General features: G+C 32.2%; 9 protein-coding genes across 10 annotated transcripts; 3 read left to right on the plus strand and 6 right to left on the minus strand.

Annotated features, from left to right (window-relative positions):
• Window positions 1-15,525: 15,525 nt before the first annotated feature.
• On the plus strand, window positions 15,526-24,427 carry LOC133195541 (actin-binding protein IPP-like). Its single transcript, XM_061331414.1, has 10 exons — window positions 15,526-15,566; window positions 16,376-16,502; window positions 16,922-17,108; window positions 17,325-17,444; window positions 18,260-18,421; window positions 18,634-18,807; window positions 19,222-19,327; window positions 19,525-20,108; window positions 20,769-20,930; window positions 21,526-24,427. Exons 1-10 carry the CDS (start codon window positions 15,553-15,555, stop codon window positions 21,663-21,665), a joined length of 1,776 nt encoding a protein of 591 aa, XP_061187398.1. The 5' UTR covers window positions 15,526-15,552; the 3' UTR covers window positions 21,666-24,427.
• Window positions 24,428-26,149: 1,722 nt separating this feature from the next.
• LOC133194445 (ankyrin-3-like) lies at window positions 26,150-55,485 on the minus strand. The gene is made up of 23 exons (XM_061330400.1): window positions 55,075-55,485; window positions 53,075-53,158; window positions 52,102-52,323; window positions 51,848-51,976; window positions 51,157-51,246; window positions 49,606-49,716; window positions 49,155-49,274; window positions 48,802-48,891; window positions 48,298-48,333; window positions 46,913-47,020; window positions 46,575-46,688; window positions 42,890-42,982; window positions 42,470-42,583; window positions 41,007-41,105; window positions 40,574-40,687; window positions 37,207-37,269; window positions 35,488-35,601; window positions 30,714-30,752; window positions 30,348-30,401; window positions 29,818-29,904; window positions 29,324-29,437; window positions 28,549-28,647; window positions 26,150-26,290 (listed from the first exon to the last, which is right to left on the minus strand). Exons 1-23 carry the CDS (start codon window positions 55,117-55,119, stop codon window positions 26,150-26,152), a joined length of 2,280 nt encoding a protein of 759 aa, XP_061186384.1. The 5' UTR covers window positions 55,120-55,485.
• A 1,617-nt stretch (window positions 55,486-57,102) lies between these two features.
• Window positions 57,103-58,208, minus strand: LOC133194925 (uncharacterized). Its single transcript, XM_061330823.1, has 2 exons — window positions 57,971-58,208; window positions 57,103-57,437 (listed from the first exon to the last, which is right to left on the minus strand). Exons 1-2 carry the CDS (start codon window positions 58,197-58,199, stop codon window positions 57,103-57,105), a joined length of 564 nt encoding a protein of 187 aa, XP_061186807.1. The 5' UTR covers window positions 58,200-58,208.
• A 4,241-nt stretch (window positions 58,209-62,449) lies between these two features.
• Window positions 62,450-67,696, minus strand: LOC133194446 (uncharacterized). 2 transcript variants are annotated; one of them, XM_061330401.1, is made up of 4 exons: window positions 67,538-67,696; window positions 64,276-64,423; window positions 62,999-63,034; window positions 62,450-62,838 (listed from the first exon to the last, which is right to left on the minus strand). In XM_061330401.1, exons 2-4 carry the CDS (start codon window positions 64,415-64,417, stop codon window positions 62,504-62,506), a joined length of 513 nt encoding a protein of 170 aa, XP_061186385.1. In that variant the 5' UTR covers window positions 64,418-64,423; window positions 67,538-67,696; the 3' UTR covers window positions 62,450-62,503. The 2 variants fall into 2 exon arrangements, with proteins under 2 accessions (XP_061186385.1, XP_061186386.1); XM_061330402.1 differs by having other exon boundaries at window positions 64,276-64,419; window positions 67,534-67,696.
• A 3,039-nt stretch (window positions 67,697-70,735) lies between these two features.
• LOC133194447 (uncharacterized) lies at window positions 70,736-71,958 on the minus strand. The gene has a single exon (XM_061330403.1). It carries the CDS (start codon window positions 71,953-71,955, stop codon window positions 70,744-70,746), a length of 1,212 nt encoding a protein of 403 aa, XP_061186387.1. The 5' UTR covers window positions 71,956-71,958; the 3' UTR covers window positions 70,736-70,743.
• A 3,305-nt stretch (window positions 71,959-75,263) lies between these two features.
• Window positions 75,264-78,545, plus strand: LOC133194926 (guanylate cyclase 32E-like). The gene is made up of 5 exons (XM_061330824.1): window positions 75,264-75,640; window positions 75,936-76,156; window positions 76,344-76,442; window positions 76,609-76,700; window positions 78,477-78,545. The coding sequence occupies exons 1-5, from the start codon at window positions 75,264-75,266 to the stop codon at window positions 78,543-78,545; spliced, it is 858 nt and encodes a 285-aa protein (XP_061186808.1).
• Window positions 78,546-89,501: 10,956 nt separating this feature from the next.
• On the minus strand, window positions 89,502-90,698 carry LOC133194927 (cholecystokinin receptor type A-like). The gene has a single exon (XM_061330825.1). It carries the CDS (start codon window positions 90,696-90,698, stop codon window positions 89,502-89,504), a length of 1,197 nt encoding a protein of 398 aa, XP_061186809.1.
• Window positions 90,699-94,851: 4,153 nt separating this feature from the next.
• On the minus strand, window positions 94,852-96,081 carry LOC133194448 (cholecystokinin receptor type A-like). The gene has a single exon (XM_061330404.1). The coding sequence runs from the start codon at window positions 96,079-96,081 to the stop codon at window positions 94,867-94,869; it is 1,215 nt and encodes a 404-aa protein (XP_061186388.1). The 3' UTR covers window positions 94,852-94,866.
• A 2,935-nt stretch (window positions 96,082-99,016) lies between these two features.
• Window positions 99,017-100,514, plus strand: LOC133194449 (cholecystokinin receptor type A-like). Its single transcript, XM_061330405.1, has one exon. It carries the CDS (start codon window positions 99,024-99,026, stop codon window positions 100,248-100,250), a length of 1,227 nt encoding a protein of 408 aa, XP_061186389.1. The 5' UTR covers window positions 99,017-99,023; the 3' UTR covers window positions 100,251-100,514.
• The last annotated feature ends 22,856 nt before the right edge of the window (window positions 100,515-123,370 follow it).

Consider the following 123,370-nt stretch of genomic DNA (forward strand, 5'->3'; position numbering starts at 1 on the left):
ACTAAAACATATACTAAAGTACATTTATACATGCAAGTGTACAAATCAGTGAAGTCAACTACGTTTACAACTTGAAGTTATACATAATCATAATGCAAATAGTATAAACATTATAATATGGACAGAGATAAACTAATTAATGCATTAAATATATATTATTGTGCTCTATTTATAGAACGCAATTCAAAACATTTATGTAAAAATTCGCATAGCCTTCTAAATTGAACTGCATTGTCAGGATTACAAAGTACTTTACAATGATTTTCCTTCAACATGTTATCATTTAAATTATAGATGTTCAAAGGGTAATACTTTTTTCGCAAATCTTTATATATAGGACAGTCATATATGAAATGTATTTCATTTTCTACTACATTTTTACAATAGTGACAAAAACGAGATTCTTTTGGGATACAAGGCTTTGAATATCTGCCTATTTCAATTTCTAAAGGGTGTGCAGAAATTCTCAGTTTTGTTAATTTAGAACGTACAGATTTATTAATTGGAAATTTCAAGTAGTCTTGTAATTCATAGTTCTTTCTAATTTGACTGTAAAATAATAATTTACCACATTTGGTGAATTCAATGTTCTGAAGTTGCAAATTAACATTTTTTATGTAGAAATTCTTCAAGTAGCTGCTAAATGTGTTATCAGTGATATCTAATGATGGAAGTTTAAGGTTCTTTTTTAATTTATCAATCTGACTCTGCCAATTATCCTTTACATCATTATTATACAGAATGTCATCTTCTAAGAAAGCAGCAATAAGAATTTGATTTCTAATTCCATTTTTATTATTATGGTTTTTTAGTCTCTTAATTGTAATATTTAAACATAGAGATGAAAGCTTTGCAACAAATAGGAAGTGTTCCTAGCTCATATTTAATGGCTAAATTTGAAGCTTTTCTCTGTACACCCAAGATGTCTTTAAATATTAAATGCTGTATCTTTTCAAAAGGTAGTTGATCACAATTGTTTATATTAATATTAAAGTCTGAAATCCATATCTCAGAACCATACAAAATGATAGGTTCAATAAGTGAAGAATATAGTTTTAATAGAGTTTTTACAGATAAGTTATTATGAAATGGTAAAGAGTGTTTCATTGCATAAAAAGCTTTTCTTGCACGGTCAGCTAGGTGTTCAGCTGCATACTTAAGTTTACCATTATAAGTAAAAATAATTCCCAGATATTTATATTCAAGTTCAAGATGAACTATTGAATGATTATAATAAAAACAATGTTGAGCTGTGTCAGGTTTCTTATTTGAGAAAATCATTGCTTTAGTTTTATCAAGGTTAACAGTCAATTTTGATTTTATGCAATATTCTGAGAGACAGTCTATTGAGTTTTGGAGACCTTCTTTAGTAGTAGAGAGGAGAATTAAGTACAGGTCCACGTAAGAATCAGGCAATCGGTGATAAGTCGAATATTTCATATTTGGCCAGTATTTTTTCATATTATTACTTGATACAGTAGTAATTAAAATAAATCATGATTTTTCCAAAATGGCACATCCAGGCTGTGATATGTTACTATAAATAGATTCGGGCATTTATGGGCCAAAATGTCAACTAAAAAAGAGGAAGTTCAGTACAGAAGTAACAAGTGTTGTTGTTTTTCATAAATTATCTAACCTTATGTTATTTTGAGAGGAGTCTGTATCCTTCTTGTATTAGTTGTCATGGAGTTGATATCTAGGTCATATCCATAGCAACCATTGTAATTATATGTCAAGACATTTTGGATGTCACAAACATTGTGAATTTAAAACAATATTATTAAAAACAGCAAACACATTATGTAGCTTTTTACACATGGAAAAGTAAAACAACTGCTCATTATTAGTTTTCCACTTTAAAAAGTGTGGAAAAATCAATTAGCAGTTTTTAATGAAAAGGAAAACTATTGAGAAATTTTGATAAATTGCTTGAAGTTTGACAAGATTTTTCCCTAAATCTAAGTGCATTGTGTGTAAAATTTAACTTTTATTGAATTGTTTCTTAATTACATTTATCACATTATTATGAATTTTTCTTTTCAATGTACCAAGTTTACTCTGGAATTAATTTTATTTCTCTAAAATAGTTTTGGAGAGAATTATGATCGGGATCGAAATTCTGTATATTAAGTACCCAACTTTTATGATTCCTGATTTTTTTTTTCCGTTTTTATTTTAAACAGCTGTTAAAACTAAGCAGGCGCATCCAGTTTTCTTGAATTACTTTTTTCATATAGTAAACATGATGACCAATCACTGTCTATTTGGGTGATTCTTCTTCCTTTCATTTAGTTTTTTAGCTTTTACTGTTTGTCAAATACTGTCTAACTTATATATAACAACAAAGTCTAAGAATACATTATGCTACATGAAGACATAATTATTATGTATAAACAAGTCAGAGTATGTTGGTCTCTGCTAGCAATGTCCTAAAACTGTCAACTATTATAGAAAAAATTATAAATTCATTTTCTTTGGCTCCTTCTAAATCATACTACATGTGTATGAAAGGAATGTAAAGGATTTTGTTCAACTGCAGAAAATGATGCAGCTGCAACATTTGATTTACTGTACCATTATATGAGCAGCAATATGATATTTTTAATTGCATATTTAACAAATATGTCATGTTGTTCAACATACTAAACTAAATGTTTTTATATGAAAATTTCCAAGTTTATTCTTGAAGAAATCAACAATGACCAATTTGCAAAAAGGTTTAACATGTTTATTAAATGTTAACAATTTACATGATTTATAAATTACATTGTAACAGGGAATTATTTAATCTTAGACTAATTATAAATCCTGGATTTTCATAAAATTTTAAAATCAGGTGTAGTGCCTGAAGACTAACTTAGTTTTGCTTGAAATATCAGTTTTCACTGTAGTAGATACTGTCTAAATGGGTAAGTGTGTATATAAGAAGCTAATATAATTGAATTATTGTTTATTTTTATTCATTCATGTTTTTATTGTGTTCCAATTTCATATTTTTATTGTTTATTTTCAGTCATAATTATCATTTCTAGGGTAAATGTCTTTTATGCAGTGTATCTGGTGTTCTACTGTTGTATCTGTAGAAAATGACGCATGCGCAGATAGGGGTTAGTCGATGCCTGGCATCAAAAAACGACTAACCCCCATCTGCGCATGCGTCATTATTTTCTCGCTAAATTCTGCAGTTTTCTGCAGTAAAACGGCGATATTAAAATAATCCATCGAATTTCCGTCATTATATTATGCTACGACTCCACTGTTATCGCAAAACGTTCCTTCCGAGTTGTAGATATCCGTTAAACATTGCCAACAACGCACTGCTTCATAGTCCCCATGAATGGAGACCCGACTGAAGAAATGACTCGCAGCAAACGAAAATACATACCGATGCGTATTCAGCACGACAACTGCAAACACTTACATATGTTTTCACAATCGTAACAACTTTTAAATCCAACGAAACGCCCAGAAAAACGCAGCGATGTAAACACTACCAAATTTACAGCAGCTTCCTTATGCAGACAACCACTACTCGACGTCACAGTTGTAAAATACGACGTCACAGGTACACTGTTTTCCCGAACTTTTCTAATGCAAAATGGCGATTAAGCATTGTACGTAATATAAGGCATACTGTCTTTGTTGTTCAGCACACGTACTTTTAATTGTTTGTAAAAAGTTCTCCTTTAACCAGGTAATTGAATATCACAAGAGGAAAGGAAACTGGAATGTCTTAAGTACAGAAATCGGTCTTTGAAATTTGAAGATCCATGATCCGCCCACTTGTTTCACCTCCAGCTAAGAGGTGCATATTTAGTGTGCAAATCGAGAGTTTTCAAGCCATTGTGACGTCACCCTCAATAGTTTGTAACAGATCAGTGAAATCTCACACATGAATCAATAAAAAAATAATAATAAAGAGTTAAACTGTGGAAAACATTAGTTTGAAGTCTTGTGTACTGTAAACAAATTATTACTGATTAATCAGGTGTAAGGCACAACAATTCTCCAAGGCAGCATTGATATAGTAGTACTTGATGTACATGTAAATATAGATAATCCGTTTATTTGAGATACGCAACCTGCCCCCGAAATAAATTTGTATTGAACCCTTTTATTGATTGATTTGTGTATGAGCAAGAACTAACTAGAAGTGGGTTGACTGGAAAGGGAGGGGGGGGGGGTCGACTTCTTATCCTTTATACAGGTCCCTTAGCAAATAGCAAATGGATTTCTCTTAAAAATATCTATAAATCCCCAGCGATTTTATATGATACTGGATAATGACCCCCCTTCTTATATTAAATATTTTTAAAAAAAATTCTAGATACCTACCCCCACCAGGAAAAATGCTCCCGTATACTCGGTGAAATTCGTAATTTTCTCTATTAAAATATCGAAAGTCACACATGCTTTTGTTCACACTTTTTTTATAAAGTCTTATGCAAGCAAAATTAAGATGTATTGTAAGAATTTTTAGTGTGTTTCTGTGTGTATTTGTGTGAAAGGGGGGGGGGGTGTAGGGGTTGTTGCGGACATCCTCCCCAACATCCCCTTGAAATCCTCCATTGAGCACAGGTGCAAGAGACATTTCTATAAATATTTACCGTTGGTTCATCCGAGATATATGGATATGAAATCGCTTTTAATAATTTTTAACTAGTCTTTATAGATTATAAGTTCGACTAAAATCTTAGCGATATTGTCACTTGCCGAAAAATCGAAGTATATGGAATGACTAAGATATATGTTACTGTCGACGTATTTTAAGTACATGTATGATATCCCCCCAAATAAACTACATGTATTAGTCGCTCCATTCTTTCCCTATAATTTCTAGTAGATCTGTCATTAACGGGGGAAAATTCTTCAAATATACAAATGTAATACATGTAGCACATTTCCATCAAAACTCTTGTGCTACACATATCTATTTAATTATGAATAGCAATATAGAGATATAACATGCTCATCAGTTTTACTAGAACTGTTATACCTGCCAGGCCACCTGTGAAGGAAATGTCACTCAGAATTGCCGAGGAAAAGAAGGGCGGTTGGGGGGGGGGGGGGAGGGTGTGTTACCAAACACTGCTCAAGGAAGTGCTGTGCTTTTAGTTCCGTTAAATGACAATTGCTCAGTTTCTATCGTCTAAGAGAGCAGTTCTTCTACATTTAAAACATTCTGAAGTTTAAAACTTTGTTTACGATTTTTGTTTCAGAGAAGCTTATATATATTTATCAAGTGAAAACTCGATCATTAAAAGATACTTTCATAAATCGATTAGTCTGTCAAATGGTCTAGGTGCTGGCCGTGAGTGTTTTACTTTGTTCTTCGCAAGTTAGATTCCTTCAAGAACCATTTTAATATTTATCAAAAACACCATGAGAATATTTTGTCGACCTTTACTGAATAATCCATTCAACCAAAAAAAAAAAAAAAAAAAAGGGGTGGGGTGGGGTACAGTACTTGTATTTCCAGAAGTTGCATGTTAAGTTATTTATTATTATTCTAATAACTGTCATCCTCATCGGAAAGTCTAAAACGAATTAAACAAAAGTAATAGCATAACATGTCTTTGCCTCCTGAATTTTGTAAAGACAAATAATTAAGAGATTACATACACATTTCGTCCTCCTTTGACTCGCGCATCAAGCCTTGGATTTCGGTTAAATGAAATATAGTGATACTGTTTTTTGTATATTTTTATCTGATACCATTTTAATTTACATGTACTGAGTATGTAAAATTAGAGGTGAAAATCATGTTACAAAAATCTAAGGTAACGTATAACATGTATGTATGCATCTCAATACCTGTACCTGTAATTCCATCTGTATTTAAAACAATAGAAGTGTCTGATGAGACTGAAGCTTTACTGTTTTGTACTTAAGGGCATTAGCAAGGTTCCTGGATATTGTATAGAAGTCTCTTCAGCAGGTTTAATGGTAAAAAATTGCCCCCCCCCCCCGAAATAAGTTTTGCAAGTTTTGGTATTTTTCTTTTATTTATTTTCTTTTTTCGGGGAAGGGGGTATGCTTGTCAAAGTTTTTCAGACGTCATCAATTAACCCCCAATTCTTGAAAAACGATGCTTCGTGCCTGGCTTATTCCTCATGATGCCAGCAAATCATTTATGAATTCTTTTGAATGATTTTTTTTTCTTCGTGCAATCCAGATAAAAAGTTTTGAAGTCATGGATTTTGTGGCCACAAACATGAATTAATGCTTTACCCTTTGTCTGTAAGAATTAGCATATAGTTACTTGGACGATCATCCCCCCGTCTCTATCTGCAAAAACTTCAATTGAAATTTGAACTGCTTAATTAAGCTCTTTATTTTTCAAATATTGATGTCGTTTTAAGTGTTGTTACCTTACCTCTCCTGGATTAGCCCAATGTTTGTGTTTATATCGAAGTACTGAATATATGCATTTATTTATTTAAAATAATTTGAAGTGTACTTTGCGTTTTCACCATCGGAAACATTTGAGGAAAATACAGCGAAAATACAACACCATCCAAGTGCAAGTGTATTCATTTTAGGCATTACCGTGATTTTTAGAATATTTAATTTTTTCTTTCTTTATTATGAAAAACACTTAGTTTTCCTTTTGTCGATCCATTATCGCTCCTATAATAGTAAGAACTATATAGATGGGTAGATTTCTGAAAGATGAATGGACGCTAAACAAAAAAAAAAAAACTTAATTAAAATGTTCTTGCTGCCATTTTGCCAATAACAGTTGGAGAAGGAAACAAAGAAGAAATCGGCAGCAATCTCTCCACGTGGATCATCATACTACCCTGGATCTATGTTACGTGATGATACAATATTAATGATTACTACTGAAATGTGATGTATCAAAAATAAATTATCGTGGTGTCACAACAAATTTTACTACATATTTTCTCTCTTTATGATCGGCCGAAGCAGCGGCCGATCTATTTGTGGTTGTGTTAGAAAATGCACATGGGGAAACGAGACGTTATTTTTCTATTTGTTCAGTAAAATAATTCTTTAATGATAACATGTAAAAAAAAAATGATGAGTGAATTATGCGGAAAATTTGCTTTGAAAAATTTCTTTATTGTGTTATTATATTCCATTTTCATTTCTCTTCAGATAATTATTAATTTATGATTATATAAGAAGAGTTAACAATAGGTACTCCCCAACCTGGGAGTGAGTAAGATATGAACGCAAATCGTTATGATTTTCCGGATGATAATTAAGTGGTAAAATATATGATGAATAAAAAAGTTGAAAAGTTGTGCAACAAGCAAATATTGCTTTGAATATGCTACAGTTGCGAATGACACAAGGATAATTCTTCTACATTTTGCACTGCGTCGTGCAGCATAGTCTGCACTGCAGAAATCATCACCGGCATCATCTCAAGGAATTTTTATCATTTATCATTGACTTTATCAAATTGAGGAGTCAATTTTGATGAACAAATGTACTTGAATTTCTATTTCTTTATTTTTTTATTTCTTAATTTTTTATTTATTTAGTTTTTGCGTTGAAGACAGTCTGAAAATAAAAAAAAAACGATCCCGCTTTCAGCTTCGAATATCTTGTGCTTTCCTTGGATGCTTAACTGGGAAAGTACTTTTTGAAAATGCTAAATTTTGTTTGCGGCCGATTTGATGCTTTGCATCAATTTTACTTGTTAATTTTTTGTGATCGGTTCGCTGGCGACTACATTACTCTTTTTTTTCCTGGAATACGCATGCTCGACCTAATGGTAGGGCATTCTGGGAATACAACTGTAGATAAATTGTACCATGACAATTCCGTTTCATTATATTTAAAAGATTTGTTGTTTAACCTGTACATAAATGTACGAAAAGTAACAGTTACTTAGGTCTAATAATGCAAAGACTGAAGATATCAGTTAATTCTAAAATTATGATAAATATCTAGCTTTTCTTAACTACTTTCCGACACGCTCGGATAACAACCTTGGATATGCTTGCCGAGCTTGCCGGAAAGACCCGAGAAGATGAGATTGCTACAAAACAGTACCACACTGGAATATTTTAAACTAAGTGCTCATTGGTTCTACTGATCTCTTACTTTTCAGCTCAAAATTTAAATTACAGTAAACTACAGAATGCTTATAACATGACTAATGAGTAATGCCATTGCCGATGTGAAGCCCACTCTGGATTCACTTTTCTGAACTGAACCCCCCCCCCCTCCCCCAGTTCACTATGCCTTTTTATTTATAATTAATCGATTCAGCAACTTAAACCAATGGTTCAGATATCTACTTCTGTGTTTTATGATGGCCCCAGTGCTAGGTCAGCTTTCTTTTTAAAGGATAAGCTTGTACATGTAGCTGATTCCATGTCACGGCAAATATAAACAATAATGCTTACATGTACATTATACGACGAACTACTTTATTTGATATTATGCACTGACAGCTTAATTATAAATCTATCATTAGCATTTACTGAGATTTTTGGGGGGCAATTACTTTGAGATGCAATATTTATCATGTTTATGCAGTAAAAAAAATGCTAGTCTCCAAATTCAAAACACCTATTTCGAGGGGGGGGGGGGGGGACTGCAGGAATTTGCGAGTGCTCGATCTTAATGCTGCAACAAAACGGGGAGACTGCAGAAGGCATTTAAATAAAGATTTACTACAGTGAAAAACTATACTTTGAAACAACCCCCCCCCTCCCGGCATTTTACTGGTCTGCTTGTCAATAAAAAGAAATCATCCGCCGAAACGAGATATTTAAAAGTAGCATATTAAAAAAGGTTTATAGTACTACAAGTCGAGCCTGTGAACATCGACCAGGAAAACCATCATCAATGCAGGAACGCTATATGGAGAGACAGAATTTACAGCCTCTCCCATTCCCTTGTTGTTGAAATATGATGTATAATACATGTAGTGGTATGTTTATTTACCAATCAAGGGCCCTCAGAGGACGAATACAATTATTACAGTAAGATCATATTTAATTAAATAATATTAAAATATCGTAATATGGTAGAATATTAACCATGTTATATCTAACATGTAGGTTTTAATGGAAGATTACAATACCACAAATAAGATAGTCTGAAACTGAGACAAAAATATTGAGAGGGTAGAAAACCACATGAAGCTAAAGAAAATGATAACAATAATAGATTAGCAGCATACTATAATATAATATTTACATTTGCTGTGTTTTTCTACTAAGCCAACTGTGAAATTGATTTGAAAGTCATTTTTGTGTATACATACATGTACTCACGCGTAGAAATATGCACGGTGAAACTCGCGCTAAAGTGGCGTCACAATGAGGCTACAGAGACATTAATAAAAATGTAACGATATAGGGCAGTAAGAAATTTAGATATTGAGTATATCAGTGGTTCTTTTCAACTTGTAAAATGCACGTAGGACTTGCAGACTTGCACGTAGGCATATTTTTCATGAAGCGCTAGTGATCGAGCTGCGCAATTTATTATCCATAAGCCAAGGCAGCATCCGACATCGATCCGAATGCAAATTACGTCACTTTCGTTTCGCACAGAACTATCTCACTCACCCACAAACACGCAACTCCATTGCGAGGGGATAAAAAATACACACAAAAAGTCGAACAAGAGTAAAAATCTATCACAAAGATGTACTTTTCTACATGGGAAGAAATTCTGTGGATTTTCTCTGGTGTAGCTGTATGTAGACTGAATTCAATCAAAGCGCAATTAACGCTGGCTTACACTTATCTTTCTTTATCCGAGACAATGATGTCAGCAGTAAGGATCCAAAACTTTTACAGATTTAAGATTAAAGCTTTAAATTTTATTTTTAGAGAACAACATGACGCCTTTAAATTTTTTTCAGGGGTGGGGGGTAGGCATAATTTCAATATTTTTGTGTGCTCAATAATAATTATGATAATACATTTAAATTGAAACATATTATAGAAAATAAACGAGTAACAATAAACAAAGTTAAATAAATAGGAAATTAAAATAAATGTTGGAATTTGTATCTAACCCTTAATTTGATTTTAGAAAGTATAACTATGCCACAGGTTACTAATTTTACTCCATTTCATTGACCACGCAAAACGCAGCCCCCCCCCCCCCCCCATATGTCTTAGGATGAGAACGGGGTGGAATGGACTAATTTTAGGGCATAGATAGGAAGGAGAGTATCTGGGGAAAAGAATTAAAATTTAGAATATTGAGAATGTTGCCTTTGAACGTAAGAAGGGTGTAAATAGGCCATGTTTACCTTCTCCTCAATGGGCAAGTGAAATATGCAGGGTATGGGGTAACTCGCAGTGTCTTAGAAAGACTTGCACACTGTGGATTCTCCCTATATTCAGAAATATTTTAAGGCTATAATAAAAAAAAAAAAAAACCAACTTAATTCCAAGGTGCATCAGACATGCGACTGAAGAAAATATTTAAGTTTTTTTTAGATCCACCTCTCTAAGATTCTGCCATAAATGCATTTTTTTTTACTCTTTCTTTTGGAAATACTTCAGAATGCTTTATATACTTTTGCCTTATATAGTTTTGAGGTCTATTTGATGTTTTGCATCAATTTAACTTGTTCAATTTTTTTTTTTGAGCCAGTACAAATATATATTGATGATGAAAATTTAAAAAAAAAAAAAAAAAAAAAATACTCGATCCGTTTTTCGCCAGGGGGGGGGGGGGGGGTATCCTGTCTAAAAAAAAAACCACGTTTGTAAAGTACAAGAAAAGAGGACATAGGGTGGATTAATCTGTTAATCTGACTGGTGTATTTTTATACTATTATTATTATATCTATGACGCAGTATTTTTGTCTGTTCCCCGTCATTGCAAGTTTAAGAGTAATGTCACACAGGCTTGGGAATTTGTTTATACTACACAAGACTTCAAACTAATGTTTTCCACAGTTTAACTCTTTATTATTATTTTTTTATTGATTCATGTGTGAGATTTCACTGATCTGTTACAAACTATTGAGGGTGACGTCACAATGGCTTGAAAACTCTCGATTTGCACACTAAATATGCACCTCTTAGCTGGAGGTGAAACAAGTGGGCGGATCATGGATCTTCAAATTTCAAAGACCGATTTCTGTACTTAAGACATTCCAGTTTCCTTTCCTCTTGTGATATTCAATTACCTGGTTAAAGGAGAACTTTTTACAAACAATTAAAAGTACGTGTGCTGAACAACAAAGACAGTATGCCTTATATTACGTACAATGCTTAATCGCCATTTTGCATTAGAAAAGTTCGGGAAAACAGTGTACCTGTGACGTCGTATTTTACAACTGTGACGTCGAGTAGTGGTTGTCTGCATTAGGAAGCTGCTGTAAATTTGGTAGTGTTTACATCGCTGCGTTTTTCTGGGCGTTTCGTTGGATTTAAAAGTTGTTACGGTTGTGAAAACATATGTAGGTGTTTGCAATTGTCGTGCTGAATACGCACCGGTATGTATTTTCGTTTGCTGCGAGTCATTTCTTCAGTCGGGTCTTCGTTCATGGGGACTATGAAGCCGTGCGTTGTTGGCAATGTTTAACGGATATCTACAACTCGGAAGGAACGTTTTGCGATAACAGTGGAGTCGTAGCATAATATAATGACGGAAATTCGATGGATTATTTTAATATCGCCGTTTTATTGCAGAAAACTGCAGAATTTAGCGAGAAAATAATGACGCATGCGCAAATGGGGGTTAGTCGTTTTTTGATGCCAGGCATCGACTAACCCCCATCTGTGCATGCGTCATTTTCTACAGATACAACAGTAGAACACCAGATACACTGCATAAAAGACATTTACCCTAGAAATAATAATTATGACTGAAAATAAACAATAAAAATATGAAATTGGAACACAATAAAAACATGAATGAATAAAAATAAACAATAATTCAATTATATTAGCTTCTTATATACACACTTACCCATTTAGACAGTATCTACTACAGTGAAAACTGATATTTCAAGCAAAACTAAGTTAGTCTTCAGGCACTACACCTGATTTTAAAATTTTATGAAAATCCAGGATTTATAATTAGTCTAAGATTAAATAATTCCCTGTTATTGTACATTATACAAAGATCAAAATTTGTAGAAGAAAAGTTGTCACAATATCAGTTCTTTATAATCATCATTCCATCCCATGATTTTTGAAAAAAAAAAAGCTCTATAAACAACAGTACTTTTCAAGCAGACATGCACATTCAAAATTCTGAACTTGATCAATTTAATATATGGACTTGTGGTGCTTCTACTTTTGGATGGTTTCCGTTGTTTTCTCATATAGTACTCGACACTCTAAATGGCAACTGGTATGCTATTCCCTTTGTTTACAACAGTTAATGAGCAATGTAGGACTAAAGTTATACCTACACTACTGTCACTATCTTTTATGATGGTTAAACACAACAAAAGGCACAAGATTCACTGCTCGATGTGATTTTAGAAAATTCTTTCATTTGTAAAGTTTGTTTCCTCCTTTTTCACTAAATTTTGAAGTTTGGACAGGAGAAGAAAACCTCGACTGTTTGAGAAGACCAAAGAACTCTTCTGCAACTTGAACTTGTCTGAAAAATTAAATGCAGTAGCATATTACCAAGTATTTTAAACTCTGAATAAGCATAAAAAATATTATGGAACAATTAAATTCCTTATCTCTAAAAACCATTTTTAAAGTCTTAAGATATTTTTTTTTAAATGGTAGTTTAAAATAAAATAAATATCTATACCCATTTTATAAAATGGGGTTCTCCTAATTCATAGGAAGGACTTTCAAGAAGAAAAAAAATTACACCCAACTTTGAAATAATTTTGAAAAAGACCAAAAATTAAGGCACTTAAAGCTTAATGGAAAAAAGCTTGCTTATTATTTTTGGTTGACATTAAAAGGGTTTTCCTCACTGTTAGCTTAAAAAAACTACTTACTTGCACATGTTGCATCACATGAACTCCTTTTTTGTGAGAAGATAATTTCCATATTTCAGCAGGATTCCGGGAAATAAATCCATAAATGTTAGATATATAATTCTGTCTTGAAATAACCACAATCAAGTGGTACATAGGCTATGTTGTTGTTCTCAAATCGAGTGTCGCATGACTCGAATAAGTCCGCATTTCCTCGCCAACATGACTTTATGATTGAGAGTTTCAATAAAACTGCTGTTTGGCAACGATTATTTAAAGTGCGTTGTGTAACGCGAAGACCAATTTTCTTTGAAGTCTGTTATAAACTCTTGTGCATCTTTGATAACGCAGTCAAACTGTAAAACTATAACAATCCTGCCCAAATCCGCATATGAAAACAGACAGGTTTCGAGCAACCTGAACCCGATCAAATTTGATATCGCTAGATTTCAAGGAAAAAGATGTTTAGTTTGAAGTTATACATTCTTTAATTTTCAGTAGATTAATTAAACCAAAATAAAATGCCAAATTCGATGTTTAATCAATTTGATTCTGTTTTTTCGGTATCAGCGTACTTAACAACGGAGCGCCCTCAAGCGACAAATTAAGTCATAAATCAAGAACGATAACTGAAATTCACTAATATTGGAAGTAATTATCGGGGTAGTAAACGCTAGACTCGCAATTTTCCAAACTTTTTAAAATTTAAAATTATAGTTTTTAAACAGCTGTTTCGTTGTTCATTATCACTTTCTCTCATAACGTTTGCTGTTTTAATTTTTTAAGGTTTCAATATCCATACCATTGTATAGATTTGTACTACTCATGTTCATAATATTTTCTCAATATATTGCCGATTAAATTAGAACAAGCCTGAATATTTCCAAATCATTGAACATATGTAATATATATGTCCTGATGCATAACCATGTGAAGTTTCAAGTCAATTCTCAAACACTGACTTATCACGAAAATTTGATTTTGCCTGATTCTTACGTGGACCTGTACTTATGTCATCCGCAAAGAATAAATGTCCGACATCAATATTCTGTAATTCAGGAGGGTTTGTGTTATAATTAACTAACTGCAAGTAGAAGTCATCAATAGATATATTAAAAAGTGTTGGGGAAAGATTATCTCCTTGTCTAACCCCGCGTGTAGCTATAAAATGTTCACTATAGCAAGATTCATCTTTACAGCAATATTTAGTGTTTGAGTACATATTATTTATAACATTGTAAAATTTCCCACCTATGCCCTTTTGGTATAGTTTGTGTAACATTAAAGTTCGATCAACTGTATCAAAGGCTTTGGTAAAATCCACAAAACATGCATAAATGTTTTGTTTCTTATATTTTAAGTACTTATTTATAAGAGTTTTTAAAATAAATATGTTATCTGTGGTACGGTGGTTTCTTCTGAATCCAAATTGATAATTACTCAGAAGGTCATTTGTTTCCAAGTACGAATTTAGGCGGCATTGTAAAAGTCCATTAAAAAGTTTACCCATACAGCTTGTAACACTTAATCCTCTATAGTTTGATGGGTTACATGGGTCACCAGATTGATAAATAGAAGTTATTTGTACCAAATTCCAGGCTTCGGGTATTTCCCCAGAAAAAAGAATTTTATTAAAGAGTTTTGTTAATATATTTAGAAGTGTACTTGAACCACTTTTAATAAATTCATTGAGTATTAGGTCTTTTCCAGGTGATTTACCAGTTTTTAGATTTTTAATGCCAAGCTTGACTTCACTGTATGTGAAAGGGTAGTCAAGGGGAGTAAGTTTCTGTTCTCAGATTCAACTACATGTTCACAGGAGTTATTGCCCTTAGAGCACAGTAAGTTTTGATAGTGATTCATAAATGCTTGAAGTCCTGGAGTGGAAGAATTTGAGTTTTGCTTAATTTTATTTTTATTTAGGACCTTCCAAAAATCTTTTGAATTGTTCTGATTTAGGTTGTCGATGTTGTCAGTTACTGTCTTATAAAATTCATGATTTCTTTTTCATTCTGTTAAATTCTCGTTTAGCATTTGTGAAAGCCTGTAATAAATTGCAATCTTTTGGATTCATTTGAATTCTTCTTCCAAGTTTGCGGACTTCTCTTTTTAGTAGAGATATATCATTAGACATCCAAGGTTTTGGTTTTCTTTTTCTTATTTTACAATTATATATTGGTGGTTTAAAGAGAAGGGTTTTAGATGCAGCTGTTAAGTATATTTTAGTTAATTTACTGTTAATATCATCAATACTAATGTCTTTCTCATTTAGACTTTTATCAAGTTCAACTAGGCTGTTAGAGCTTTCTACATCAACAAGGGCTGTTTGGTAAGCAAGTTTACATTGATTAGACCAAATGTACTGTCCTTTCAAGGGGGTAGATCTGCATTCAATATATGGTTCACATTTAACTGGGCAATTAAAAGCACCAGACTTAAATCTAGTACAAATAATGCTATGATCAGACAATTCTGAAGGTGGTATAACATTGAAATACAGTACATTATGTAAAACATGGCTGGTAGCCAACATGTAATCAACAGTAATCTATTAACTTTTTCGGAATAATAGGGTTTTATCGTATATAGTTTAGATTTATGGACGTCAACGTAATTTCCGATGCAGCTTTTGAGGAAAACAAACAATGAACCATCGATTGTATGTTTTGTCAAAGTTTGAACCAAATTTGAACTGTCATGGTTATACCTAACAATTAACTTAGATTTTACATCGATTAAGATTATGTTCAAATATTTTTCTATATCTTTCATGATACTGTTATGAACCTCACTCGATTTTAACAACAGGTGCATTTTAATTAAAATTAAAACTTTTATATTTTACAATAAACAGGCTGTCTTGTATAAAACAAAAACAAAACGAAAAAAAAAAACAAAACAAAACGTACTTGATAAAGTAGAATGTGTGGGGCTAAGATATTTGCATGTGCATGTATTAAATGTACATACGTATACATGTATTTAATTTTGAAGAACAATATTTATCGATAAGAGTAAAACTCTCACTGCCATGATTATTATAGTACACAGGTACATGTGTAAGTTACGTGTAGATTTAGTGTTACATTGAACGGGTATCTATTGACTGTTAAGGAACGTTGAAGAGTCTTTAACATATTTTTTTTTAATTTTTGGAAGCAATTATAGATCAATTAAAAAAAGAATTAACAACTCTCTGGAAGAGAGAAATATGCATCTAATGTAATTCTCTACAGTTTCTGCTTATCTTCCTGATTCCCGGTTCTTCATGAGTTATAGAAAAGATGAACATGATTAATTTGAATTCTTTAAAATTGTGATTTATTAAAATATTTTTTCTTCTCTTATAAGCTGTAGTGATAATTTTATAAATAAGTTTTCTGCTATTTTTGCCTTTAATAATTGTCATGACTGTAAGCCAACATGGTAATGTCAATAAATTGAACTGAATATTGAATTTATTTAAAGTGATGGTTTCAAAGTGAAAGAGAATGATGGAGGAGTTAGTATATCATGTGAAAAGTACGGAAATAAGTTTCAGCGAGAATTTCATCGAATGTGGAAGGAGCAAATACTGTGTGATGCCACAATTACAGTAAGATTGTTTAAAAAAAACCTTTCACCAGCTAGAACACCATGAATTTTTATATCTCACTTTTTTTTTTTGGGGGGGGGGGTCAGGTTTATTTCTAAAATTTTAGTATGATGTTTCTGTACTATGTATATTATGTACATGTTATTATAAGAAAATAGTGATCGGGAGATTTTAATATGTAAAATGAAAGATATATGCAATTATTTTGATATTTTGTTGCTAATTGTTGCTTCCAAGGTTTGAGATTAATCTTTGGATTATTCAGTTTGGTACATGTTTTTTTCTGGTCATAAGAAATTGAATAATATCAATACTGGACTGGTGATTATTTTGCTATGTACAATATTATGAAAAGATTTCACAAAGGTCACATGTACAGATACATGTTACATGTACATGTATGTACTTTTTCACTGCAGACAGAGACGGGGGAGGAAATCCCCATACACAGGGCGGTCCTGTCTATGCACAGCGACTACTTCAGGGCCATGTTTACATCTGGTCTACAAGAGGCTCGTGTCGCCAACCCCAAAATAAGTCTGACAGAACACCCAGCTGACATTGTTAAAGGTGTCCTCAAGTTCATGTATACTGGGATTCTTTCAGGTAAAAATGTTATTATACAGTTGAACTTTGTTATCTCGAACACTTACATCTCAAATACCATAGATATGTTGAAGAGATTTGCAAGTCCCGACCTCTTATTATTTATTTCACCCTGATAACTTGAATCCTCAGATATCCCAAAGTTTTTTTCTTGGTCCCATTGAAATTGAGATAGCAAGATTTGACTGAAGATAAATGTACAGAGTTTTTATGCAGACTTGAACAGGGAGACAGTCCAGGACTATATTATGTTGATGGACCAGCTACAGATGTTAACACTAAAGAATGCTTGCTGTCCGTACATGGAGGATAATATTGACACTAACAACTGTCTAGGTAACCAGAAACTGTATACTATATAAATACATGTAATAAGTATACGGATAATTAATGATTATATCAGTACCAAGGAACTGTATAATTAACTGTCAACTGGCAATTTAAGAAGGGTGAAAAATGTGTGAAATCTTGCAAGATATCAAACAGCTTGTTTATTATTTCATGCTTATAGCTGTGTTAACAACTGACAACTGTTTAGGAAATAAGTAATCAACAATTTTTGGGTAACCCTAGACCAAATTTGTGTATTTGTAACTTAGTCTAGTAATGTGCAAGTGGAAGCACTGTTTATATAGGTAAAAATAAACAGTTAATATATGAATAATCAAGGACTTAAAATTTCATTAGGGATGGGCTGATACATGTACACCTTCTTCTATATCAATACTGTTATTATACATATCATAATATTTGTGCCAAGATATGTTACATACCACCAAAAATTTTAAATGGTTATAAATTTTTTATTTTGTATTGAAATAAACATTATACTAATTCAGAAATAAGAATAATTTATTCATGTTGTAAAACAAAGTTATTAAAGACTTAATTACTACACATTTCATATTTATATTCATATTTAAAATTTATTTTATATTTTATAAAGCATAAAACATGAAGTAAAACATTTAGGAAAAAGTCTGAAATTTTGCTTTCCATATTGCTACATGTTATTTTCAAGACACTTATCATCATACAGAATAGATATAAATATTTTGGTATATAATCCCTGCCCAACTTTAGATCTTGATATAATTACAACTTCAGATCTTGATATAATTAATGGTAAGTTCTTTTTTAAACTCTTTCAGATGTCTGGATATTTGCACAAAGATTTTCCTGTGAAGAAATGCAAAGAAAATCCTTGTCTCACATTAAGCACCAGTTTAGCTTCGTTTCCTGCCAGGAAAATTTCCAGCATTTGGAAACTGATGCTTTGTTATTCCTCCTGCATTTGGATGACCTTAACATGAGTAAGTATATTTTTTTAAAAAAAAAAAATTAAAAAGTTACATGAAATACACATGAAACAATGTGATCCAATCAGATTAAAAATTTTATAATTTTTATTGTTGAGGAAATTTAATTTGGATGATTTGTGAATCTCAAGCCCATTAAAGCTTAGGGAAATTTCTTAATACTATTTTCTTTTTGAATTCAATTTATTTGAATATTTTCTTCACAGACAGCGAGAAAGTGATACTGGATTGTGTTCAGAGATGGTTAGAAAATCACAAAAGAGCGAGTACAGAGACTATGTGGGACATTGTCCGGTGTATACGATTTAATCAGCTGACACATCAAGAAATTTCTGTGTTCTCAGAGCAACTCTCACAAAGCAACCCCAACCAAACCCAAGGTAATCTGTTATAATGACTGGGAGTGACCTGCAATATTCCTTTGAAAAATAACTCAACTGTAAATCGACTATTTTTCTTGACATCTTTCATTTGTGATTTAACAGCTTAAAATCCATTTGTGACTATAAATTGTCATGAGTGAAGAAGCAATCTACATAAATGCAGAAATATATATTAATGATTCATTGTCAAAAAAAATATATGTCAAGCAAAAGAAGGATGTGAAACTTGCAGATATTTATCACAGGGGAATAAAAGTTAATTTATAAAAATAAATGGGAGTCTTAAATAAAAAAATTTCAGCTTGCCAAACTTGCTTAAGATATTTCTAGGTAAAATTGTACTTTAAAAAAAAAAATAAGTGAACCTTTTTCAGAAGGATCTTAGGTGCAAAATGTTATTTTAATTCTCAGAAATAGATAATTACATACAACAGTATAAAACAAATGTGAAAGATCGTCCAAGAAATGAAAGAAAACACATCTACGTTATCGGGGGATACTTCCAGTCCAGGACCGGGTAAGTACAGATAACAAAAATTAGCTAAAATTATTTATATACTATAATAATTATGTCAAATTTATATGTTCTGTAGTTCTTTGGATAAATGAGAGGTCAGTAGCCCCTCAGCTTCTCATATTGGCTTAAATTGAGCAGTATCTTACACCATACAATTACAATTTTACAAAAACACTGCTTATATGTTTTTTTTGTAGTCCTTGTTCGCCTCGCCTTCAGACCGTGGAACAATATGATGCCATAGAAGACGCGTGGAAATCCACAACCCAATTCCCTGTCCTGGCCTCCGCCATCTATGCAGTGGAGATTTTTGGAAAACTGATCTGTTTTACATCCTACTCAACAGTGTTTCTAGCTGCTTTTGAATTTGATCCCATTCAGCTAAAATGGAGAGACTGTTCTTTGCAATTTCATGAAAACTGTTTGAAGAACATGAAGGAATGTTTCAAAGTAACCGGTGCCATTACATATTGTGATGAATCAAATACACTGTTTGTGTTGTGTAACAATAACACGCATGCCTACAGAATGAGCTGTGATAATGGAGACTTACAAATCAGTGCCACACAAAGTTGGAAGTATCCAATGAACCCTTCTCTGGCCTCGTTTGCAGCAGTTACACTGAACAAAGATTTATATGTCCTCGGCGGGGAGGAGAGACTCTCTGTAAGGGACGTCACTCAGATTCGTGATGTCATGAAATGCAATGTCCAACGTAATGAATGGGAGAAAATGACGCCTTTGCTAGAAGCTAGAGCCAGCTTTGATGCTGTACAGTTTGGTATGTTGTTAAATCTCTCAAAGTAGTATTTAATTTTAGCAAGATAAAATGTGAATTGTATGTCACTGCCATAATTATTTGACACTCCTTTTACAAGGTCACAGGTGCGTGAAAGTCAGTCAATATATCGAATCTCAGTAGCTCGGTGGTTAGAGCGCTGGCACGGAACGCCAGAGGCCCTTGGTTCGAGTCCCGGTTGAGACTTGATTTTTCACCACCTGTGACATGTATCTAAATTTTTTGTTGATTTATTTCAGTTTAAGTAATACTATATGTACATATACATTATGCCTCTTATCATCATGATAATAATGAAGAATATAGTTTTAAATTAAAAAGGTATGTGTAATTACCTGTCCAGCTATTGTGTTAAAACCCTATAGATTTAAGCATTCTAGATATAAATGAAGAATTAAAATTCAGACTATGAATTCAGTGTTGTTTACATTTGTAATGGTTTTGGCCGTGGATATCAGCCTGGATAGCTCAGCTGGTAGAGCATCTGTCTAGTGATGCAGGGGTCTCGGGTTCGATTCCCAGTCCTGAAGTACATTTTCTCCTTCCTGTTACACATTTATCTATGCATTGATTGAATATATATCTGATCACAAAGAAGTGTTTCTGAAGCTGCATATGACTTATCTTTCCTACATTACACAGATGGAAGGATTTACGTAGTCGGTGGCTTTAATAACAGAAGACTGCGTACAGCTGAGATGTACTCTCCAGTGACCGACCAGTGGACCTTTATATGTAGCATGAATAAAGAGAGAAGTCATCTTAAAGCAGCCGTATTGTCAAACAAGCTGTATGTAGTAGGAGGTAAGTTATGTAATCATGATATATATAAAACTGTGATATGTAACAGAAGGTAAATAATGTAATCATGTAATCTAAAGCAGTTTTACTGTCAAACAAGTTGTATGTTGTAGGAGGTAATTAAGTAATGTAATCATGTAATTTAAAGCAATCATACTGTCAATTAACTGTGTTTTATAGGAGGTAAATAATGTAATCATGTAATCTAAAGCAGCCATACTGTCAAACAAGCTGTATGTTGTAGGTGGTTAGTAATGTAATCATGTAATCTAAAACAGTGGTACGTAATAGGAGTTGTATGTAATACTGCAGAAGGCAAGGGGATATTGTTTACAATTTATTATTTTGCATGTTCTCTTCTTTGAAATGTTTCTTTTGACACTAAGACTTTATTGAAATTACTTTAGAAACAGTAGTATTTTAATTTATATTTTGAGATATTTATTTACTCTAAGGACCTCGTATAGTCTCCTATATGTCAGTTGTTAGATCACTAGTCACATTTCTCTCATTTTGTAATGGCTAACTGTAACATTTTCTTAACTGGATTTCTTTTTTATACATTAGTTAACTTTGGTGTATTTCTTCCTCCTGACAGGTAAATCGTATTCCAGATTTGAGGGTGGGGCCAGGAAAGTGTTGAGCTCAGTGGAGGTCTATGATTCATACACAGATACCTGGAGCTTCATACAACCAATGCAGCAAAGCAGGTGTATGTTTGGAGCAGTTGTTCATTAATTATGTGATTCAATGTAATTTTGAAATAAACTTAGCCGTTTCCATCAGGACAGGTGTCTGTTTCAGCCAATGATGTTATAAAAAGCTCTGATGTAATCTCTGCATTATCACAAATTTGATTTCAATGCCATAAAAAAGGTTTATATAAGAGTATCTCACAAATACAAAAAAGACTTTACAATATTTAATGTAATGTTAAAATAATTAATGCAATGTTTAGATTCAGTTAAAAGCTGTTTTCCCCCATGTCTTCTATTATACCCCCGCTCCGAAGGAGAGGGGGGTATTCTGTTTTACCCTTGTGTGTCTGTCTGTTTGTCTGTCTCTGTGTGTGTCCGTATGTCTGTGTGTGTGTCCTTGTGTCTGTCCGTAACAAATTTTCATCGCAGTTTTCTCAGCAACTACTCATCACAGATGGTTGAAATTTTAGCACAATCTTTGTTTATAGGCATGTCATATGGTGGGATTCATTTTTGTTTGAATCCGATGTCAACTTCCTGTTATTCTGTGAGTCTGTCTGTACCAAATTTTCGTCACAGTTTTCTCAGATGCTTGAAATTTTAGCACAATCTTTGTTTAAGCATGTCATATAGGGGGATTCATTTTTGTTCGAATCCGATGTCAACTTCCTGTTTATACGTGCGTCTGTCCGTACCACACATAACACACATTTTGGTCGCAGTTTTCTCAGCAACTACTCAGCACAGATGCTTGAAATTTTAGCACAATTTTTGTTTAGGCATGCCAAATTGTGGGATTCATTTTTGTATGAATTCGATGTCACCATGAGAGTCTATATTCACATCACAGTGGGGGTATAATTAGTGAGCATTCGCTCACAGACTTCTTGTTTATATAATGTCTGTAATATAGCTATGTGGCAAACAAAGCGTGTTTTTTTTTTAATTTGTGCCATCACTTACGTAATGTTGTAAACACAGTGCTTTGCTTTCAATTAAGCTGATGTTTTTTTTTCAGTCCACGTTAAATTTTAAATGTAGCTACATTGTTGGCTTCCAGAGGACAAAGTTCTTATGTCTAGAGGCATTGTATCGGGAATGTATAAATTTATCTATTCACAAAAGCTCTTTTTAGGCAACATGAGTTCGCGTACCTATCAATTTTACCGAAATTTTCGCACAATATACATTTATACTATGAGTGATACATGTTGTGAGAGTAAGTCTATGTCCAAAGTTTCTAACATTCTCAATGATTTTGCTTCAATATTCCTCATTTTGCATTTACTAGCTAAGTTTCCATGATAATCAAGATATTTTAATCAAATGTATTCACTTATACACCTTGTGTTAAAATCTGATGCTGACCGTTTGTTTATCCTTGACTTCAGTTGATTAGCTTAGCTTAAAATAACCCTTTTTCACGAAATCTAAAACTGTATATGCATTGGTGGGTTTAAATCTATCAAAATTTTCTTGCCTTATTTTCTGTTTGATACTGACGTCAAATGGTATTATCACCACAGTCACAAATGAATATAATACTAATTTTAAACCGCTTTTATCATATTAAATTACTAAAGAAGAAGGTACGGTTTTGGCCTTATTGTGCCTTGAAAATTTAATGTTTTCAAAATGTGTTGAAATCGGCATAAATATGAGTTGAGTATATGAGTTTGATAATTCATGAAAGAATATGGCATGAAGGTGTACTATTCTGGAAATATGACATCATTAATTTCATATTTTTCTAAGTTTTAAGCAGAAAAAGCCTCAAAATGACTCATTCCAGGGGGTATTTTCCTTGAGAAAATAGTGTCCACAGCCGTCGCCCACTTCAATACTCGGATATGTGGTGTAAAAGCCTGTGAAAAATCACAATTCTAAAAATCTTTGTGGGCGATGCATGTGGTCTACATTATATGAAAGAAAATTTCACTGAAAATATATGTCTTCTGCAACTTTTTAAGAAAATACGGGAAAATGCACAAGTTTATGACGTCACAGTTAGCATTTAGGAAGTCAAATGAGAAAAACAATTTGTTTGATTTTAGTACATGGAGTTTCAACATTTCAGAAAGCACAAATTTTAATTTCTTTCATTGCTTTCATATTTTAGAAAAATACAGGGCCAGATTTGTATTGAAACTGTACCTTGTTCTTTAGAAGAAAAAAAATCATGTTTAAGTATAGGTATTTATTCTAAGTAAAACTTCTTTTGTCTAGACAACAACATCATACGACATACACGTCAGAGATCACGTGTAAATTTGGCTAATAGAGAGAAGGGCTGTTAATAATAACACATTGTCATCATTTAGCTGTGTTGATAGGATGAATCAACTTACACCATGTGCAATTACAGAGGGATAACATTCTATACCACAGGTATCACTTCTGTAGATAAAGTAGATATTGTGATAGGATAATACAGAAACTTCATCCAACCATATACAAGTAAAGGGTAATCTAAAGAGGACATTGGTACATTACTAAATACTTATCAAAAGTCAAGTTCAGTAGGAATGTTTTTTTTTCTTGTTCTTATATTTTATTAATGCTGAGAATGAATTAACAGGAGGCTATCTTTCATTTTGCAATAGATATACAGATTTTTAGATGGGACATTTATCTGCTATGGGTATATATATTTTTTAACATATAAATTTGTATACATATGCTGCAGGCAGCGATTTTAATAGGCATTCATTGACTGCTATATATATATTAATAGTTGTCAGCAGAAAGTATCATTGGTCATTATTCTGTACCAAAATTTTTACATTAAATAAAATGTATTTACTTATGCAAATAAATGCAATTATGAAGAAATAAACAGTACTTTATCAACTGTACTTACAGTGTTTGTTCATGTTCTGTATAAATTAATGACTGTTTTTTTTTTAAACTGGGATATTCTTTATATCATCATAGCGTCATATACAGCGAATATAATAATCTGATTTATTACATTTTCAAGAGTGAAATGTATTGTGATTTATTTATTGAATAAAAGTGATTTTCTTTCACGGTGTGAAAGGATACCAAAGTGATATTTCATGACGTATATTTCACAAAGAGAAATACTAAATACTCCGGGCAAATGAATTGTCGAAGTTCAGTATTTCTTTAAATTAATAAGTGTATACAAGTGGTTTGACAAACTCCTTTAAAATGCTTTATAAGTTAATTCCAAGTGACACTTCACAGATAATTTTTTTATTTGTCTTCTATCATTGGTGACACTGGTTTTTGCTTAATATAGCTACGAATTATGAGATTCTCAAAGCTGATTTTTTTGTTTTAATGCAACTGCAATTTATATGTTTGTCTTGAACACTTTGCAGACTAGCTTTACACATGATTATGACTACTGCCGTAGGTGTATCTCATGATATTACACAGTTTTGTTTGTTGCGGACGGACTGATTCCTTCTTTTATTAACCACATTTCTTTTGTAAGATTCCAGAAGAGACAAAATTTCCATATTGCCGTTTTCCTCAGCGATAGTGTAGGGAGTTTTACCAGCCTGCAAAAATGATACACAAATACATGTATACATTTTATTACATTTTCAAGAGTGAACATTGTGATTTATTTATGGAATAAAAGTGATTTTCTTTCACGGTGTGAAAGGATACCAAAGTGATATTCTGTCACAGTGTGAAAGGATATCAACGTAAATAAAAATAATTTCTGGCCTGTAATAAGATAGAGATAGTAACTAAACCATCTTGATAGAGACTAAAACTGCCAATTTCTTCCCAAATGTGTTGCTAAAATCAATGTTAACAATGTTTTCAATCTCACAACTTCTAAGCAATGACGCCTCAACTATGACGTCAAATCCTATGACACTGTGTAAAGAAAAGACAGAGGCAAAGGGAAAATCAAAGGAAATGTAACAAACAGAAAATTCAATGTTTTGTAGTTGGATATGGAATTTATTTCACTCGCGAGACAGGATTTTTTTTTTTTTTTTTTTTTTTTTTTTTTTTTTTTTTTTTAATATATTTTCACTCATGCTTCACACTGGTGAAAATATGAAAAAAAATCCTGTCCCACTGTCCCAATTCTATATCAACTACAAAACATTGAATATCCTCTATATCTGCAGCTCGTTTTTATTATTAGATGTATATGTACAGGAATGTGTTGGGGGCTTTGGAGTTGTGTATCATCATGTTATCACAATGACGTATATCTCACAAAGAGAAATACTAAATACTCCGGGCAAATGAATTGTCGAAGTTCAGTATTTCTTTAAATTAATAAGTGTATACAAGTGGTTTGACAAACTCCTTTAAAATGCTTTATAAGTTAATTCCAAGTGACACTTCACAGATAATTTTTTTATTTGTCTTCTATCATTGGTGACACTGGTTTTTGCTTAATATAGCTACGAATTATGAGATTCTCAAAGCTGATTTTTTTGTTTTAATGCAACTGCAATTTATATGTTTGTCTTGAACACTTTGCAGACTAGCTTTACACATGATTATGACTACTGCCGTAGGTGTATCTCATGATATTACACAGTTTTGTTTGTCGCGGACGGACTGATTCCTTCTTTTATTAACCACATTTCTTTTGTAAGATTCCAGAAGAGACAAAATTTCCATATTGCCGTTTTCCTCAGCGATAGTGTAGGGAGTTTTACCAGCCTGCAAAAATGATACACAAATACATGTATACATTTTATTACATTTTCAAGAGTGAACATTGTGATTTATTTATGGAATAAAAGTGATTTTCTTTCACGGTGTGAAAGGATACCAAAATGATATTCTCTCACAGTGTGAAGGAATATCAAAGTACGTAAAAATAATTTCTGGCCTGTAATAAGATAGAGATAGTAAAAAAGCAATCTTGATATAGAGACTAAAACTGCCAATTGCTTTAAGAAATTAATTTAGTATCTGTACCCAATTTATAATGTATATAAACTGGGTTTGGGGCAGTTCACGCTTCATAAACCGCGAAGCGGTTTATAAAAAAAAGAGTAAACTGTTCCAACCCAGTTAATTTATACTGTATAAATTGGGAAACTATTAAATTCATTCTTTATAATTTAATTTTCATTCATTTAGAATACCTACAAATGACTTCAAATTGCACAAATTTAAATGTAACGTCAGGCGGATCGATACGTTTTTGACGCAAGTCATTGTGAGGTAGGCAAAACAATTTATACGATTTAAAGTAATTTTTTAATCTGATCAAATTGCGCATTATAACCAGAATTAAATTATTCCATAAATGTTGCTTAAATTATGTTACAATGTTTTCAATTTCAATAACTGCTAAGCTATGACGGTTCAACTACTCAACTATGACATCACAGCCTATGACACTGTGCTGAGAAAAGACAGAGGCAAAGAGAAAATCAAAGAAAATGTAATAAACAGAAAAATCAATGTTTTGTAGTTGGGTTATGTAATTTATTTCACTCGAGAGACGCTCGTGTCCAACTCGTGAAATAAATTCCACATCCAACTACAAAACATTGAATATCCTCTATGTATTTGGCATTGAAATGAAAAAAAAAAAATTTTCAAACAGTGACCCTGGTAAGTAATTATGATATGTTTGTAAATTGAAAGTCTTACGTTGTTCGATATTTGTGTTTTAATTTTTGTTTTTTAATAGTTACGCAGTTTGTTACGTTTTTTAATACTTAAGTTGTTTGTTTTTTAAATATTTATTACGTTGTTTGTTATTTGTTTTTATATACTTACTTTTTTTTTTTTTTTTAAACTTTTTGTTTTTTAAATACTTTACGTTGTTTGTTATTTGTTTTTTTAATACTTACGTTGTTTTGTTGTTTGTCTTTTAATACTAACGTTGTTTGATATTTGTCTTTTAATACTTACGTTATTGTTATTTGTTTTAATACTTACGTTGTTTGTTATTTGTTTTTATACTTACGTTGTTTGTTATTTGTTTTTATACTTACGTTGTTTGTTATTTGTCTTTTAATACTTACGTTATTTGTTATTTGTTTTAATACTTACGTTGTTTGTTATTTGTTTTTATACTTACGTTGTTTGTTATTTGTTTTAATACTTACGTTGTTTGTTATTTGTTTTAATACTTACGTTGTTTGTTGTTTGTTTTAATACTTACGTTGTTTGTTATTTGTTTTAATACTTACGTTGTTTGTTGTTTGTTTTAATACTTACGTTGTTTGTTATTTGTTTTTATACTTACGTTGTTTGTTATTTGCTTTTATACTTACGTTGTTTGTTATTTGTTTTAATACTTACGTTGTTTGTTGTTTGTTTTAATACTTACGTTGTTTGTTATTTGTTTTAATACTTACGTTGTTTGTTGTTTGTTTTAATACTTACGTTGTTTGTTATTTGTTTTTATACTTACGTTGTTTGTTATTTGCTTTTATACTTACGTTGTTTGTTATTTGTTATAATACTTACGTTGTTTGTTATTTGTTTTTATACTTACGTTGTTTGTTGTTTGTTTTTATACTTACGTTGTTTGTTATTTGTTTTAATGCTTACGTTGTTTGTTATTTGTTTTAATACTTACGTCGTTTGTTATTTTTGTTTAAACATGTTTATTACTTACATTGTTTGTTATTAGTTTCTTTAATACTTACGTTGTTATTTGTTCTTTAATTCTTACGTTGTTAGTTATTTGTTTTAATACTTACGTTGTTTGTTATTTGTTTTTATACTTACGTTATTTGTTATTTGTTTTTAAACTTACGTTGTTTGTTATTTGTTTTTATACTTACATTGTTTGTTGTTTGTTTTAATACTTACGTTGTTTGTTATTTGTTTTAATACTTACGTTATTTGTTATTTATTTTAATACTTACGTTGTTTGTTGTTTGTTTTTATACTTACATTGTTTGTTATTTGTTTTAATACTTACGTTGTTTGTTATTTGTTTTTATACTTACGTTGTTTGGCACAGAGAGGGTTGGCATACAAGACAGGAGGAGCCTCGTTGTTCCCAGCTGACCCCGCGTCACAGCGAGGTGCAGTGGAGTGTTCCCACTCTATAAATATTTGCATTTGTTATAACATGTATAAAGAGTGTTGAACTCTTGGACATTTATAATAACCATCCTCACAAGCCAGGGGTCCTCAGGACCCTGGCTTGCGAGGATGTTATAATACCATAAAAATACATTATCTGTGATATTTTTAACGATTGGCATAAAATTACGTTAAATGTGATTAAAATTCAGTGTCTATGGTAAAATGACTTCATATCCCAAAAGTAGGTAAGTGTCACTTTTACTCATTATCGTCACTGACAAGTAATCTGTCTTCTACAAGATGTGAGTATATCGAGAGGGGATTTATAGGTCGGGGATGAGGTACTGTAAATCACTTTTTATTCGCGAGAACTTTATTTTCGCGTAATTACGCGAGACAGTACTAGTGTGCTTGAAAAAAAAAAATCATTCTCGTGTATATTAGTATTCCTAAAGATTATATAGAGCAATAACCAATATTCTTGAATATTCTGTCTCACTAGTGGAGAGTCAATGGCTTTCTCGCGAAAATTAAGTGTCCCGAAAATTTAGTGCTCTACAGTATTTAGTATTTTACATTTTAAACTCATATTGCCTAACCCTGTTTTTGTTAACGTCTCTCTATTCCCTTAAGCTTCTTTATAACCTCTTTTGACAGCATTGGGAGATAATCTCAATAGGGGTTACATGTCACCTTAAGTGCTCGGCCATTAATATCGGCTCCTCTTCGGATGAGAGCTTCTATCAGCTGATTTCTATCTACGGGGTCATTCCGCATTATAGCCTGGTGTAATGGGTACAAGCCATTCTGAAATAGTCAACAGTTGAGTTGTTATTCGTCTCATTGTTTGAAGATTTTTCTTTTAACAAAGACGGCAAATTAAAACCGTTTCAATTCTGTGGTGCATTTTTAATGAGAGGTCTGCAGTTATTATATCTTCACGTAATCCAATAATCACGTAATAGATTTTGTACATTTAACCAGATTTCTAGAATTATGAACGAATGAAGTTTTTTTTTATTACATCTATATCTATAACTCAATTGTGATGGTATTAACTTGATTTCATATTTACATTAGTATATAAAATATGTAAATGTTTGTTGATTATTCAATAAAAGGTGAATTAAGAAAATGTTGTTTGATTATCGTCATAAGTAAACTTGAATCGTGTATGAAGTACTTACTGCGTTTCTGATGTTAACATTCGCATCAGGATCGTTGATAAGTTCATCTAAACCGTCATGTTCCTTCCTTCGATCTTTCACCGAGGCCTTGATATTAGGAATAATTAAATGATTAATTAATTTAAAAAATGCATAATTACACTTTTGATATGGATACTGCCATTGAAATTGTTAGCACAGCATTCACTTATTATACCTGTATAAACTGCTCATAATACTGTTAATACTAAGATACATAGTATCATTGTAACATATAATATTATGCTTTATTTATAGTTTATAAATCTGAATCAACAAGAATATGTTTTAAAAAAGTAAGTTAATGACATTTAATGATTTGTTTATATATTTAACTATTTTGTTTTTCCTGAATAAAGTATCCTGGAGAATATTGTATTTTCAGTCATTTATGCTCACATGTATTATGAAGAAATGGAATATTATAACCGTACCTACAGATCCCATTTTCCATCCATTACCGTGTAAAAAAGTTCTTTGATCATCATGTTAGAAATTTAAGTGAATGAGACTTTTACCTCATCAAAGGATTGTGTTCTCCCTCTTTCTTCTATCTCTCTCGGTTCCTTTAATTATATAAAGAAAAGTAAATTACTTAATGCGAATCTTTAGGTTTATTTAAAATTGTATTATGACGGATTAATTAAGATTTGAATGAAAATAGTTGTTACATGTAAAAGGGGTTACTTTTCGTGCTTATTTGTAACGAGAAGAAAATTTAATGATAAACGTCTTTCTGACCATTAGCAACCTAACTCAACATTAATTTTTTTTAGACTTGAGACGGATCTTCGCCTTTCAAAATAAGAACAAATCATCACGATAGATTAAGTTGAACACTTCCTTTTCTCTTTTGGAAAATTAACTTTAGGACATACCGCTTTCCTGGCAGTCAGTGGAGTCTTCTTCTCTGGTTTCTTGCAACGACGATTAAAGTAATTAATCATACAAAATCCATTTATTTCATGGCAATAAATAATAACACATTATGAAATAAATGAAAAGTATCTTTCTAAAGCATTTCATTTATCTACATCTTCATGCCCATAGTACAATGTCTGTCCATTATCCAAATGTTTGAGAAAATGAATCAGCAAATCATAACAAATATGCTATCATTATTTAGGTGAAACATTCCTTGTATACAAAGGTTTACATTTCCTCTTTAAATTTTTGTTAATTGTGTTTAACTAATTTAAGTGATATGATTTGACCACAATAAATGCTCGTGCTTCATCATGAATTATAATTCTATGATTTTAAATCATCGAACACATCATTTAATGTGGAATACATCTGTGAAATAAAGTGAATTTGTCTTTCAAAAATATTATAAAATCACACACGGGATATTATGCTTGTTACTGAGTACGGAGTATATGGACACATGCACAGCATAAAGTTGTGTAATACAATTACCGTATTCTTCTTTTCTACAAAATGCAACTTGATATTTCAAATAAAAGAGAAAATTGAAAAATTCGATATTGATAAAGGTAAAATGCAAACTGTATTTTTTCCCAGTCGATAAATGACTACTTTGATGATTACAAATCTATGTTTGATTACAATCTTTTTCATTAACACAATATAGTAAAAATAATTTCTATGACAAAGTCTGTTAAATGCTACATATGCACAAGATATTCTACAATGTTTCCATAGATTGTACCTTGTCATAAAACAAGCACCACTAATTTGGTGGGGGTTTGAAAATAGAATATTTGGCCGGTTGTCTGCTTTTATTCAAATTACAATGTTACATAAATGGGTATATATTTATCTCAAGATCATTCACATTGACAGTACAAAATACTACTTCAAAGCATTGACGTTTCAAATATGCCTTACTGTGGTTTTCTTGTTACTTTAAAGCTAGCTTTTTTCAAATTTAATTTGAGAGGCGCACAAGCTTTCTTCCCACTAAAGATAGTGTACTGTAGTTTCATTATTTTTCGGTAAATAATTCTTTGTCCCCCGCTTTCACTGAAAGTGGGGGATATTAATCTGGTTCTCTCCGTCCGTCTATAGTTGCCTGTATGTCATCCTGTCTGTCTGTACATGTAACACTCGTTTCGAACGGTATCTCAAAAGCCTGGAGCTTTTTGCAAAAAAAAAAAAAAAAAAAAAAAAAAAAAAAAAAAAAAAAATTGTATCCAACTGCCTATGGCCTATAAAAGACCCCTTTTGATTTTGAGATCAATAGGTCGAAGGACAAGGTCAGAAATTCATATACTGCATACATAGTTTGCAGGTGATAACTTAAGTTTTCTGTAAGCATTGCTTTAAAACTCTCTTGACATTAAGGCCTCAGTGGTTTAGGTCAATCTTTTTTCGTTCTTTTCTTCTCATTTTGGGTTTTCCGTGCTCTTCTTTTCACCTTAACCGGGGGGCACAGTTCCGTTATGGGGTCTATGGCACTCCAAATTCACAAAAAATGATCTAAAAACAGTTTTACGCTTCATAAACTAGGTTTATCAATTGTAAACTGTAGCTTAGGAAGCGAGAACTACAGTTAACACATTGTACATGTTCATTAAAATTTTCATCTGGAAAACTATATTTGACATTGTGAACTATTGCTTACGAACGTAGAACCACGGTTATAAGCCTGCAAATATTTGTACATGATAGTTTTTGCTAATAAATATCAATTACCGGTATCACTTGTAAACTATAATTAGCATAAGATAACCATAGTAATGAGTTAATAATCGTAGATTCACAAATCGTGAAACTATGTTGATCAGATAAACTATGTTTTCGTTAACTGCAGCTTAGAGTTGTTAATCATAGTTTACTAATCGTGAAACTGTATAAATCAGATAAACGTTTTTGCTTCGTAAACTATAGTTTACATTTAATAAACCTACATGAAATATGGAGATAACGAACAGAATTCAAGCTAAAAGTCCATTTAAACAATACAATCGGAAGCAGAGCAAATACGGACCTCAATACATCAGAGGTGGGATCAGGTGCATGGAGGAGCGAGCATCCCCTGCTGACCGATCACATCCGCCATGTGCTCCTTGTCATGAGTGGGAAAAGCGGGGAAAATCCGTAGACAATTCAGTGTGTAAATAATGGCCTAACAATAAGTATGAAAAACGTCAGTCAGCATTTGACTTAATGATAGGTTGTATTTGCTGACAAGGTCATTGTATCGACCATAAAACTTGCCAAATGACTTCAAACGAGACTGTTGGTATACTTGTTTCATCAACTTGTTTGTCAATAGCTTGCCTCTGTTTAGAAACTGTTCATACGTAGAGCATGCTCTTGCGTATCGAATCAACTGGGAGACAAAAACCCCACATGGAGGTGATAAGGGTATATTGCTACATAAGTAGGGGAAGTTGACGATTGAAAAAAATGAAGTCGTCACACATTTCATAAAGCTTTGTTGTTAGGTTATCATTAACGCTTTTTCCAGTAAAATATCCAAATATGAAACAGATGTGTCAGACTCTGTGGTATCTTTTATTTCAAGCTCACTGGGATATATCGAGTCGACATATGAATGAAAGTAGCTATTGTTAATTTATAATGCGTCGTCGTTATATCAAAATGTCGAGTTGAATGCCACAGCAAGTGTTTCCTTCTTCTCATGTAGAAGTTTTTGAATAAATTCTGCTTCATTTGAAAACATCAACTGTAAAGTATGTTTAGCTCATTTTTGTGAATTTGGCGTGCCTTAGTGGTCAGCAAACCAAACATTTTACGACTGATAAGCAAGACGAGGTATTTGTAAAATAACGTATATATATATATCACAGAACTTTTTTTTTTGTTCTGTTGTTTTGTTTTGCCCCAAAACATGGGATTTGGTCCCCAACAAAATTTAATAGAAACCACATTATAGTGTTATCGATATCTATTATTATCTGTAAAATAGCTATCGGAGAGTATGTAATTTTAATTGCTTTTTCACACACAACTTGAAAGGAAGAGGTCAATGAAAAGTCTGTCTTTCGGATTTTAACGCCAAATTTATATTAATATATTTAGATGGTAGATTGATGTTGATCTTCACTTTAGACGACAGGACTTGGACCTGTTCAATAGCTTGATATTGTAGACTGTTTTTAACAAAATACAAAGAAAAATACATTTTGTTGAAGATTTTATTCAAATGTGATAAAATATTCATTTTTAGTGATGATAACTGTACAACTATCATTATTCGTAAAAAAAAAATATATGGTATAATACTAACATTGCCTAATATAGTTTATAATGTTTAGATTAAGTCCATGCTTATTATTCCATAGCTATGAAAAGATATCAATAAAGAGATAAATGTTAGGTGCGCAAAAAAATGAGATATACTGAGTATATATTTTTATGCATCAGCTATTCTTCCTTCCGGTTAATGATTTTTCTACAATGTCACCATCTGTCTTTTCTACGTGTGTTAGGGAAGGCTGCTCGAGGGTCTTGACCTTGAATAAAAGTACGAAATCAAGGTCAGATTAAAATAGAAAATGAATTTAGAATTTTGTATCGAAAGCGATGTACCAATCGAAAAGAAGTTAAGGAAGGATATTTATTTAAAGATGTACTTTTTCATATTAAATCATAGCACTTTAAAATCATAGAAATTTCCAAACTGCGCTATCTATCTCTTTAATCAGAAGTTTTATACAGTGTCATTTTAGCGGATATATGAATTTATTAAATGTTGAAATATGGCGTTAAAATCCAACAGAAAAAAAACCCCTTCATTACTTTATAAGTCAGAAAAGCAGGAAAGAGTGTGAGGAAAATGCTTCCCAATTCAAAATTTTCAAGCTTTTATTTTCCGTTTGTTGTGTCAATAAATTATTATATTTGTGATCTAATAAGAGATGAGCTATATTACCGTTATCTTCACCCCTGTATTCCTTTAATAATGTCATCATCTTCTCGTCATTGTTACTCTCGGCGTAATCGTACGGCGTCTTCAAATCCTGTATAGAACATAGTCAAAGTTATTTACATTCTCAAGTGTTATTGATACTACACAAAACAAGGGTTTGTCAAAAAACACATCCTGTATCCTAGTACAAAATTAATTTCTCTTTGCATGAGAATAGGACAACTTTTGTGTGCGTATTTCAACATTTCGATGCATTTATTGAAAAATTCAATGACGAATAAACAATCTGAATCATGCATTTCTTAGGTCAGCGAAGCATACCCTTTGGCTTATTCAAGATATTTCAAATTTCTTTAGATATAGTGAAGTCTTACATACATCGTTTTGTGGTCGTCTTTCAGCTTTGTGGTTCAGCAGGATCTTTGCTATTTTATGTTGTTTTCGTATGGATGCCATATGTAGAGGCGTGTTCCCTGCCTGTTAGAAATGCTTATTACTGATACGTTATTCTAATGTCACTCTAATATCAAAAAATACAACTCAAAGTTTAAAGTAAAACTTGATGGCCAAACATACCTTAAGTAGAAGCTTTCCTTGCATTCTCTGAAATATACATTATATTTTTTAAGTCTTCAAAAAGATATATTTACAACTTATTCATGTCATTTAATAAGTTGGAGTTCTTGTCATTAACTACATGTGTATTGACTTGAAACTACTCAGTGCCACGTGCTGTTTTAAATATACTTAACTTGATGAATGAATTTATATTTTACTCTTTTACTTCTTACTGGTATTGCTTTAGCGTTGATATCAGCACCTCGACTGATCAGACGTTTAACAAGTGTCTCCCGAATTAATGGATCGTCCTTCATGATTGCAACGTGAAGGGGAAACAAGCCACTCTATAAAATAGCAAACTAGATAATTAACTAAATCTGACAAGCTGTAAGTGTTCAGTATTGTAATTAATATAAATTGGTTTGTGTTATACATAATCTCAGGCAAGGAATAATGAAGTCAGAGCTTTAAAGCAAAATCAAATAGCAAAGATTCTGATTTAACTTAGACATTGCAGATGTATACTGCTTCCAGTTAAACTGAGGGGCATTCGAAGCGTATGAGCATGTTATTCAACTCTTGAATTTTTGAGAAGTACTGGGTGCTAAAATAACCGTGTATAATTATATGACTTGATTTATGTAGAAGTTTTAGTTGGAGAAATGTGCCATAAATTTAATGTGTATTCTTTGTTTAAATTACTTCGACAAAAAGGAAATGAATATAAAATAAAATTGAAATTTTGATTTTATCAATAAATAGAAAACAATTACATCAATTCCAAATTACAAAACTACTATTTCAAAGTCGCGTTTCGTCGTTTAAGAAAATTCCCTACAAAGCGCCCATTCTCTCAGCGTTTTGCTACGCAGTACAGTTAAGGTGACAAATGGAAATATCGGCGATTTTTTTAGATAGAAAATACATACCTTACAAGGATGGGGGCTTATTTTTAGGACTTTACTATTATCGGACAAATGTAATGTGATTGAAAACTACATGTTGAGGACGATTAGATTTCTTATTTAGACTTGTCACGTGATGTGGCAGTCATGTGATTTTAGCAAATATATCTGCAGTATTGAGGTCATCTATAAATTCCAATATTGCAAGGGCATAACCAAGCTATAAAATCTAAGTTTAATTTATAATTATTTTCAACAAATTTTGCAGTTTGTAAAAAATGGTGAGAACCTATATAGATTCTACTATCTAACTGCTAAAATTACATTTGTTAGACGGTATGCTGAAAATTTTGCTGGTCAAGTACATTTATAGACATAATTAATTCATTTGCAAGATTTCATCAGGTTCGCAGCAGTTTTCAAATATCTTCATATCTCTTGAGTTTATGTGTAAAAGATTGTCATAATTCATTGAGGGTATGCCCTTGCAATACATCGATTTATTCCGACCCTTCTATTACCCTTCAATGAATCTGCATACAAATATACGGCACTTATCGCTTGTCTAGGGAATGTACGGGAAGTATATGAATAAAATCATAAAATATACATCCCATCCAAGTTAATGGCCTTTTTTATAGCTGCAAATAATATTTTATTTAATTACAAAATACATTTTTCATTGTATAAAAAATAACTTGATCCGCCTCTCACTGCATACAAACTGCGTCAAATTTTCCGATATGACGTCACATTGACAAGTACATTGCGATCAGTGAATTGTTAATATATTGCTGTGAGGGATTTAACCAACGACAAAAATACATGTAATAGTAAGTATTGATGTCGTTTAAAGCTATCGAACAGTTTAAAAAAACAAATCATTTCATTCTGTGGTAATTTGAAGAACTTGTATTTTTGTGTGATGTCATAGTAAGCATTTCCCGTATAAATTAGGCCCCGCCTCCTTATTGTAGCCTTAACTGTGCTGCGTATTCTTTCCGATGTTGTTTTTGAACCAGGAAGTAGTGAGGAGAGTGTTACCGAGTTTTGGACATTCACGTTGGCCTCTGGGTCCCGCAATAATTCATCAAGCTCGTCAACTGGCTCAGTCTGTGATAAAAAGACAGAATTGTTTACCTCAATCATTTTATAGAGATACAGTTTTAGCAATTTGGTGTTTGACAGTATTATCTATTTGTTCATATTTCGAAAAGAATTATTGAACAGTTAAAGTTCATGTAATTATATGTAGAAAATCAAACTAATCTTGAAATATAATTTGACTTGCGCATTTTACTATAAAGGATAAAAAATATTTAAAAACAGAGAGAAAAAAATGATCGAAAAAAGGAAAAAAAATATAGTGAGTGTCATCTTGTACAACAGAAAACAAACCTTATTTTGTACCTTTTGTGGATTTATTTGAGAGAAAGTATACTTCGTCCTAACTCAATATACCTCTCAAATAAACTAAGATTGTTCTAAAAGTTTCTCTTACAAAAATCAAAAGGAAGAAGATAATCATACTGCTTTTTATGCTGCATTCCGTTAATTGTCCCCTGCTTTCACTGAAAGAAGGGGATATTAATTTGGATCTGTCCATCTGCCTGCCCTTCTGTATGTGTGTAAAAGTTTCGTTTCTCAAAAAGACTAAGAGCTTTTGCAATGAAACTTTTCATTATAACTCCCTATGGCCTATGCAAGTCCCATATTTATTTTGAAGTAAAAAGGTCAATAGTCAAGTATTCATGTATTGAAAAAATAGATTCCAGATGATAACTTTAGTTTTCGTAGAGCTTTTTCAATGAAATTTTATATCATAAATCCAGTGACTTAAAAAAACCTATTGGATTTGAGTTCAAAAGGTCAAGGTCAGATAATTACACATTGCAAATATGGTTTCTGGATAATAAAGTTCTCTTTGAGCCTTTTTAGTGAAATTTTATATCTTCTTTCAAAGTGGGGTATATTAATTTTGGTCTGCCAATCCATATATCCTTCTGTCTGTGTCACACTTTCGTTCGCGGATGATATTTCAGAGAGCCTTTGAGATTTTGCAATGAAATTTTATATCATAACTCCCTTTGACTTAAAAACATCCTTATTGATTTCAAGGTCAAAAGTTGAAGGCCAGAAATTCATATATTACAAAAAATGATCTCCTTATCATAAATTTACCGGTAGGTTTTGCAATGAAAATGAAATTCTATGACATTAGTCGATATGACTTACAGAAGACCCCTATTGAATTTGAGGTCAACAGATTTTGACCAAGGTCAGAAAATCATATATTGCATACATATTTTTAATGTAAGCTTTAGTTTTCTATATGCTTTTGCAATGAAGCTTAATGAGTATCCTTTAATTAAGGCAGACCCCTATTCACTTTAAGGCCAGAAGCTGAAAGGTTAAGGTTGTACGTGTTTCTTTCTTCATCGTAATTTTCTTTAGGTCTTCCACTCTTTTTTCCATTAAGCGGGGTACATAAATTCCCTGAATTAAATTGTTCATATTGGATCTCCTTTCAAAGAAAATATATAATTCGTAATTTTCTTCACGAAGCCTTTGCAAAGAAATATATGCCAAAAGTACCTAAACTTCACGCAAAAATGAGCAGCTTTTTTACATTTTAAATTCAAACGAGGCACATTTGGCCCTTTACATACACACAATTTCTTTTTCAACAAAACATATTGTGAATCTACAGTAAGTCATGGTTAAGAGATGGAAAGTTCATTGCTATGCGTTACTTTGATGACTTTTTATCGCCCCACTTCGACTTGAACTACCCTCAGTGTATTCTTTACAGAGTGTGTTGGCATATGGAGTTGACAAATTGTAATAGTATTACTCTTCTGATTATTTTAAAGGTTTTTATTAATACTTCTTTGTGCAACTTCCATCAAAAAAGTTTACTATTATGATTGATAATTATAATTTACTTTACTTCAAACTTTAATACTTGATACTCTAATTTGACTAATATGATGCTTTGAAATAAAACTTTAACTTTGATTAGCATGCAAATTTGATATTTTACAATGATATGTTTATTTAATTTGAATTTAGAATTTGTTTTTCAGAGAATTTATATCTCTCTAGAAATTTTATTTTAATATCAAAGCAATATTTTTTTTTATTTGATAGAAAAGAGAATTGGAATGAAATATATTAATTTGAATTTCATATAAGGAATGCACAGCTTTACTATATTAAGAATCAATTAACTATCATAACTATATTTTCGTCAAATCTTGTCTTAGAGTCCAAACCAGACTTGCATATTTGACTATATGAATATCATACTAGTATATTAGCACCGGGAAATTTTTTACCAACGAACCTAAATTGACAAAAAATATTTTAGTTTTTAAATAAATACATGTATTGCCTTCTTTAGTAGATTGCAAGTAAACATGCACACTTAATTATTATCGTTTTTTTTAAATTATCTCAAATGATTCTTATTTGAATTCGCAAAAACCTATTTTGTTCCAAATTTGGTTAAAATGGTTCAGGAGTTTTGGAGAAGATGATGAAAACATATATACATGCACACATACGTTGGATAAAAAGCGTACTTGAACCTCCGATTCAGATTAGCCAAAAGGTAGAGGGTGTTATATTTATGACCCACTCTGAAAAACCAGTCTTACGAGCGAAGAAAGGACTTCTTAGGGAAAGGAACTTATCAACAATACTCTGGATATTAAACAAAACAATCCAAGCTCAATCTTACCTCAGTGACCTTTTTGAAGTTGAAAACAAGAAAAAAGTTATTAACTTCCCCAAGGTGAAGTTAGTAGTGCGCAATAAAATAAGGGTATGTGTTTCTCAAAGAATCTTTTTTCTACCTCGCTTTACAAGTTATTTTTTGAAATTGTATATTCAAGTAATAGTGTGATTAAATACAATACCACACAAAACATAAATACCTGGTATGGATCATCTCCTGACAAAATAACCAGAGTATTAAAAGCCAGTTGTAAAATATGAAAATAATTTATTGCATTATATCACAGACATATCAATAATTTAACGAGAATACATGTACATTTACAAAACATTGAAAGACAAAATAGATTCTATAGTTATGAGCTTGTACAACTGTTACAGAAGATGATTGCGGTGCCCATACCATTACAACATTAAGTGTAACACATCACACTTAGAAGTTTGGATATCAAATTAAGGTGTAGGATACACACATAAATATGTTGTGCTAACCAAAGAGTTTATATTGTTAGAAAGAAAATATCCTGAAATCATGTTTCATTTATCACATAAAGTAAGGATTATGAAAGAACACTGGTGTAAATGCCTCAACGATGCCTCAAGTTAATAATAATTGATTGTGACGTCACAGAAAAGGTCACGCATGTGCAGAATGTCTCTGTCATAAGATGGCACAGGTAGAGGATTTGTTCTTACTCCGCTGTACACGTTGTTCTTGGTCCTTTAGAAGTCTCATCATCTCCGCATTACCATTCTCTTCGGCATAGTTATAAGGTGTCTGTCCCTCCTGGTTCAAAAACAACATCGGAAAGAATAAATTACCCATGTTACTTAAAGTTCTTAAAGAACCTGCTAGGAAAAATCTAGGAAGTATATTTACCGACTTAAACGCTGAATAGCTTTTGAACCATCAACTTCATCGATGGTCAAAAAAGAAACCTTTCTGATTGATTCAGCAGTAAAAGTAACAATTACAAACTATTGTCGACGTATGATACTTACTTTAAATTACAACAAATTCAATAAAGTGTATACGCCGTTAGTTGGTGATATTGTTGACGTATTATACTTACTTTTTATCATACTAAATGCAATAAAATACATACGTCATTAGTTGGTGATATTGCTGGATCGTAGGACAATAAGATCCGGACGGTGTCCAGTTGATCCCTGGCCACTGACATATGGAGTGGAGTATTTCCAGCCTGTAAACACCGTGATTACAATAAAAATCTTTATAAAGATGTACGCAAATTTAAGTTAAAAAGTTCACTGAAACTTAATGTCGAAATGATATATGTCATCGTTTAAAGAAGTAGTACAAATAGTTGTAGGTGTTACATACTGTAAAAGTACAATACAGATATATAGTGAAAGAATCTAAATATTAAATGCAGATATGTAGTCATTTTAGTAAACAGCACTTCCAAAACTTCACACAATGTAAATAACGTCAATTATACATATCTTATCGATGTTTACTTGTCATTAACTTAATGGTTTAACCTTGATTTTTACCTTCTTTCCAAACTGTTGAGATAAGAATTTTGAAGAACATGCGATAGGTTTAACTTAAATTTCAAGGAATATTTTAAAGACTTAGATGCTATTGTATTTTGTCAATAATGTTTATACAGTATACATAAGAAGACAGAATGTTAAACTCAAAATTCAGCTTCTATATAAAAATATTGTAGAAGCGTATTCTACTTTGTTAAGATGTGTTAAAGAAAAGACATGGGATTAATACATTAGTACTAGGTAATAAAATGAAACTTAGATATTTGTGCCACAAAATTGGCAGAGAATTTCTTTGTAAACTTAGTTAACTTCCAAATTCGTTGTTTTATTTTCAAAAGGCACACCCACGGATATAGTAAATATCACATTCAATAGTGAATTTCATACTGATGCAAAATATAAAATTTGTGAGATAAATAAAGTGTGCATGGTTTATATGTTTTTACAACAACTCTTTTACCTTTAACAGAGATCTGCCTTGCGCTCGCTAATTTCAGAAATATCAATAGAAATTATAGATTTCTTCATAAAGTTAAAACAATCAAGCAAACAAACACAATATATATAACAAAGAACAATCTATGGAATACATGCGGTGTTAGTTTCCTATTAACAGACAGCAGCATGTAGAAGATAAACTCTAAAGCAATTTTAAGCAAAGATGAAAATTCTAAATTCAGCTTTATACCTCGTTGTGTTCTTCATTCTAACACAAGGATACAACGTGTCTTAATTGAATGAAACATTTTTTTATGAAATATAATTAGTCAAGTTCTGGTTTTGAGCTTTATGTTTTCGTTTCTATTCACATGGCAAAATTTGGTACCTTCGTAATTCAAAGAAACAACTTTTCTTAGATCTTTTTATAGATTCAAACATATTTTTTAAAATGATTTCCAGCACTAAATATTTCAGAGGTGAGCAAGTTTGTAGCTTGGAACAAGTATATGTCACAAGACAAAATACTTACATATATACAGGGATGCAAAAACTTTAAGGTAAACTGTCAGTATAGATCAAACATAATAAATGTAAGAAGCAAACTCACGGGCATGGCTTTAACATTTATGTCAGCCCCTTTGTTAAGTATTCGTTGTACCATATTGTTCCTGCTGGCAGGGTTATTTCTCAGTATTGCAACATGTAAAGGAAACAACCCCATCTGCAACACAATATATTCATTATTGAACAAATAGTATTCTTAGCAGTCTTTACATTACAACCATAAAATAATTATAATTAAGGCTTTTCCCTGTTTTACAAAATTTAATATGAAAGATTTTATTCATAAATGATCATATGTTGAGATGTGATCTTGTTAGTTAAAAAGATGTATATTTCTAAATGTCTGAAATATATCATTACATAATCTTATATGGTACATATTTGTCTGAAAAATCTGAAAAAAAATGTCGTAAAAGTGAGAGTGAACGATCAATGGTATGGATGACCTTGACCTATACACTACCGAGTTAGGAACGTTGAGGTTGGCGTCTGGATCACTCAGCAGTTCATCCAGGTCATCTGGATTATCCTCCTCTATAGCGGAAGTGATGGATTCCTGACAAAGAGGAATATATTATACACAACCTTGAACTTTTGACGGAGACTCATTTAAATTGTTCTTGTTTCTTAATCGAGCAAAATGTCCCACTAACTTCAAATATTTGAAACTATACATAAATTAAGAAATAAATTGTTACTAGATCTATATACATTATTTCTATTATTAATATTTCAAATAAGATATTTAAAAAATCTAACTATGTGAATGGATTAATATCAAACATAAGTTATAATGATACCAAAACAAAAGTTAGTTTAAATATATACCTGTCATTATACATTACTGTAATTTACTTATTTTTCGTGGGGTCAAATTTTCGTAGTTTGTGGAAAAACTTGTTGGGATTTGATTTCGTGTGGTGTTGTAATATACATGTATATACATATTTTATGAAGGAAATGTATTCGTGGGTCTCTTTATCACACTAAAACAACAAAAGTAAATCCCCATGAAAAAAGTAATTTTACAGTATTCTGATTATACAACTAAAAGTTTACTATGATTATGCGATCATAATAAAATCAGTGACAAATTCTAATTGGGTCTACATCGAAATATTCCTGGGTTTTCACATCTGCGACCAACATGAAGCAGGTAGAATACTACGCAACTATCAGCAAAATTCATTTAATCATTTTCTCTAGGATACATGTATATTCTGGTTAGTCTGAACATCAAATTAAATGTAAAGCAAACAAATTTTCAAAATCTGGTTAATATAAAATACATGGTGCATGATAAAAAAAATTGTTTCTGAAATAAAATGATTAATAAAGGAAACTAGGATTAGTTGCTACTTCTCACCGCTGCTGGACTCTGAGGTCTTGGATGACTTGGAGGGGGTATAGGCTAAATACAATGGGGAAGAAAAAAATGTTATATCTCACTTGTTTACCCTGGTATGACAAATGTAACTAATATCATATAAATGTTATGGAACATGACGGTATCTCAACACAGTAATTCATCTTGATTCAAATAAACAACACCCGTACGCTTATCACATCTAAACTTCAAAATGTATTTACAATTAAACGTCCATAATAATTACTAATTTAAAAAACATATTACCTCATGATTATAAAGCGTGTCTTACGACTTTAAATTATTATAAAACGTTCATACTACACTGTACTCTAAGATATACATGTATGTACTTTGGTGAGATATCATATGATACGTTGAATCTTCACTATAATACATGAAACTTTTATTACGATACTTCGAATTACTATGAAAAGTTACATGTATCACGAGAAACTTCTTTTGACATTTGGAGTATCATTATTTATCACATTCCAAATTTAGAATGGTAATGTGGAAATAATAATTTAATATATTTTATATTTCATTTTTATTAAATAAAAACTTGGCATTTAAGACTTTGATAAAATAATCTTAATTAAAATATATCAAATGTAAATTCATTGTAAAAAAAAAAAAAAAAAAAAAAAAAAAAAAAAAAAAAAAACTTTTCATTTTACTTTTTTAGATTAGATTTACAATAGTGATAACCTTCATGCTTTTATTTACTAAAGAAAAATCTCCGATATATTAATATTCTAAAGTTAGCTTTAGTTTATAATAATTCTAAACCTATGTTTGCTATAATAAACTAAAGATTAAATTATTTTTTAAAATCTTGTTCTTTCTGAAATATTCCATAGTCAAATGACAATTCATGGACATACTAGCATCGACTTGAATTTCCATTTTATATTTTACGTTTTGATATCTTTCAAAGTACAATGTGTCTTGATACATTTTTAAAGCATATGGAAAAGAATACTAAACAGTGATTCAAAGGGGTAACACAAGTAAAATTAAATGTAATATTTATTCATGAAATTAAGTTGGGTGAAATAGCTATTGTCATTTTGTGCAAATAATAATAGCAAAATCATACAGCATTTAGTTCCGTACCTTCACAACGACAGATATTTCGTGGTTTCGACTAACAACATTAGTATTCAGTTATCTGATAGCGGGTTTCTTTAGCGGGTGTACAATTTGGCATTTTTGAAGAACTTTTTTTTTGTGGGTGGACAAAGAATTCTATGGCGTTGCAGACAGGTGGCATAATTTTGCAATGGACAATTTTGCACTGCTCAACATAAGAATGTTTCAGACACCTCAGATTTGTAAAGAAAAACAAAAACCATAATTCAATATCATAAAAATATGTCAAATTATGATCGAAGTACTTTTGTAGTGGGCCTAATGCAGAATCAAATACCGGTAAGTGTAGGGAGAGTAAGCTCATCTTTCAGATGAGTTTTTAGTTCGCTTGTCAGTTTGAATATACCGATTCAAACAATAATAATTAAAGTTAAACCAAAAGAAATGAATTTAAGATTTATGAACAGACTGATCAAAAAAATGTTCTTGCATTCAATAGTTTTACGCAAGGATGACATTTAGAGATCTTTTGAACGGGATACTACAAAACTGCTAAAATTAGCAAATGTAAGCAACCCGCTAAAAAATCCCGCTATTCGGTATCAGTGATGATGATGAGAAAAATCAGCAATGTTACACATTTAAAAAAATACATCAACAGGCAGGAATCGTCACATTGGTAATGTTAAACTTAATAGTAACAATTCAAAATGCTGAAATAAATAACATTTAAGTGATCTGTTATGTAAAGTGGTGCGGTTTTTGAGAGTTTTAACAAGTGAAGGGCAGAAGTAGCAGAATAAACGAAAATAAATACAATTCTCTGTGTAAAAAAATGTGATAATCTTAATGGAAAATAAAGAAAATAATTCGAAGAAAAAGTGTATCTTAGAAAAAAGACGAGTAGTGATGCCAGAAAACTGATTATGAACTTCTGTAACGTGAATTAAAATTTTGAGACAGGTGAGTACAAGGAAGGCAATAATAAGCTTACTGTGTCTTCCTCAATAGGTGGTGTGTCCTAGAAATATACAATGTTTCTCGTAAACACGTCAATTATGAATCATTCTTGGCGTTAAACAAGGTTAACTTCCATATAGAGATCATTTGAAAGTAGATTGACTAAGATTCTAACAATGGCCTTTGTCTAAAATTCCCATCTTAAGCACAGTGAGTCCAATGGCCTGTTTTACAATTAACATGTACAAAACAATCAAGTACATTGATCGAAGAGTTACAATATAACTTTTATCTGTAACTTATTTTTTTTTTCTGATTGTTCAGATGCTAGTAAGTATTTTTAAGAATTAAGAAGGTTGAATTTTATACAAAAGTTGGTTTAAAACAGAAGGAAATGATATATCAGGTGTCTGTAATTAATTTTTTTAAAATAAAGAGACTTCTTTTTTGTCTCTTTAAGACAATAAAACATTGAGTGTTCAGCATGCATTTATGATATTTACAGGTAAAAACACAACATGGGAGATGACGGATCTACATGTAAACCCAAAATAAAAAAAATACCGAAGCCCATTGTTAGTAACATATGAACAAAAAGGACAATGTTAGGTCACTATCAATTTGACACCTTATCCAAAAAGAAAGTCCAGACAAAGCTTAAAATTAGTTGTTGCATGCACAAAACAATAATTTCTATTAAATTTTTATGGACGGGCATGCAACAAACCTCATGGTCGGGTTCAATATTCCGATTTTGTTCTGGCGATGGAGATGGAGTTGGTCGCAGACCTCTATTAGGGGAAGCTCTTGGCAGTGTGGAAGAGTCAGACGACGTCGGAGACTACACGTATTATAATAAAACCATCAGGTAAGGGATTTAATTGTATAATCACACTCAATGTACCAAAATAGTTATATTGAAAAAGCGCACATATTAATCTCTTTAATTTGATTAACAGCTAACTAAATTTGGTTTATGCACACATTTAAGTCTTTACAAATTAGTTTTTGCATGCAAGCGTTATGAATCTCCGTTCTAGTGTTAGGAATCCGCATGCAACAAACCTCGTGATTTCGTTCGGGACCTCGGTTTCTTCTGGGCGTTGGCGATGGTCTCAGAGCTCTAGAGGGTGAGAGAGGCGGCAGTGTGGAGGATTCGGACGGCGTAGGAGACTAGATATACAGGAACAAGACCGTGAGTCTAAGAGGGAGTTTTCTCTGATATTTCTATTTTCTACAATTTATTGGTTTTTGGCAGTTTAAGGAGTTTAAACTTTTTTGAAACAATATATTACAGTGTCAATCCAATTTGCGTTTTAGTTTTGAGATTATTGTTATAAATGATATGTGATTATAGAGCAATAAATAAAAGACACAATTTCAAATTACAAATCTTTGAGTTACATGAAGAATTAAGATATCCTCAAATATTCAGTTTTCAAATGGTATGTGATACCTTCGAATTCACCTCAATCTAATTTGATATCAGGTCATTGTTTACAAAAATAATTAAATTTTCAGTGTGCCTTTCTTGTCTTCCATCAGCAAAAAAAGTATATACAAATGAATCAGAAATATTGATTGAAAACATTCTGAAATTGATAGCAAAAATAAAACATTGGGTTTAAAATAAAATAAATATAATGAGGGGAAGAGAGACATTTTTTTAAGGTTTCTTGCCATTCGAAAATGGATTACATTTCTCAATGGATGCATGCAATAAAGGGAATACATTTTAAATATGAAACAATGATTAGGTTAAAATATATACTGGGTAATTGAAAAGTTATACCTTTGACGTTTGACCAGTTTGGGGATTGGGTGACCTCGGCTTTAAACGGGCTGATGTCCTTAAATCCGAACGTACAGCAATTGGGGAAGGCTTCCAGGGGATAGATGATCAAATTGCATCAATTTTTAGGGAAAAGTGTCTAATTTTTGTGTTAATTTGGAAATGCCCAAGTTGGAAGAACATTATAATTTGCATCAGCAGATAAAACTCATATGGTTAATGACATTATCCAATGTCAGTTACTAATATCGTAACCAACAAAATTTTAGTTTGCATATTTCACAGAAAATACATCAAAAAAAATATTGATTTCCCTCTCTCAAAATCGACCTAATATCATCTCTTTTCCTAATCGAAAGATTTAATTTAAATATTAGCCACGCCCACTGGCACCCTGACAACCAATTAAAGAAGCTTTAAAGTCAAGATTACTAGATGCGACTCCATTATGAATATATTAACACAGAATATAAGAACTGATTTTATTGGAAAATTAATGCATTATGATTTTCTCACAAAATTAATTGAAGTCACTGTTGGGTATCAATTTGTATGATACAAGATGTTTGATATGAAAATGAGAAATGAATGATATATGTCAGAAAGAAACCGCCAATATGTGAAAAGCATATGTATAAAAAGTTTTGGTATACCGTACCTGGCGAGGGGGCGCTGCAATAATTGGAGGGGGAGGCTAAAAACCACAAACATACAAGATCATTCACATGACATAATCTAGCAAAAACTAGACAAACAAAATATGATTTACAAGGAATTAAGGACCACTCGTTCAAAGTTCCTATGATTTTCCAAAAGAAATCTGATTTATGACTAAGATTTTACAAAATTTCCGAATACTTTGCATGGCAAAAATTTGAAAAATTCACTTTGTCAATACATTTATTTCGGAAACAATTAATATTCTCTCTCTTATCAGATTCCTGGGCTCAAAGAAACTTAAACGTAAATCTTATGTACTTTTTGTTCCTTTTTACAATATAATAACCACAGGTATTGAACAATTAAAATATATTCAACAGTCAAGAGTGAATAGGTAATCAATGTTCTAAAAACAATAATAGCCAGATCAACACACAATATACTACAATGTACATATACTTTGTCTTAACTAGCACTTTGCACATAATATCTAGATACATACTGTAATTCTAGCTGTTTTCTGTCTTTTGAGTAACTTGACAACATCCAGGTAGTTTCTACTCTCCGCTAATGCCAGAGCATCATTACCATCCTATAAGAAGACGGATTCATTATTATCTGATTCTAACAGACAATCATTCTTGAAAATTTACTCTCAGACAATGCAAACTGCATTAGTTTATGGACAGCATGTCGATTGCTTGACCAATTAAGAAAACATTAATTATAATAAAAAACCAAAACACAAAAACAATTTCACTCATTGTGTTTACGGAGAAAAATTAAACATGCATTGATTTGTTTTTATGAATTTCTGGATATATTGATGAAAAAAGTTCTAAAAATATCACAAACCAGATCTTTGTGAGTTGGATCCGCTCCCCATTTTAATAGTTGATCCACCACGTTATACATTTGATTATCTTGTCTGAGACTAGGTCTCTTTATTGCCAGATTTAAGGCTGTATCCCCTTCCTTTACAAAGCATATAAAATAAAATTTACCTGTTTTTTTGTATCAAACATTGCAGAAAATGCATGAAATTTCTTGAAAAATCAATGGTTTCCTAACATATACAGAAGAGGATGTAATCAAATTTTTGTCTAGGAATATCCGTTGTATTCTAGGGACAGATACAAAATACTTTAAAGTTTACACTTAAAGTGGTCTATCTCACATTTTTCACATATAAAAATTTATTTGGATGGAAAGAAATATATTTATACATGTATATTTCAAAAGAATCATAGTGAAATACATTTTCCTTTTGACTAAATAGTGTAATGAGATAATGAAGTTCTCTTACGTAATCCCTGAGATTGACATCTGCCTCTGCGTCTACCATTCGACTGAGCAGGTTTAAAGGGGGATGTTGGTAAAGATTGGTGAACATGTAGTGTATAGCGCCAGCGCCATGCTACAGGAAACAAAGCAAACACGGAATTTGCTAATGCATTGTCATATCGGCATATGTTGTGTTAAAAGAAAACAAAGATGACGGTAATTGATTTTCTGTTTGTATTTCTATTGTGATCCGAATAAATAAATCCATTTAAGCATAAGATGACGGTAATTAAGTTTCTGTTTGCATTTCTATTGTGACCCGAATAAATAAATCCATTTAAGCATATGCCTTATTCAGACAGTCATAATCTGCCCCCTGATCAACACAATCTAGTGCCCCTTAAGCATATTTATGTAGGTTCTTACATTATTCAGACAGTTAAAATCTGCCCCGTGATTAACACAATCTAGTTACAATCTGCCCCCTGATTAACACAATTTAGTTACAATCTGTCCCCTGATTTACACAATCTAGTTACAATCTGCCCCCTGATTTACACAGTCTAGTTACAATTTGCCCCCTGATGAACACAATCTAGTTACAATCTGTCCCCTGATTTACACAATCTAGTTACAATCTGTCCCCTGATTAACACAATCTAGTTACAATTTGACCCCTGATTAACGCAATCTAGTTACAATTTGACCCCTGATTAACGCAATCTAGTTACAATCTGTCCCCTGATTTACACAATCTAGTTACAATCTGTCCCCTGATTAACAAAATCTAGTTACAATTTGACCCCTGATTAACGCAATCTAGTTACAATCTGACCCCTGATTAACACAATCTAGTTACAATCTGTCCCCTGATTTACACAATCTAGTTACAATCTGTCCCCTGATTAACACAATCTAGTTACAATTTGACCCCTGATTAACGCAATCTAGTTACAATCTGTCCCCTGATTAACACAATCTAGTTACAATTTGATCCCTGATTAACGCAATCTAGTAACAATTTGACCCCTGATTAACGCAATCTAGTTACAATTTGACCTCTGATTAACACAATCTAGTTACAATCTGTCCCCTGATTTACACAATCCAGTTACAATCTGTCCCCTGATTAACACAATCTAGTTACAATTTGACCCCTGATTAACGCAATCTAGTTACAATCTGCCCCCTGATTAACACAATCTAGTTACAATCTGTCCCCTGATTAACACAATCTAGTTACAATCTGCCCCCTGATTAACACAATCTAGTTACAATCTGTCCCCTGATTTACACAATCTAGTTACAATCTGTCCCCTGATTAACACAATCTAGTTACAATTTGACCCCTGATTAACGCAATCTAGTTACAATTTGACCCCTGATTAACGCAATCTAGTGCTCCCTTAAGTAAATTTATACAAGATCTTACCTTATTCAGACTGTTAAAATCTGCCCCTTGTTTAACACAATCCAGTGTCCCCTTAGTAAATACATGTCAGCTCTTACCTTATTCAGACAGTTACGATCTGCCCCCTGTTTAATACAATCTAAGGCCCCCTTAAGTACTTACCTTATTCAGGCAGTTACAATCTGCCCCCTGATTAACACAGTCTAAAGCTTCTTTTTCATTATTGTTCATTACAGCATCAATGAGTCGCCCCTGAAAAGTCAAAATTCAAATCTTCCATATCAACAGTAGTCTAAAATGTTCATCTTGATTTACATGTACTGTCATTACCTATGATATAAGTCATACATTTATTAGGCTTTGGGGAGTTACATTTATCTAGGGACATGGAATGTAGTATCACATTTGTTCCTGTTAACATCAACATTTGTCAGAACTAATACATGTACGAGTATATCACTTTATTGTACAATGTTTATTGCGTGATTTTTTATAAGTTTTATAACTGACAATAAGATATATTTTACGAATTTGCTTTATTCTATAACTACAAAACAAACAGCATCCAGAAAGTTTTTTAATGCATTCCATGTATAAGCAGATCTTTATCTTATCGATGCACCTTTGAAAAAAGAAAACTCGTACCGAGTGTTTTAAAGAATCCATGTATTTTATTGTAGAATAGGTCTAAGTAAAAAATGCATGGTGAAAGTGGGATTTAAACACTGACAATGTAAACAAAAAGCTTTCGATTAAATAAAAAAATATTTCTGGGCAATACCTTTGGATTTCCTAAAAAAAATACTATTAAAAAAAACTTATCATTTGCTGAGAAAATACTCCTTTCACTCACCCCGTATAATTCTCCGAGAGACTTTGTGTAGTATTCTCGGGCTTCCTCGGCAGTCATTGAACCATCTAATACATTAGCCAACTCAAAATATTCCTGCGCCATAGCCACATCATATGGCGTTCGTAAGTTCTGTTTGAAATAGAGAAATAACATTAAGCAAAAAAGTTTTTTTTATATGAACGAAAGTATAGTATATATTAGTCTGTTGATTACACTTGCAGTGTTCTCGAATTTACTCTGGTATTTTTTTTAACCTTGTTTCGTATATCAAGATCTGGGTTGTGCTCTAGAATCATCAGACAGGTCTGAAAGGCCAACCGAAGGACAGCGTGTTTAATGACTAAATGAAGGACTGTGTCCTCATCTGTAGTTGTCGTGGCATTGACGTCACTTCCTATTTTAAGTAGAGCACTGATAATGGACTCCATGTCTTCTCTTCCGCTTAATGCGACAATATGTAGAGGCTTCTGACCATCCTGTGTATGGAATAAATATTACATCAAATACTGGCCGACAGAATGACCATCTCGATTATACAAGAAAAGTGTGTTCTTTCTTGTTTTACAAGATGGAAGTAAAACATTTCAAAGCATCACGCAATTAAACAGGCAAGTCAAATGTCACTGAAATGTCTGAACAGTTTTGTGACATTGATACATATTGTATTCTGTAATTAACTGTATGTTAGCCTAATTTTGTAGAGATCTATAAAACGTCTATAAGTTGTACATCGATCCATGTTTGTCAATAAGCAAACTATTCTGATAAAAGTTGTAGTTGGCTATCTGAAAACAAGTAACTAGAGCCAACGTATGCTCTAATGCAAATGAATATGGTATATTTCATGGTTTGACAGTAGTGTTTGACAAGAATTAATGAATGGAGCCACCAAAACTGCAAATTGCCGAAGAATCGAGTGAAACCGAGTCTCGCGAAAGGATAAATTTCCAATTTAAAAAAATACATTTTTAATATCCACAAAGAAAATTCCAAATTTGATTGAATAGTGAAATAGAGAATATTGAAAAGATGAGTGTTGAATATTAAGTTAATTGATTAAAATATTTAGAAAAGTGTAATTTGCTCGAGATGAAAATATAACTCCAATGTATGCCACAGCTATATCACCAATTTGGTAATCGATTCTTTTCCCAAGTCAAAGGGATTTTAGAAGCACCAAAGAGTGCTGTGACAGCTCTGAAATTTTATATGAATTAGGAGACTGACCTTGACCTCCATGTTGGCATTACCGCCCACCAGTCTGATCAGTTCCTCTACCTGCCCCTCCCTGCAAGCTTTGTAGATCTCCCTCTGTAAAAAGAAAACAGTATCAGAATTACTATAGTTACTCATTACCAGAAATTCAATATTTGAGTGAAATTCGTGTGATAGATGGGCGTTATTGTACATGTGCATGTATTTGTATGTTTCAGTATCTGCCGATCAAGTAGATCGAGGTTACGGGGAATCTGTCATTTCATCGATGTCCATCGATAGCTTAATATTGACACCCTCTGTCAGGAACGGGTCCTTTGTGAATTAAAAAAAAATTGTCTAGTCTATATCCCAGATTTACATTTAGCTTAAGTTGTCGTCCTTTATCTAAATTAGCAATAAATGTGTTTAAACACACGATTAATTCTTTGTAATATATTGTAAATTTAGGTGTTATTCGAAACAAACGTACATTATTTTAGAAAAATGTTTTGAAGGCATTTTTTCATTCAAGTTGCGACGAACAATAAAACATTTATCTGATAAAAATATGTGATAAAAATACACGATTCTGCGATTTCGACAAGGACCGGGGCAATTACATATATTCAAAATGTGTCTTGGGGTTTTACATTTGTGGGGATAAATCAATTACATTACGTGTTAGACAAAATAGATATAATATACCACTTATAGGTAAAGATTAAAAGGCACTAAAGGCTAGAGGTAAATCAATTTCAAAGAAGGAAACTACAGTCCCGTGAGAGACGAAGTATTGTAACAGCTCGTTTTAATCTATTTCTGATTGCTGGTGTCGATTTCAAATTAATTGGCGATGTAAATTATTCATGTTAAAGAGAGAAACACGCGTTCTTAAACCTTGAAGTGAACAACTTTTTCCCCTTCAGAATTGCATCAGAAACCTCTGTCTGTTGCATTTATTTGTACTTGAAGATAATCAAGTCCTGAAAAAAACTAATTAAAGAATCACCACAGGTTAAGATAGAATGCAACAAAAGGAAAATAAAACACGCCCTGACGTCGACAGAACTATAGTTACCGATATTGCAAAACAAAAAAGACAGTTCTTTATGTTTATTATACGTGCTAAGGAATGTTTTCGAAAGTCGAATTCTCTCATTAAAATATTTGTTCAGGTTTCAAGTAGCACGCCGTGCTGATTTCTTAACTACTAGTAAGTATTCCACACATTGAGACCTAAAATTTAAAGGTCTAAAGTTAAAACTTTGTTGAAACAAGGCCGGTTAAATTTACTGCCAATTTAAAAGTTTAGAAGGTTAATCTAACATATTTAGGACAATGTTTTAATTCAAGACATGGGCGACATGCATTTTATATTCAAAACTATTGTACCAACACAACCTAAGCTAAATGAACGTTTTTCTTTCTTTCAATAAATAACAAATTAACAATTTTTAATTAGTGAGAGAATAATTGAACCACTTACGTAATTTTTAAGGCGATTAGGTCTGCCAGTGGGACCTCCAAATAAATCTCCCTGTCATTTTTGATTTACTTGCTTATTAAAGGTAAACGAAACTCTCAGCAAAATCAAACTAAACACTTCATTTTACGTGTTTTAAAAGGTTATGAGATGAATATAAATGTATTAAGAACATGCATACCAAATAGAAAAAAAATATTTGTATTCAAACAAACTTGATTATTTCTGTTCTAGTCACGCTTTTTGTGGGTCGGTGGAGGGAGATAGGAGGGGGGGGGGGTCTTTGATCTTTTTGGATAAATCTGTTTATACAGTTGTATCTGATCTATTTGGATAAATCTGTTTATACAGATGCATCTCATTTAATTTTGAATACGACACTAACCAATCACCAAAAAGAGTATAAAATCGATACCAACATTGACACACAAATACAGGTGTTCATAAATAACAATATTGAGGGGATTGTATTATTTTTAAATTAAAAAAAATAAAATTTGAATTAAAAGTCTAGTGTTTAAGATTATGTCTCCCTGTTCTTTCTTACCTTTGTGTCGTCCAAGTTATCCCGATTCCCTCTCAGCATCGCCATTCTCCTAGGCTTTTGTTTCAGTGAATATAAATAAACTAATTACAATATTGATTATGTTTTCCTCGGCTCAAGTTCCTCAGATTTTTCTTGGCCTTCATCTCACTTCTCATGAGACCCGGAAACGTTTACGTCATATCGCACGCGATCACGACAGCAGACGATTCCCAAACATGGAGACAGAAATTGGTCTCGAAAACAATCCAGAAAAAATTACAATCACTCGAGAATACATTCAGAAAAAAATATCATGAAAAATTTCGATAACATATATCCTGGGACATTGATAGAGTGTTTCTTAGTAAGGTATGGACGGATTAAGTTTTAGCTGTGATAAACAGGTATTTAAATGTCTGATTTTATCGTCCTGTGTACCTGTATAGAATTTGATAAGACCGGCCATTTAGATTGGATACAAGCAGATACATTTAAAACACTGGTTTAAGTGGTGCTGGGTGGACTTTTAAATGAACCACAGGCCAGGCTAATATGTCAGTACAGTATGTTTTCGTTTTTTTTTAAATCCATTTTCATTTTCACTTTCTTGTATTTTTCGGTAAGAAAAATACATGTACCGAGAAATAATCATTTCCTGGCATAAATGCGGCTGATTTTGTGTTATGGCATAAAACATGTCAAAAATATTAATTCAATGTTTATATTGAAATTATCAGATAAAATTTCTTTTTGGATTAAGTTTAACTTTTAAAATAAAACTTAAAAGCCTAACTGGATTGCATGTATACCGTATAGAACTTCCTGGAATAATGTTAATCGGAGTCTCCTTTACTCACTGTATACTACAATTGAATATATAGTGTAAGTAATAATTCTTTAAACGAAAGTGTTTTATATCCTTTTTCATTCAAGCATTCAAAAACAAATTAATAAAAATACAAACAGAATAGGGATGATCACGCAAAAGAACAAGAAAAAAATATTATTAATATATTCAACCTTCTTAAACTCCTGATTCGGTTTCTGTCTTATTTAAAAATTGTATGCTAAAGGTTTTCTGAACAATTTATTAATTGTTATAAGGGAAAAATATCAAATGTAAACAACAGATGACACCCATGAATTTTAATGCAATGCTTCAATCTACGTTTTCCAATTTTCTCCTTTTATAAATGAAAATTTTCATACATCTTTACAATAGATTTTCGTCTTTCAGAAATGGTGTGATTGCAATTCTACCACAAGATTCACTTCACCTTTGTATAGTAGTCGTCTTTAAAGTAGTCCCTACATACCTTAAGTAGGCATAGAAATTTCAGCAAACTAATTCCACGTTCAATATATTGGTAAGTTAGTGTATATTTTCAAGATGAGAGAAAGTAAAAAGCTGAGGTTGGAAAAGTATCATAATGATATTATTCATCCTGATATTGACATTTTAAATAAAACTTTACCATTTATCCTTTTTACAAGACTCTTGTAATGTAGACGGCTGCAGATTTGGAGAAATTCTGTATAATTTATTCATCAATTAATGATCACGTGACCGATATACTAATAGACCGTTTCACGATATGATACTAGTATATTTTGGTGAAATAGGTTGTAAAATCAAATTCAATATTCGTCATTTAATTATCTATCAAGAAAAATTCTACCGCCATGAAACGTAATTAATTTTCCCTGCTAAAGAACAGTACCGCAGTTATCGTGAAAGTTATCGTCCCCGAATTAGGGAAGAAAACACGCGATGAGAGGTCATGGCCTTGGCTGGGTACTTGAGCAGTGTTAGTAATTTCAATACTGTGTGTAGGTAACCATTAAATACTAACATGCACCAGGCCCTTGAGACGCGTGGGGGGTGGGGTGAAGGTGTGTGTGTCAGAAATATTTCATTAAAAAGCATAAAAATTAAAACAATCCATGCGTAATATCTGTCCTTGTCATAAAAAAAAGAGAATCTGAACATTTTTGAGAGAAAAAAATAACAAAACGAAATTAATGAAAAATCATTTCATTCAAGACGTTCTAGACAGGCTGTGCCGTAACAACATTGTCTCTATGTATAACCTCGTCATAAGATGGCGGTTGGGTTGTGATCACTGCTGGTGGACTGTTCTCTTCATTGTCTGACCTTTTTCGGATCTCTGATTTCTGATCTTTAGCGGTACGTTTCTTGTTTGTAGTAGAAAGTGGTGGATGCGCCGGATTTACGCCATTGGCGGCACAAGGAGGGCTCCCAGAATTCGACTGTACTTGAACTTCAATCTGACGTCTTCGATCCAGTTCGTATCTCCTATGGGGTCTTCGGTGTCCTTCACTGACACCGTCCGCAACCAAGAAACAAATACACCAATTACACCCTTATAAGAAGAATTAAATAGCGTTTGTCAATGTTATTTTGTAACAGCTAAGGTCAATATTGATGATTTAAAATTATAGCATACAATGTAATCCTCTATTAATTAAAAAAAATTTAGAAACTTTGAATGGAAAACTACCCCTTTCCTGTGTACACTGACATCTGAAATGGCGAATAATTTCGGTAAGGTATTATTGTTTTATGCCGATGTTCAGCAGCTTCTAATTTCTTGAGAGGATAAGTGGTTGGCCTTAAGTTAAGTGAAAGCTTAATAGTAAGATTTTACCCAGATCTGAATTGTTGCTTTAGATGTTAATTAAAAAAAACCCAAAACATTTCCCTGTTTAAATTCAGATTATTTATCAATCTGTTAAGTTATTGAACAGTTCTTCAATACAATATGTAAGATAAAAAAATAATTACCTGTTGTCTCATTTGGTATAGAATTTGTTTCGTATGTGGAAGGTTCTAAATTCGACAACGGTGTGTTATCAAAAAAAGTTTCTTTAAAAAGCGCGCGACTAAACCTCTTACCATGTCCAGGTGAATTGTCTCCACAGCATCCGTCATTGCCTCCGCAACATTCGTAACAGGCATGTAGGCAGTGACAGCAACTGCAACCAAAGCAGTCGGAGTCACCACATTCGCAACAATCACAGTCACCACATTCACAACAATCCTCACCACATTCACAACAATCACAGTCACCACATTCACAACAATCCTCACCACAATCACAGTCACCACAATCACCGTCAGACATGGCTACATGAAAGTGAAGTACACAATGAAGACGTTCCTTGATATTAGCACAGACTCAAAACTGCAATGAAGAGCCAAAAACCATATTTATATACGCTCTCTATATAGATATCGTTCAGTGATTGGACAATTTTTATGACGGTATATTTCCTTCTTCCTTAGTAATTTAAGGATTTTAGTTCCAATCTGTTTACAGAACAGCCTCAAGGAAGAAACTACTCAGTAACACCAACATTTACATTCAAGAGAACTTATATTTATCAGTATAAAGTGTTTTCCCAATATTTTTCTTCATATTTCGTTGCATACCTGATACAATGGAGAATATCAGTTAATGTAATCAGTCTACCTGAGTTAAGATTAACAATCTCCACCCGTAAGCATTTATATTCCTTATTTGTTTTAAGGTAAGACTTGCGACCCATTAAAATTGTACACATGTCATGCATTAATTTGTTTGAGAAGACTAGCTTTATCATTTACTATGATTTTAAAAGATATTGCCGGTACCTCCTTTTTTGTTTTTATACCCCCGTATCGAAGATTCGGGGGTATATAGTTTTTTCCTTGTCCGTCCGTCTGTCTGTCTGTCTGTCTGTTTGACCGCAAAAACTTTAACCTTGCCCATACCTTTGATTGGTTGGAACTATGGCTTTCGTATTTCACATGTGTATTCCTTGTGACAAGATCTTTCTTTGGGTACAACCATATTTGACATTTTGACCTTGAACTTGGAGTTTGACCCAGTTTTGCAAAATTTTACCAAACTTTAACCTTGGCCATAACTTTTGAACGGTTGGTGCTAGGGCTTTCATACTTCATAATCATGTGTAATCCTTGTGACAAGACCTTCCTTTAGATATCAACAACTTTGACCCTTTGACCTTGACCTTGGAGTTTGACCTAATTTTGAAAAACTTTAAGCATGGCCATAACTTTTAAAGGGTTGGTGCTAGGACTTTCATCATTCACATGAGTAATCTTTGTGACAAAACCTTCCTTTGGATACCAAAAACTTTAATTTTTGACCTTGACTTTGGATTTTGACCTACTTATGGAAAACCTTAACCTTGGTCATAACTTTTAAACGATTGGAACTTCGGATTTCATATTTCACCTGCGTATTTCTTGTGAGAAGGCCTTTCCTTGGGCACCATTAATTTTGACCATTTGACCTTGACGTTTGACATACTTTTAAAACACTTAAATCTTTTCCATTTCTCTTCAATGGTTGCTGCTAGGGCTTTCATATTTCACAGGTTTATTCCTCAAGACAAGACCTTACTCTGGGTACCAACATATTTGATTTGCATTTGAGAAAGTTAAACCTTTGCTATAAGTTGCCATACGGGGGCATCAGTGTTTCACAAACACATCTTGTTTGTTTGTTTGTTTTTTGGTTTAAGAGACTAATTTAAGGTATTTGATGTTTTATTTCATTTAACAGTTTAAATGATAAAACAAGATGTTGTTGTGAAACACTGATACCGCCGTATGGCAACTTATAGCGAAGGTTTCTCAAATGCATATCAAATATGTTGGTACCTAAAGTAAGTACAACTTTTTAACCGAACGTGCTTTTGTTACCAAATTAAATTCACATTTTGGAAATGAATATATTGCTACAAAACAAAATCGCAAACATAAGATGATAAAATTTGCAATTTTATTATAGTTTTCCCATTTATGATCGATATTTTCTTTTCTAATGTTTTGTTCCTCCCACTTTTGCGAGATAAACAGTCGGTGTCACTATAGGTTTTCTATCTATAAATTAGGTTTTCACAGAACTTTTTTTTTTTTGGAATTGACCACCATTCCGGATGAAGTGTCTTCCTCTCGTTTTTACCATGTTTTTACCAAAGTCTTCTTCGACCGTAAATTTCAATTTAAAATGCTCTAGATTGCGTTTTTTATTTGGGCCGAGTCATGGCGATAATAGTGTTGAAAATGATTTGCATTTGAGAAGAGCCTACATGGTCTTCAGGAGATAATAAAAGATGTTAGTTTCATGAATTTTGCATGTAATATTTAGCAGCATTTCATTGCTTATAAAACACAAGAGTTTCTCTCATTTGAAATATAGTTTTTTTCTCTTCTGCTCCCTGGAACAGCCCTGATTCAAACCCAAATAAATCTACGGGATCAAACAATGCCGACAACTTACCGGACAATTGCAAATTTAAACTTATGTGGAACACCCGTGCTGGTACTATGCTCCACAGGCACCTGAGTGTGCTTGGTGTAACCCCCCCACCTCCTCCTGAGAATTTTTTAGACACGATAACTTAGTAAATTCCTAGCTTATCGTACCAATACTTAATTTGATATCATTTTCCGTTTTCGTTAAGTTTTAGAGATTGCCCCTTTACGGTATATAAAAATACTAAAGGTAAGAAACAAAATCTTGTAAACACACAGGGTGATCCGCTTCGAGGGAGATTGTTTACGTTAATACAGCAAACCAATGAAATGTATGCAAGTTCAAGCTTGATTCATCAACAAACAGCCAAACACATTTATCAGATACAATAAAAATTTCAAGGAAAATTGAATTCGTTATGAAGTAAATGCAATAAAAAGAAGAGAAAAAAAATCTGTAATTATGTTAGCTTATAGTTTATGTTAATAAAAGTGCCATTTCTATTATTCCAGGCATATATAATTGAAATTTTTCACTCGTTGATGCGAACGAAAGTCAAAATGTTCTTCATATCTTGAATGTACTTATCTCAAAAATAATATATATCATATAATTAGTTTATAACTGGAATGCATCATCCATAGCAAAATTTCTATTTTGCATGGATTTCTCGTAGACTTCTACTTAAAACTAAATTCATTTCTAAGGAATGACACAGGATACGAATGCGAATTTAAAAGAGCATTTATAAAATACAAGAAAAGTGGAACATTTTCAAATATTTTTTAAAGACAGGTCTACAGTACATGCTCGTACATGCTAATACAGAGAACATACATAATCATGTACAATCTATATTCCTCTAGGCGGTTACTAAACACATACATAAGGAAATAGTAGAATAAAAGATGCAACGTTCAAACTCTGACGCAGATGATGTACATTCAATATATGTACACATATACTGTCGTTATTACCTAATTTATGAACGTTCGGCCAACCTCGGATGATTCCAACATCATGGGCTACAAATCGGCCGAGATGTGCAAAAAGAGGTTTGTCTGTCGAAATGATAGAACACATATCAGGCAGTTTTATGCCCCCGTGTCGAAGATTCGGGGGTATATAGTTTTTACTCTGTCCGTCCGTCTGTCTATTGTCTGTTGTGACAAGATCTTTATTTGGGTACCATAATATTTGACCTCTTGACCTTGACCTTGGAGTTTGACCCACATTTGCCAAATTTTATGACACTTTTACCTTGGTCATACCTTTTGAACAGTTGGTGATTGGGCTTTCACATGTGTATTCCTTATGATAAGACCTTCCTTTAGATACCAACAACTTTGACTTTCATATTCCACATGTGTATTTCTTGTGACAAGATCTTTCTTTGGGTACCATAATATTTGACCCTTTGACCTTGACGTCTGACCTACTTTTGAAAAAAAAACGTTAACCTTGGCTATAACATTTGAACAGTTGGTACTAGGGCTTTCCTGCTTCACATGTGTATTTCTTGTGACAAGGCCTTCCATTGGATACCACCAATATTGACCTTTTGACCTTGACCTAGAAGTTCTTTTGAAAAAACGTTAACCTTGGCTATAACTTTTGAACGATTGGTGTTAGGGCTATCATACTTAACATTTATAATCCCTGTGACAATACCTTTCCTTGGAAACTAACACCTTTGACCTTGACCTAGGAGTTTGTCTTACTTTGGAAAACTTTAACCTTGGCCATAACATTTGAACGATTGGCGCTACGGCTTTCATATTTCACATGTGTATTTCTTGTGAGAAGGCCTTACCTTGGGCACCATTAATTTTGACCATTTGACCTTGGCCTTGATGTTATTTTTGAAAAACTTTAAGCTTTTCCATATCTATTCAATGGTTGCTGCTAGGGCTTTTATATTACACAGGGTTATTCCTCGAGACAAGAACTTACTTTGGGTACCAACATATTTGATTTGCATTTGAGAAAGTTTAACCTTTGCTATTAGTTGCCATACAGGGTCATCAGTGTTTCACAAACACATCTTGTTTTTTCTTTTCATAAAACAGAGGAACTGAACATATCTGAAGACCCCCCCCCTCCCCCGCCCCCTTTTAATAAAATGTTTAATATTGCAAAAGTCGGTTATTCAAAGTATCGTTCTACACAGGTTGTGACGTAACAACAGTGTCTTTATGTATAACCTCGTCATAAGATGGCGGTTGAGCCGTAATTGCTGCTGGTGAAATATTCTCAGTCTCTGATGGTTGTGGCGTCTCTGGTTCCTGATCAACGGTGTGTAGCGTAGAATAAGCTGGATCCGCCGGGTTTACACCATCGGCGGCACTCGGAAGGTTCATTGTGTTTTGTCCTTTAACCTCCATGTGACGTCTGCGTTCCAATTCGTATCTCCTCTGATTTCTTCGTCTTCGGCGATCTTCACTGTCACAACAACTGTCATCTTCCGATACCAGAAAACATATGCACCAGTTACATCCTAAAAAGGAAAAAAAGTGTTCTTTAATATCAGGATATTCCGTTACTGTTATATCTTTATGCATTTTCGATATAAATGATCAGAAGTTAATTATAAATCAAGCCATGTACTATGTTTTTATACTCCATCAAAGAAATGGAAATTTTGACTGGAAACGTACCTCCCCCATGTCTACTGCCGTCAACACTTACATTATCTGAAATGGAGAATGATTTTAATAAGGTTTTATTTCTTAATGGAGCAAAATTAATTGATTTTCAACTCCTTTTTATGCCCCAGTATCGAAGATTCGGGGGTTTATAGTTTTTGCCCCGTCCGTCTGTCTGTCTTTCTGTGTGTTTCTCCGCAAAAACTTTAACCTTGCCCATAACTTTTGATTGGTTGAAGCTATGACTTTCATATTTCACATGTGTATTCCTTGTGACAAGACCTTTCTTTGGGTACCATTATATCTGACCTTTTGACCTTGTAGTTTGACCTACTTTTGCAAAAATTTATGAGACTTTAGCCTTGGCCAAAACTTTTGAACAGTTGGTGCTAGGGCTTTCATACTTCACATGTGTTATCCTTGTGACAAGTCCTTTCTTTAGATACCAACAACTTTGACCCTTTGACCTTGACTTTGGAGTTTGACCTACTTTTGGAAAGCTTTAACCTTGGCCATAACTTTTAAACGGTTGGTGCTAGGGCTTTCATACTTCACATATGTAATCCTTGTTACAAGACCTTCTTTTGGATACAATTGTAATCCATTGACCTTGGCCTTGGAGTTTGACTTTTGAAAAACTTTAACCTTGGTCATAACATTTGAACGATTGGTGCTTCGGCTTTCACATGTCACCTGTGTTTTTCTTGGGAGAAGGCCTTTCCTTTAGCACCATTATTTTGACCATTTGACTTGATCTGATGTTTGACATACTTTTGAAAAAACTTAAACCTTTTCCATAGCGATTCAATAGTTGCTGCCAGGGCTTTCATATTTCAGTTATATTCCTAGAGACAAGACCTTACTTTGGGTACCAACATATGTGATTTGCATTTGAGAAAGTTTAACCTTTGCTATAAGTTGCAATGCGGGGGCATCAGTGTTTCACAAACACATCTTGTTTATTTAGTAATTAGCCTTGAAAACTTGATAGTAAGCGTTTGCCAAAATCTTGAGCATTGTATGATTATGATGTAAATATTGCATAAATCTTTTAAATCGTTTAGTGTCTTCTGTCGAAGTTCAGAACTACTGATATTTTTTCCCTACCTTATTGCATGTAAACAATTCATCAACGCAATATGCAATACAATTGTCTCCATAAAGAATTTGAATATTTAGTATTATCCATGAATATGGAAGGTCTTATGGTCGGTTACATCCAATTCTTATATGAGACTTTAAAAGAAGAGTGACATTATCCTTAAAAATCGTAAAAACAAAATACTCACCGTTACCATGAACATGATCGTCCCCGCAACACGTGCCGTCACTTCCGCAACATCCGTCATCATCGCAACTAAAGCAACCAGAATCACAGCAATCGTCCCCGCAATCACAGTCGCACCCATCCATATCCCCACAGTCAGACATGGCTAACTGAAGTAAGGTTTATAATGAATGTTATAAGAAGGTAGGGAGCTTACTTTATAACAGTTACAATTCTTAATAACTGAATATGCAGACAAAATGACTTCATTGTCTAAACTGCTTATAAAATATCCTGATGTATTTATTACAAAGAAGCACTTGGACCACAGCGCTCACCTTTGTAAGAATAGACTTGTTGTAGGGAAAAGAAATTTTCAGATTTTATTTTTCTAAACATGTACATACCCGATCACCACCTTAACCATAAGGATCGATAATATGAAAAAAGAGCCGATAGGACCTAAAAGGTGGTCTGAATATAAAATACAACCCTGCAAAGAATCCATGGATTGGCAATTTTAATAAATATATGATAACACCAAATAAAATGAGAAATGAAGATACCAGTATGATGTTCAAAAACAAGAGAAATGGGACGATCTAGTGAAAAAAATTTCGGAACAACTCAGAAAAAAAAAAAAATTACCTAATTGTATGTGTCACGGCTTCTGTAAATACAGTACACTCTCCCAATTTAATGAAAGACCAAGAAAAGTCAATGAAATGGGATTTCTTAAAACTATGTTTTATGATTAAACACTAGAGTTCAAATGTACAAATGTAAGGCGTTTTTGTCGCATTTTCATGTCTTTTATTTAGAAGTGTACTTTATTATTGAAAACTATTAAAGTACTTTTTGTATTATACGTTAAAAAATATTGTCTTATTGTATTATTCCATTTATCGTTCAATAATATTATTAAAGGTGAATTGTAAAGGCAAATAATCTTCTAGAGCAGAGTTTAGAATAGAGTCCCGCCCTAAATCCAAAACCCTAAACGAGGGCTGTTGATTTTCATTAGAAGACATGTCAACTGTGCACTTTCTTTGCTAAATTTAAAGAATTTTAGCAAATCGTTTTCTCCATAATTATGCTTGAAGAGGCCTGTCCCATCTCTAGAACCCCTGACCTATGGGCAATAAATTTTACAATTCTGCAAAATAAATCTCTTACTCATCAAAAGCTTGCACTTAATTTGTCTGCTTAGTACCAAGGAGCAGAGAAGAAAATTTTCAAAGATGTAATGCATTTTCACTATATGACCAAAAGAGCCTCTCCTTAACTCCAGTGCCCCTGACCAAGGGGCTATGAATTTCACAATACTGGAAGAGGCACTTACTTATCAAAATTATATGCTTAGTTTGGCGGCTAATTACCAAGGAGTAGAAATGATATTTAAAAAAGTAATGGATGAATTTTCATTATGTGATCAAAAAGATCCACCCCTTACTTCAGAACCACCCAGGGGCCAGAAATTTCTAAATTTTACTTTATATATTTGCTAAAGAGAGGCTCCGGGGCAAGAACTTGGACGAGCTCGATCATTTTTGATTTGAGTCTCACTTTTACGAAAGGGGTCACAAATTTCTCTATTTCGGAACATGCTCATCAACGTTTGGAAATTTTGAAATTTTTAAGTATTAAGATGTTAAACTTATTATTGTTAAAACTTTTTTGTTCATCAAACATGCAAGTGGTTTTTTTTTTTTTTTTTTTTTTTTTTTTTTTTTTTAAATATCTATCATAATGCTGACATTCTTATACCAGATACTTTTCATCTGTCCTTCCCCTTAAATTGCTTCATTCATCCAAATTATCACGATATCCAAGTTGAGTTCTTCCATTATAAGGCACATAAATGTATTTACGTTTCATATCCTTGTCAACTACTTTGAAGAGTCTTATTTTACATATTCTAGAATGTAAAGATTTCTGGAAAAATACCACACTCCAGTCCTTTACGAAAAACTGTAATATTACAGTTTTCTGTACGATTTTATATTACAATTTTTCATAATATACATGTAACTATATTATGAAAAATATTTCGGAATAATATTATGGAAAACTTTAATATAGATAATGTTGTGCAAATATTAAATGAATCCTTACAAATGCTATATTATGAAATATTTTTGCTCCAAACTTCTGTTTTAATTGTTTTTATGGTGCAGGGTAAGAAATAGTCCAAAATTATTGCTTATTAATTTTCACTTTCTTTGACATTGGGATTGGCAGTAATTTTCCTGTATAGTTTCAGGTCGACACAGTGACCTGATACTGGTCTATCACTATCTACCATCGGCTCATACATTCACCTCTGTAGTAGGCTCGCGTATATCACAGTGGTTAGTAAGAGAAATAGTGCATTTGTTTTAATTCATTATAATTAAATATCTGAGCTAATGATAGTCCTTAAAGATAGATATTTACTAAATAGATATAAAACTATCACTTTAATTTGAAATAATCCTTGAAATGTAATGTTTTTTACATTACGTCAAAAATCTTTACGCGAGCCCATTGCAGAGGGTCGCCCGCGTGGCGCAGTGGTTAGAGCGTCTGCTCTAGAGTCGCGAAGTATAAGGAGTTGATCCTTACGTCGCGGGTTCGAATCCCACTGTGGGACGTGGAGACCGGTCCTTCGGATGAGACCGTATAAACCGAGGTCCCGTGTCGCAGTAGGTGCTGGCATGATAAAGATCCCTCACTGCTCAATGGCCGTAAGTGCCGAGCATAGGACAAAAAAAATTTGCAGCTCTCCACCGGCAAGTGGTGGCGTCTCCATATGAGTGAAAAATTCTCGAGAGGGACGTTAAACAACATACAAACAAACAAACATTGCAGAGGTGTCTGAGAGAGGAACGAACGACAACTCTGCATAGGAGATTGCTGGTCTATAGCTATGTCTCCGTCCTTCCTAGTTTTGTACCAAACGTTTTTGGGCCTACGAACTGAACGAAGAATTTAAAACAAAAAGAAAACGAAACATTTAACATGCCTGACTCATTGCACATCTGTTAAAACATAATTTACATTAATGAAATGCTTCACACAATATGTCTTTCCTTTAACAGTTTGATACATTTTTATCGAGGTGGATTAGATGTATAGCTTAATTTACTAAATTATTATCCAATGTATTCACCATAAAAATAAACCAGGTAGTTCTTATAAAATCTACGAACTTTCCGTTAGTAAAAGAGATTTCACAATCATGTTGAGTATACGTATGATTTTAGATCAACACTATATTGATTAAGCACAGATAAATCACTTACTTCTCTTCTTCTGTTAACAGGAAATGGCCCGGAACAAGGCGATCTCAACACGTTACAGTGCACACAAAAGTCTTAGTCAATGAAAAATTACCAAGCTATAATTTATACGTTAGCTCACATAAGGAAAGTATTTGCTAGTCCATTTTCGTTTATTAAGTCGTTTTATTCATTATTTATCAAGGTGAACTATTTATCAAACCTTTCGAAAGTTTAGTAAATAATATATCCTTTCACCACGATTACAAAATATCTGGGCCTCGGACACCTTTCATACGGAAGCTCTGAGGGACATTAAATGTATAGGATTTAAACATATGACCAGTCGAAACACAGCTCTAGGACACAACACAGGAATTTAATGACCAGTTTGTATTGTGATGCATAAAATTTTGGAAATAAAATTCGCCATTTCTTGTAGAGTAAAAATTATTTTACACACTGTCGCGAAGGTAATGCAATATGGACGCAATTCAATATTGAGGACAAGGAAGGAAAATTACTGCAAGAAAATGATTTTGCATTTTGTGCATGTGAGATTAAAACTATAGATAATGTAATTATAATACCAAAGATTTTTAAACAATTTCCTGAGCGGCTCTATTAAAATGCATGCTTCTTGGTGCTATTTACACTGTACTGGGATCAATGGAGAGAGAGAGAGAGAGAAATTTTGTTTAATTCCATAGCTAGTGAATATTGGCTCTGTGGTCTTCCTTCTACAACGTAATATAATATGACATATTATATGTTCTTCCACAATTATCCGCCTGATGCTGTATGTGTCTTTTTGGTCCTAAAATGTTGAATTATGTTGCATACTAGAATTCGACTAAAGAATCCACTAGAGTTTTGAAGACGCAAATCATTTATGAACCAGAAATTGAGCAATGCGTTATAATTAAATTTTATCTAGACTTGTATAATGTCCGTATATGCTGGTCTTTTGAATCTCTTTGTGCTGGTCAACATACCAGGTATCTGTTACAGCATAGCTCTAGATACCTGTTTTATTTTTTTTTCGATCTAAATTAAAATATATACTAATCATACAAAGGGGTAAAAATGTTGCTCAATAAAATTAATGGTGTCAACTGAAACAGAAACTGGCAAAAAAAAAAAAACTGTTTAAAGACCAACACAATTTTCTAAAGGAAAATTAAAACTTCATGGAAATTACGAGGTAGAATTGTTAAAGTATGACAAATACAATGTCAAAAACGGAAGTAAACCAGATAATTCAGAATGATTGCAGAGAGAGAGAGAGAGAGTTAATCAGCGCAAAAAAATCTTATCCAGGTCCAATCAATGGTGTACGGGGATTTACCCCGGGTTTCATTCCATACACCCTGAGGCCAAAGGGTGTATGGAATACAACCCGGGGTAAATCCTCGTACACCCTGGAATGGACCTGGATAAGGAATTTCTTTCCTATGTACCGAAATAAATTCTTTGTAAACAAGTCCAAACAACTGTGTTTCAAGCTATCGATAAGATTTACTACGTCCTACAATGCATCGTGACGTCATGTTATTTGCTTTTTATCATATAGAGAAACTATGCATTGTGACGTAACGTTTTTTACCCCCGGCTTAAGTCGGGTGTACGAAAATTTACACCCGGCCTAGTAACCAATCAAAGCTCGTGTTACAAGCTACATAGGAAATAAAGGTTTTTATTTTGTAATCTATAGGCTGATTATTGTAATCGCTGATAATACAAATACAAGTCGTCAATTTGGTTCTAGTGTCCACAATCCTCAATTTGATTTTAATATAAGCAACAGAGTTTGTATTACACAGTTTTCCCATATGTGTTCGTCTACACTTCATTTATATTTTCAAATAAAACTAGACTGACCAATTCGCAATCTTGAGCGCTGCCTCCATAGTCAAAAGTTGTAAGTTTGCGCCTAAGCTGCGACAAACCGAAGTCGATTAAAAAGGTACAAACTTTACTGTTCCTCTTCCAAAAAACTCGGCACTACTGATGTGAACGATTAAAGGTCTATTGAATAAAGCCCTGAAAATTGGGGGTGAGAATTGGGTGGGGTTCAAGACTGGCGTTGGCATGACACAATGCTAAGAACCCTTACTGATTAATTGCCCTGAGATCTGAGTAAAGGTCTAAAATTAAAGCCTTTTTCTGGCATCTGGTAATGTCTCATAGTGAAACATTAAACAACAAAACAATTAATGGAGGACACGAATTCTGTGTGAAGCAACATTCTGGAAATGGAATAAATCCTGAATCTCATCGTATATAGTTAAACTGGATGTGTATTTCAAACTTCATAGATTAAACAATTAAGGAAAAACAAACAATGAGTTTTTCTTACATTTAAAGAATAGAAAAACATTTTCTGGTAAATTAATAGAACTTACTGGTAAAGTGTAATATGATATGCTAAATGAAATTTTTCAGGTAGACTTGCATTAATTTTTCTTTTATTTTTGCTTTATAACACGAAGGTAACCAAAGAAAAAAAACAACAACGATGCAGCTGTGAATCCAAAACTTTAATCAACGCATGGATGGCTAAATAATGAGTTAACTTTTCATATATTTCAACATTTTATGACTGATAACAAGGAAATATTAATCGCAACTAAAGCATTGAAAGTTTGTAACAAATCTGCGGTAACTTTGTATATATATCTTCCGACAACCCTCATTGTATAAGTAAAGAATTAATACAATGCTTAAATGAGATGCTATTTGATTTTAAGAAAAGATTTCATTAATCTAAAGGAATTGTCCATATTTCTTTTTTATGGTTTATCTTCCTGGAGATTCAAAAGATGCCATAAATTAATAGGACCACCTAATTTAATTTGAAAGAGACATTATTTTTTCTTCCCTTACAATAACAAGGACATTATTGCAACTTTACGAAAACTGGGCCATAAATTCACTTTAAAAACTGTACTAGAGGATGAAAAATTAATTAAAAACAGGAAAAAAAACAGCTTGATTTTAAAATAAAATAACACGAACATAGCTAAAAATTAAAAAAAAAAAATCAACATTTTTAAATACTTTTCAGCATACAATTGATTTGAAATTTATGAGATCGGTTTTTTGAAGGCAAATGTTTTCTATATCAAAACAATTTCAATTATTTCAAAATCAAAGCCAATTACTCTACATTGATAACATCAGTAATATATGTCTTTAACAATTAACAGTGTGCTTTAACAGAAATAAGACTATATAATGTTGAACTTTTTCGTGTTTCTTCTCTTACAACAAATGAGAAGCTGATTTCTGAATTTTGTATCAAAATAACCGTAAATAAAAGGGTTGATAATTTGATTTAGAAACACAAATCGTGAAAAATAAAGCCATGCAAGAGTCTGATCTTCTGAAAGGTTTATGAAATTAAAATCTTCAATTGTGTACACAAGAATCAAAATGACAAGAGGTGGAATGTAAGAAAAGACATAAGCAAGTATTATAACGAAAAACATCCACGTCACTCTTCTCTGCACGGACGCCATTTTTGTGCTTGACTTTTTATTTGCTGTGCTTTTACGATCACCCACGTTTGTTTCAACTCCAATTTCAGAGACATTGTTTGGTGATTTAAGAACAGTTTCTTGGACATTATTTGATGGAATGTCCAATTTTCTCTCGCATTGTATTACTTGTGCACCTTTTGCCTCGTTTGTACTGTCTGTGAAACTATTCTCTGCTTCAGTTGTTTGCGTTGCATATGATGATTCCACAATCCCTTCTCTGTAAGCTTCAGTCGTCTTGGATCTTTGAAGGAAGGAACGTCTAACTCGCTTCAAAACGGGAACATATAAACCTGCTGTTAAAAATAGGTTTACCAGCATGATAAGAGTCAAAAATCCAAAATACAAGGTAATTGTTAGTGACGAGTCAACAGAGAATTTACAAATCTTAATGGTCACATTGTGGTTCATGAAAATTTCTGTTGACTCTAAAACACCAGCTGTCCATAGCAGAGGAGCAGAATAAGCCACAGAAATTCCACACACTACTCCAAAGAAAACTCTTTTCCAAATGAGAGTCATTTTTGGACCGAAAAGTTTACAAACAAGAAGATATCTCTGAATAGAGATAACCAAAAGTATATGAGCTGACGCTCCAGGAACACACGTCTGTAGAAATGAGAGAATTCGACAAGCAGTATCACTCGGGTAATTGAAGAAGAAGGTGTTGTCCATGATATAGAAAGGGGGACTTGTAAAACACGCCACAAGGTCAACGATGGCAAGTAACGGAATAAAATAACGCTCTCCTCTCTCCCTGATGCGAAGAAAGTAGAAAAATATAATGACAGAGTTCCCAGTGATGCCGATCAAAGCACAAAGAACAATGAAAATGGTGCTGCTGAGATAACTATAGAAATATCTTCGTTGTAATAGCTCCTGGTAATCTGTATCGTTATCCATTGCTGAAATACAATGCTCATATATGGATTTAAAGCAAACAATATATTTCTTCCTTGTGGTAAATACTTATAATACATGCTCTGACTTAAAGCTACAATGTCATTTGTTAAAGTTAGGTGTGTAAGTAATTTCAATAAGTTCAATTTCAATAATTTAAATGAACAACTTGCTAATGCTTCTGAAAGACCCTTTACTAGTAGATGGATTCATAGGCATGTATGCAGATCAAGTTTATTTATTTTTTTTTAAATATAAATAAATGTATTTTATACATGTTCTTGTTGACCATGTCTGCTTCTTGTCCAGGTCAAATTTAATCATTCTAATAAATAATTATATTATCTTCAAGAAAAGAATACTTTATATGTTAAAGACGTGTAGTGTATTTAAAGAATAATGTAAGAATTGATTTATTTAAACATTGAACTCCTATAGCTACCAGAGTGCAATGAAACAGTTAATAAAAATATTGTGACGTAGACAACATATACTATACGATATCCAATTAAATAACGCTTTATAACCAGAAGTAAATCATTGTAACAAAGCAATGGAAGTAATGAATTTGGTTTTTTTTAAATTTATTACTTGTAGATTCGATGCAAAAGTAAGGAAGGGAAGTTGTGAATGACAAGCTTGTGCTAATTTATAGGGCTGTGCAATAATATCGATATTGCGATTCATTAACAAAAAATGTATTGCAATACGTTTTTCCAGTACCGATATACCGGCAAACTGCTGGGCTTTAGATTTCTTAATTAAAATATGGAATTTAATATGTCAGAAACGTTTTCATGCATTTGATGCATACATTCATTCATAAATTTCCAATATTTCCCATCTAGTATTGTATACAGCGATATTTTCGCCTGTTTTTTATTCGCCCTCCACATTTGTAAACACTTTTGCGAAGTTTTAAGTTCGACCAAACACATTTATGTTCAAGCAGAAATATGGGGACATCGAAAAGTATTCAAGCTCAAAGTCCATTCAAACAATACAAATCGGGAGCAGAGCAAACACGGACCTCCAAAAGCATAAGAGGAGGGAGACATTTATTTACTATCTTTCTTCAATTCGCCCAGATTTAAAATTGCTTACTTCTGATGAGGGCAAAGGTGCCAAGTATTTCCCATTCAAACATTATACTGGAAACACACATTCAGGATGGAGGTCTGTTATTTAGATAATTAAGGATTATTCTCATTAAAAATTTCCAGTTCGAACAATTTGAAAATGGACTTTATAACTGAATCTTTCCTGTGCATTGTAAAAAAGTTTGCATCTGGTATGCACATATTGAAGACCTTATTTTCGTTCCAAACCTCTCTGAATTTACATCGTCATTTCTTTCATCACTAGTCACTTTGAATTAATTTAAGTATGTCGCCAAGGCTCGGGAAAAGAAAACACAAATAACTGCATTAAAACCATATCCACCCACAAATAATGGGGGATTCTTTCTATAAAGTTTTACACAAAGTTATATTCTACACTGTTTAAATAAGTGAATTCGCTTCATTTAAATTAATTAATCACATTCACATAAATACCATTGTGACGTCACCCCTTTAGGAAAACGATATACGCTGCACATATTTAGAATGGAGTAAATGTGGAAAATGGCACGTATGATTTCCTTGGTGATGATAATCTGGACGACCTTTAAAAGTATTTAGTGTAAATAAAAATCAATCCAATTAAGAACATGTTACTAAGCTGGTTAGGAAGAAAACTGAAACATATTATATCATCTTCCTCCATATATTATATAATGCAATGCTTTAACGTTTATCAAACATCAATCAATAATGTCTTAATTCTAAATACCTTGGAAGTATTTAAGTGGAATTAAAATTATTTTTTTCATTCTTTCGTTCTGTTTGATGAAGGGTAAGTTTCCATGTAAATGTAATTTATGTATTTATAACCAAAATGTACTTACGAAGGTTGTTATTTTGTTTTTAAAACACAATAACAATCTCTTACGTGAATGTAAAATCATAACTCATTAAAATTAAAATCTTCGTTCCGTTTTCAAATATTATAAGCAGCTTCAATGCAATATTCATGAGACAGATCAACGAAAAAGGAAGCAGATTCGTCTGAAAATTCATTTAAAAATTCTCTTAATCAAAACATACTTATGTTGAGGGCAAGGAATAAAATCAAAATTGGTTTTGAAAGTTTAATTAAAAAAATAATTGTGCAGGCACGATGAAATTTATCTTTTTACAGTAATCTGGAGAGAAAAAATGACGAGTAATTCAATTTATCCGGAGTCTGTTGTGACAAACTTTCATCGGTGTGACGAAGCCCAGTCTATTGATTCACTCCAGTCTATAAATTCCATTTCTCAACAATCAGTTCGAAGCATTCGGGAGGTTGTTTTGCAGAAGGGCAGCAACTATTCCTCTTCAAGAAGAATAGCAAAACACTGGAAAATGATCTTAATTATTTTGATACCTGTATTATCTCTGATGTCTATTGCCACAAGCAGTCTTTTGAAAGCAGCAAAGGTTAAAGAAGCTTCAATGGATTCCATTCACAAGGTGGAAATTGCACATTTGTATGCAACTTTGATCAAAATGCTACAGAGAGAGAGGGGAATTTCCTCGACATATTTAAGCACCCCTGGCGACAAGAATTTACTGTTGGGTACCATGCAGAATGCAAGAAAGAGCACAGATCTAGCCTTTGCCAAAATCCCTTTAAATCATCATGCCATTTACATAAACGGGAGTCCATACGCAATTCTGGAAGTTTATGAAAAAGTTCATTTATCACGGGAGAAGATTGAAAATGGATCAGTCTCTGTTGAAGATCATCTCCATTTCTACACCAAGATCACTAATGCATTCATGAGCGTCATGTTTGATGGCGTTAATATTCCAGGGGAGTACGATTGCGTTCTAGACATTGTGGCTTTTTCATCACTTGTAAAATGGACAGATGTAATTGGTCTCTTGCGTGCTAGAATAGCATTCCAGTACGCAACTTGTGACTTTACATCAGAGTCATTGCAGAATTATATGTTCCTGACTGGCGAAGCCATGGGTTATAAAAATATTTTCACACATTATAGTCCTGAAATAAAATCTGCTTTTTCCACTACATATCAGAGCACAGAAGATTATCTCGAGAAAGTCAGAAGATCGGCTTGGTCTGAATCATTTCTGAACTCGTGTAAAACAAAACCGAAAGAAGATCGTTTATCCGTAGGTTTAACATATTTTCAAAATATGACACAATTTATCGATTTTGCTTTTGAGATCCAGCAGTTCAAGTCGAAAATCTTAACGGGCAAGATGTTAGAAATACGAAAAGACGCCGAATTCCAGTTCAACGTATACCTCACTGTTCAGTTCATTATAACCATTGTAAGCATCATTTTAACAATATGGTATATAGTATGTATCGAAAACATGACATTCAAAATTGCTAATAATGCTGTTATAATAAAATCCAAGTCCAAAGAGTTGGCTGCAGAAAAGTCAGTAACAGAAAGCCTCCAATACCAAATGTTACCGAAGAAAATCGTCATAGCGTTAAAGGAAGCACAAGCGGTTACATCTGAAAACTTTGAATACGTAACCATTTTCATCAGCGACATTGTAAATTTTACTGAGATTGGAACAAGGAATTCAGCAAGAGGGATCATCGACTTACTTAATCATTTATATGCGTAAGTCTCAATTATGTTTGGATTGGTGTCAATTCTAAAGAAATACCAGTTTCTCCCCAACAGTGCAGAAAATATTTCAAAGCACTCTAACACTTATATTTAGACATATTTCTCTCCTTTACTGAAACATAGGAACAGGTTTATTGCGTCACAGTGTTCTTGTCTTAAAACCTCTGATTTCTTAAAAAAAATATCCACTATCTATCAATAAACATGTAGGGAAATTACCTTTCTTTTGCTTTCATAAAAAATAGGGTATATTTTAGTTTAATTTTAAATTTTAATCTTTTTAAAGGTTATTTGACAAACAGACAAAGAAGTACGAGGTCCTCAAAATAGAGACCATGGGAGACTCCTACATGGTAGCTAGTGGAGTTCCGGATCAAAATGGCATAGCACATGCTTTCCATATTTGCAAGTTTGCCCTTGACATTCATAACATTATGAAAGGATATCGTGTTCCAACAACATTTGAAAGAAAAGAATCAATTAAAATTCGTATTGGAATTCATTCAGGTATGGTATTCATTAAAAATTATATTTTTTGTTTTGATATAGTTGCTTCAAGTACAAAAGCTATTGTTTGTCATTTCTGAATTAACATGTTTCTCCTTTTGGATTATCTACAGTAACTTTCAAACAAAATGAAGCTAATACATATAGATAACTTTTTTTTAATATTTACTTTTAATTTTACATATAGGTCCCTGTACAGCTGGAGTCCTTGGTCTGAAGATGCCAAGATATTGTTTATTCGGACAAACAGTTAACACGGCGAAAACATTAAAATCTACCGGAAGAGGTTTGTGAAATTTTCAGTTGTTGAGAGAAGAAACTGATATGTTCCTCTTAAGATAATTTGTTTTGATGAATTAGACAAGTAGATAATGTACAATGTAGACAATAATACCTTATTCTTGTCGGTTGCAGTCGCTTGTTTAATGATTTCATTTTATGCCTTTCTGCAGGAGGTAAAATTCATATAAGCAACAGTACGTACCAAATGATTAAAGATTCTGGACATTTTGCAGTTTTGGAAAGAGGGAATGTCATGATCAAAGTAAGAAAAATTTAAATCCTGATAAAAATACACCTGCATTAGTTGACATGAAGTTGGTTACGTGAACAGACTCTCTTGCAATACATAAGTATGGAAGCTCAGTAAGAACACAAATCAAAATATAAATATATAAAATGTATAATATATATTATTTCAAGTTTCATTGGATATAACAGTTGGTACGTGACGTCATATCCCAATGAAACGCTAAAATGGATATCATATTTCTTACGTAACTTCCTTTTTGTTTCAATTTTTGAGTTACAAATCATTTCAATAGCTTTGGTTTTTTTTTGCTCATCATTGAATCGAACATTACCATCGGCATTAAAAAATGCCCTTTGCTTACTGGCCAATATTTTTAAGCTGGTTATTAAGGGGCGAGTCAAATCAAAGATAATTGGCTATGAATAGAAGATCTGCAGATAAGGATAGCATGGGTGCAGTTATTAGTAACTGTTCTACCTACTGGAATTTGATTGCACGGTGCTTTGTCATTTTTTTTTTTTTTGAGAAACCCCTGTATAATAGTATAATACATCTTTACCTGATGTCGAGTATATGTTGTTTGCTTTTAATCAATCAGCTGCCAGGGGGACAGCGAATGAAAGAGATTAATATTAGAATAGAGCGAAGGATAGTTCCGAAAAGATACACCTTTCTGAGATGATTCATATTTTGAGTGGAAGAACATAAAAGAAATAAGCAATGTTGTTAATATGGTGTGTTTATATCTATCCAATAGATTTTTTAAAATGTATATATTAAAACAAAACGATGGAAATATCTTATGCTTTAATTAAGGATTGTTTTTGCCTCAAATTTTGTCTATGCAGAGTGAGCTGGTGTACAGTACAAACCAAAAGGACAAAAATTTTCTAAAACTTTGCTCAATTGTAGACCTATCGTTACATATGTAGACGAATTTTGTTGGAACAAATATGTTATGAAATACTTTTTGCATCAATAAAAAATACAATGCGCTTTAAGATTTTAAACAATGAGTTTAACAATATGCATTAATACTTCAATCATTAATGATGTCACATGTAAGTTGTTTGTTGTCTAGCATATGAACCGGTGCGGAAACTTTCCTTTATATGCATAAGTTCATCAATTCCCAGGATATGTATCATTATTTATCAGAATCCTTTACAAAATGTCTACAGAGTTTAAATTTTGAATTTTTCCCCATTACTTTGATCTTGTTTGTTTTTGTTTTGAACATATTTTATTGATTAAATCAAAAGAATTGGAAACAAGTTCTAAAATAACTTACTAGTTCCTCTCCTTATATAATACAATATGTCATGCAAATTAAAGAAAAGTAATACAAATGATACAAATAAAATTTAACATATCAACTAAGAAAATCTACATGTTTCATCAATAAATTTATGAACAGCAGCAAAAATACTAATATTATCTGTAAATGCAAATTTTCATCACCACATAGTAATAGGTTTAAATCAAAAGTGACCAATTCAAGCATGAACAAGCGATTGAAAAGAGTATTTCTAGCATTGGAATAATTTTTGCATGCATAAGAGAAATGGTACACATCCTCGCGTTTTCCGCATGAACACGAATGACTATTAATAATATTTCGTTTACATAAATCATAGTTTAGTATACAATAATGTCTTAGCTTAGTATGAATGATATTGGTATATCTTGTTTGTCATTTTTCTTATTGAAGAAAAAAATTAATTTTTCAGTGCTATATATTCTATCTCAGTGTTTAAAACAATTTAAATAATTTTTTTTTTATTTCAGGGTAATGGGGCAATAAAGACGTACTGGCTGGACACAGCAGTTCAAATATCAAGACCTAGTTATAATTGACAATGTTTCAAGTATACAGTGTTATGCATCACAACATTTACATTGTTTCTTCTTTGAAACGCCAATTTATGCAATAGATTTAAAATACATGAGGCACCCCATGTTAATTTCAATAGTCCCCGTCCACTGACATCAGGCACAAAGACAGGTGCGCGAGATTGACATGCACATAAGGCTCCCGACCTTTCACTTGGCGAAATTTACATTTAGGTTTAATTATCAAGAAATCAACTCACCTAAATTTGGAAGAATTATTACAAAGAAAACAGTTAGAAATGTAAATATTTAAGGATATGCAAATTATAATCCATTTAATGTATACTGTTTTGTTTTAATTACCTATGGATAAGTGTTGAATTCTTTGTAAATAATATGTGTCATCTTTAACAAAAAAATAAATAAATTGATCATTTATATTTGAATATAATATCTCACAATTACACTTACTTAATTTGAATCAATTTACATTATTTATTGTTACTTAAAAAAATCAATTATGTGTATTTCACAAATATATTATTTTAATACTTCTAGTCATTTTCCAAGTATTGTGAATTGTACATTAAGCTGTGATTAAATTAAGCTTTATCTAAACAATTCAAGCAATTTTTTAACAAAATTTTCAAGATTTATTTTCCAGAAGCAAATAATGATTCTACCAGTTTGTATTTAAATTTGAATAATATGATTAATGAATATTTTCAAGATATATCCCAAGTGATAAGAGGAAGATAACGAAAAGTGATCGATGTTTTTGTCACGCAATCTACAAAATTATTTAATGATATTGCATAAACATGTGTATTTGAAACGTTTTTATCTTTACTTTAGATGCATCAATTATTGAAAAATAAATAATTTATAAAATGTTAACCCTTCCCTTATGGCATTTTGTTAACTTTGTCATGGTTCTTCTCTGAGGTTTGCACTGAAATTGATGTGAAAATACACTTATGGAACTAGGAAAATCGTTTCAAAGCATAAAGTTTATCACTCAACATATTTAAGTCTGAATCCTTAGCTGTTTTGAGATATTTACATACGTAAGAGAAACCAAAGACGGATAGATTGTTTGACAGACAGCTAGATGTTTATGTATGATGACAAAATTAGCATAAAAGAATTCCATGGGTAATAATTGTGAAAATAATGGCCTGGAAATTTTGTATGAAAAATGTCAACCGACATTCGACTTAACGACATACTGTAAATGCTGACAACGTAATTCTATCGACCATAGAATTTTTGAAATGTTGATTTTTAAATGAAACTGTTGATATTCTTGTAACATCAACTTATTTTTCAGTAGCTTGTCTCGTTTTGGAATTTGTTCGTTTATACAAACATGCTCTCGTGTATCAAATCAACTGGGAGACATAACTCATATTCAGATGATAATGGTATATTGCTACGTAAAGAAGGGAAGTTGACGAATCGACTTAGGAATGACAATTAATATCGTTAATTGATAAAATATCATCGACATATCTAAATTTTGAAATATAAACCACTGCAAGTGATAATAAAAATATCTCTTACTATGGCCAATAAACATGTTATCTATTGAACTTGATAAAAGACACCACCGAGTCTGACATTTAGATCTTTTAGAAAGAAGACATTGATGGCAGACCAACAGCTAAAGTTTATGATAAACGTAATGAATAAACTTTTCTATCCTCCACTTCACCTGGATAGCTATATATCATTATGACCTGCAGATGACATACATGTATTTAAGTTGATTCGATACACAAGTGCATGTTCTACGTTCGAACAATTTTTAAAAAGAGACAGGCTGCTGACGACTGCTTGACTGTGCAAGGAATAAACAATTTCGTTTAATGTCAACATTTCACAAATTTTTTTTTCTGTACAAGAACAATTTTCAAATACTAAGTGTCATTAAATAGTACATACCATTGTGAATTCGTTATTTTCATACCGAATTGTTTACGGAATTCTTCGTTAAACTGATCGTGGCAATGAGGTCAAGGCAAGCGTGATCTGTCGACAGAATATGCTTATCCCTCCATATATGACACCTGATCCCGTCTCTGATGTTTGAAGGGGTCAGTGTTACATGTAGCTCTGCTCTAATTGTAATGTTTATTTCTTTCTTTTCTTTTTTTTTTGGTTAGTCTTTTCATTTTCTATTTTTTCCATGACCGTAAAACTCTTCCCAAGTCTAAAAATAAATATCTAGGATGTTATAATCAGCTCTCAAACTCCAAAGAAACATAAAAAGCTAGACTCACTTTATCCGTAAAATGGTCATGCCCATATATCAATTAAGTGACCAAGAACCAATTTCCCCTTTCAAACATAAATATATATTTGAGAATTAGTGTTTTCAATGTCTTTATAACAAATTTCCAATGAAAGTCCTGATTTGATAAAAAAGAAATGTTCTGATATTAAAAAACCCGAATGTATTCGAGTAACTTCAGCAAAGAATTAAAATATGAGCCCATCTCTTGATAAAAAAAAAAAACAAAAACAGACTTCAGATACAGTTCTTTCATTATATAATTGGACAATTTGAATCAGAAAGCTGTGCTCGATTCAGAATATTTAAAAAAAAAAAAAAGCTTAACTTTTCGTCATTTTTAGAGGAATGATATATAATATATGGACTTGCAAGATAAGTTTTGTGATTTTCAATACATATGCAGGCATCGAGGATTCAAACGATATTCAATGTGTTTTCAACTATAATTTAGCAGTTTTGATTTTTAGAAATTCAAAGGTCCAAGAAAGGCCCTAAGTACGTGTAAATTATGTTCTTTCCATGAAATGACAATACCAGATGTAAGTGATTTTCACAGTTACTGACTTTTGTTTTGATCTTTTAAAAGTAATTCAAAATCCACATTATTGTATTGGGTGAGAATAGGATTACTGTATATTTGTTGTTATCTAATTCAACAACTTTTTGAATAAATTACTGGGATTCAAAGAAGATAGTACAGTGAATCTTTTTAATCTGAATGTGGTATAATTCGAAATCTTGCCTTTCACAAAAACTTTCAGTTTCTATTCTTGTCAACATTTAAACTGCATGTAGTAATACATGTATTTTGCTTAAAGCAAGGAACTGTTGACAAGTTTCTTGAAAGTTAAGGATCAAAACCTATATTTCACTTGAAATAATTGTCCTATTATGATTATCTTCCATACTGATACATGTGTAAGAATATAAACGTCTCAGAGTATTTTATAAATTGAAACGCTTATCAGATAAAGTATGAAGTTTATTATTGCAATATGTACAGCTCTCGAAGGCGAAATTATTCTTTTCATGACAATTTGTGCCCAGTATTTGTGAATTTAAGATTAAAATCATTTTGTAAGTACTGGATGGGAACGTCAACACTGTAATTAGGGCTTTTACATCTTTTTTTTATCTATTCTCTGTCCTCTTAACATTTCAAATATGTGTAAATTCTTTACAAGGCAGTGTATGTCCTTCAAAACGTATAATGCACGATCTTTCCTGATTATTGTTAAATAAAAATTACCATGGGTCATATTTGCCCTCAGTACATAATGACATGCTTGTGATTTTAAAAGTTACATAATTAGTTTGTGCAGTTTCATGGAGTCATCAAGGATGTGAAATCGAAATCTGCTCAGGACGAAACAATGCCTAGTTTTAAGCCACAAACTAATTGTGTAAAGAATTTTCCCCCTGAAGGCCTTTACAAGATCAGAATGTATGTTATGAGGTCAGTAACATAATAGAAATATATAATTTATAAAAATAATTTAAAATATTGAGCACCATATCGATCAGTAATTTTAACAAACCGTTTCCTTTCATCAGATACACGTCGATCATATAATCTTGTGGCTGATTTTTTATACGCCCCCTCATCTGGATGTGATTTGTTTTTAACAAAACAATATTTTGAACTTAGATAAAAAGAAATTGTTTTGTTTAGTATATGTTTCATAATTAAACTCTTTTCCCAATTCTTTCTTGACTTGATTATTTAAATCTAGTGCTAATGAATGTTAAATGTGACTATAAACTGATCTGATTAAGTGGAACTGTGAACTATATTATATCGTAGACCACTCCTTTTTTATGTTAATGGACACTTAATTTGTATAATTTACTGATCTCATTTCTACGAGAACTTTGAACGCTATAATATCGTAGTAATTTACTTTTTATAATAATACTTGTATGTAGTCAAACCCGTAGGATTATAATACACCAATCAATATCTCAAGTATTAGAAAATGCAATCTTGGTATCTAAGTATAATCCAAAATATTTTATCCTTCTTCAGTCAATTCAATGCTTCGATTTTGATTTTTAACTGCAAAGGCTATTTCGTTATTTTTAGCTTTCACGAGCTGAAAGCTCACGTGAGGTTTTTCGAATTTTCTTTTGTGTTCGTCTGTCCATCTTTCTGTACACTTTTAATATTATCGACTTTTCCTCAATAACCAAGGGACATATTTCAACCAAACATGCCGCACAACATGTTTGGGTCAAAGGTATTTACATCTATGAACATCTATCATCCCTTCAAATGAAGGGCCACTCACTCATTCAAGAGGAGATATTTAAGAATTAATGAAAATATGGTGACATCTTTAAAAAGAAAATTTTACCTCGAGAATCAGTGGGTCAGAGAACTTCAATACATCGTGTAGATTCGGGTTTGTTCAAATCATGAAACTGGGGAAAGCATTGGGCCTCAACAGGAGATCAAAGTTTTAAATAGGAATATAAGAATAGGAATATATTGAAAGAACTCTAGTAATCTTTTTTTCAAGAACAGTAGAGCTATAATAAACCATATTGATATGGAAGCATTCTCAGCTAGTGTAGATTCAAGTGTGTTCAAATCATGACCCCGAGGTAAGGCTGCAATGTGATCAAAATTTACAGAGGAATATATAGGGAAAATACAATGAAGAATAGCAGGGCCATAGTTACTTATGTGAGCCTTGTGATCCATTGACCTCTTGTTTCGGAAATATTTATTTTAATAAAGCGAACTTTAACCATTGCAATTAAATCTTTGATAATTCCCCTTATCTGATATGTAATAATGGTTAAACACGTTATTTTAAGGAAGGATCAAAGAAGGGAGTAAGGTGCTTGTGAGAAATGAATCAAACAATTCTGTAAAACTTAAGACGAGGTTTGGCAAATATTACATTAATTCATCTTCTCATATATGCATTAAGTGAGGTGAAACCATACACATGACAGTGCATATGGATAAAACCTTTTTTCAGATATATACTTCTTGGACCAAGGATTTATTTTAGATTTGTTTTATTCAAAATTTAATAGCACAAAAAGCAAATTTTGTTTACAGAAATCAGCAATATATGCCATAGATTTTTGTCTATATAGATATACTGAATAATGTCTACCAGAGTGGATACTGATTTCTTCGTCATTACACTTGTCCTGATTTCTATAGAAACTCCCTAACATGAAATACTTTGATAAACTATAGTTGACAATAGTTAACTATAGTTTACTATAGTGTCAAAGTTATCACTTTGATTTACTTTAGTAAAAACTTTGAAACTTTGATTTACTATAGTGAAAACTTTGAAATTTTGATTTACTTTAGTGAAAACTTTGAATTACTATAGAAAAACTTTGATACTTTGATTGACTGTAGTGAAAACGTTGATACTTTGATTGACTATAATGAACATTTTGAAACTTTGATTCACTAAAGCAAACATTTTGATACTTTAATTAACCATAGGAAAAATTTTGACATTCTTATTTGAGATAGTGGAAACTTTCCTCCATGGCACCTGATCCCACCTCTAAATTTTGAGGTCCGTATTTGCTCTGCTCCTAATTTGTATCGTTTCGTTGGACTTTCGAGATTGAATACTGTTCGTTATCTTCATATTTCACTTTATACAATAATAGTATTCTTTTTAATTCCCATTCTAGACAATATGTGGTAGTTCGTATTCAAAATTTAAAAGCGTTTCAGAGACTTGTAACCCCCCCCCCCCCAAAAAAAAAAAATTAGATGATTCACTGAAACTTCCTTAACCTTGTTAGATATATAATATTTATATAAACTGTAGTATTAATTTTGATACTTTGAAAAACAATATTGAAAATTTTGATACTATGAAAAACAATATTGAAAATGTTGATACTTTGAAAATCTATAGTGAAAACTGATACTTTGAAAACTAAAGTAAAAACTTTGAAACTTTAATTCACTATGGTAAAAGCTTTGAAAATTTGATTTACTGTAGTGAAAACTTTGAAACTTGAATTTAATATAGTGAAAACCTAGATACTTTGATTTACTATTAATAGTGAAAATTTTGACACTTTGATTAATTATAGTAAAAACTTTGAAACAATGATTTACTATAGATACCAACAGTAAACTATAGTTAATTATAATATTTTGTTTTGTTACAGTTACCACAGCGTCCTTTACTTGGTGACCAAATAATTTTACGATTTCTTCATATTTCAGGAATTTGTTGTTTACTGTAAAATTACATATTTTCGTGCAGTCAATTGTTCGCGGTTTGAGTGGGAAAAATATTGGTTCATAAGGATTAGATTTTGTGGATGAAGAATTGTTTAGTAGTTATGGATATGAAATTTTACATTACGTGGTGAACATGAATTCGTGGGTCTCTTCGTACCTACAAAACAACGAAAATTAAACTCCAATTAAAAATGAGTGATTTCACCGTATGTTATTTCTAAAAACAAATTACTTAAAAAGTATACATGTAGTTTTTTTTTGGTGCTATTTATCCTTGAAGATGACATTACTCAGATGACAAGAAAATCCACTGATAAGAATGATAAACCAAGTAGCCTATTGTACATTGTAGACTCATGATTTAAGTGTTATAATTATTCATTTTCAAAATAACTAGGTCAATGACCTTCTTTTTATGCTAGTTGCCCCTGAGTATTTCTTGGAAAAATACATCAATTATTTAAAGAAATAAACAACGTTATTCAGTGAACATGGCGTCATGAATAGCAATTGCTCTGCTGGCATATTCCATGATGCGCGCAAAAAAACTAAACAAAATCAGTTTTCTGCAAATAATCAAAAATTAAATCAACTCTTTAATTAGTGTATTATTTGTATATTTGACAGATAAACATAGCAATGTTGTTTAAGTTTCCAATGGCCAATGATATATTTCTACTCAGTTCTGGCCAGGACTTGTTCACATGAACCTCAGCCGAACTACACAATATGATGGAGCGTATGATGTTTAGTCTATAGTTACCCGAACCAGTTCATAGTACAACAGTTCTTGTACTTCTCCAGCACGCACGAGTAGTTAGAAAACGTGATACAGCAACTAAATCCTCTATAGTGAATCTGCTGGAACAATTGTAGAACTATTGTTACGTAAACATTATTAAAACACTAACTAGAGCTGGTATACAGACAAATAATGACCCGAAAGTCTAATGATCTGAGATCATTAATTTATGCCGAGAAGTGATCTCAAGTCATTTATTCTAGGCAGGGAAGTGAAAGCATAAAGAAGAAAAACACCTGTAGAATAATTATATCCTTATTCTATTAAGGTTTATATGACTTAAAAGAGATGCATCTAATTATAAATGTTCAAATGGTCAAAAAATATGATTTGTGAAGATAGTCAACACTTCTTAATTAAAGATACATAATGAGTCAAAATCATGTGATTCTTTTAAGATAAATATCATACATATAAAACAAAAGAATTTATGTGAAGTATGTATAAAGCGAAGTTTTGACAACTCATTTGCACTGTAAAGCAAGAAATGTAATTGATGGAAAAGCAAAGTTTGTATCTATCGCGTGGTAGTTATTTTCATCAATTTGCATCAATTTCAGCGATGCGAAGGTCACGTATCTTTTATTTTCAAGTTGAAAGTTAAGTAAACAACATTGAGTTGGAGCAAGCAAAAGTGAGGAATAATTTCTGATCATTTTTTTTGAATATTGTATCAAAATCATCGGTCATCCGACATTTATATCTATGGAACTGACACCATGTTAGGTTCTTACACTTTCTGTATGACATCACACAAAAATATCAGTGCTCCAAAATACCACAAACGAAACGATTTACTATTTTAAACTGTCGGATAGCTTTTAACTACTTCAATATTTACTTGACTAGGGAATGTACGGAAAGTATATGAATAAAATCATAAAACAGACATCGCATTGAAGTTAATGGCATATTTTATATCTACAAATAATTTTATATTTGATTACAAAATACATTTTTTATTGTATAAAATAAAACTTGATCCGCATCTCACTGTATACGAACTACGTCAAATTTTACGATATGACGTCACATTGGGAAGTGCATTGTGATCAGTGATACTCTTTATATTTTGCTGTGTGGGATTTAAACAAGGACAAAATGCATGCAATAGTAAGGAATATTTCCGTATATTCGTATACAGATTCATTGAAGGGAAATAGAAGGGCGTGAAATCGATATATTGCAAGGGCATACCCTCGATGGATCATGACAAGCTTTTACACATAAACTTAAGAAGTATAAAAATATATGAAAAGTGCTGCAAACCTGATGAATTCTTGCAAATGAATTAATTTTATCTATATTCAATGTAGTTGAGTAGCAAAATATTCCACATGCGGTCTAACAAATGACATTTTAGCAATTAGATAGTAGAATATATATAGGTTCGCAGCACTTCTCACAAACTACAAAAGTGTTAAAAATAGTCAGAAATTAAACTTGCAATATTGGAATTTAAAAATGAACTCAATACTGCAGGTATATTTGCTAGAATCATGTGACTGCCACATCACGTGACAAGTCTAATAAGAAATCTAATCGTCCTCAACATGCAGTTTTGAACCACATTACATTTGTCCGATAATGGTTAAGTCCTAAAAAGAATCGTCCATCCTTGTAAAGAATGTATTTTCCATCTAAAAAATTCGCCGATATTTCCATTTGGCACCTTAAGTGAACTGTGTGGAGCTTTAATAAATGTAGGCCTGGAGTTTCCTCTCCTATTTAGGTTCATTTTTGATAAATCTCTAAATAAAGATTAAATTCCGATTTTTTTCCAACTCAGTATAGATATTTTTAGTTCCAGCTTTCCATTCCAAAATCTCTTAGCATTAAGATTCTTCAAAGGAAACTGATCCATATTTTTAAGCAGAATAAATGTTTTGATAGTGTTCTTGTTAAAGTTAAAAGGATGCTTTCAAAACATCCTATGACTTTCAGGAAATCACCAGGGTCCGGTTTTTCAAAAGGTTTTTAAATTTAACACAGTAGTTAGGATAACAATGTGTTAAATCCTAATAAGGTGATTAGCTTACACAGTGGTTAAACTGTGTTGATCAAAAGCAATTTAACGCAATTGTTAACTAACATTGTGTTAACTATGACTTTCAGGAAATCACCAATAAACAATAAACATCACCATATCTTGAAGTGTCAATGTTATTTTGCATGTTGTCTTAAAGGTGACGTAATCTTAAAGCAATTAAATAAGGACAAGGAAGGAAAATTCCTGCAAGGAAATGTGTTTATATTTCGTGCATGTGAGTATAAAGCTATGAATAATGAAACAGTCGTTATAATACCGAAGATATTTAAACGAAATATATATATTGGGTTCTTCATTTTCAATATCTGTGTATTTATTTTGGCCTTTTGAATCCTATTTTGTGCTGGCCAACTTATCCGTTAATGCAGTACTCTAGGTACCTCTTCTAAAACAAATGGGTTCTTTTTTTTCGATCCAAGGTTATAATATTCCATTCAAACACAGGGAGAAATAATGTTTTCCAATAAAATCTTCATATGCAATACTGCCAACTGAAACAGAAACTGACAAGAAAAAAGTATTATTGTTTGAAGACCTACACAATGTGCTTATGGACAATAAAAAATTCATGGAAATGATGAGGAAGAAACTATTAAAGTATCATGACAAATAAAATTTTTAAAGCGGAAGTAAATCAGAAAACCCAGGATGACTTTGCAGAAAGAAAGTGCAAATCATAACTTTAATCAGCGCAAAAATCTAACTTGGGTTTTATTTTGTAATCTATAAGCTAGTTATTGCGTATTGACAAATAAAATTCGTCAATTTAATTTCAGTGTCTACAATCATCAACAGAGATTGCTTTTCATATTTTTTTCCATATGTGTTGGTATTTATACTACAATATATCTCCATATGTGACTAGACCGACTTACAGGAAAAATGCTTGTGCAATAGTCAAAAACCGTGGGCCTGAGCCCTGGCTACAGCAAAACAAAGTTGTTAAACTTACACTACTGGAGTAAAGGTTTGAAGGTGTTTTGAATAAGGCTCCAAAAATCGAGATTCTGTGCTGGGCGCTCGACAACCATCGTAGTATTTCATCTGTTGTTTATTAAAGATTTAACACAATGCTTAATTGAGATGTTATTTGATTTAAAGAAAAGATTTTATTTAAAGGAATTGTCATAATTCATTTCAATGGTTTATCTTCCTGAAGATTTAAAATGCAATAAATTTAAAAAAGTCACACATTTTAATTTAAACAAAGACGTTACTTTTATTTCTTCCTTTACAATAACAAGAACATTTTTGTAACTTCATATGAATCTGGAGCATAAATTAACCTCAATTATTCTTCCCAAAGATAATAATGATTTAAAAAAAACAGAAAAAGAGCTAGATCTCATAATATCAAATGCAGAATACATAACACAACAGAAAGCTTAAAATTGCAAAGTAAAAATATTCTTGAACACTTTCCAGCTTTCAATGAAACTCTATGTGATTGGTTTCTTTTTGTAAAGAATCTCTGTATGAAAAATAATTGATTTCAAAATCCAAACAAGTAATTTTACATGAATAATATCAGTTATAAATATTTTTATCATAAAACAGTGTGCTATTTAGGAAAATGACTACACGATATTGAATATTTATGCATACCCCCTCTTAAAGCAGATACAAATCTTATTCCTGAATTTTGTGTCAAAATAACCGTAAATAAAAGGGTTGATAATTTGATTCAAAAACACAAAACGTGCAAAATAAAGTAATGCAAGAGTCTGGGCTTGTGAAAGGTTTACGAAACTAAAATCTTCATTTGTGTACACAAGAATCAAAATGACAAGTGGTGGTATGTAAGAAAAGATATAAACAAGTATTATAACGAAAAACATCCAAGTCACTCTTCTCTGCACAGACGCCATTTTTGTGCTTGACTTTTTATTTGCTGTGCTTTTACGATCACCCACATTTGTTTCAACCCCAATTTTAGAGATATTATTTGATGATTTACGAACAGTGTCTTGGCAATTATTTGTTGGAATATTTAATTTTCTCTCATTTAATTGTATTACTTTTGAATCTTTGACATTGTTGGTAGAGTCTACAAAACCATTCTCTGCTTCAGTTGTTTGCGTTGCACATGATGATTCCATAATCTCTTCTCTATAAGCTTCAGTTTTCCTGGATCTTTCAAGAAAGGAACGTCTAACTCGCTTCAAAACAGGAATATATAAACCCGCTGTAATAAATATGTTTGCCAGCATAATAAGAGTCAAAAATCCAAAATACACGGTTATTGTTGGTGACGAGTCTACAGAAAATTTACATATCTTAGTGGTAACATTGTGGTCCATGAATACTTCTATTGACTCTAATACCCCAGCTGTCCAAAGCAGAGGAGCAGAGTAAGCCACAGAAATTCCACACACTACTCCAAAGAAAACTCTTTTCAAATTAAGGGTCATTTTTGGACCGAAAGGTTTACAAACAAGAAGGTATCTCTGAATAGATATAACAAGAAGTATATGAGCCGACGCTCCAGGAACACAAGTCTGTAAAAATGAGAGAATTCGACAAGCAGTATCACTCGGGTAATTGAAGAAGAAGGTATTGTCCATGATGTAGAAAGGGGGACTTGTAAAACACGCCACAAGGTCAATGATAGCAAGTAACGGAATAAAATAACGCTCTCCTCTCTCCTTGATGCGAAAAAAGTAGAAAAATATAATGACAGAGTTCCCAGTGATGCCGATCAAAGCACAAAGAACAATGAACATGGTGCTGCTGAGATAACTATTGAAATATCTTCGTTGTAATAGCTCCTGATAATCTGTGTCGTTATACATTAGTGAAATCCAATGCTCATCGTAAGGGATTTAAGACAAATAACATATTTCTTCCTTGTGTTAAATACTTAAATGTTCTGACTTAAAGCTACAATTCATTTGTGAAAATTCAAAGTTAGGTGTGTAAGTAATTTCAATAAGTTATATATGTATTCAAGGTCAATGAAAAGGAAAAAAATTATAAAAAAAATACTGGAAACTTTATATAAGCTGATAGGAATACTGCCATTAATTGCAGAAGCATTGGTATTGAAGAACATTTATGAATAAATTGTATCATTTACAAAGTAATGTGTTCATAATTTGCAATAAATAATTTGTGTCCACCACAAATGGTCAACGTCCACTTATGAAACAAATTCAGTCCTTCTTGGAATGGCAAATTGATCCACTATTTGAAAGAAATATATTCTAATTAAGCAGAAATTCGTCCATGTAGATAAAATTGATATAAATTGATCAATAATGGATGCAAAATGCTATACTAATGAAACATCATATCATTAGTAGATTCTGTGTAATTAGTAGTTGTAGTTAAAGTTACATATACTTCACATTAATCTGGCATTATTTTGTCACTTGAATTACAATTGAACGCAACCACTTTCAATAAGTGGATCGCTCTCAGATCTTCCAAGTGTGTACAATTCAATGATATTAATTATTATTAACTTGCTGATGCTCCTGCAAGACCCTTTACTGATGATGGATTCATAAGCATGTATGCGGATGGAGTTTATATTTTTGATTTTTATATATAAATGTATTTTATGCATATTCTTGTTGACCATGCCTGTTTCTTGTCCAGATCAATTTTAATCATTCTAATAAATAATTTAATTATTTTCAAGAAAATAATACTTTACATGTAAAATACGATTTTTTTAAGGAAAATAAAATTGATTTCCATTCAAGTGTATTTCACAACTCAATCTGTTTTAAGATGTGCAGTAAATTTAAACAATAAAATAAGAAATGATTCAATTAAAGATCTACTACTATAGCTGCCAAAGTTATATTGTTTAACCTAGGTTGGTGCAATGGAACAGTTTATAAAAAATATTGTGACGTAGACAACACATGCTATACGATATCCAATGAAATGACGCTTTACAACCAGAATTAAATCATTGTGAGAAAGCATTGGAAGTAAAGGATTTGGTGATTTTCAATTTATTCCGTGTACATTCGATGCAAAAGTAAGGGCTACAAGTTTTGAATGACAAGCTTATGCCAATTTACTTTGAATAATCGCGCAGGCCAATTAAATTCTTTAAATTAACAGTCAATAAAGAAAAAAAAAAGAAAACAAATTCTTTTAAATTAGCATCTAAGTAATACTTAGTTCTTTGTGATTAGTTGTTTTTGTTCTGAACCCCCCCCCCCCCAATAAAGAAAACCTTCATGCATGATCCTTTGCGTCTTTTTGATCCCAAAAATATTAAATTCTATTGCATTATAGTATTGGGCTATAGAAACAAGTTTTGAAGACAAATAATACGTGTTTGAACCAGAATGTGACGAATGCGCTATATATAAATTTTTATTTTCACTCACAATCTACAATATTTGTGTATTTATTTTGGCCTTTTGAGTCTTATTTTGTGCTGGCCAACTTATCCATTACTGCAGTACTCTAGGTACCTCTTCTAAAACAAATGGATTTTTCCCAAGGTTAAATGTACCATTCAAACACGGGGAGTAATAATGTTTCCCAATAAAATTTATATGCAACACTGTCAACTGAAACAGAAATTGACAAGGAAAAAGTATTATACCGTTTAAAGACCTACGCAATGTTCTAATGGACAATCAAAACTTCATGGAAATGATGAGGAAGAAACTGTTAAAGTATCATGACAAATTAAATTTCAAAAGCGGAAGTAAATCAGAAAATTCAAGATGACTTTGCAGAAAGAAATCAGTGCACAAGCTCACGTTAATCAGCGCAAATTCGATCAGATGGTTTATTCTATTTTGTAGTCTATGAGCTAATTATTGCGTATGTTTACAAATAAAATTCGTCAGTTGAATTCCAGTGTCCACAATCATTAATTTGATTCTAGTGTACTCAACAGAGATTTTATTTCACTGTTTTTTTTCCGTATGTGTTGGTCTTTACTACATATGACTAGACCGACTTACCGGAAAGAGCGCTTGTTCAATAGTAAAAAAACCGTGGGTCTGAGCCATGGCCGCAGCAAACCAATGTTGATTAAAAGAAAGGTAGCAACTATTCCTCCGCCGAGCACTTAGTACTACTTAAGTAAAAGTTTGAAGGTCTTTTGAAGAATATCCCAAAATTCGAAATCTTGTGACTGGGCAGACGTTGGCATGATAAAGAAGTTCGAGATCACTGCTAAATGGTGCTGAGTGCCGAGTAAAGACATCTGGTAACGTCTTATATGCATGTTAGTGAAAAAATAAATGGGACGTTAAACAACAAAACAATCAGTGGAGGAAGACCAGTCACGGTAGCCTAGTGGTAGAGTGTTTACCTCGTGATCGAGAGGCCCGGGTTCGATTGTTGTTCGCCGTACTTTGTCAAACAAAAGACGTAAACAAAGTAGTGACTGTTCCTTCGCCAAGTAGAAGTGAAAGTCACGGGTCTTTCAGACCTGACCTTAAAGACAGAGGTCCAGTGTCACGGTAGGTGTTGGCACTATAAAGAATCCTCCCTTCTCAATGGCCCTGAGTCCCGTGTATAGGTCTAAATTTGAAGCCCTTCACCGGTATGTGGTGACCCCTCTATACAAGAGGAAATCTCTTGAATGGGACATAAACAACAATCAATCAATCAATGTAGGACACAAATTCTGTGTGAAGTAACATTTGAAAATATAATCAATCCTAAACCTCATCGTTCGCAATTTTTAAACTAGGTAGTGTATTGCAAACTTCATAGGATAAAAGATGAAAACATAAACGAAATAAGTTTGTTAATATTTGATTGATTGATTGATTGATTGTATGTTGTTTTACGTCCCATTCGAGAATTTTTCACTCATATAGAGACGTCACCATATACCGGTGAAGGGCTTCAAATTTTGACCTTTACTCGCCACTCAGGGCCGTTGAGCAGTCAGGGATCTTTATCGTGTCAACGCCTGCCGTGACACGGGACCTCGGTTTTTAAGGTCTCCTCCGAAGGACCCACAACTTTCACTTCAAAGTGCCGAGCGCATGGCGAAGGAACAGTTGCTACCTATTTTTTATCGACTTAGGTCTGTCGCGGCCGAGATTCGAACTCACGACCTACCGATCACGGAGCGAGCGCTCTACCGACTGAGCTACCGTGAACGGTTTGTTAATATTTGAAGAATAGAAGATATTTTCTGGTAACTTTATGGAACTTTCTGGTTATATGAAATATTTCAAGTAGACTAGCAATTTTCTTTTAGTTTTGCTTTATATCATAAATAATACAACGATGCATTAGTGAATCTAAAACTTTAATGAACGCATGAATGCCTAAATGATGAATGAGCACATAAACCTGTTTTCAAATAAGTGTACATTTTATTAAAGTTAACAAGGAAATAATATTCGAAACTAAGAGATTAAACTTTTGTAACAAGTTTGCAGTAACACTGTATATATTTCGCTCTGCAACCATCGTAGTACTTCATTTGTATAAGTAAAGAATTAATACAATGCTTAATTGAAATGTTATTTAACTTTAAGAAAAGATTTTACCTAAGGGAATTGCCACAACTAATTCCTATGGTTTATCTTCCTGAAGATTCAAAAGATAAATTGAAAGGTCACGCATTATAATTTGAAAAACAGACCTTAATTTTATTTCTTCCCTTACAATAAAAAGTACATTGTTGTAGCTTCATGACAACTGGACCATAAATTAACCTCAATAACTGTACTAGAAGATAAAAATAATAAAGATTAAAAACAACAACAACAAAACCCTCAGCTTATCTTAATATAACATATGCCAGAATACATAACAAGGACTTACCTTAAAAATTACAAAATAACAGTATTCTTTAATACTTTCCAGCATTCAATTCAATTTTATGAGATCGGTTTCTTGAACGCAAACATTTTCTATATCAAAACAATTACAATGATTTTCAAAGTCCATACCAGTTATTTTATGTTAATAATATTAATAAGATATATTTTTAGCAGTTTGCTTTTTAGAAAAAAAAGTTTACATGATGTTGAACGTTTTCGTATTTCTTCTCCTGCAACAGATACGAAGCTTATTCCTGAATTTTGTATCAAAATAACCGTAAATAAAGGGATTGATAATTTGATTCAAAAACACAAAACGTGCAAAGTAAAGCCATGCAAGAGTCTGGGCTTCTGAAAGGGTTATGAAATTAAAATCTTCAATTGTGTACACAAGAATCAAAATGACAAGTGGTGGTATGTAAGAAAAGACATAAGCAACTATTATAACAAAAAACATCCAAGTCACTCTTCTCTGCACGGACCCCAGTTTTGTTCTTGACTTTTTATTTGAAGTACTTCCGGGATAGCTCACATTTGTTTCAGCACCATTTTCAGAGATATTACTTGAAGATTTACGAACAGTTTCTTGGCAATTATTTGTTGGAATATTTAATTTTCTCTCATTTAATTGTATTACTTTTGAATCTTTGACATTGTTGGTAGAGTCTACAGAACCATTCTCTGCTTCAGTTGTTTGCGTTGCACATGATGATTCCATAATCTCTTCTCTATAAGCTTCAGTTTTCCTGGATCTTTCAAGAAAGGACCGCCTAACTCGCTTCAAAACGGGAACATACAATCCAGCTGTAATAAACAAATTTGCCAGCATAATAAGAGTCAAAAATCCAAAATACACGGTTATTGTTGGTGACGAGTCAACAGAAAATTTACATATCTTAATGGTCACATTGTGGTCCATGAATATTTCTATTGACTCTAATACCCCAGCTGTCCAAAGCAGAGGAGCAGAATAAGCCACGGAAAGTCCACACACTACTCCAAAGAAAACTCTTTTCCAAATAAGGGTCATTTTTGGACCGAAAGGTTTACAAACAAGAAGGTATCTCTGAATAGATATAACAAGAAGTATATGAGCCGACGCTCCAGGAACACAAGTCTGTAGAAATGAGAGAATTCGACAAGCAGTATCACTCGGGTAATTAAAGAAGAAGGTGTTGTCAATGATGTAGAAAGGGGGACTTGTAAAACATGCTACAAGGTCAACGATGGCTAGTAACGGAATAAAGTAGCGCTCTCCCCTCTCTTTGATGCGAAAAAAGTAGAAAAATATAATGGCAAAATTTCCAGTTATGCCAATCAAAGCGCAAAGAACAATAAAAATTGAACTGCTAAGATAACTATAGAAATATCTTCGTTGTAATAGCTCCTGGTAATCCGTGTCGTTATCCATTGTCCTGTGTTCATCTAAATGGATATATTTCTTCCTTGTGGTAAATACTTAAATGATATGACTTAAAGCTACAAATTCATTTGTTAAAATTCAAAAGGTAGATGTGTTATATGTATTCAAGGTTTACGAAAAGGAAAAAAATGGGACACTTTTAAGGTACTGAAATCTTAATATAAGCTGAAACAAGACATAAGGAACTCTGTGATATTTATTTCGAAGAACCGTTGTTACTGCATAATACTAATGAAATAAATGTATCATACAAACAATTTCTTCACAACAAATGATGCAACGTCCATTATAATACAAATCCTATCATTTATAGATAGCGATGTCATCCACTTAAGATAAGAATGGACCAGAATGGGTACAAATTAACTTTTAATTAGTGATTGTAATGATGATATATTCTATACATTTTCTGGGTGACTTTGCTTGCGTCCTGTCCAACACTAGTTTTATTACACTGAGATAAATATTTCCAAGACAAGTTACTTCATTTATAATATTTCATGATCAGAAAAGTAAGCTTAAAGAAAAAAAATAATAGATTCCCCTGTTGAGTTTCATTAACAAATCAGTCTGCTTTGGGGTGCGCTGGGTATACTACTGCACAATAAAGTGAGTACAGGTATAGATTTATTGTTACATAATGTTATAAATATATGACTTTTCACATGCCTTAAGCATTCAAGCTGCCCGAAAAATACAATAGCAATAAGATTTTTGTATGATATGCTCGCTCCGAGTGACTTTTGAACTGTGAATGGCATCTAAGTGGTTTTAAACATTTCTTTTGCAAAAATACTTGTTTAAGAAAGATACTATCTCCAAAGAGTATCACTTTAAAAAAAATGTGCAAATTTACAGACATTGATTCGTATTCATTTAGTATTTAATCCGAAGCGTTAATAGTGACAAGACAATAAGACAAGTATCTGTCTGTGAATTTGAAAGAGATTTTGAATGTAGACGGTCACGGTAGTTTTCTGGGAGGGCATTCGGTTCGTGGTCGGAGGCTCAGGTTCGATTCTCGTTCGCCGTGCCGTGTCAAACCTTAGACATAAACAAAGGTATGACTGTTCCTTTGACAAGCGCCCGGCACTAGAAGTGAAAGTCACGGGTCCTTCGGATGAGACCTTAAATACCGAGTAGGCGTTGGCACGATAAAGAACCCTCACTGCCCAATGGCCGTGGATGCCGACTTTAAGTCTAAATTGAAGCCATGCACCGGAATATGATGATTTCCCTATATGAGTGAAAAATTCTGGAATGGGACCTTAAACAACGACAATCAATCGATCAATCAATCTGAAATGTAGCTTAATCTGCTATTTATAGAGAATGATAAACCAAATATCGGGGAAAATATCCTGCTTCCTACTAATTCTTTGAACGTGACAGGGATACATGTAAGATTTTCTTTTCAGTTGAGTGTCAGATTAAAGTATCAGATGATTTTTTGGTCTTTTATGGAGACGTCTTAATGAGAGAATTTGATTGGGTCGAGTATTGTTGAATAAATTGAAAAGTGAAAGTATAAGTATATTGGTTGTTTTGCCATATTTTTAAAGAATGCTGCCGCTGCAATTCTGCGACCTTTATAAACAGGAAAATTATACATACGCGTTACTATATCTGAGCATATAATGTTCCAATGATCATGCTAGCAAGATAAATTTGTGTAAGACAACCTTTCTTGTGTATCATTTTGTAACATTTAGGCATATCTTTGTGTAGCAGTTAACCTTTGTGACGAACTGGATGAAGCCAACTAATTAGTAGATAATCACATCAATTTTGAGTTTACATAAAAAGAATCTTGATGCATGTATATTCCATGCTTTTTATATAACATAAAACTATGAAAAGAGAACTTAAATCATCTTATTTGCATATTTAGGGAGAAGTATGACTGTGTTACTGTCTGTTGAACCATGAACGTTTTATTGAGGAAGTACATGGATTACTCACTATATAAATATATCTCTGCAAAGGAAACGTTCCCTACTTAAATATGTAAAATTATAAATTCAAAGTTGCTTTTTTAGGTTAGGCGCAGATTAAGAAAATTTTTCCCTATACATTTATCACCAACCATTCAAGTAGACAACAGTATTTTTTTTAATTTGTTTTAAAGTTTTCAAGAAAGGTAGGCAAAAGCAATTTTAGGTACATATTCGTGATTTCTTAACTTTAAGACCACAGCAATTCAAAGTTTGAATACTAATTATCTTACAAATCTACTCAAGATATTCTGATTAAATCTGTGCTTATAACTATAACATACAATTTTAAAAATGTAAATACCTTAAAAAGTTTAAAAAGGACTTTATTTTATGGAGAAGAGTTTTCTAGACCAAAACGCTTGTTAATTCAATGTCATCTTTTTAGAACACCCCCTCCATTATTCAATACAACTTTGAATAAACAAATAAAAACAACATATATATAGATCTATTTTCTGAACCTTATGTACTTTTTACAAGATTAATCTGGTAAAACAACGGGGTATTTATGTTAAGGCTACCTAAAACTAGTGTTATATTTGAGAAAGAAAAATACATTTATAAATTCTCATATAAACATTTCATTATCAACAATCAATAATTATAACTTGACGAACATAGCATGAATAGAAACTTAATTTGTTTATCTGTAAGATGTTTTGTATATTGTAGAAGTAACATGATAGCTGATAAAGTAAAATGTAAGCAATCCACAACCCTTCGCAGTGTCAGTTTTATTGGACCCAAGGATCCTAAAATAAAATTAAAGTCCTGTGCAGACGAGGGATTGTATTGGGAATGGCTACAGTTAATTGTTGTCTAGTTGATCTCTATTTTATTACAGTGATATATAGGTATAAAGGAGAAGGAAGTTATTTAATACAGGTTTATTAAATGCATACGGTCTTCCTTGTTATACAGGATCACTCAGCTATGGAGAACGACACGGATTACCAGTTGATGCTACTGGAAAAATATTCCGATATTTCTCTGAGCAGCTCAGTACTTATTGTCATTGGTGCTGTAATCGGGATAATAGGAAACCTAACCATCATCGTTTTTTACTTTTTCCGAATTAAAGAGAGAGGAGAGCGTTACTTTATACCGTTACTGGCTATTGTTGACCTTGTGGCGTGTTTTACAAGCCCCCCTTTCTATATCATGGACAACACCTTCTTCTACAATTACCCGAGTGATACTGCTTGTAGAATTCTCTCGTTTCTGCAGATGTGTGTTCCTGGAGCATCAGCACATATACTTCTCGTCATATCTATACAAAGGTACCTTCTGGTATGCAAGCCATTCGGCCCTAAAATGACGTTACTGTGGAAAAAGGTTTTCTTTGGAATGGCATGCGGTTTTGCTGTAGCATATTCTGTCCCGTTGTTAGGAACTTCTGGAGTTTTAAAGACGGTTGATAAGTTTATGAATCACAATGTTACTACAGAAATATGTAAATTTTCCGTTGACAACTCACCAGTAATAACCGTGTATTTTGGACTTTTGGCTCTTATAATGCTGGCAAACATTGCAATAACAGCTGGACTGTATGTGCCTGTTTTGAGACAAGTGAAGCTTTCTTTTCGTCGGAAATTAAAAATGACAAGCACTCAAAATGAAATTAATTTTCATTCCCATACCGAGTCTTCACATACAACACAATCAACTGAAATTGAACTTGAAAAAGAAAATTATGGAAAAGATTGCACTGAATTACAAGAGGTTCATCCATCAACGAAAGAAAACAAATCAAACACTCATGAACACGTTAGAAAAACTTCTAAGGAAAAATCCAACGAAAATACAAAAGAGGAAATCAAAGTTCAAAACCATGAGGGTGCAGTGGAAAGCAAGCATGCGCGCCCAAAAGAAGGATCCGTGCAGAGAAGAATCACAGTCATGTTTCTTGTCATAATAATTGCTTATGTTCTGTCTTACATTCCACCGCTAGCCATTTTAATTCTTTCATATGCTATTGAGGATTTTAATTTTATCACTCTGTCAGAATCGGAGACAGTAGCCTGGCTTTATCTGGCACGATTTGTTTTTCTGAATCATATTGTGAATCCCTTTATCTATGGCTACTTTGATACAAAATTTAGGGACCAATTACAGATATGTTTCAAGAAGTGTAAAAGAAAAACGTTTCTTATTAAGTGATTTAATACTCACATAAAAGATTAAAACATAATTATGTGGATGTGAAAGCAAATGTTTGTTCAGAGCATTTGGGCGGTTACAAAGTAACCTAAATTGCTAAATAAGGTAAACAGATGAGGACACTGTTTTCTGCATGAGGTAACTTTAAATTACACCTAAACCTATGTTGTGAATATTCAAGTTAAAATGCCTTAAAACCTCTTCTGATGAATTCAAGTGTTTTGTTTCTACGCAGCGAGGATTGTACAAAGTTAATTGCATAAGCTAATATTCAGTATTATATCATAATTATGAAATGACCTCAGTTGCTTTTGGAGGAGCAGAAAGTGTTTTAAGCCATTCATTCTTCCTGTTTATTAAGCCAGGATTGGCTTCATGCAATCAAATAAAGTAGATAAGATGAAATCATAACATTGTAATTGTTACATACAACAGTAAACACCCTTAATATTTTGATTTCAAAATATAGTTTGAAATATGCAACAAAATATTTCATAGCGTGCGTAACAAGATAAAAATATTCAGGTCAAAAACTATATCAAACTATATAAAGAAAGTTCAGATAAGTAACTTATACTTTCAAAGGCTATTCACTTTCAATTGTTGTCCAGTTACCTTATTTCAGTTGGTATTGTGATTTAAAAAAATGTTATAGGTAAAAAAATATGTACATTTTGCTACTAAAAAATAAAAATCAAAAAAATTCTTACATTTTTTTCACCACCTTTACTAGTTCCAAAATTTTATGCTGCCTAATACAGTTTAAATAGAACTGAGTGCTCATTAAAACCTGCATTCTCATATATGAGTCCTCTTCCCGAGATAGAGAGCTCGAGAGTATTCGTAATATTTTTGATGAAGAAGGTGAGATAGCAATCAAGTTTTTGACCGAGACCTCCATCTTCAAATTATTTGAATACACTTAAGATGTTATCATCATTAAAAAAAAATAAAGTCTTTTCGATCGCATATTCTTATCAATGTGTTTCCAACAGTAGATAATTATCTGGAGTAGGGGATTTTTAATAATAAGTTCAAACTCGGCATTGCCTAAGTACGACCTCGTTATAAACGAGTAATTTCATCACGTAAAGGTTAAACTGAGTAGGGTTGGGGTGTAAAAACTGACCAGTACGGCAGAGACACAATTACTTTCACTATTGGTATTGAATACTCACGCAACATTATTGGTTGCCACAGTATTTACGAATCAAACCATACACTCCTGGTGAATACATATTTTTCACTTTGCTGGTAAACCCCAAACTAGATGTGTTGCTCCTCGATATAACTGGATGCACTATACATGTGAATTATATTACATTCTTTAGTGGGAAAGCTACATACTCTTATTTATTGTGTTACGACGAATTAATTAAATTGTTAAACCATTTACAGATCATAAACCCTGCAGTTTAATAGAATAAGAAAGGAATGTGAACTTTTTCCCGAGATATTTGATTCATCTTTTCATTTTTTTAATCACAGGCTTTTATAGCCGCAATTTTAGTTAGGATTTTCGTATGTTGTGACAAAACCAGAGAGAAATGCGCTAGAATGGTGTTCTGAGATAACACTGTGGGGCAAATTACCTTGGCTGTGTGAATTTAAGATTTATTCCGAATCATTAAATAATTCAGTAAAGTTAACTATAGGGTCCTTTCGAATTGTGATGGGAGGTTCGATCGGGAAAATATCGAAATCGTAATTAAACCATTTACCAAGCATAATTTATCAAGGTACAACAGAGGATACTTTACATGTACAATACGTCGGGTAGTTAAGAGATTTTTAAATCAGGCTTAAAGACAATGAACTGCCAATGTGATTAATGACTAATAATACTAGTAGTATCATTGATATATGTATATATTGTAGTCGGTCACGACTGGTTATGTGAGTAGGGTGTTAAGCTACCCCCACATTTGTGGCGGCGCGCATATTACATTGAATAACTATGCACGTTTGGCGGATTTAGCTAAACAGACTCGCGCCGCTGTGAACAGGGCGCGGCTGCAACATGATAATGCGGATGATTGGTCAATGAAAAATAACTGACTTGATAATTAACACAGAACATTGATTAATTTATTGAAATATTGTTTGGCTTAAACATAAACTTACTAAGATTCATTGAATTGAGAGAGTATTGATTGATTGATTGTTTGAATATTGATTGATTGAATATTTATTAATTGAATTGAAAATTGATTGTTTGACTGGATTGAATATTGATTGTTTGACTGGATATTGTTTGATTGATGAATAATATTATTCGTTATTGATTGACTTGTGAAATTATGATAAGGCTGGCGCAGAGGAAAATTGGAAAGCAATTTACAATTTGCCAGCTTTACAATGTAAAAATGACCTGTGTACAGTTAATATTGATTGTTTGATTGTTTGCTTTGATTGGAGGTGTGCCAAAAAACCAATTGGGTGGGTACCCACTTAACACATGTAACCTGCATGTAAATAATCGATTTGCAACCAGTCGTGGCCATATAATGCCAAACTTAATAAATAAATAATCAAGAAATGGTGGAACTTGTTTTTTTATTGGTGGTCTGTGATAAATATTATTTATACATATTTAAAAAAAATACATTTAGGCCCCTATATAACGTCAAAATTATATAACCAAGGCGTTCGGTGTGACAACTTTATGACTAAATTCTAAATAACGTATTCTTCGCTCTAATAAGCATGATAAGATTGAAATTCAACAGATATAGCAAAATTTTGTTATTTAAACCGAACATATCGCAGAAAACAGAGAGATGGAAAATAAAACAGATTATAGTTCTTGTAAATATGCTGCACATATTGAAGGATTAAATCTGGTAGGATGTCATCTTTAATATGATCGGCTGTTTCTCCGAAAATTGATTTAGAAATAACGTATCGTCATGATCGTTGCTTCAAAATTCTTTTATTAAATAAATTATATAACAATGAAGACCGACTATTCTGATAAATCCGTTGATTCGTTTTAGGATCAAAAAACGTCCCTACTTTTGTATGATTCTTAAATAAAACAAATAAATGTTACTAAACCACAAATTAATTCAAATTGTTCATGACGGAATTCAATGATTGGTAATCAAGTATATGCAAAGCTAAATTTTTAAAATAAATTTTAAACATTTCTCGAACCAAAGAAAATTGATCCTACTGAGAGAGATAACAGTATGTGTTAATGTAAAAACAAAAAGCAAAGGACAAAACGAATGTCCAAATTGGGTTTTATTTCGATATACGGAGTATTCAAAATCTTCTTTTATTTTTAGAAGAAAATGACTCTATATTACAATGCATTCAGCAGCTGAACGTGGCTCCCCACACCGAAAGAAAAATATGTTATTTTTTATACACATTATAAAGTATGTGTTTATGAATAAAAATAACCTTAAAAAGTTTTTAAACAAACTGATTTCTTTCTTCTTCTTTTTCCTCTTCTTCAACTTCTCCTCTTTTTCTTTTGTTGCTAGCGAAAGTTTTAGGGCAATTGAACAGTTAAGTGCTCTAGTTTATACGCGTTTTCAAAAATGTTAGAATACGCAAGCAAAATTATGAATTATTTTGAATAAGATTTTGCGCAACTGATCCTTAAATACAATTTAAACTTTAAAGTTAGTTTAAAGACTGGATAAAAGTTGGGTAGAGGTGGCTGAAAGAAGTTTTGACATTAAGCACCCAGAGCTTAAAAAAAGCTTAATGGCAGTTTAAATGAATTAACTTTTTAAGGGGGCCGACTGGGGTTTCCACTGCGTAATACTTCGCGCATCATAGTAAAGTGAAGCGTATTTCCTCTTTTAAGGAAACTTTTTTCACATAATTAATAAAATCTAACGATTTTTAAAACGTTTTTTCAACCAATAAAGAGATCGATGTCGTAATTGTGTGTTTGTGACGTTATGATAAACTGAAGTTCTTTAAGAGGGGATCATAAACAATGTTATTAAAGAAATAGTAAAAATTATAAGCTTTTAAAATTTAAAACAGAAATTTGAGAATCTCATAATTATTTTAATTCATCTTTGTTTGAATCATTTGTATCTGTCATATTTTGTAGTACTCCATAAAAACAGGAAAAATTCTTAATTTTGACATTTTGAGATGCCCACTCTGAAAACCAGACTAGAATTTTGTGTTTCTTACACATAATATGTGCAATATAGTATTACTCATCACATGTTTTAATTTGAGTAAAAAGTCTATCGTAATATTTGTATAATTTGCATTGAAGTGCGACAAATTTGTACTTTTCCATATAATCTTTTCGTAATATTTTGAGGCGGTCCCTAAAAATACCTAGACGGTAAACTCTCCCTAAGCTTGGCATGTACACTGAAGTCAATGTAAGTTACATACTGTATAAAATTAAAGAGTTTCTTTATTGTAGTTTTCACACAATGAAACCCCAGTTGGCTCCCTAAAAGTAACCGTTAAACCACCATTAAACGATTGCTTAAAGGTGGTTTTTCGTCCTGTGATTTTTACAAAAAGCATGGAAATAGTACAGTAGTAACATTGGTTTTACATTTTGACAAATAGACATGACTCCGTAAAGTCTTTTTTATGCACAGTATTTTATATACTTATCTGAATATTTTTAATCTTGAATATGTAATTGATGAAATTCATAACAACACATTCAAAATTACGCACTTACTATTGTGATCTCTCTTTGGATGATTAGACTAAAGCAACAGAAATGACCAACGACACGAACAATAAAAAATCGTCAAATTTTCGGGACACCCTATCCCTTCCTCGGGAAATGGAAGATGTTAAAAAAGTCATTAAAACAAAACAGATGAAAACAAAAACATCTAGCACTTCAATTACGCTACTATATTCTTTTTGCAGTTTCACTTCTTTTTTTTTTTTTTTTTTTTTTTTGAATTTTGATGTTGATAGCACATTAATTTGAAAAGATTCTGGACAACAATTTCATTATTTATTTTCAGGACAACAATTTCATTAATTATTTTCTGTAAACAAAATAAATAATTAATTAAATATCAAAACTATAACAAGTCAAGTAAATTATCGTTTATCAAAACTTAAACTTTATAATTTCCAGTAAATAATTCTTCATTGATTTGTACAAAATATTGATGATATGTACATGGATATAATGAAATCTTCACATTTAATAATCGTTCTTTCCTTTTAATTTTCTTTTCAATATCAATTTTCACCATTAGTTTTTTTTTTCTTTTTTCTTATTCCGTAGTTTATGTGCACAGGGAGGTAAAATAAGATGCTTTCCGAATGCACACGATAAAGGGAACACCTTATAAGGTAATACAAAACAGATAGGTCAATTCCCCCCCCCCCCCCCAAATTTAAATTGTTTTAAACCCTTATATTTTGTTCTTTATATGTTCTGTGCCCACAAAGATTGAAATATAGCCAGTCCCCTGGATTCATTGATTGATTGTATGTTGTTTAACGTCCCATTCGAGAATTTTTCACTCATATAGAGACGTCACCATATACCGGTGAAGAGCTTTAAATTTTGACCTTTACTCGGCACTCAGGGCCATTGAGCAGTGAGGGATCTTTATCGTGCCAACGCCTGCCGTGACACGGGGCCTCGGTTTTTAAGGTCTCATCCTGATTACCCGCACATTTCACTTCAAAATGTCGAGTGCATGGCGAAAGAACAGTTCCTACCCAATTTTTATCGACTTAGTCAGTCGCGGCCGAGATTCGAACTCACGACCTCCCGATCACGGAGCGAGCGCTCTACCGTCTGAGCTACCGTAATCGGTCAGTCCCCTGGAAGAAGAGGATGAAATCAAATGTTCAACATTAGAATGAGCATTATTTAAAAATTACTATTTGATATATATTACAAATATGTGTGATGCAGCTTATAAATGTAACATTTGTATGTCTATAAATCAGTAAAATATTGATACCAGTATATTTGAGGGCACTGTGATGTAAAAATAGAACATACGTAGCTCGTTAATTACAAATCACATGAGCATATGCTACACTTTAAGATCTCTTAAAAGAAAATGTATTATTGAAATTTAGCAGAACATCAAGAGAATGAGTTAAATTAAACAAAGATCCAAATGTGTCGAAATGAGGAAAATTGAACCATGAGTTTAAGATATTTTAGAGATGTTATAAAAATTTCAATGTAAAAAAAATAAAAGAATCAGAATATTTGACATTTGACCTTTAAATATGACCTTGACCTTTACTGTACATAAGGCATGGAGACCTTACACATATGTCCAAATATCAGATCTCTACTACGAAGCAATCAAAAATTACACTTTATTTAATAACCGACGATTAAATGATTCTATTCTTTTTTTTGGTGTGCTTTAGATTGATTGATTGATTGTATGTTGTTTAACGTCCCATTCGAGAATTTTTCATTCATATAGAGACGTCACCATAAACCGGTGAAGGGCTCCAAATTTTGACCTTTACTCGGCACTCAGGGCCATTGAGCAGTGAGGGATCTTTATCGTGCCAACGACTGCCATGACACGGGGCCTCGGTTTTTAAGGTCTCATCCGAAGGACCCGCAACTTTCACTTCAGAGTGCCGAGCGCATGGCAAAGGAACAGTTCTTACCCATTTTTTATCGACTTAGGTCAGTCGCGGCCGAGATTCGAACTCACGACCTCCCGATCACGGAGCGAGCGCTTTACCGACTGAGCTACCGTGAACGGTAGGCGTGCTTTAGAAGAAATGCGTTGAAATTGATTTCACAGGTGTTTTGTACTACCATAAACACAACATAAGATAAACAGAAAACCTGATAGGATACACGCAAGATAGTACACGGTAGAATTATTAAGAATAATGTTGTATCAGACGGGATCTGTAACAGAAAAATCAATCATTTTTTTACTTCACCAAACCAGAGAAAATATTCACTTTCTTGTATATCAAAGGGTACACACACTTCTTTAAAATGTATCAAAAAATTTAAACCCAGAGGTATTGAAATCTTGCATATTTAACCTTAGATATCTCAGAGCAAAAAAAAAAAAAAAAAAAAAAAAAAAAAAAAAAAATAGATGTACTGATTGTGTGAAAAGCATCCCTAAACGAGATTTAAAGGTAATTAAGCTTAGTTTCGTTTTCTAGTACGATCAGGTTTTAAATTGAGACAAGCTACTGACAAATAAGGTGATGTTACAAGGACTTCAACAAATCATTTTAAAGTTAGCTTTTCACAAATTCTATGCATATGGTGGTTATAATGATCTTGTCAGTTAATTGGGTCGTGTTTTGTCTGATGTTTCATTCAGTTTGTTAAGTCTTTGCATTTAAACTAAATTTGACTACAGAGTACTAGGTCTACCTGATCAAAACATAGTGCTCAAGGTAGGTGTGACCAGTCTACAGGGGATGATTACTCCTCCTAGGCATCTGATCCCACCTCTTGTGTTTCCAGGGCTTCGTGTTTTTGCCCTGTTCACGATTCGTTTCGTTTACTGGATATATGACATTGATTACTGTTCATCTTCACTTTTTACACTAGAGAACAGTATATTGTTCAAAGTTTTAAGCACAGCCACATTAAGACATTAATCACACATTTTCTCTTTTGTATATGGGACATTTCAATCACAATATTAATCACGTCTTATAGAAAAATAAATAAATTTAAGCTAAAATTAAAGATTGTAATTCTTTTTTGTCTTGTTTTGTTTGTTTCGTTTTCTTGTTGTTTTTTTTGAGTCACCCATTTTTACTTTGATAAATTACGGTTTAATTTTTAGATATAAAATGCCACTAATTGTTCATAATTAAGAAGTTATTTCAAGTTTGATGAGCAATTGCATGAATGCAATTAACGGCTGTGTCTTCGATGGGATTTAAAAAGCTGAATATATTATCTACCAGAGGGCATTTAAATAAGCCTTTTTGAACAAGGCAATCAAGTTCAGACTTTTTTAATGCACAAGTTCAAATTCAACGTATTTGACGAACCATAATGGCCTTTGCATAAGAAATTATGAATGGGAATTCCAAAATGGCTTTTTAGAAAATAGGAAACATTACTGAATGAAGCAACGTACAGTGAATTTCAAATGTCAGAATGAATGGTATGTATGCTTATATGTGTTTGCAAGAGATCAATGTTATTTTTGTAATGTATTTCAAAATATGGTTTCTAAAGCTAAGTAGATAAAATTAAGATAAATGTTAAGGTTTTAATTTTGTAGCCTTAAGATTTTAGAAAACCTTGATTACCACATCCTGTTCTTATTATTGATTTGATATTATCTAAATGTCTTAGCCCCACTCTTTTCATGTTTGAAGAAAGTATGTAATATTTTACAAACCAACAATATCTTAATTGGTTCCAATACTTAGTATCTATTGTTTTTACGCTGGCAATATTCTTAATCAAAATATAACAAAGTACGTGATAAATTCTTGTATAAATGTATATACCCAGTATAACAGATAGTCTACAGGTCTGTAACTGACTTAGACCCTACAGTGTTTTAAAGGTAACTTTAAACTTTGGAATTTACACATTCTGTCAGAATTATAATCAATATATGCAACATACATTGCTGAATTGAAGAGAAACAGAATCGATCATTTTTAGAGTAAATCAAAAATGAAAACTTATCGACTAGATAATGTATACGCAACTTACATTCGCAGAGTGCTAAATAAACGCATTTAAGAAAAATGTTCTCTCCATAATTATAAAATTTTAATCAAACAATATTTACTTCCAATGTATTACCTCCTTTATTTTTTTTTTTTATGAAAACCGTGGTTGTTTATCAGAACTTAAATGCCGCTAGGTAAGCCACGTGTGTAGATTTCTTGAACAGTGGCTTTTGACCTACATGTCAATAATACAATGTTTAATGTTCTGTAACCTACTTTATGGTATAACACTCATGACATGAGTTATATCAAGGATTTTTTGAGAATTAAATTTTAGATAACCTCATAAGCATGACTCAGAAAGAAAATTGGATTCAGTGTACTGTGCATCTTACTACAAGTAAATTGATCTTTTGCACTTAAATTGTAACTTTTAGGTTAATCATTTTAACCTTCATCATATGTTACCAAATGAAATTATGGCAATAAATATAATCTTATTTTATGTAAAATAGTTTGAGTAATATTTCTAATTGAAAATATCCCGCAAATTAAAGCGCGTATTTTGTGATGTTTTTGTACTGAAAAATATCATATTTGAGGGTAATTAAAAATCTAGATAAGCAATAAAATATTTTCTTGTATCAAGCATTTTATGACTTAAAGTGCTGATCGATTGATTGTATCGTATAGTTTAAAATAAAGAGGGAAAAAGTTGTAAATTTGAGACGTTCGTCTAAATATGAGATTTTCAGGCGAAAAACAAAGTAAATTTTATCTTGACTTCTTAAATTTATCTTCATTTTTTGACAAGGTCTGTTACATGTAAGTGGATGTGCAAAGTTTGTTTTAAGATTATTGATTGAAACCTATATTTAATATTCCTAGCATATAATAACGAAAAAAATCGGCGAGTAAAAATATAAGCTAACGTTCCAAGATACTAAATCAAACAACTGTGTACCTTTTAAATATCCTTCCACCAAAAGAAATAGTCCACCATAAATCTTGTTTGTTTACAATTTTGTGAGCAGTTTTTTAATTGATTATTGTTAAAAAAAAACTGCTCACAAAATTGTAAACAAACAAGATTTATGGTGGACTATTTCTTTTGGTGGAAGGAAATTTAAAAGGTACACAGTTGTTTGTTTGATTATTGTTAAATGTGCATTTTTTAACTTTCAAAACCGTTGCTACGGGCCTGGGGGTTATGTAATTTTGTTCACCATTGATTCCCGTACAAACAAAAAAGAAATTTTTTCATTGTTTAATTAAACTTTGTAAAATCTTTATTGACCTACATCTAATTATTTGGAAACTAGAAAATTGAGACGTGAGTTCCGCTTCAAGATTTCACAAAACATAATATATATTAACGAGTGAAAATGATCAATAATTTTATATTATAATTATAATAAAAAATGAACATACAATTGAGAATATGACAAATGTACTAAAATACTTTGATCTTTGAAGGTATATCACGGTAGACGACAAAGGCCAGTCATTTGTTGAGCCTGGAATCAACTATGTCTATTTTTTCTTCAAAAGTTGGTCATATTGGTAAGTATGCATTCATATGTATAGTTTTTGCTACATCATGACTTTTGCAAATGCTACAACGTTATATAAAAAAGATGTTGGTGTAAAATCATTTTTATATTTTTGGTTAGAATATTTGAATATTTAATTGATCATGGCGCGTTAAAGATTCATTCTTAAGGAATAATTGTAGATGCAGTTCCTAAACTGATTATAAAATGATAATATATAAATTGAAATAGAAGATATTTCCTCTGAATAAGCTAGTTTTCATGAATTTATTTGTTTTGACAGTGTATTGACAAATTGGTTGATGTTATGTGGTCTTATGGCTTTTAACAGTCAGTATTCGATAGAGGGTTTCCTCTAAAAGGGTACTAGTGCAATTAACACATATTTCGTTCATCATTTTCTATTGAGATTAAAATATATACAAGGTCAGAAAGAAATAGGATATACCTAGTCTAGCTTGCTACTTATCTTGTCAACTGATTCCCATATATTTAAACCGAAGTAAAAAAAAAAAAACAAATCCAGATATATCAAAATCGATACAATCATATTTTAAAAATGCCCAGGCTTTTTATTCGCTCGAAAAAATATTTTTGTACTCTGCAATTTGTAACCAACATTGATTAAATTATTTCAACATAGTTGTATCACTTTTTGGGTAATTTTTATTTTTAGAACATAGGCATTGTATTAAAATAATGAGGCATTAGGAAGCTATGATAAACATACGATACACTTGTACTTTTTAAAGTAAACACGTTGTTTGACGAGGTACAAATCAACATGGATAAGAATAGAATTTCAGCTAAGCAAGGAACTTTTTAGGATGTTTATTATTCTCTTAAATAGTCTTTGAAATCTTTCATTATGCATCTTTTTTCCAGCTGATGCACGGTCGCTTTTTAAAATTATTGAAAACAATTGAATAATTAAAGAAAAAAATGTCAAATGTTTAATAATTTGTAAAAAATGAAATAATAGCAGCTAATATTTAATCTGTAAAATAAAGTTTTACCAACATTAGCTTTCTTTCCTATTATTTGTTCATGTTTTAAACATACCTTTTGAAGGACGAATTACCACATAATTATGTTATCGGAAATTAACGTGGTAGGAAGTGCAAAGATCAATTTATTACACTTCACGACTCACGGGTGTTTCATTTTACTTGTTTGTTTTTTTTCAACTTGTTTTTTTTTTTTTTCATTTCAGACGATGACAACCATGGATTATTGTTTACAGATAGCAACAACTCTGACCCACTTAACGTATGGAAAATGTTTTTTTCTTATATAAATTTTATTATAATAATAAGAAGTTTTATTTTTTCATAAAACTAAAACTAGAATATGTCGTTTTGTAACTTGTATAACATTATTGACATACTTGATTAAGAAGAGATCATAGATTTGTTGTATACCTTTAATTTTCATTACTATAAAAGCATAGATTTATTAATTTCGCTTGATCTGAAAGTGAAATATTGAATACTGAAAAAAATTATTTACGTCATCGGTCGTCTAACACTTCATGCTTTTGTTTATCTGAATTTAATAAGTATGTCACATTTTGATTTCTTTTCCAAAACGTTCAAATATAATTGGATCAAACTATGTATAGTAAATGATTTATTAGTAGCCATTTGCAATAATAAAAAAAAAGGAAATGTATCTGAAATTAGTCAGTTTGAGAAATCTCTTCCTATAGGACAAAAAGACACATTGCAAAAGGTGTAGGTGACGAAAATGTTGCTTTTCTGTATGTTTCAAAGTGCTTAAACAATTCTCACGTCATTTCACTGTTGACTCATCGTCAAATAAGGTTTCAATGTCTCGGCATGTTTATTAACATACATAAGTACACAAAATGCTTAAAGCAATAACAACTTAAAAAGTAAAAACTTTCTTGTTTTATAGAACTGCAGTACCCAGAAAAATTGCGAACACACAGGAGGTGATTTGGAGGCAGAGAATCAGACGCACATTTATATAAAAGAAAATCAAGACAGAGATTCTATAACAGAAATCAAATCGGTAATCGATAGAAAAATGACATTTCTAATTTACATTTATCACATTAGACATCCTTTATACATTTAGGATGGATTCCTGTCAGATATCTGACTGATTGGAACATTCAAAGTAGTTTTGCATAAATGTTTATATAATATTGAATATAAGTATAATATTAAAAGCCAAGGAATGTAAAAGATCATATTTTCATCCCTCCTTTCTGTCACGGATTTCAATATGCATAAACAATTGTCGGTATAAATCAGTTGATATTTATTCTGTGTAGTTCCCAATTCAAGAAAAAACTCTGTAAACAATGTACTAATTTATTTACATGAAAAAGGTGAAGATATGATTAAAAAATGAAAAACCGTACGCGTAAACAATACAAACCCGTGATCAGGGCAAAAAGCACGGACCCCCGGAAATTCTACCTTAGGTTGACGAGGCGCGGCGAACGACAATCAAGCCGGGGCCTCCGGATTGCGATCCATAAAACTTACCATTAGGCTACCGTGACAGGTCTGCTTTATAATAAAGTGTAGTAACTATTCCTTACTTAACCAATAGAATATGTTTTTAAATCTGCTTCAAAGCTTGTATTAGAGTTCTAACCTTTGTGTAGGCAATAATCATTTATGTTTCACCTCAGTCTAAAGTACCGGATGCTTGAAAATAAAATATATATTTGGTTTTTTCCTCTGTTGATTTGAAGAAAAGAAGTTAAAATATAAAAAGAAAGACAAAACGATATCGAACAAAACTCTCATATGAAATCCCTTTGAAATGAAATTATGACAATAAACATTAACTTTCGGTTACTTACCTTTGGTCATATTACAATAAATTGCACATTTCAGGTAGATAAAATATAGCTCTATATATCAACTTATGAATACTGATTTTACTTTCTTAAATCATTATTGGATGTTAGCCCCTAATAATGAAAAGTCACAGAAAGTGAAATTAATGTCGGTGATAAGAATTATTTTTTCCTCACGATTCGTGGGGCCAGAAAATTATGAAAGAATAAAAGAAAGTTGTGACACGATTGCAGTGTTTTTCTTTGAAGTTTGCTGTTCTGTATTAGCAATACAGAAAGAGACTACAGTGGGCGGAACTACTTCTGTTCTGTATTAGCCCTGTATACTGTCTTGTATTAGCCAACTGTTCTGTATCTAAAATACAGCACGTTCTAAAAATAAATCTGATTCAATTTATCTAAAGCACGTACAAATAGTAAATGCTGATTTTTTTTCCTATTTAAAATTTTGAAGAAATATGTCAAAATTTCTCAATCACTTTTAAAAAATTATTCCACACAGAATCTACACGTTATTTCGATCCAAACGAAAAGGAAAATTCGCAATTATGGAAAACATCCTATGTTGCATAAATTCCTGAAAACCTGTTTGCTTTCCCTGCTTTTTATGTCCCCTTCAAAATAGTAAACCCAATGGGTTCGCGGATGCAGCATACATTACGTGAAATTCGCACTCCCCCTTCCCCCGTTTTCCACTCTTCTCGTACAAACTCAATCAAGTCCATTTTTCAGGGTTTTTTTTTTTTTATTTCATCTTAAATCCTTATCGCTGACGACTGCCGCACATCTCTTTCACTTCGTTTTTTATGTCGCATTTCAATAAGAAAATAAAAATCCGTAACATCAAATTCCATCGAAAAACTGTCTGTATCGCCTGTATGTGTATCTAGTTTAACTGAGATTTTAAGACCCCTGAAATAAATTAGGATCAATCTCCATCTACATGTACAACAAGGTTAAATCGTCCACCTTATCAATTAAGACTGACTTCAAGTCTGTTACGTCTACCCCATTGTCAAAACTAATCTGATTAAATCTTACGTTGTCCCTGGAAATATATATACTGTGGATGTATACTCTCCGTCGAGGCCTCATCTACAGAGAGAACAAACGAACTCTGGCGGAAGTTTGGATGCTGCACAGCTATGAAGTGGGCGGTGCTTTTTTTTTATTGATCGTGTCACAAATCATTTAGAGAACTCGACAGGTTCTGTATCGTAGATACAAATTTGGGGGTGGAGACTCGTGGTACGCACTCGTCCACCCCCAAATTTGTATCTACGATACAGTACCTGTCTCGTTCTCTAAATAATACTTATATGCTTTTATGAATATGCTTTTTTATGTATATGCACATATAGAGTATATGCATTAACCTGATTTTTAGGATGATTCGGAGAATGTTCATGCGTCAGAGTGTGGTTCAGAAATATCGACAAATGAAAGAATGAAAGTAGGTGACGATAACAGCATAGAAATTAATGAAGGTCAAAGCACACTTGAAGAGGTTGAGACGGTAAGTGATGTTTTCAAACTATGTACGATACAACCTTAACCAAAGGTTCAACTGAGCTCTTCCGATTACCCGTTGTTTGTCGTCTGTCTCTCTGAAAACTTTTCAAATTTTGGACATCTCTTCTAGAACTTCTTGACCAATTTCAACCAAACTTGCAAAAAACTAACCGCAAGGAACTCAAATTCAAGGTTCTTTAAACGAAGAACCAACCTCTCGTGAAGAAAGACAAGTATTTGTTTTTTGTTTATAAAAAAAATCTTCTTAAGAACCACCGGGCCAGCAAAGATTAAATTTATGTGAATGCATGTTGACATGTTGCACATAAATGTTGTTTAAATAAAGGGTAAGTGTACATATAATTGGGGTTAATGTTTTACATCGAACTTTACTTTCAAAACCTCCTCCTCAGAACGACATTACCATGTTAAGTCATTAAATGAAAGAATCTTCAAGTAGTAGAAATTGAAGTTAGGTCAAAATATTGAGGATAGGGTTCGGCCAAATATAAACTTTGAAAAATCGTTTCTTGTTCGTTTCAAATTGTTTGCAGCTACCCAAGCTAAACAAATTTGAAAATTATTTTTTAAAAATTAATATTTGACGATATTTTTTAAAAAGCATCCAGAATTTATTTCCAATCCGCAATATTGTGGAAATTATATTATCGGAAAAATAATAGTAAAATTAAAAAAATCTCAAGGAGTTTGTTTAAATATTGACTCCTTAGCTTGGTGATGTAGCTCAGACCTCAGAATCTCTTAGCAGTTTGCTAAGGATCTCTTAAACTGAATGGATTGTACGCTTCGTCTTTTAGGGGAAGGAATTGGTACCAGTTTTTGACTCGAAAAGTGAAACTTCAGAATCAAGTATCAGTACCACCGACGGATTTCTGTTTTTTGCTGGTCTGCTGGCAGAAGCTGTAAGGATTCCACGTATATGTATCATACGTAAAGTTTTCAATGAATATGATATTGTTGACCTATGGAATTTTCTACAGAAGATAGAGAAGGAAACTCAAGCATCAAATATCATTTTTGATAGGTTAGATGTCGCGAAAACTTCTTCCAAAACCAGACCTACTTCACAGATACAGAAAGTAGCGAAGACGAAGAGGACGGCGACGATAATGAACAATCCTGTGAAAGGGAAGGGGTAAGGAAGTTGATACAGTTGGAGTTATTGCTGCTAGTATATGAAATACAATGAATGGAATATTTGGAGATAACGAATAGTATTCAAGCTCAAAAGTCCATTAAACATTACAAAATAGATGCAGAGAAAACACGAAAGAGTAGTTATCCATCGCGCAGCTGGTATAGGGATAAAACATTGCTAATGTACCTGAATTTTTTATTTATATAAATACTATGCGATACATTCAAATACATGCAAGGTTCAATTATAACTATATCAATTTCACACATTATAATTTTGAAATCGTTTATAGAGAATCTTTTACACAACCATCATTTCATACATAAGTTTCATGTATCATTAATAATTCCAAACATCTGTAAAATTCTTATACATAATAAGCAGTGACGGACTTTGTTTATGATGTAGCTATTTTATATATTTAAATCGAATGCCAAAAATAAACAAGCAATTGCAAAGAAAATAATAAATCAAAGATCTTACAGACTGGCACCATTTCTACATAATTAATTTCTATATTTCATATAATATTATTCACATTTGTATATATGACCCTTGGTGCATGGGAATTTGTATAAAGTAGAGTAAATCAAATCCCACTGCCGTTGCATTGAGGGCCAGATGACCCACCAATACGGGTACTTCATTTGCATTAGAGAAAAAGTATTTCAAAAAGAAAAAAAATACAATATGTATTGTCAGACAATCAATTCCCCCTGATACTTAAATGTTAGCTTTTATCAGCTATAAAAACAACAAAAATAGGGGAAGATAATTAACAAAATGTATTCATTACAGCAACATAAAATGATGGTCAATATCTTATAATATACAAAACTCAACAAAATTGAGTAAAGTTGTCGAAAGAAAAATAGTCACCAGGTTGTTCACGAAGTTTAGTTCTTAGTTTGCTATCAACGTCTTTCTCTAATAAAACATCCAAGTACAAAGCAGATGTGTCAGTCTCTGTTGTGTCTTTTATTTCGAGCTCAGATTGATTAAAGGATGAAGGAAATTAATAAGATTAATTAAAAAAACATCACCGATATATCTAAATGTCGAATTGAAGACCACATCGAGGACTTCTTCTTGTCATGTAGAATTCGTAAAAATAAATTTTTACTTCATAAGAATACAAAAACAAGTTGCTTAATAAGGACCACAAATAGCAAATGGGAATTCCAACAGATTGACGAAAGATCTGAATATCAACTTTAGAGTACTTGTGTATAGAATCAAAATGATTTCTAAAATAGTTGTTTTGAACATGGCAAATCACAAGATATAAAAATTTCCGAGTAATATTCTAAATTATTTTATATCGCAAGGGCACAATCCACTAGGCAATATTCTTGTTTTATTTGATTGTTTAGCGAAATAATTTTTCATACCCGTGTAAAATGTAATAAACGACCAGCAGATATACAGTGATTCATTTACGCCTCTTGAAAAGGGGGAAAATTTAAAAATCTTAAATAGATGAGAGGGTTACCTGCTGATATTGCTGTGCTTAGAAAAAAAAATTTGTTCGTACAACATTTCAAATAAAATATATATATATTAACCTATCAAGACCAATACAAAAATAATAATAATAATAATAATAAAAAAAAAAGAAACAAAAAATCAATCAAACAAAAAAGCAACAAAATTTTAATTTCATCTAAGTATTCTTAACATTTTCAAATCTGACACAGCTTTACCATATTGAACATTTTTGCAGGATTCTCAGAATAAATATATATTCATTTGGTAAACATAACATCATTGGTAACATGCTAAAAAAATATAATATTCTTTTCCAGAAATTCTTAAAACATAAATTCAAGTTTACTGCTTGAAAATGTCATGATATTGAAACATTACCCGTATCTTTCTATTTCCCCGTAAAAAAAGAATTTTGTTGTCTAATGAACAAAAACAAATACATAAATTTCAACATGTTGCCATTGCAGGATGTGCAAGATCACCCATCTGTAAGATTTACAGTTTCAACATGCAAAACATTTGCTGGAATGAACATAGAAGAACGCTTTGAAGGAGGTAATTAAAAATTGACAAAGCCCGCACATGTGTGAATCATCACGATAGCAGTCTAACAACATCAAATTTATTGTCCATATTTAACTTTATTGTCTTTCTTCATTAATTTCGATAAGTAGCTGTAAACGTTTAACACAAGGAAAGATATTTTATTGCCTATACAGCTCAAATAACTTTCTAACCTAATATGTTTTTGTTAACAAATGAAATGGAGACTGGATAGATACGGTTGACTACTATAAAAAGACACAAGCAAAAATATAATGAATTTTACAGACTTGTTTAGACTGGGTATTTCATGAATTAAATTTTACGGAATTAAGCACCCTTCCCGATGGAATGCTTTCCATGAAGCATCTGCTTGGAGTGTACCAAGTTATTGGTATCAGCAAAAACCCTTTGTTGTGAAATATGTACTAAGCAAGTTTCCAACTTAATACAGTTTATACATTTCGGTGGCAAAGAAACCGTCCAGATTTAAATACAATGAAAACATTTGAGGAAAACTAAGGTAGACCTTAAGTCAAAACATGCCAACGGCCAAAAAGGGACATGTAGGTTGATTGATTGAATGGTTGCATGTTGATTACCTTCCCTTTTGAGAGTTTTTACTCACGCAGAAACGTCACAGTATGCCAATGAAGGGCTCTAGATTTTGACATATGCAAGGCGCTTACATTTAAATTTCACATATTTAAAATTTTGAAGAAAAATACTCTAAATGAATGGGAGATTTTTCACAACATAATTCACAGAAAAGAATTGTTTTTAAATATCGTAGTAAAAGTCAAAGTTGGACAGCGAGTAGTTAGAGGAAAGGACTGGAAGTATGAGAAAGCGGATGGAGGAGAAGGAAATATTGGAACAGTGATGTTTGTTGATCATGAAAGGGAGATGGTTATTGTTCAGTGGGATTCCCAAGAAAGTCTGTCAGAATACCGGATAGGGAAAGACAAAAAATTTGATTTGAGACTATATGACAACGCTCAAACAGGTATATGTCAATTTTCTTCTTTTAAAAACAAATATTTTATATGTTGATGACAGCAAATAAATCTACTGACATATTGGAAAATTATTCATAAATAAATAATGAAAGTATTCTTTTAGGTGCAAAACACCCCAATTATACTTGTGATGGATGTTACAAATCACCAATCAGTGGAATCAAATGGAGATGTCGACAGTGCGAAGACTTTGATCTTTGCATCGACTGCTACATGAATAATGGGCATGATGTATCTCATGTATTTGAAAGGCAACAGGAAAAGGATTCTATGAGGTACATTTTCTTTTCCCTTCATTCCACTTGTATGTGGAAAAAAAAAATTTGGAAAAAATATTTGACTTAATAGAGATAATTTACCATTACCATAGCTTAACATGCTTATAACATATGACGGAACCAAATCATGATGAACTTTAATGTCACATCTAGATGTTATGAAGACATAAAATGCTTTAAAAAAACTTAATTGGTTATTTAAAAAAAAAGAAAAAGATACGAAATCGCCTAAAATTTCAATACTTAAGGGTTCATTCAACTGTCGCAAAATATTTTACCACTGGTTTTCATAGTTAGAACAATTTTATGGTTTTTCGAGCATAAACTTGAATATTATCCCCTATTTCTTTTATCTTTCTCCATAAATTAAATTATATACAAATGCTCTTGCTATCCATTTAAACATTTCTTATTTATTGAATCCAAATAGGTATGCAAATAAAATCTCTTTGAAGACGACTTCATTTAGCTATCGGTCAGTTGTTGTGGACACATAAATGATATAGGGTTCGGGACTTCTTGATTCCCCCTCCGTCTGACTAACTCAGTTGATTATTATTATTTCAAGTGTAATCTCAAGATGTATATCAACATTTATTTTCATCAGTCTTGTCGATGTTTTTATTCCTTCCATGTCATAAAAAATTGAATAAGTGAAGTCAAATTTGTTTTCCCAGTTATTCATATTCTAATGATACATTACCACCAATATCAAATTATGTCAATGGTAATTTAGTTCTGTTAAAAAGAAAAATGTGAAAATAACAAACAGTGATTGATCTAAAAAAAATCCACAAAAATAATTTGTAACAGGACATAAAAGGCGGATCCCTGGAAATTCCAGAGGTGGGATCAGGTGCCTAGAAAGAGTAAATATCCTTCTTGACCAGTCACACCGTGAGCTGTGAGCCTTATGTATTGATTAGATTGACGGAACATTTAGTCAAAAAATGTGTCTAATGATTGCTAGATATTAAAGGTGACGATAACGAAAACTGACCAATCTACGAGGAAATAAAGTCTTTCATTATATTTCAAAAGTTAACATGTATAGACTTTTAAAATCAAATTAATTTTATTTGTTTATGTTTTAAGTGTAGAGGTAGGCCCTCGAAAATATTTGGAACCTGTTGCAGCAAGTGGAGTTCTGCCATGGACAGGAGTAAGGTCACGTGATGATACAGTGCAGAAACAGACTGGTAATATGCTTTCTGATTGTTGATACCTCAGTTTTCATTTTTTTAAAGTTATGATGAGAATTTTCACTCATATTGAAACAAATGAGACATGTACTCGGCACTTACGGTCTTTCAGTAGTAAGGGATGTTTTTCGTGCCAGCACCTACTGCGACACGGGACCTCGGTTTATACGGTCTCATCCGAAGGAGCGGTTCCAACGTCCCGCAGTTGAATTCGAATCCGCAGTGTAAGAACGAACCCTTTACTCCGCGATTTTAGAGCAAAATATACAATCACCTGGATGACAATGTTCATTTGTTAATGGACAGTTGGTGATTTGTGATATCTAATAAGCCCTGGATTGTTTTGTGAGATGTAGATCTATTACAAATGCTCTAGTTGATACTTAAAAGATCTTTATCAATCTGCAAAAATGAATATAAAGATCGATATTTAAAACACCAAATTGTCATGGGAAAATATCTGTTAAAATAAACCAATCATGATCATTTCCGTGTAAATTACCAATATTTAATGTATATCCATTCAACCAAATACAAACGTCCTCAGTTTAATTGAAAGTTTTCACTCAGTGTTCTTTGCTAACACGGTCCGTAGTCTGAAAGGCATACTTTTTATATGAATTTCATATAGTCTCTAAGAAATAGTACTACATATAACATGAAGGGTACTTAACGATATCTCGAAGGTAACTTGAATATAATAATAACTCACTGAAACGTCGCTTCACTAAAATGAAGTTGAATGGACATAGGAGGATTCCTAAAAGGTCACTCAAAGTTTACGTTATGTTATTACGTGTCTAAAAAAACCTTTCACTTTAACTGACAGGCGAATACTGAAAAAAACATAGTTTGTATATTTAAACGTATTCAACCAAATATCCTTTATATGAAAAGACACGATGTTATTTTTTACATTTATCTTAAAAGAACGGAGGGTCGTCTAAACAACCCAGATACATGTAGGTAAAAATAATCAACATGAAAAGGAATGTGTATTTTTCTTTATGCACGTATATTATTAAAATGTAAATGAACTTTATTATCCTGATTTCAGAAAATGATTGCTTTTATATTTATTCATTTTTTTTCTTTATTATAATTATTTCTTATTTTTAGATATTTTCTTAAGCGAAGTTCAGGGACAAGATTATATTAATTTAAAGTTATAAGGTGGTACATCAACATATAAATGAAAACTAGTAGTACCACTATAGTAATTTCCTTTTTATACAGATTTTACAAAAATATCATTTAAGGTTTTGTTCAACGCTATATGGGTAAAAAGCTTACCCTCTATAAATGTGATGTACTTGTTCAAATTGAAAATGAGCAACATCCTCGGAGATACCGCTTGGGACGAGAGGGCAAGGTCGATGTTAAATACACATGCACTGAGGACAATGGTTCAACCAGTTATTATGAAGAACATCTACCTAATCTGACACAAAGTATGCTTAAATCTATTTTTCTACTGTATACGTATACAGGGATATTTCGGCTCCTGTTTTATTTCCCCTTTTCGCCCTTTTCTTCAGAGGGCAAATTTATAACAGGGCGAATAAAAAAATGCATTATATCTCCTTTACTACAAGGCGAATATAAACAGGGGCGAAATCCTTCTGTAATAGGGCGGAAAATAACATGGGGCGAAAATAACCCTATATACAGTATCATTTATCTATCTATCTATCTATCTATCTATCTATCTATCTATCTATCTATCTATCTTTCTTTCTTTCTGCTTAACGTTCAACAATGTGATATGCATTTATCAAAATAATTATTTAAGATTGTTATATGCATATGTATTTCAGAGATGGCAAAGGAAGGAATGAGAGTTGTGTATACACCCTCAAACAATACCGGTAGTATACTCGGCACAATCATTAAAGTCAAGGTATTTAATTTTTCAATGATACTTTGAAATGTTATATATATTCCATTTCTTTTCTACTCCAAAATAAATATTTATCGTGACGTAATGAAAAAGTCATTCTTTTAACATGAGTTCTATGTGAGCTACAAAAAAAAAAAAAAAAAAAAACAATGTTGGTTTTCCAGCTAAACTGACAAGAAATAGAAATGGCACTTTATCTATTAAAGCTATTAAACTATAATTATACCATATATCTTATACGGAGGCATACTCCTAATATCTTATACCTTGTCCATATTCTGCAGAAAAATGGAAATAAATCTGAAGCTGCAAAGGGCACTAATAATGAACTTGATGTCGAAATTGAAGTGCAATTAGATGACGGCTCGTCCATCACTACCCGCATACGATTTTGATACAGCAACATACATCCTTGAAGTATGAACTAGAATCAAGATCATTACATACACAAGGTTTATCCTAACTCGAAACTTAAATATTTGAACCCATTTACTGTAAAATCACATATTTTTGTGGGGTCAAATTTAGGGATTTGATTTCGGAATGAAGAATTCTTAAGTTGTTATGTATATGACATTTAATATGTCGTGATGGACGTGAATTCGTGGGTCTCTTCATACCTGGAAAATAGCGCAAATTAAACCCCCACGAAAATAAGCGATTTCACAGTAATTCAAGGATACAGACGTCACAACCTACACACTATATCACCATTCACGTATTGACAACAACATTTTTCGTTCGAATTTTAACAGTAAAGGATAATACCGCTATGGTGTGAAGATAATTTTGTGAAAAGCAAGACATACGAGGAACAAAGCGGACAGACAACCGGACAATAGCAATACTGTAGACTTCTAAATAATCGCGAGGAATTTATTATCGCGTAGATTCTCGAGAAGCATCGCTTGAGGAATAAAACTACTGGCTTTTACTCTTTGCAATGCTACATATAACAATCTGGATAAACAATCTATTCGCGAATTCATAATATTCTCGCGATTTGACATCTAC

Source organism: Saccostrea echinata, unplaced genomic scaffold, assembly GCF_033153115.1.
Source record: "Saccostrea echinata isolate AGI-Se365-2 ecotype Australia unplaced genomic scaffold, CSIRO_AGI_Sech_v1 ptg000029l, whole genome shotgun sequence".
NCBI lineage: Eukaryota > Metazoa > Mollusca > Bivalvia > Ostreida > Ostreidae > Saccostrea > Saccostrea echinata.

Excerpts from the sequence above, each read along its gene's own strand:
- LOC133195541 (XM_061331414.1), top strand. Across the intron at positions 19,328-19,524 it reads TACTTCCAGTCCAGGACCGG|TCCTTGTTCGCCTCGCCTTC; the intron begins GTAAGTACAGAT and ends TTTTTTTTGTAG. Across the intron at positions 20,109-20,768 it reads CTTTGATGCTGTACAGTTTG|ATGGAAGGATTTACGTAGTC; the intron begins GTATGTTGTTAA and ends TACATTACACAG.
- LOC133194445 (XM_061330400.1), bottom strand. The coding sequence starts at position 55,119 with ATGGCGATGCTGAGAGGGAATCGGGATAACTTGGACGACACAAAG. Across the intron at positions 49,717-51,156 it reads ATTGTAACTGCCTGAATAAG|CATGGCGCTGGCGCTATACA; the intron begins GTAAGTACTTAA and ends TGTTTCCTGTAG. Across the intron at positions 42,983-46,574 it reads ATATTGAACCCGACCATGAG|GAATCCATCACTTCCGCTAT; the intron begins GTTTGTTGCATG and ends CCTCTTTGTCAG.
- LOC133194925 (XM_061330823.1), bottom strand. The coding sequence starts at position 58,199 with ATGTCTGACGGTGATTGTGGTGACTGTGATTGTGGTGAGGATTGTTGT. Across the intron at positions 57,438-57,970 it reads AGACAATTCACCTGGACATG|GGTGTAATTGGTGTATTTGT; the intron begins GTAAGAGGTTTA and ends TCTTCTTATAAG.
- LOC133194446 (XM_061330401.1), bottom strand. The coding sequence starts at position 64,417 with ATGTCTGACTGTGGGGATATGGATGGGTGCGACTGTGATTGCGGGGAC. Across the intron at positions 63,035-64,275 it reads CGATCATGTTCATGGTAACG|ATAATGTAAGTGTTGACGGC; the intron begins GTGAGTATTTTG and ends TCTCCATTTCAG. Across the intron at positions 62,839-62,998 it reads CGGCAGTAGACATGGGGGAG|GATGTAACTGGTGCATATGT; the intron begins GTACGTTTCCAG and ends TTTCCTTTTTAG.
- LOC133194447 (XM_061330403.1), bottom strand. The coding sequence starts at position 71,955 with ATGGATAACGATACAGATTACCAGGAGCTATTACAACGAAGATATTTC.
- LOC133194926 (XM_061330824.1), top strand. The coding sequence starts at position 75,264 with ATGTTAGAAATACGAAAAGACGCCGAATTCCAGTTCAACGTATACCTC. Across the intron at positions 76,443-76,608 it reads ATTAAAATCTACCGGAAGAG|GAGGTAAAATTCATATAAGC; the intron begins GTTTGTGAAATT and ends GCCTTTCTGCAG. Across the intron at positions 76,701-78,476 it reads GAGGGAATGTCATGATCAAA|GGTAATGGGGCAATAAAGAC; the intron begins GTAAGAAAAATT and ends TTTTTATTTCAG.
- LOC133194927 (XM_061330825.1), bottom strand. The coding sequence starts at position 90,698 with ATGTATAACGACACAGATTATCAGGAGCTATTACAACGAAGATATTTC.
- LOC133194448 (XM_061330404.1), bottom strand. The coding sequence starts at position 96,081 with ATGGATAACGACACGGATTACCAGGAGCTATTACAACGAAGATATTTC.
- LOC133194449 (XM_061330405.1), top strand. The coding sequence starts at position 99,024 with ATGGAGAACGACACGGATTACCAGTTGATGCTACTGGAAAAATATTCC.